Here is a 102,688-nt window from a genome sequence, read left to right on the forward strand (position 1 = left end):
GGTTCAGGGGTATTTGAGTCAATCATAAATTCAAATGACAATTCTGTGCCCTTATAGCCCCAAAGACAATACACTACTATAGGTTTGGTAAAAGTGAAGCTGTGCCAGCAATCTGAATTTGGCTCCATAATTTTGTAACATTGAGTGTTATATTTTTCTGGTTTGGTAGAGTCCACGTAGATGGTTTTAATCTCAGTTGGCCTGTGGTAAGTAGACCCATTGATAACTCAGCAACCAATGTGTATTTTCTTTCCAGGGGCGGCTTCGATTTTAGCCATTTGAAGTGAGTCTTTCCATCTCCATTTATCTCTGGAATATACTTCACTGCCTTGTATAACCAGAGTGGAGAGATTTAAATCCTTTTTGTTTTCTGCTGTTCCAGTGCTTGCAGTGTACTGTGACAATGCATTATCCCAAAGCTCATTAGTTGGGTCAGGTTCAACTATGTCTATCTTGAATTCTAACAGCAGTGCTATTTCATCCTGTTGCCAACAACAAGTTACAAAAGTGGGTTCCACAAGAGTAAAATTATAACAGCAATCCCACTCGTCGGTGACACAGTGCTTTGTTGTCATTGAGCGTGAGTTCTGAGGGTGAAATATCTCTGTTCTCATGGCCTTCTCATGGTTTGAACCGTTGATCATTCTACATCCTACTTAGATTTCCAACCCTGCCTTACCTTTCAGGGTTGGGTACCAACTATTCCAGGTCCACTCATGTAACACCTCATTTTCATGTAGAACTACAATGGCCAAACTCAGTTCTCCCTTTCTTGTTCCTGCCATCGCATTGTGTTTAACAAAAGCTTGAGACCATGGCCACTCTGGATGTCTTTGACTACAAACAACAGGAAATAAAAAGGTAAAACTGAATAGCATCAATTCCATCTGCCAATTCATCATTTTAGAATTTGGTCCTCCAGATAGCCATACATAATAAAAATAACATTATTGCCAGGATCAATGTCAGGATTCCCTGGAGACACTCAGGGTTAGCGTAGGCCAATCCGTCTGTCCACGTACAGTTCATTCAAGATTCCCGTAAGACACAAAGGAAAAGAAAATCTGCTCGGTCTTATTTTACTGATGGGGTTAAAAAGAGGGCGAGATCCACCGGGTGCTGATCCAGTGTGTCTTCCCTGCACAGTCTTTGGCTTCCCATGCATGGGGATTTTTGGGAGTAGCTAGCACCATTGGAACCATTCCAGTTTGAGGCATTTTCACTAGCACAGGTTGCCCAGGGTGAAATCTTCCTAGGTATTTTCCCGGTTCATTGGGAACTTTTGGAGTGATGATATTGGCAGATACACAGAAAGTTTTCATTTTAGGACAGCCATCTCCACTCCATCTGTTATTTAATTGATAGATGGCATCATCCAATCACAAATGCGAACCAGGTTCATGAGTTTTTGCAAAACGCTTAACCAATCCATTGGTGCATTCAACAATGCCATTAGCCTGAGGATAAGAGGGAGTATGAAATACCCATCGAATCCCTTCTTCTTTGGCCCAATCTTGTACCACTGTAGAGGTAAAGTGTGAACCGTTATCACTTTGGATTTCCTCAGAAAGGGGAAGTGTGCTGAACCACCCCTTTAGACCTTTTACTCTGTTGTCCCCAGTAGCTGATTTGAAGCTGATGGCCACAGTGATGCCGGAGATAATCTCCACTCCTACTAGGACGTATCTTTTCTCACCTGATGATCTCAAGGACCCAATATAATCAATCTGCCATGAATGACACAATGTTTTCTTGTCCTGAATGTGTAAGGGAGGCGCCTTACTGGAATGATCTTTACTGAGTCGTAGGCGACATTCTGAACAGGCAGTTACTACTTATTCGCACAGCTTAACTGATACAGGCAACCCTCGGGCTAGATCTTGCTTGTATAGGTCAGCACAGCCTGTGTGGCCACGCTTAACATGTAACCATTCGAGTAAGCGTTCCCATTCCCAACCATCATCTACAATATCAATTTGCTACAGCCACGTGAGGCTATCTACCTGTTGGTTGAATTAGGCCTTGATCGAGGTCGAACAATCAGGGCCCTTTACCCAACCAATGTGCAGTGCTCTCTGTCCTCCTGTTTCTAACAGTTGCTTACAACTATCTGTCTCCCAAACTGCGACCCTATTCACCTGGGTCAGCACAGAGCAGTGTTGCATCTTTGGGCACCAGGTCATAGTCCTAGGCCTGCCTTCACCCAAGGGGTGTTGGGTTCACTGGGACAGGGGACTCCAGTGAGTGGCCTGCTGTAGCTGATACCAATAGGAACTTGTGAACACCTCAGCCCTACATATCTGGGCAACAGATGAAACATGCCAGATGCTAGAGGGTGATAGAATTGCACGGGGAAGCTGTCCCTGCTGCTCATGCCATGGCATACTGACCATGTTCCCTAGATCAGGAGATGGAGGGAAGCAGCAGGTGGAGTAGGCAATGTGGGCCATCCCCAAGGCTATTCACCCATTCCCAGTTCCTGCCATCCTTTGGGAACATGGTCTTCTGAGCCTCCTTGCCCAGCACAGCTCCACCCAAAGCAAGAGGAGCACTCTTCCCCAAGAGCTTGTGGGACTGCAGACCTCCCAGGCCTCCCACAGGCCCACAGTTCCTCTCTGGAGGACAAGAGTTGTCAGGATTCCCTTTCACATGACATGGTCCATGGCCAAGGGGCTATTTCTGAGCAGAGCTGCAGCAAGGCAAGGACTCATGGCCGTTGGCTGTGGAGTAACCAGGGCTGTCTTCTTCAGCTTTAAGAGGCAGTGCCTGAAAGGGGATTCCCTGCAGTGTGTCCCACCCTCCAATGCCTCTAGGAGTGATGAAGGGTTCCCCTGTGCCCTCACCTGATTCCTACCACAAATCAATGGCTTTCACCCTCTGCAGTCAGTGTGCAGATGGAAAGATCACGTAAAGGGCACAGGCGGGGTTGCATCAATTGTTTAATGAGTCTAAAGAGGGAAGGGTCATGGTAAGAACTCGGCAGAAGGCCATGCTATCCCTGAGCTCTGCACCGAGCAGCTCCGATGTGGCCACTCAGACGGAGCTTGCGTGGGAACAGGCTGCCACCCAGGTGTCAGGCTGCAGGGTGTGCCCTGCTGTAGCGCCTGTGTTGAATGGCAGTGGTGAGCAGACCTGTGGGAGGTGTGCCCAGGTAGAGGAACTCCTTCACCTAGTGATGGAGCTCCGTGAGGAGGTAAGTCGTCTGAGAAGTATAAGGGATTGTGAACAGGAGATAGATAACTGGAGTCGATCCTGCCTTCCCTGAAAGAAGCACCTCAGGCAGACAGAGCTCCACATACAGAGCACTCCCCACCCTCTAGCAGCACAGCTGAATGTGAAGATTCAGAGGACAGGGGCCAGTGGCAACAAGTCCCTGTCCGGCGTGGCAGGCGTGCCACCCAGGTGACCCCCACACCATCTGAGGTGCCCTTGCAGAACGGATATGATGTTCTGCAAAGGGAACCGGAGGATGAGGAGGACAACAGCTTACTGAACTTGGAGTTGTCACTGAGGCCGAGACGGATTAAGCCTCGTATAACAACATCTTCGGTTAGGAAAGAAAGACGGGTCCTTTTAGTAGGGGACTCGATTCTGAAGGGAGTAGAAGGTCCCATATGTAGACCAGACCCAATCTGTAGGGAGGTCTGCTGTCTCCCTGGGGCCAAAGTTAAGGATGTCCGGAAGAAACTCCCTACCCTAGTTAAGCCTGCTGACTACTACCCTTTATTGATTTTTCAGTTAGGCAATGATGAAATTTCAGGAAGAAGCCTGAGGGCAATGAAGAAAGACTTCAGGGCCCTGGGACGGATGGTTAGGGGATCAGGAGCACAAATAGTGTTTGCTTCTATCCCAACAGTTGCAAGGATTGATGAGAAGATTAATAGGAAATGCCAGCTGATCAATGCCTGGCTCAGAGACTGGTGTCATCGGCAGGACTTGGGGTTCTTTGATTATGGGCTGCTTTTCAGGACGCCAGGCCTGCTGGCAACAGACGGCAAAAGCCTGTCTCAGAGGGGGAAAAGGGTTTTAGGGCAAGAGTTGGCGGGGCTCCTTGACAGGGCTTTAGACTAGATTTGAAGGGGGATGGGGATAGATCCATGCTTGCTAGCAAAAAGCCTGAAGGTGGCATGCTGGCACTAGACTTGGAAAAGATAGGGGGCGTAACCAGGCTCCTTAGGAATAAGTCTGGGGGTGGCAGAATTTCGGCTCCCGCCAGTAAAAAGGAGAAAGGACCTATAGCCCAGCTGAAGTGCTTATACACTAATGCACGTAGCATGGGCTACAAACAGGAGGAGCTGGAAGCCATTGTGCAGCAGGATAATTATGATGTAGTCGCCATCACAGAAACGTGGTGGGATGACTCACATAGCTGTAGCGCTGCCATGGATGCCTATAGGCTCTTCAGGAAGGATAGGCAAGCAAGGAGAGGCGGGGGTGTGGCCCTGTATGTTAAGGAGTGTTATGAATGCTTTGAACTTAATGATGGTGATAATGAGACTGAGTGTTTATGGGTAAGAATCAGGGGCAGGGCTAACAAGGCAGATATCGTAGTAGGAGTCTGTTATAGGCCGCCCAATCAGGATGAGGAGGCAGATGAAATATTCTGTAAATGGCTGGGAGAAGTCTCAAGATCGCGAGCTCTTGTCCTCGTGGGGGACTTCAATTTGCCGGACATCTGCTGGGAATACAATACAGCAGGGAGGGAGCGGTCTAGAAGGTTCCTGGAATGTGCTGGGGATAACTTCCTGACACAGCTAGTGAGAGAGCCAACTAGGGAAGGTGCCCTGCTGGATCTGTTGTTTGTAAATAGGGAAGGTCTTGTGGGGGATGTGAAGGTTGGAGGCTGTCTTGGGAACAGTGACCATGAAATGATAAGAGTTTTCGATTCTGCGAGAAGCAAGGAGAGGGGTCAGCAGAACTGCTACCTTGGACTTCCGGAGGGCGGACTTTGGGCTTTTCAGGAGCCTGGTTGACAAAGTCCCCTGGGAGGCACTCCTCCAGAGCAAAGGAGCCCGGGAAGCCTGGATGATTTTCAAGAAGGAAGTCTTAAAGGCGCAGGAGCAGGCTGTCCCCATGTGCCAGAAGACAAGCTGTCGGGGAAAAAGGCCGGCCTGGCTAAACAGGGAGCTAGTGTTGCAACGTAGGGAAAAAAAGAGGATCTATGGCCTCTGGAAGGAAGGGCAGGCCACTCAAGATGACTACAAAGAGGTAGTTAAGCTATGTAGGGAAAAAATCAGGAGGGCCAAAGCCCAGCTGGAGCTAAACCTGGCTTCTGTTGTCAAGGACAACAAAAAAAGTTTCTATAAATATATTAGCAATAGGAAGAGGACTAAGGATTATCTCTGTCCTCTAGTAGATAGGGCCGGCAACATAGTGACCAAGGATGAGGAAAAGGCTGAGGTACTTAATGAAGTCTTTGCCTCAGTCTTCAGGAGTAGGACCAGTTGTTCCCTGAGCACCCAGACCCCTGAGCTAGAAGATAGGGATAGGGAGCAGAATGAAGCCCCTCTAATCCAAAGGGAAACGGTGAGGGACCTGCTTCAGCACCTGGGGGTGCACAAATCTATGGGGCCGGATGGGATCCACCCAAGGGTATTGAAAGAGGTGGCGGAGGTGCTCGCCAGGCCACTTGGTATCATTTATGAGCAGTCCTGGACAACCGGGGAGGTCCCAGCTGACTGGAGGTTAGCAAATGTGACACCCATCCACAAGAAGGGCCGGAAGGAGGATCTGGGGAACTACAGGCCAGTCAGTCTGACCTCGGTGCCTGGGAAGGTCATGGAACAGATCCTCCTCAGTGCCATTACACGGCACATGCAGGAGCACAGGGTGATCAGGCCCAGTCAGCATGGGTTTGTGAAGGGCAGGTCATGCCTATCAAACCTAATATCCTTCTATGATAAGGTGACCCACTTAGTGGATGAGGAAAAAGCTGTGGATGTTATCTACTTGGATTTTTGCAAAGCTTTTGACACTGTTTCCCACAGCATTCTCCTGGAGAAACTGGCTGCTCATGGCCTGACAGGTGTACTCTTCGCTGGGTAAAAAACTGGCTGGATGGCCGTGCCCAGAGAGTGGTGGTAAATGGAGTTAAATCCAGTTGGTGTCCGGTCACAAGTGGTGTCCCCCAGGGCTCGGTGCTGGGGCCGGTTCTCTTTAATATCTTTATCAATGATCTGGATGAAGGGATCGAATGCACCCTCAGTAAGTTCGCAGATGACACTAAACTGGGCGGGCGTGTTGATCTGCTTGAGGGTAGGTTGGCTCTGCAGAGGGATCTGGACAGGCTGGACCGATGGGCTGAGGCCAATGGTATGAGGTTCAACAAGGCCAAATGCCGGGTCCTGCACTTGGGACACAACAACCCCATGCAGCGCTACAGGATTGGGGCAGAGTGGCTTGAAAGCAGCTCGACAGAAAAGGACTTGGGAGTGTTGGTTGACAGCTGGCTGAATATGAGACATCAGTGTGCCCAGGTGGCCAAGAAGGCCAACAGCATCCTAGCCTGTATCAGGAATAGTGTGGTGAGCCGGACTAGGGAAGTGATCATCCCCCTGTACTCGGCACTGGTGAGGCCCCACCTCGAGTACTGCGTTCAGTTTTGGGCCCCTCGCTACAAGAGGGACATTGAGGTGTTGGAGCGCGTCCAGAGAAGGGCTACAAAGCTGGTGAGGGGCCTGGAGGACAAACCTTATGAAGAACGACTGAGGGAGCTGGGGTTGTTTAGCCTGGAGAAGAGGAGGCTGAGGGGAGACCTTATTACCCTCTACAACTACCTGAAAGGAGGTTGTAGAGAGATGGGGGCTGACCTCTTCTCCCTGGTGACAAGTGATAGGACGAGGGGAAACGGGTTCAAGTTACGTCAGGGGAGGTTTAGATTAGATATTAGGAGACATTTTTTCACTGAAAGGGTTATTAAACATTGGAATAGGCTGCCCAGGGAGGTGGTGGATTCACCATCCCTGGAGGTGTTTAAAAAACAGGTAGATGGGGCACTTAGGGACATGGTTTAGAAGTGGCTCTTGTCAGGGTAGGCTAAAGGTTGGACTCGATGATCTTAAAGGTCCCTTCCAACCTCAGCAATTCTATGATTCTATGATTCTATGATTCTAAATGAGGTCATTCCAAGTTGAGGCCCCCAGCGTGGGGAGCAGAAGGAGCAGACAAGAATGTGTTCCATTTCCTGTGGCAGAGTTCCCACAGGGCATCTGTTGACCTGCCCAGCAGAGAAAGGCAGGCTAGCAGGTCCCTCCAGGCTGCTTTCTGGGGTCTTCACAACAAAGCTTTAAGGGAAGCACCGGACATCAAAGAAAAGAGAGAAAAAGGGTGAACGGAGGACAGGAAAGGTAAATATTGACTGTGTTTTCAGAGAGCCCAGGTCAGCGTATTCATGTCTGTCCTTGCAGGGAGAGTCAGAGATGTTCAGCTGCTCTTAAAAAAAATGGCATGAAGTCTGATCCTCTGTCCAGCACCATGTTCTGAGTTCCAAGGGTTCCTTACAGGGAGCCATTGACCGCATGTTTAGCAGGGGGGGCATCTGCTGCCACAGTAGCGGCTGGAAATGCAGGAAAGGTCACAGCAGCCAGAGGTGATGGGCACTCCATCACAGCTGAGGATGCTGCCAACGGCAGCGGTGGTGGAGGATCCCACAATGGTGTTCTGTGGGAAGGAGCTGAGGATGGGGCCGGGCAGGGTCACTACCACAGCAGGAGGCTCAATGACGACGGTGGAGTTCTGGCACTGCCTGACACAGGGCTCATTGCAGCTGTTGGCCAGTGGGGTTGGGCCACAGGGCCGGCAGGGTTGGCAGGGCTGACACCGGTCATAGCAGGACATGTCTTGGCTTCGGAGGTGCACCTGGGAGAGAAGGCAGGGAGGAAGCAAAACAAGGGGATGTGTGAGGAGCAGCCCGTCACATCACCATGAGAGAGACAAAGAACATGCAGGGCTAGGAGATGGAGATTGTGCATACAATGTGAGGACTTCTTGGCCTCGTTCTGACAGGGCCCAAAAAGAGCCACCAGCTCCTATGCAGCTACTGCCTGGCCCCTGAGTCCAGAAGCCACCTCAGCACAGTCCCAGCCTCCCTCCATGTCTAACCTTCTCCCTGCTTCCCCCTCCCATGACAAGCAGCCCCATGAGCTGGCAGGGAACAAAGCCAGTCTCAGCTGAGAGGTCAGCTGAAGTGAGACCTCCTTTTAGAGAAAGCAGAGAAGGAGAAGGGGCTTCAAACTAACCTGACTCCCAAGGAGGAGGAGGCAAGAGAAGTGGATGACAGAGTGAGGAGCTGGGCTGGCTTTTATCATGCACCTTAACTGCCCCAGGCTGCCAGAGGCATCCCTTGTAGAGGTGATTCTTTGCTGACAAGCTCCTTGAATACAAAACATCGCGAGCAATGCTATGAGCTATGTTTTGGCTTCCTGGATTGCTGTCTTTCCATTTCCAGCTTTATGCCAGGCACATTCCCCATTGGAGGCATGTTTTGCATGACAGGATGAGAGCACCAAGCATTCTGTTGCAATACATGTTGGCGTGGTCAGAGGACTCATCTCACATGCTGGAAGAGTCCAGGAAAGGTCACTCAAGACGCACTAAACAGCTGGATCGACAACACCCACACATACTCACACACTAATCTAGACCTCTAGGCATCTAGAGTGAAATGAGAAGACTCAAGACACCCAATGAGAGGCTGCCTACACTGTCCAGGGCACAGGACACGCACTTGACAGAGTCATCTTCTGCAAATCCTGTTTGAAAGAGTTCATTGTAGCTGAGGGAAGACTGATGTGCACTCAGGGAGAGCCAGAGATGCAGCTGAGGAGAATAACATACCCAGCTTGATTCCATTCACCCACACAAAAGCCCTTTCCCTGTTATCCATCTGTGCCTGAGTACCAGGGACATGGACATGGGGTTTAGCCGTGGGATAGAGGTGTTTGTAGGCTCTGGTGGAAGAGCCTGTGGGTTCACTTCTGACCGTATGATGAAGCAAGCCATGTGCAGGTGACCAGGTAGGCAGGCCCTGCTGTGAGCTTAGTTCACAGATCAGAGGCTACCATTGGTCATTTGCAGGATCGGTGTCTCCAGAAAGACGACTCATTCCATTTCCTGCAGGTGTCTGCTTAGGATGGGACAAGGCCCGTGAGTGAGCTGATGTCTCTTCACTTCCCACAGTCGGAGTCTGTAGAGTCTGTTGGAGTGGGTCCAAAGAAAGGCTTCAAAAATGATCCAAGGGTTGGAACACCTCTCGTGAGAGAGGTGGGGTTGTTTAGCCTGGAGAGGAGGAGGCTCTGGGGAGACCTTCTCGTGGTTTTGCAATTTTTAAAGGTGGCTTATAAGAAAGAAGGAGAAAGACGTTTTATCAGGGCCTGTAGTGAAAGAGCAAGGGTTGGTGGCTTAAAACTGAAAGAGGGTAGATTTAGATTGGACATAAGGAAGAAATCATTGTATGATGAGGGTGGTGAGACACTGTAAAATGTTACCCGGAGATGTTATGGAAGCCCCAACATTGGAAGTGTTCAAGGTTACGTTAAGTGGGGCTCTGAGCAACCTGATCTAGTGAGAGATGCTGCTGGCCATGACAAGGGGGATTGGACTAGATGGTCTTTCAAGGTGTCTTCCCATGTGTGCAAATGCATACATGAGCACAGCAAGTGGAACATGTATGTGAGCATGAACATGCCCACACACCGCTGAGAACTAGGGCACCCAATGCCAGCTCTCAGCCTCTCGGGATGACTCTAGGCAAGTCCTTCAGGCGCCACAGTCAAGACAACGAATCAGGCACCATCAGCTTTAATGAGCTCAAGACCTTGATGCTGGTTCAGTCAATTCTTTTCTCACTAGAAAAGAGAGAGGAAGCACAGTGGAGTCGAAGCTGCCATGACCTTTCTAGATATTGAGCTTCTCCATGCCCCAGCTCTGCGGGTCAGGCATAACATAAAATCTAGAGAACATCCATACTGCTGCAACTACAAAGAATCTCCACATTACGACGGAAAAAACTCCTCCAGCCCTCAGATCATCCCAGACGTCCTAAGTGATCTCTTTAAGGGCGATGGGGTGTGGGACTTGCCCCAGCACTGTAAAGGGTACAGTGCCTCAGTGGTGAGCCTCGGACAAGCCAGACTCCCCACAGGCTGCAAAAACTGGAGCACCAGAAATGACACAGATTGATCCCACTAAGAAAGTCACTCAGCATCTTCAAAGCATTCCTTAAAATGCTATTTACTAGCGCTAAGACTAGGAAGAGAGGGCAGTATAGACAACCTTAAATCCCATCAGAGGCTGGGAACTCAGAGCTGCTTTACATCACCTGCTCTCACAGATCGAAAGAATCACAGAATGGCTGAGGTTGGAAGGGACTCCTGGAGGTCACCTTGTCCACCCTCCCCACACAAGCAGAACCACCAAGAGCCAGTTGCCCAGGACCACGTCCAGGTAGTTTTTGAATATCTCTAAAGAGGGAGACTCAGTAAACTCCCTGGGACACCTATGCCAGTGCCCAGTCACTCCCACAGCACAGGACAATGTGCTGCCCCCTCTCCAGGGCACAGGTCACTGGACTGATCGCATCCACAGAGGATTACCCAGTTTTGGTCAGTCGAGTATTAGAGCATTGTCTTCAAAGGAAACAGTTCTATTCATCAGTTCTACTGTCAAACACCACAACCCTGCCAGTTGTTTATTGGATGCGAACAAATACGAGCAGCTTTCCCATCCCTGTTTCTTAGGGTGCAAATCAAGAGGTTGAGCAGAGGAGTAAGAATCATGTAAAGAACAGCTGCTGTTCTGTCCAGTGACCATTTGGAGGTCACTTCCCATGATGGTGAAGACACATGGGCCCTAGCAACAGACCACAGCAGTGAAATGGGAAGCATAGGTTGAGGCAGCTCTGGGCCTGTCTTCTGCACAGCAGAGTCACAGGGTGGTTCTTGCTCTGCACCTGTAGGAAGTGAGAATGAAGATGAAGCAGTGGAGGGTCTCATCATCAGTACTGAAGGTAATCACGGCCTTGTTGGCACAAGTGCCAGCACAAGCCATGTCCAGGGCAGCTTGTGAATCAGCTAAGAAGTGGAGGATGTGCTTGGGCCTGCAGGAAGCCAAATGGGAGGCGAGTAATGCATGCAGAGAAGGAACCAGGGAACTGGCCAGCCATGTGCCTGCCGCCAGCCAGATGCACACAGCCTTATGCACGATGGCCTCATAGTGCAGTGGGTTGCAGAGAGTCAAGCAGTGGTTGTAGGACATGAAAGTGTAAAGAAAGCATTGAGCACTTCCCAGGAGCCAGAAGTACAGGTGGGCCATGCAGCTGTGGAAGGAGATGTGTATGTCCCCTGGCCTGAGAAGCCATACAGAACCTTTGGAAGGAAGGCACTGGAGAAGAGAGACTGCAACTTTTGGTCTTCAGTCATTCGGAGCTACAGTTCATCCACCATAATTCCATCCCAGTGGAGAATGTGGGTAGGGTGATTACCGTCCTTGCACTTGTACAGTTTGTGCCAAGGCAACTGGATTTTCATGGTGGGAAATAAGATATGAGACTGTAGTGGCTGCCAAGAGGTAGTTCCACCGATCATAAGGAAACAAGGTTGCTCGGAGCCCCACCTAACCTAACCTTGACGCTTCCAATGATGGGGCTTCCATAACATCTCTGGGCAACATTTTACAGTGTCTCACCACCCTTATCATACAAAAATTTTTCCTTATATCCAATCTAAATCTACCCACTTTCAGTTTTAAGCCATCGCGCCTTGCCCTTTCACTACAGGCCCTGGTAAAAGGAATTTACATGTTAAAAAGTGCTCTCCCTCCAAGAAAGGCAGCCAATTCCTGAGTAAAAATTATTTAGGGGGGCCAATGAAGCAGTCAAGAGCTCTGCACCTGCCTTCAGCATTCATGGGAAGTGCACCCAGTACCCTCATCCTTGCTGATCTTTCCGTTCTCCTGCACAGTTTCTATCACAGCAATTTGATCTCCTTCAGAAATCAACTGGGGACAGTTCTGTGCTGACCACTCTCAGCTCCACATGCTTAGCTCCAGTTTTGAGCCTTGATACATTCAGCGGCATAGACGACTTTACCCTGCTGCTGCCTCCAGGCCATGGCCCCTACATGAGGTGGTGGAGGGGAGACGTCAACCCAAAGGCAGTTCCCTGCATGACTACTCCTGCTATTCTGCCAGCAAATCATCTTCCAGAGCCCCACACCCTTCACCCCACCACCCCAGAGCAGCTCCGTCCATAGTGAGAGGAACACCCTTCCTCAAGAGCTCATGGGGCTGCTGAGCCCTCAGGATCTCCTGCCTTCTGGGCATTTGTGGGCAGAGATACCAGCAGGGCAAGGCTTGTTGGTCACTGGCAGCAGTGCAGCTAGGGATGTCTTCCTCAGCTCCAAGGGATGGTTCCCAAAAGAGGAGCCAATGTAGGGTGTTTGAACCGTTCATTTGTCTGTGACTGGAGCAGGGTTTCCTTGTGCTCTCAATCCCTTCCACCCCTTCTCCTTTGGCATCTTGGGGACCATCCAGATAGGGAAGGACCACATGGAGGCCAAGCTTGAATGCAACAGAACTTTAATGAGTGAAAAGAGGGAAAGAAATCTCTGCCAGTGGAGGCCACCAATGCATGGATGCCCAGGGGCAGCTGTGAGTCTTTGGTCCTTGACTGTGGAGATGTTTCCTCATCGTGTCTGTCTGCCTGCCCCATAGAGGATGAGGAAGACAGATGGTCCCCACCAGGGTAGCCTTGTGGGAACCTTGCTGCTAAGGGGATGTGAAGCAAACAAGGAAAAGGGAGAGAAAACCAAAGTCATTCAGCTATGCTGAAAGCAGCATTGAAAACATCGATCCTTTGCCCAGCACCATGTTCTGAGTTCCTCAGGGTGTCTCCCTGGGGTTTCCCCAGAGTCTTTAGCAGGGGAGGCACCTTCTGCCACTGTAGCATCTGGAAATGCCAGAGAGGTCACAGCACCCAGAGGTGATGGGCACTCCATCACAGCTGAGGATGCTGCCAATGGCAGCGGAGGTGGAGGATCCCACAACGGTGTTCTGTGGGAAGGAGCTGAGGATGGGGCCAGGCAGGGTCACCACCACAGCAGGAGGCTCAATGACGACGGTGGAGTTCTGGCACTGCCTGATGCAGGGCTCATTGCAGCTGTTGGCCAGTGGGGTGGGGCCACAGGGCAGGCACTGGTTGTAGCAGGACATGTCTCAGGGCTGGAGGTGCACCTGGGAGAGAGGATACGGATAGTGAGGAGCACATGGGTGAGTGAAAAGCAGCCTGATTTCCCTGTCACAAAGAATCTAAGGCCACTAGTGAGTGGAGAGCTGAAAGCTCAGCTTGAAGCCAGATGGTCCCATTTTCCTACAAAGAGGAGCCTGGACTATGGAGGACATTTCCTAGCACATAAACTAAAAGATCCCTCTGCCATGTCCCAGCCTCTCGCTAAGCAGACGCTCATCCCTCTTCCCTCTATCATGACAAAAATACCCAAGCCCCCCAGCACAAGCCAGAGCCAATATCAGCTGAGATGTCCACCAGGAGAGATCTCACTTAGGAAAAGAAGGAGGATGAGCTTCAGACTCACCTGGTTCCTAAGGAGAAGGACGCCAGAGACCTTGGATCAAGGAGGACCTGAATGAAAGGAACATGAAGCCTGACATTGCTGTGCTGTGAGTGGAAGGACAGACCCTGTGGCCTTCACAGGAAAGCCAAACAGCTGATGACCACAAACAACTTCATGTGCCACATTGGAATCTCAGTCTGAGCCCAGCAGCTCTCCCTGGGAGGAAAGGGACGTTGGATTCAAGACCACATCCCCCAAAGCCAGCTACTGTCCCACAGGGCTGTCCAGTATAGACCCTCTTTCTGACAAGGGCTGTGCCCAGTGGGGAAATTTTCTAAGGCCATCTCCCCTCCTGAATATCGATCAGCCTGAGCTCACATCCAGCTTGGAGACAGTACAGCCAAGGGCTTTCCCCCTTGCCTTTGAGAGACCTCAGTGAGATCAGAGCCAGGGAGCTCTGCTGGGAGAGCTCAGTCAGGGCAGGTTCCCCTCTCCGTGGAGCTGCTGTTTCTGAGCTGAGGCTCTACTGCAGCCATGATAGCTGACTGTTCCTTTTCTATTGCTACCTGAGAGCATCCAGCAGAACCCCGTGCCCTTCCCTTCCACATCTGGTTTTAAATGTCCAGGTTTCCAATGAGACATATTCGAGAAAATAAGAGTACTGTTAAAATAGCAAGCACTTGACCTCCAAACCTTCCTGCCATGCCCTGCTGCTGTGCCATTTGCCCTCCCCTTGGCTCCTTCCAGGCCACCGGCGTCCCCGTGGCCGAGGTGCCCGTGCCGGGGACAGCCCGTGCCCGCCCTCCCTCACCGCCGGTGTCGCTGCGGGCAGCTCCGCTCCGGCCGGTCTCTGCCGCGGCGCCGCCTTCCTGCTTGGGGCGTAGGGCTGAGCCCCGGGGCGAAACTGGCGGAGGCGGAGAGGAGAGTAGAGGAGGTGGCGGAGAGAAGGGGGCGCGGCAGGAGCAGAAAGCCGAGGCTGGCGGGCGCAGAGAGGCGCGGGCGGCGGAGCGGCGGGATGCGGCGGCGCCGGGGCGAAGGGCTGTCGGGGCTGGTCGTGCTGCTGCTGGGTGCGTGGGACTGTTTACTCGGCGGCGGGGGGCCGGTCTGAGGGCTGTGTGGGGCCAGGGCTGACCCTGGGGAGGCCCTGGCACGTCCCTGACTTCTTCACGTACTTCTCTAATCATCCTCCCATCCATCTCCCCCTCTGTTACATCACACATTCCATGTGAAAACTCAGTGCTCAGTTCTATGTTCAGCTCTCCCTATTTCCTTTCTTTCATCTGTGTCTTTCCATATAACTCATATAACTCATGGAGTCATTCCTTCCCCCTTGCCTACTTTCTTTCCTTTATCCCCTTTTCTTCTTCAGTGACTCCACCCTTTCACCTGTCATTCATGCGTTCATCTCTCCATCAAATATGAATGGACACTTCCATTAATGCACATGTTGACATCCTCTGGAAACACATCTAATTATCTCTAATTGTTCCTCACTGCTTCTAGTAGATTTGTTCTAGGAAACAGTAGCATGGCTGGGCAGAAACTTTGAGTGGTTTTTCTTCTTTATTTCCTCAGCAGTGGCTGCGGGCAGAGCCCAGGTGCAGCAGGAGCCGTCGGCAGAGACCCCCGAAAGCACCGGCATCAACATCACTTGCTCGCACCCCAACATACAGACCACGGAGTTCATCTACTGGTACCGTCAGCTCCCGGGACGAGGCCCCGCACTGCTCCTGAGCACTCTCAAAGACTCCAAAGAGCTGCGGGACCCGCCGGGGCGGCTGTGGGTGTCGGCAGAGCGCCGCTCCAGCGCCCTGTGGCTCGCCCGGCCCCGGCGCGGGGACGCGGCGGTGTATTACTGTGCCGTGGGAGACACGGGGAGAGGAGCCGGGGCTGCGGCCGGGCAGGAACCGGCGCGGGCGGGGCCGGGCGTGTGTGTCGGGGCCGGGGGGACAGCCCCGGACGGGCCCGCCAGGGGGCGCTGCCGCTCCGTCCGCCGGGGCCGCCTCGCCCCAAGCGGCCACAACTGGCCCAGGCTTGCCGAGGCCTCCCAGCTCCCTCGCTCCCGGGAGACGCGCTCCCGACTCCCACGGAGTCAGTGGTTCAAGCTCCCCAGCGGCAGGAGAAGGGCATGTCGAGGTCAGAGGCACCTTCAAGCGCTCCCCAGAGGGGCTCAGTGGTGAGACCAGGAGCTTGTTTGACAGGATTCAGCACCTCTGGAGTTGAGGCCCAGGAGACAGGGCAAAATGCTTGGCCTGGACACACTGAGCGCAGCCTCAAGGCATGCCAGGTTCCTCCTGGAGGAGTGAGTCAGAAAGGGTTTTTGCTGAGTTGCCCTCAGGGGCTGGAGGTCTGAGGGGAGTGAGAGCTGGCAGGAGGCCTCTGGCAAGAGATTCTGGGCTCCAGCCAGTCCCCGGGGAACCCTGTGTGGCTCGAGCAGCTGACAGAGGTGGTCAAACCAAACCATGGGAAGAGGCTTCCGAAGCACAGAGGGAAGGATCAGCCCTGCTCCCTGTTCCAGCTGGACTTGAGAAATGTGTTTCCAGGCAACATTTGGCAGGTGGCAAAGAAGGCAGAGTAACAGGTATGGCCAGGCCAGCACATGCATCAGACACATGTTCACACACTTTTAGTCCCTCTCATCCCTTTCTCCATCTGTCTTCCCACACTTCTTTTAGCCCAAACTGCTTTGATCCTTCCATTTTCCTGTGTTTGCTGCTTATTTTAAGCATCCCATGTCATGTACAATCCAGGAAAAAAACTTTTCCACTTCATCCCATAAGGGGTTTGATCCCCGTGTAGGTAGAAACACCTGGAGCTGAGAGGCAGCGCTTCTACACCGGACTATGCCTGAAAGGATGCTCAAGCACCTTCTGACATGGAGGGCTGTATGGTGTATGAAGGCACGGACTCCGGCTGTGATAAGCACGAAGTCATTTATTGCTTCTCAAGCCTCGGCTTTTATACCCAAGCTCTAAAATTTTCCATGCACCTGCTAGACAAGTAAACACATATTTCAGATCACTAACCCAGTTGCCTTATTCAGTTCCCACTAAGATAAGTATGCAAAGCTGTTTTCTGTTCCATGTTTATATTGGACCGATTCCTCTTCATTTCGTCCATATTGACATCTGCGTTCCTTTTTCTGTGTGCTCTGTTTACTGTCTTTGGCCGTACGCAGGCCTCTGCTTGTAGATCTGCCACAGATCCCCCTTTTTTGTTTAACACCAGACCATTTATTAACAAGGTCACCATGACTCGTGCTTCTACTCGTCGTGACGCTCTTAGCAGGTTATGTATCATACTAAAAACAATTAAAAACAGAATCAAAAAGAACCCTGCTAAGGCAATAAATACCCAGATTTTTAAATTTAGTGCAGAAAGACAATTTTTTTGATTTACCCATGAGAAATCCTTTTGTAATGTTTCAAATGCATTGCAGTTCATTAAATCTTGAATTTTTAGTATTTGAGCTTTTAGTTGATCATGTAAAGGACGAATATTTTGTTGCAAAAACATGTCAAAACCACCTTGGAGATGGTATTTAACCATTTCCAAGCCATGTATTGACGTATTCCAGGGGAGAGATGTAACACAAAGTCTTTGAGAGTTGTACCCCCAATCACAATACAGAGAAAGATGTGTTTTTAATGCATTTTGCCGATCCCCTATCCATATTACTGCTGCTTCTAAAGCTTGTAATCTGGCTAATATTTCTTCATCTATATGTTGTTGCGTATCTAATTCTTCAGTTACATTAAATAAGGTTTCTCCTACAAGCTTAGCAGTCTGGACACATTCAGTAAACACAGCAACAGCTACAGGAGCTGAAGCTAAAATAACAATTGCAGATACTATTGCAAAAATCAGCCATCCAAAAAATCGTTTAGAGCGTCTGCATGTTTGGTTTATTTCTTCTTGCAAAATTCTGCTAAAATGTCCTAACCCTCCAGAACCTTCCCATTCTCTGGTAAGGTTGATGGGCAACCACACTTCCACTTGTCGTCGCAATAGAAGACGACATGAAATATTATTGATTATTGGTTCTTGTGTAGATATATGTGTTTTATACCATACTCACATTAAAATTACACAATAAGATTGATTACATTATTGTACACTTGCATTTTGAGCCAAAGCAAATACATACAGATGAGAAGTACAAATCATTACAGAATCTTCTTGCTCACAGCTACTATTTGTTGTAGTATTATCTGTGGTTAGCTTATGAAGACTTCTGTTTACAAATACAAATCCCATTCGCCAGCCCTCAGTACGTAGTCCAATAAAAAAAGAATCTACATGAGACAGAAAAGAGATAAGCATTAAAAACTGAAAGATTAATAAGAATACACATCCCTAGGTATGCCTGTTTTTACTCATTGATCAGCTCGACTGGTTCCAGCCTTCCTTTTCCTGTACTGGGCTCAGCTGATGAGCCGGCTTAACGAATTTTGCAGGAATCCAGAAGGAATCTGAGGACAAAGACACACAAGCATACCCTCGACCCCATGTTATCAGGAGGACTGGTCCTTCCGAGCGCTTATAATACACCTTCGGTTGTTCAGGCCATTCAACAGTTCTTCTGAAATGTCGCTCTACTGTTGCGGATGACAAAGAAGACATCTCTAGAAAATTTAAAACATAAGTTGCTTTATACAGTCACTCTTGAGGTGTCATACCTACGGGATTTCCCCTTTTTTGTTTAGCAAGTATGGCTTTTAAAGTATGATGCATATGTTCCACAATTGCTTGCCCAGCTGGGGAATGAGGAATACCGGTGACATGTTTAATACCCCATGTCTGTAAAAAGGCCTGTATTTTAGCGGACACATAAGCTGGTCCGTTATCAGTTTTTACAGTTTTTGATACTCCTGTGACTGCAATGCCTTGCAACCAATGTTGAATAACGTCACGAGCCCTCTGTCCTGTATGAGCAGTAGCTACAACAAAGTGAGAAAACAAATCAACTGAAACATGTACGTAGCGCAAACGTCCAAATTCCATAATGTGCGTAACTTCAGATTGCCAAAGTTTATCAGGTGTAAGCCCTCATGGGTTAACCCCCGCAAATGATGGCAGAGGAGCCAGCTGCTGACAATCGGCACAAGTTCGCACAATATCATGTGCTTGTTGTTCTGTTAAAGAAAATTGCTTCCTTAACGCCTTCGCATTTTGATGAAAAAAATCATGTGACATTTTAGCTTGCTGCATAATGTTCGGAGTTGTTACCGACAGAGTGTGATAATCTGCAACTCTGTTTCCCTCAATTAAAGGACCAGGTAAACAGCTATGAGAGCGTATGTGGACAATAAACTAAGGAAACTGTCTTTTTTGTAAAAACAACATTAATTGCAGCAATAGCTTAAATAACAATTGGTTCCCTACTTGTTTTAGAAATGCTCCTTCAAGTCTTTGAACAATGCCAGTTGCAAATGATCAAACTGTGTGCCTGAGCACTTCTCTCTTACCCTAGAGTGATATTTTCTCCTTTTTGTCCCTGGGCACAGAGGTGGCTCCTCAAGCAAAACATCTCCATGAACAGCAGCTGCTGCAGAATGTCTCTGACCTGAGCCCACAGCAGGAGTCCATGAGGTTTTAATGTTCACGTGCAATTGGGTAGGCTAGACCAGGAAAGCAAGAGCAGGAGGTAGGAATGGAGATGACCCCAGCCCAGGTCAGGCAGTGTCCACGCTAGAAGGATGCAGGTGCTCATGGATGACTTTTACCACTTCAATATCTGCTGCAGGAGGAAAATGGCAGCCACAAGGAAACCAGTTGTCTGAGGTGTATAGTAGACAAATTTCTGAAGCAGGCAATCCATGAACAGACTAGGACAGAGGCTCTCTGTGACCTGCTACTCACAAATGAGGAAGAACTGTTGGATGATGTAAAGTTCAAGGTCAGCCTTGCCTGCGGTGACCAGGAGTCTGTGGAGTTTAAGATCCTCAGAGAACTGACCAAGACAAACAGGACAACTACTGCAATGGACTTCAGGAGAGCACATCTTGAAGTGGCCAGGGATTGACCTGCTTGGCAAGATGCCCTGGGAAACTTCCCTGGAGCACAGCAGTCCCAGGAGAGCTGGCTAACCTTCACGGAGAGCCTCCTCAGAGCACAAAGGTGGTCCTCTGCAATGTGGACAAAAGAATGCAGCTGGAGTGGAAAACTGCAAGAGATGTAAAGGGAATCAAGAAAGGTGTTTCTGGGCCTATTGGCAGCAACAGGATGGCTAACTAGATGTGGGCTTATTGCTTGGTGAAGAAGTGGATCTGGTGACATGTGCCATGTACTTGTTGTCTCTCCTGAGCTTTTGCTGGTATGGCTTCTCCTCAGGCCTACCACATGCCTGCATGTCCCCACAGACTCTATGGGAATGAAGCAGCACCCACAGTAGAAGAATAAGGAATTAAGGAGCTCGTACTACCATTTGGACATACACAAGTTCATGGGATCTCTTGGGATGCATCCAAGGGCATTCAAGGAGCTGACTGGACAGTATCTACCCAGTGCCTGGAAGGAAGATGGAGCAAATAATTTAGAGAAGGCTCCTTCTCTAAATGCATGAAAGGCAAGAAGGGGATTAGGAGCAGCTGACATGGTTTTACTGTGGACAAATGATGCCTCACCAACCTCATTGCTTTCCATGAGGAGGTGACAGGCACTGTGGGAAGGGGAGGGGCACTGCCTGGGGTGTGCCGTGACTTTAGCAAGACCTTTAACATAGCCTCATGGGTGCACACACATGCACACCCATAGGCACACAGAGCTATGCATACTAGCAGGCATGCACATGCACAAATATGTGTGCTGTTGGGGAATTTTTATTGTATCATTTAAGGCAAATTAAACACATGCTTATGCTTAGATTAAAAAAAAAAACAACACAACAATCACCAAATGATCAATGTATTGGACAGTCTTCCCACCATATGCAGTTCTACAAGGAGTTTGCAAAGATGAGTCAATTCCTTATATACACTGGCAGAAGCACAGGTGCCAACTGTCATAAGTGATCTCCCTAAGGGTGCCATGGGGGTGTGGGACCAGTCCCAGATCTGTAAAGTCACTGGTGCCTCAGTGATGAGTATTCACAGGGCAGCAGAGTGTGGCACACCTGGGACAAGCCAGACTCCCCACAGGCTGCAAACAATGAGGCTGGGGCGCCCAAAATTATAATAACTGATCCCAGTAAGAAAGGCACTCTGCCTCTTCAAAGCATTCCTTAAAAATGTCATTTGTTAGTGCCAGGACTAGAAAGAAAGAGATGATAATATAGGTAACCTTACATCCCTCGAGACGCTGGGCACACTGAGCAGATCCCATTCACAGAAGAGTTGCTCCATTTTGGTCTGTTGAGTTTTAGAGCATTTTCTTCAAAGGAAACAATTCCATTCATCATTTCAACTGTCAAACGCTACAACTCTGCCAGTTGTTTATTGCATGTGAACAACTACGAGCAGCTTTCCCATCCTTGTTTCTTAGGGTGGAAACCAAGGTGTTGATCAGGGGAGTAAGAAAGATGCAAAGAAGAGCCACTGCTCTGCCTAGTGACCCTTTGGAGGGGGTTCCTGTGTAGGTGGAGACACACGTGCCATAGAAACAGGCCACAGCAATGAAATGGGATGCATGGGTTGAGGCAGCTCAGTGCCTGCCTTCTGCACAGCAGAGCTACAGGACGATTCTTGCTCTGCACCTGTAGAGAAGTGAGGATGAAGTGGAAGCAGCAGAGGGTGACCTCATCAATACCAAACATGATGACATCCTTGTTGGCAGAAGTACCAGCACAAGCCATGTCCAGGAGGGGTGGCAGATGACTGAACTGGTGCATGTGCCTGGGTGCACAGTAAACCAAATGGGACATGATTATTGTAGGCAGAGCACACAGGGAACTGGCCAGTCCTGTCACTGCCACCAGCCAGACGCACACAGCTGATGCGTGATGGCCCGGTAGCACATTGGGCTGTAGAGAGCCAAGCAGTGGCCACAGGACATGGGAGAAGTACAGCTGGGCCATGCAGCACTGCAAGGAGATGGGTTTGTTCCCTGGCCTGAGGAAGCCCTCCAGCACCTTTGGAAGGAAGACACCGGAGAAGAAGCTTTTTGTCTTCAGTTGTGCTGAGCTGGACATTGTCAGCTGTAATTCCCTCTTGGTGGAGGACATGGCTGTGGGGATTTCCATCCTTCCACTTGTACATTTTTGTCAAGACATCTGGATTTGCATGCAGGAAATAAAATATGGGAGTGTAGTGGTTGCCAAGAGACATTTTCACTGATCAGAAGGGAAGAGATTAACATCCTCTCCTCCCTGAATGGCAACCAATCCCTGAGCACAGAGTTTCTGTGGGGACTCTTGGAAAGTGCACCCAGTCCCCTCATCCTTGCTGATCTTCTCATTCCCCTGCATGCTCTTTATGAGAACAATTTGATCTCCCTCAGAAATACACCGTTTCACTGTCCCCATTTCTGTGCTGACTGCTCTCGGTTCCCACAGGTTTAGCCCAGTTTGTAGCCTCAACTCATTCAGCAGCATGGGTGACTTTTCCCTGCTGATGCCCCTAGGCCATGGCCCAAGATTTGGTGATGGAGGAGAGAGGTCACCCCAAAGCCTGTTCCCTGCATTACCACTCCTGCTATTCTGCGGAGCCAATCATCTTCTGTAACTCCACACCCACTACCCAACGACCCCAGCACAGCTCCGGCCATAGCAAGAGGAACACCCTTCCTCAAGAGCTCATAGGTCTGCTGCCCCCTCAGGGCCTCCTGCCTCCCTGGGCACCCATGAGCAGAGACAGAGCAGGGCAAGGCCTGATGCTCATTGGCAGCAGAACAGCCAGGGATGTCTTCCTCAGCTCCAAGGGATGGTTCCCAAAAGAGGAGCCCCTGCAACCTGTCCCAACCTCCCATTCCTCTCTGAATGGAGAAGGATCTCCTTGTGCTCTCAACCCCTTCCATCCCTTCTGCTTTGGGATCTAGGGGACTGTCCACAGAGAAGGACCACATGGAGGCCAGGCTTAAATGCAACAGAACTTTAATGAGTCCAAAGAGGGAAACAAAGTCACTCCACATGGAGGCCATCAATGTGTGGATCCCCAAGGGCAGCTGTGAGTCTGCTGTCCTTGGCTATGGAGAAGTTCCCACATCATGTCTGTCCTCCTGGCCCACAGAAGGAGATGAGACAGACAGTCCCTAGCAGGCTGGCATTAGGGGGACAAAGGGATCCAAAGCAAACAAGGAAAAGGGAGAGAAAGGCAAAGCCATTCCGCTGTGTTGAAAACAACATTCAAAAGATCAATCCGCTGCACAGCACCATGTTCTGAGTTCCTCAGGGAGACTCTTCTTGGGGCTTTCCTATAATCTTTATCAGAGGAGGGACCTTCTGCCACAGTAGCGGCTGGAAATGCCAGAGAGGTCACAGCACCCAGAGGTGATGGGCACTCCATCACAGCTGAGGATGCTGCCAACGGCAGCGGAGGTGGAGGATCCCACAACGGTGTTCTGTGGGAAGGAGCTGAGGATGGGGCCGGGCAGGGTCACCACCACAGGAGAGGGCTCGATGACGACGGTGGAGTTCTGGCACTGCCTGACACAGGGCTCATTGCAGCTGTTGGCCAGAGGTGTTGGGCCACAGGGCCGGCAGGGCAGGCACTGGTTGTAGCAGGACATTCTATAAGGGTTTGGAGGTGCACCTGGGAGAGAGGATACGGATAGTGAAGAGCACAAGCATGAATGAGAAGCAGCCTTGTTTCCCCGTCACAAAGAATCTAAGGCCACTACTGAGTGGGGAGCTCAAAGCTCAGCCCAGAGCCCCATGGTCCTTATTGCCCTACAAAAAGCAGCCTGGATCTTCCCTAGTGCATAAACCAAAAGATCCCTCTGCCATGTCCCAGCCTCTCGCTAAGCAGACGCTCGCCCCTCTGACAAGAACATCCAAGCCCCAGCACAGACCACAGACAATATCAGCTGAGATGTCCATCAAGGAGAGACCTCACTTAGGAAAAGAAGAAGGAGCTGCAGACTCACCTGGTTCCCAAGGAGTAGGAGGTCAGAGAAGTGGATGAGAGAGCAGGGACTTGGGCTGGCTTTTATACCTGTCCTTCATTGCCGCAGCACCAGAGGCACCCTTTGCAGAGGTAACAATTTTTGCACACAGTCATCTTGAATGCAAACCATCGCAGCTAATGATATTGGCTGTGCTTTAGCTGCCTTTTCATTTCCAGAGTTCTTCCATGCCCATTCCCCAGTGAAGAATTCCTGTGATCAGTGGGATGAAAGGCCCCAGGATTTCCAGGGCAGGAATGCAGCAGTGTGGACAGAAGAGTCAGCTCAAGTGCTGTATGGTTCCAGGGCAGGAAAGACGCCTCAACATAGGCCACTCTGTTGGGGCTGTTTGAAGTGTCGTTCTGAGAAAGAAGCTCCAGCCGTCCTCACCTAGACACCCATGGGCTCCTGTGCATGAGGAAGTGCCACATCCTTCTCTTGCCCTCCCTCCTCAGCTCACCCCAACGGTCACTTGATGTTGCCTTCCCGGCTGCGTGCGTTGCGCTGCTAGGTTATGACAACATCCTGCCTCACACTGCCCCCAGGAAACTGGCCAGTTTTGACTGTCTCCTTGCAGTCTGTGAGTACATCAAAGACACCATGGGCATGCCAGGGGCCTTGTACTACCCCAGAATGCCCTAGCCTTGCTGTGGTTGTCCCCAGATGTCCTCAGCAGAGCCCACAGTGCATTTTTATGTGTTTCCATTTGTGTGCTTTTGAGTGCAGCCAGCTTTTTGTGAATGGATACGGGAGCACAAATTTGTTTATGATTCCACACCAGTGTGCATAAGCCTGTGTGAGTGTGTGTGTATGTCCTTGTTGTCCCTCCTCAGGAGGGAATGTGCAGGTCATAGTGAGGACAATCTCCCCTGCTCTCTCCATGAGCACCACAGAGCAGCAGGTTCCCAGGATTAGAAGGAGCCCGAGTGCAGCTGAGCGGTGATGGCACCAGCCTGCTGGAGATGCGTCCAGGGAAGAGGTACTGAAATGCAGCCCCTGCCTTCTGAGATCTCCTTCTTCTGCGTCTCCACAGCTGACACTCTGCTGCTGCCCATTTCACACCACAACAAGGATGGTTCCACTCCACTTCGGATCCTTAGTTCAGTTGAGTGTGACAATATCAGGAGTACCTCAGCATGGCCGGCAGTCCCCGCTCCCTGCCTCTCCAGGCCAGGACACAGCTGCTCTCCCCAGTGCTAGAGAGTTCAAAGGATGGGGATTGCTTTCTGGGCAAGGTGAAGGCTGAGAAATCCTGCCCACCATGTGCTGGCCATCCCTGAGTGGATCTGCTTCCAATACCGTGTCAGGGATATCTGGGTTAGGACACAGGGCCCCTCTCATGCCCAAGCTAAGGCCCAACGGAGTTGTTCAGCTCATTGGCCTGGTGCTGTGTCAGGCAAGGCCTGAGAGTGTGTCCCAAACAGGTACTGAATGAAAAGAACATGAAGCCAAGGGCCAAGTGCATTGCTTTCTCAGGAGGTAACAGGCACTGTGGAGAGGGCAAGGGCAGGGGATATGGGTACCTGGAGTTCAGAAGGAACTTTGATACCCTCTCCCATTCTTCTTTATGACCAAATTGGAGATGAATGGGTTCATTAAGAGGATGATAAAATGGGTGGAAAATTGGCTGGACTACCAGGCTCAAAGAGTTGTGCCTATGGAGAAATGGGCTGACTGGAGCCTCATGAAGGCCAAAAAGTGCAAGGGCAGTGTTTTGTATCTGATGGAGGAACCAGCCCATGCACTCACGTAAGCTGGGAGCTGGCTGCCTAGGAAGCAGATCCACAGAAAAGGATGTGGGGTATAAGGACAGCAAGCTGAATGTAAGACCACAGTGTGCCCTTGCAGCAAAGGTCAAGTGCATCCTGAGCTGGATTAGTCAAAGCTTAGCCCACAGGTCCAGGAAGGTGACCCTGCCCCTCTGGCCCATGTGAGACCACATCTGGAGCACTGCCTCCAGGCTGAGGTGCCTTCGTCCAAGAAGGATATTGACCTACTGAAGCAAGTCCAACAAAGGCCACCAAAGTAGATAGGGGGCGGGCAAACATGACGTGCGAGGAGAGCCTGAGAGAACTGGGCCTGACCATCTCGGAAAAGCGAAGACTCAGGGGAGACCTTCTTGCTTTCTACAATTGCTTGATCAGAGAGAAAAGAGACAAAGGACGAAGACACTGGAAGTGCTAAGTGACTGAGTAGCATCAATGGACATCACCTAGCATGGGGAGAAATCTGTAGGATTTCATATGGGAAGCTGGACCATCTGCTGTGCCAAGGCCCCGCTGCTGTGCCAGGCTGCAGCTGGCGCTGTGCAGGCTTCTTGCTGGAGGACGGGGAGAGTCCATTTCCCAGCTGGGCAAAGTGGTACCCGTGCGGAGTCCCAGAGCGCTCTGAGCTCGGGCGAGCCCCCGAGCAGCGCCGGCGCAGGGCTGAGCCCCGGGGCGGAGCTGGCGGCGGCGCAGGAGAGGAGAGGAGGCGGCGGAGAGGAGGCGGCGCGGCCGGAGCAGAGAGCCGGGGCTGGCGGGGGGCAGCGAGGCGCGGGCGGCGGAGCAGCGGGATGCGGCGGTGCCGGGGCGCAGGGCTGGCGGGGCTGGCTGTGCTGCTGCTGGGTGCGTGGGGCTGGTGACGGTGGATGGGGCCAGGGTTGTGACCGGCAGGTTCTCTGGAGAGCCCAGCACCAACTCTTCCCTCTCCTTCTTCAGCCTCTCCTTCCCCCTCCTGCGTCTGACATCTTTTGTGCCCCTTTAAAAACCCTCCGAGTCTTCCTATTCTTCTTCTCCCTATTTCTGCAACACCTCTATTGGTACAAGCCTCCTTGCATGCACGCCTGATTTTTCATGCACCCTCTCCCTCCCCTGTGCATTCAACAGTACTTATTGCCCTCAATATAGCCCTCTCTCCTTCACTCTAAGAACGCCTCTACCTCTCTACTCTTCCTCTCTTCCCTCACTGATTTTCTGACCCATCTCTCCATGCAACTACCATCCCTAACCCCTCTTCCTGCTCCCTGAGGTCCCTTTCTCTTCTTACCCTCTGCTTCCCTCATATATGTAGGCACAAGGTTGCTTTCTGCATCGTGCCATACATCCACTCATCCCCCTGTGCATTCACCTTTTATACTTCTGAATTCATCCCTCCATCCTTCACTGTAACACACTCACCTTTCCTGTCCTTCTGCCTCTCATCATTCATCCATCCATCCATGCACCTGACTTTCCTTCTGTCTCTCCATGCATCATTTGCAATTTCCCTCCCAGACTGCTCCCCTTGTTCCACACACACCAGGATCACTCTCCATCCCTGTTGATGAGCTCCCTGTCCCCAGTTGTGCCAGTCTGTCTCTGTCACACTGCCACTCTTTGTAGTGATTTCTTGGGGAAAAGAGCCATCAGAGCTGGGCGACCATTCTTGATCTTTGGCCTTTTCTTATACTTTCTCGGCAGTGGCTGTGGGCAGAGCCCAGGTGCTGCAGGAGCCGTCAGCAGAGACCACCGAGGGCACCGAAATCAACCTCACTTGCTCGCACCCCAGTATCCGAACCACGGAGTTCATCTACTGATACCGTCAGCTCCCGGGACGAGGCCCCGCTTTCCTCCTGAGCACTCTCAAAGACTCCAAAGATCTGCGGGACCCGCCGGGGCGGCTGTGGGTGTCGGCAGAGCGCCGCTCCAGCGCCCTGTGGCTCGCCCGGCCCCGGCGCGGGGACGCGGCGGTGTATTACTGCGCCCTGGGAGACACGGGGAGAGGAGCCGGGGCTGCGGCCGGGCAGGAACCGGCGCGGGCGGGGCCGGGCGTGTGTGTCGGGGCCGGGGGGACAGCCCCGCGCGGGCCCGCCAGGGGGCGCTGCCGCTCCGCCTGCCGGGGCCGCCTCGCCCCAACGGGCCACAACTGGCCCCCCGCCCCGGGCCGCTTCCCCCCGCCCCACCGGCCTCGGCCCCGGCCCCGGCAACCCCGCACTCCCAGCGGGACGCACACAGAAATCCCCCGCCACACTGCCGCCGCCGCCGGGGCAGGAATGGCGCCCGGAGCGCTGGCCGTGTCCGGCGGGGCCCGGCAAGGAGCGATGGCAGCCGCCGGCCCCGCTGGCGCCCGGCCAGGAGCAGCGCCTTTCTGCTCCGCACAGGGCGGCGGGCGGCAGAGATCCTCCTGCCCACGGGCAGCCGCCCAGCCCTCGCTCCTGCCGCACGGACCACCCACTGCTGCTGCTCCACGGGCAGGGGCTGGGGATCTCTTCCACCCCACTCATGTCGCCAGGCTCTCTTAGAACAGAAAGACCCAATTGGTACAGTGCCAACACAAGCCCTTACTTTGAAACCACAACCACAAGTGGTAACTTTGTCAATCTGCTCAGCTACACACTTACAACTTGAATCCTCCAGCTCCACACTCTGCTTCTGGGGTGCTCCTGCTGGTGTTGCACAGGCATCCTGTGGAGCCAGCAGTTCTACATCGGCACCAACTTCAGAAGGAGATACTGATTGTCACAGACACCTTCAAGTGTCTCCTGCAGTGCCTGGTGATCAGAACATAGAGCTTGGGGCACAGGATTCCCCTTAACCTCAGACTGAGAGACTTTAGTGTTGAAGGGAAGTCCAGGAGACAGGAGAGAAGCCTGAGCAGGGCACTGGCTGAAAGACACATCTGAGACTCAAGGTCAGACTCAGGATGGAGCCCCAAAAGAGATGTGCTAAGTTGCCCTATGGGGCTGAAGGTCTATGGGGAGACCTGGAAAGGGGCCTCTGGACATGGGGTCCTGGGCCCAGCCGTTCCCCAGTGAGGCCTGTGTGGCTGTAGGAGCTGAGAGAGCTGGGACAGTCCATGTTCAGAGGCTTCAGGGGCAGAAAGGAAAGGGTCAGGCCTCTTCCCTGCCTCAGCTGGGGCCTGTAGTAGCAGCCATAGTTGTATTCCAAGGGAACTCCTGGCAGGTTTGCAGTCATTGGAGAGCAGACGGCAGCCCACTGTCCTTCTGCCATGGCCTCGACTGAACAACAGGACAGTAAAGGCCTTGTGGGAGTGTGGTTGTGAATGGGGGCTGCTGTGTCAAGAACGTGCTTCCTGCAGTCCCTGCCAACTGTGCGAGAAAGGCCCTGGGTGAGAAGAGGCAGAGGAGCCCTGCTCCAGGCAGCAGACACCAGAAGACATGAAAATCAAGTAGGCCTTTTGCTTGCCTGGGTATTGAGGCTCTGGGGCTCAGGGTGGGAGAAGCGTCTGGAGGCTGTGGGTAATGTGGGTACGTGAAGGGACACAGAAGGACTGCCTGCACAACAGAGAGCTGGGTTGCCATGTCCTCCCCCTGCCAGAGTGAGGCAGTGTGTCTGTCCCTGTGCAGCTGGTTTCTGGAGCAGATGCTCTTCACAGAGATGTTTCTCTTCAGGTTCCTCCTCTATGGGCAGAGGAGAAGGGAAAGAGTGTGTGACACCTGGGTCCAGGCACTTCAGTGTGTGCCTGGTCCTCTCTCCATCCAGACAGTCCCAGGGACAGGGTGGACATGGGTGGGTGCAGGGGTGCTTTCTCCCTCTCCTGCAGAGCTGGGTGCAGGCCTGTGCAGCTGGCTAGGTGGTGGGTGTCAGGAGAAGTTCTCAAGGGATCTTTGTTCTTTAGATGGCCACTACTTAAACCATGATTCTTTTATGTCTCTAGAGGGCTGCCTTGTGGTAGAGGTCGGGGGACAGGCCCAAAGAGGCCTGGCTGGAGCAGCAGGCAGAGAGTTTTGCTCCACCCTCTGGGCTGTGGTTTGGAGGCCTCTTTGATCAGGCAGAGGTAGAAGAAGAGGTGAAGGTGCAAGCCTCGGGTCCCTCATGCTCGCAGGTCCCTGGGCACCCCATGAAGGGAGAGCGTGACATGGTCCTGATTTTCCTGTCAGCCCTGGTGGGACTGGCTGACTTTGGTGAGATGTGACTTTCAGGCTGGGGAGATTGAGGCAAGAGTTTGTGCATCTGGTGGTGGAAGGGAGGAGATGTGAATGCTGACTGCCTGGGATGCCTGGAGTGAATCCATAGGGAGATCAGGGGCTGCATATGGGTACAGCAAATAATCTGGGAGATGTCAGGAGTAATGGGCATCAAAGGAGGAACAAGACCTCACCTGAACTTTGCAGCTGCTCAGCATTCCTGAATGTGCTGCTAATACACATTAAGCCTGAAAAGGGGAAAGGTGCTGGGGAATGGACCAACGTGGCATAGAGCAGCTTCTCTGCTGTTTATATTCGATACAATGCTACCAATCTCTGTAGGGATGGCTATAAACGAGAAGCTGCAGAACAAACAGGGACAAACAGCTCATCATTTCTGAGGCTAGAAAAGTGAGATGGACAGTGGGGACAGTGAGCAAGCTGATGAAGTGGTAGATGGACAGGTCCATTGACAAGCAAAGCTGAAAGCCTTTTCTGGCTTTACAGGTCATGCCCAAAAGGACTCTGTGCTCCAGTTCCCAGCAGAAATGACCATCCAGGTGGGACACAAGGCAACGCTGCACTGCAATTTCTCCACCAGCGATTCCAATCCCTACATCTTCTGGTACCAGCAGCACCAGACCCAGTCCCTTCAGATGCTGCTACGAGTAAGCAAGTACAGAGCTCACGAGGCATCAGGGAGGTTCTCCTCCACACTGTCTGCAAAGGACTCCCAGGTGCTTCTGCGTGTACGGGACACCGAGCTCCAGGACAGCGCTGCCTATTTCTGTGCACTGAGCCCACACTGGTGCCCACAGCTGGCAGCAGTGCACAGAAACGTGGGGGTGCTCTGAGGAGCAGTTCCCTCCCTGCCACTGCTTGCATGGAGCTTTGAGCTCAGCCTGCCCAGCAGTGGCACCTGGGGCTGTGGTGAGGGTGGGCCTCTGCCTCCCCAGCCTGTGCTGCTGTGAAGCACATGCCAATGTGACTTTTACAGCTGTGTCTAGATCCAGGGTCTTTGGTGATGAATAGAACCCAAGAAACCTGACTTGGGCAGGCCCATTGGAGGCTAAACCATAAAGAAGCCAAACCAGGCTTGTAAATGCCCTCTGCTTAAAATAGCTGGTACAGTGGCGTGAGTCCTCAGGGCAAGTAACCTATCAGCTTGTGTGCTTCTTCCCTTTCCCTGTGGCTCCACTGATGGCCACAGCTGGAGAATGAAGCTTTTGGTAGGAGGCACAACTGCTTTTCTGGTTTTGCCACATGGCCATAGTAGCCCCAGAAGGGAAGAGCCCTTCCTTGCCCCATATGTAGGCATCATCAAGTGTAAAAGACCCATCAGCCAGATGCTGAACAAGATTCTCTGGTTAAACCCTTCCTGCACTCATCCACTGCCAGAGAGTGGTCCCACTCTTTTTCATGTCTCTTTTCCTTCTCAGGAAAACCACCAGTGCTCAACTGGGAGGAACCCCTATGTCCCCGAGTCCATGCTGGTTTCTCTGTCCAACAACTGGTAACCACATCCCAGTGATCTCATTTGCTCCCATAGGGAACACAATTGTTGCTCATGAAGCATCATCCACTTCACCTGAGAAAGCCTAGGCTAGATTGTAGTTGTCCTAGTGCTGCTGCAGGATGGCCTGCCTCTCCCAAGTGATGTGGGTCTGCTCTGACAGCCCTGTTGCAGGCTTTGAATGCCCCTGTTTATCTCAGAGGGCTTTAGGCAGTGTTGATGGGGAGTTGACAGCAGCCTTTGGGGTTCACACTCCTTTGTGTCTCAGGTCCCTTGGACACTTCAGGTCCTGCTTTTGATTGCTCTCTAGGGCTGCAGAGTGCTTCAACACTCCACAGACACAGTTCTCCCCCAAAAGCAAGGAATGACAAACAGTGATGGCTACTTGAGGACACACCCATGCTCAGGTTCTTTCTCCAGCCTCAGTGGGCTGTCGCAGGGATTTTCCCAAGTGCCCCTGAGAAAGAGAGCACAGCTGACAAGGGCGGGCATCAACCTGTCCTTGGCACTGGTGCCTGGGTCTGGCTGCAAGTCTAGGAGCCAAGTACCCAGGACAGGTGGACACAGCAAAATCACCTCCAGAAGCACCACTGCTTCCACAGGGGAGGCGCAGATGTTCAGTATGGATTCAGTCATCTCAATGGAGAGCTCTACACTCAGGTGAAATCAGTCCCACGCTGATCTTAAAGGTGTGTCTGCCATCTTGATGCCTCCTCCTTCTGAAGTGGTCACATGGACCCCCTTCAGTGTCCTTGTGCAGAAAGAAGAGCTTTGAGAACATGATGCCTCAAATGAAAATTGGAAGGGGGAAAAGCAAGGGCCCTTTGGAAGTGCTGACGTCCTCCCAGTGAGTGTGAGGAGAGAGTTGCTGCCCAGCCAGCCTTTCACAGTTCTGCAGTTTGGGGACTTTGCCAGTCTCATTGAAGTGTTTCCACAACAAAGCCCAAAACGGGTGGCATGATGGACTGTTAAAAACTGATGTGGAGTTTCAGATGTGGAAATGTCCTGCCACATCTAGCATGAAGCATAGTGATTTGCATATTTTTAATTAAATATTTAAAAATACCTTAAGATACAGGATTGAGGGATGGAGAGGGAGTGTAAATTTTGTTGACTGACTTCTGTTAGGAATAATGGCTATAGGTAGAGATACCAGACATTGCCAAATTTTCTGTTGAACCAGAGCATGATTCTCTGAAACAGCCCCAAGAGTGGGACATAAATCCTTCCAGAAAATGTCAAACTCAACAGAGAAATACATGCCCATTTCCTAAAGCAGTGAGCCAGCTGCTGGGAATAATTTAGGGGGCACAGGTGAATCCCTGACAAAATGAAGCCCTTGGCAAGCTGGAATTCAAACCTGTGGGAGGACTACTCTTCCAGTGTTCTGTTGGAGAGCTGCTTCTGGATGGGATTTGTTAGCCTTTCCAAGTGGTGGTCTTTAGAGCACTGGGAAGCATTCTGAGTTTACCCAGGAGGGAACAGAGGGAGGTGGGAGGATTCAAATTCAGGTGCAGCCCAACCTAAGATGGCTGTGAGGTGAGTGAGATGGGCTCAGTGGGGAACTGGTGGCTTCTCACTACCTGTGATGCCCAGGTGCAGTTACACTTTGGTGAGGACCTTCTGCAGGGTGGAAACAATGGGAGGGAGGGGACGAACCTCTTTGCTCCCAATGAGGCCCTTTGAAAAGTGTCTTCACTTGCTCTGGAAGGCCCACCACAGAGCTTGCTTCACATCTTTGTTCCTGAGTGTGTAAATGAAGGGGCTCAACAAAGGAGTTACAGCTGTGTGAAAGGTGTTCATGAGTTTGTTCAAATCCAGGGAGTTCTAGGCTGATGGCTTGACGCACAGGAACATGGTGGAGCCACACCAGATTGTGACAACACTGAGGTGGGTGGAGGAAGTGGAGAACACCTTTTTTTGACCATGGGCTGACATGTTTCTGAGCATGGAAGAGGTGATGTACAAATAGGAGAAGAGGGTGACACACACGGGAGGCCAGCAGGCCAGTTACGCAGACAAGGAAGGTCGCTAGCTCAATGGGCAGAGAGAAACAGGCACTGCCAAGCCTCAGTTCATCCTGTTTCATACACAGCAGGCAATCCATGCCTTCCAAACACCAGTTTTTCTTCTGTTGACAAGGTGGACAAGACAGCTGGTAGACTAGACAACACACACACATACACACACTTATACAGGTCTTTATGCATCCAGAGTTAGTTGAGAAGACTCTCACCCAAAGAGAAGCTGTCTACACTGTCCAGGATCACAACACAGGTGTTGGACTTGCATCTTCTGCAAGTCCTGTGTCCAAGGCATCAGTGTGGTTGAGGGGAGACTGATCTGCACTTGGTGGGAAGGGGAGATGCAGCTGAGTGAGAGTAATGTGCCCAGCTTCGGTCCTTCCACCCACACAGAAGCTTTCTGTCTGCTATCCATCTGTCCTCGAGTACCTTGGACATGGGGTTTCACCATGGGATGGGGGTGCTTGGAAAGCTAAGTATATGTGGGCTTATTGCTCGGTGAGGATGGCAACCTGGTGACAAATGACAGGGAAAAGATTGACATACTGGGTGTCTATTTCTCCTCGGCTTTTACTGGTATGGCTTCTCCTCAGGCCGACCAGATCCCTGCACATCCCCACAGACTCTATGGGAATGAAGCAGCACCCACAGTAGAAGAATAAGGAATTAAGGATCTTTTACTACCATATGGACAAACACAAGTTCATGGGATCACTTGGGATCCAAGAGTGTTCAAGGATCGGACCGGACAGCCTCTACTCAGTCCCTGGAAAGAAGATGGAGACAATACTCTCAGGAACCTTCTCTAAATGCATGAAAGGCAAGAAGGGATTTGGGAGCAGCTGACATGGCCTTACTGAGGGCAAATGATGCCTCACCAACGTCATTGCTTTCCATGAGGAGGTGACAGGCACTGTGGGAAGGGGAGGGGCACTACCTAGGGTGTACCTTGATTTCATCAAGACCTCTGACATAGCCTCACAGGTGCACACACATGCACACCCATACACACAGCAAGGCATGCACACTCACAGGCATGCATACACCTTGATATGTGTACTGTTGGGGAAATTTTATTGTACCATTTGAGGCAAATTAAACACATGCTTATGCTTAGATTTTAAAAAAAAACCAAAAAAAACCCAGAACAACCAACCAACCACCAAATGATCAATCTATTGGCCAGAGTCCTACAACCATAAGCAGTTCTACAAGGAGTCTGCAAATATATGTCAGAAGCCGATTCCTTACATACACTGGCAGCAGCACCAATCCTGTGAATGGTGCAAGGCACACCTCAGCCTGGCGATGGGTCTGTCCCCCTGTTCTGCGAAAGGGGCAAAGCGGTTTTGGCAGAAGATAAACCCCCTTGCATTCCAACACTCCTCACCGAGGTGGGAGGCTATGTGCGGCTAAGTTTAAATTCTGAGTGATGCCTAATGCAGCACTATTAGTCCAATCGCGTTTAATATTTGTTAAACTTGTTATGAATACACTAATAGTGGACTGCACCTTCAGTCTAGTCGTGCTCATGAACTAGCATGGCCACTCTCAAGTCTTTGGTCATGTTCTGTGAGAAACCGAAACAACTATCTATTTAAAAAGTGCAGTTTATTTAAACAACAGATATATATGTTTTTAGGATTGCCAGTGATAAATACACTGTCTGCAAAGCACGTGCAAATGAAAGTGTTGTTACATATACATATCGCGTGACAAAGTTATAAACGATACAGCCTGGCTATAAATGTAGGAAAGACAGTCTCTAGAGAAATTGCTAAATTTCCCAAGAAAGCACTCGGTATAATCTAAGTCTTACCCAAAGGTGTCCCTATGGAGGGGAAGAGAGGCTCAGCCCGTCAACTGATCCCGGAAGTCAGTGATGGAATTCTTCTCGATGGTGTCTTCCCTGGGTATCCCCCCTCTCTTGGACTGTTTTTATACTATTTGTTATCTTCAAGGTGGAGTTTGAGTGACTTTAGTCGTACATACTTTTATTATGATTGGTGTAAAATTCTCTCACCTCACAGTTAAAGGTATAGTTTACGAGAAATTCAGGGCGCAGACTCAAGGAGGAGTGGTCGCACCTTGGAGGTAGGTAGCCTTCAGGATGGAGGTGTGTTTTGGTATTATAATGACATTATAATGAGCAAAGTTCGCACAAAGGACAGGATTTCATTAAAATTTGACAAAATGTTGGCTCCGAGTATTGAGCGGGCAGCTAATTGGCAGCTTATCTGTTTCATGCTATCATCCCATTCCCATATCTGCTATACATCATAAAGTAAAGCCGCGGAATAATTGCATCCCGCCCCATGCCTCATGTAACTTCACAAGCATCCTTATCAGGGGACCACAGATGTTGTATTCTTCATGCCAGCTGCAGCTGTTTTCTACCCCAGAAGCCTCTTAATTTTATACTTTTCCTTAATGTGTGAACAATGCTGTACTTTTGTATTTTTAGGCAATTTAGTAATTATTCTACACCCCCAGCACCAGCTCTGCTGCCCAAAGGTGGCCATTCAGCATTCCCAGTCCAGGGTTGCTACAAGACAATGCTGCAGCTGTTTCTCATCACCAAGGGAAACTGCTCTCCCTTCCAGAGAGTCCTTCTGTCTCTGCATTCCTGCTGCCAGCCACTTTATCCCCTGCTGCATTTGGGCCTTTGTGCCCTCTCTAGCAGATCATTCCTTGGTCACAAATTACCACTGCTGAGCAGTTACAAGTTGAATTTCCCCTTCAGTGCACACACAAACTCACACACATGAGCACAACCACACACGTCAGCTGACACACACCCAAAGAGCAACTCGTTCCTGTGCAGTTATAAGGAGGTGTGTGCACACACATTTCCAAAGGAGCCCATGTCCACAGCAACATGCATGGCCACTCCCCCCACCAACAGGTACACACAGATATTCACACACACACATGCTTATAGGTATGCATGCTCCTGCACGCATGCATTTGCATACAGATTACATTCATGCTTCTCTACACAGATGTACACACACCTAAGCACACATCTGCACACACCTACGCCCACACAATTACGTATATGCAGAGCAGTCACACACATTCATGCTCTCCTGCATGAAGGCACGTGTGTCTGCTATAACCACACTCATGGACACAACTGCCCAAACAAACACAAACACACAGAACATTTGTGCACACTCATATTTGCATGTGTATTACACATGTGTGTGCGAATGCAGACATGAGCACAGCCAGAGGAACATATACTTGAGCACAATCATGCACACACTCCACGGAGAAGCAGGACCCCTGACAACAGCTCTCAGCCCCTCGAGAGGACTCCAGGCAAGTCCTTCAGACCCTACAGGTAAGGAACGAACGAGTCACTGGCCAGCCCCATCACCTTTAGTGAGCTCAAGGGTTTGGCAGGGGTTCAGTCAGCTTCTTTCTCACTGTAAGAGAAGCCACAGCAGAGTCGAAGCTGTCATGTCGTTCCAACGATTGAGCCTCTCCACGTCTCAGGTCTGCATGTGAAGGATAAGATAAAAACTAGAGAACATCCCCATTGCTGCAGCCCAACAAAGAATTCCCACATTACAATCAAAAAAAAAAATAATCCTGCAGTGTTGGAAGCTCCTGCCTGGCCTTGTTGATCTGCTCAAGGGTCTGGGCCCAGCCTCTGCCCTTGCAAAGGGAGCAGTGCCACAGTAACACACTTATGTGGCAGCAGAAGGGTATGTCTCTGGGACAAGGCAGACTCCCCTCAGGCTACAGACACTGAGGCTGGGACATCAGAAGTGATGGAGTAGTGAACCTGTCTCCAGACTCACTTGAAGGGAAATACCCTCTCTTCAAAAGGCAGAGAAAGGCAGAAGCAACATCCATTTGCAGAGCAGATGAGAACATGGTTTGGCTACCCTGGGAATGTTCATGCATTCTTTTGATATTTTCCCCAGTTTTAATAGCTGTGCTGGCCTTTTTTCCTCTTGTGTTTTGCATGCAGGTGCAGGGGGTGTCATTGCCTGTAGCGAGAGGGTGCTGCCTGCAGAACATAAGGGTTCATTCCCACTCATGCCAATCCCTGGCCCCATTCCTGTCCCCATGCTGAAGAGGGGGTGCCCCTTCCCCGGGCTTGTTTGCAGGGAAGGGGGGATGCCACCATGTTCACCCCCACCCCATCCCTGCACCATTTGCTGCCCACACCCCTTTGTGCTGCTGCACCTGCATCTCACACAGGGCCGCTGCTTCAGCTCCAAACATCCCCACGTCCACTTCAAGCATGGTACAATCAGCCAAGCACAGCACCAATTTCCCTTTTCTTTGCGCTACCCCATGTTTCTTGAAACACGTTACCACTTCTGGTGGGCTGGGACATTCAGCAAATTCCTCATCAATTTTCCAATTCACCAGGAAAACCACCTGGGCCAAGTGTCTTGTGATGGCCCCCCATGACTGTGTGTGGGGCCAGCCAGGCATTCGGTCTGTCTCTTCTTCACTATCCTTTCTCTGCAGAGGCATTTCCCACTGGGACCTGCCGACTACACCAAATATTTTGCTGCTCATTTGTTTTGATTTGCAGAATAAAGTCAATCAGACTCTGAAAAGTATCCTTTAAAATGCCAGTTCTTAAACTAAGACTATGAAGAAAGAGAAGGCAGTATAGAGGATCCTATGTCCTTCAGATGCTAGGAGCCCTATGTGCTGCCGAAAAGGCACCTCTAATCAGGGCACAGCATGCCGTGCAGGTCCTGCCCATGAAAGGGTTACCCCATTCCAGTCCATCAAGTTTTAGAGGATTTTCATAAAAGAAAACAGCTCTATTCATCATTTCTGCTTTCAAACAGAAACAATGTTCACACGAGAACCTCATACCGTATACGGCAAGGACATGCAGGTAGTGCAATCACTGGCACCGAGCAGGAGCTGCCTACAGGCTCATCGGTTACAATCGAGTGGCTGAGTTTATCCTCTGGCCAAGGGATTTGTGCAGCACAAGACGGCTGTGAAGGCCAAGCTCTGCCTGTAGCACAGCACAGCAGAGGCCAGGGCTTTCTCAGGTTACATGGGTCACTAACTCCTTGATGTACAGTGATCTTTGGGTTAGGGTGACAGGACCCTGCCAGTTGTTTACTTCATGTGAAGATATACCAACTCTTGAACCTGCTCAGAGCAGCTTTCCCATCCTTCTTCCTTAGGGTGTAAACCAAGAGGTTGAGCAGGAGAGTAAGAACGATGTAAAGGAGAGCCACTGCTCTGCCTAGTGACCCTTTGAAGGGACCTCCCATGTAGGTGGAGACACACGGGCCATAGAAACAGACCACGGCAGTTAAATGGGAAGCACGGGTTGAGAGAGCTCAGTGCCTGCCTTCTGCAAAGCAGAACCCCAGCGTGATTAAAATCACTGTGAAAAAAGAGCAACCTCTGTCAACAGTGCCCTTAGTTTGAAGTGTAAAACCCGCATGGATCCTGTGCCCTTTTCCTACCTTTACAAGATCTCTTCACTTACCCAGCCAAATTAGAGTTCACGACAAGAGCCAGTAGCAGGGCTCTGGCAGTGCTTTGGCCAAAGGGCTTCCTCATCTGTCAGAAGAAACACCATCTCTCCCTCTTTTATAAGGACAAGTGCAGACGGTATCATCATTGTGAAGAATTACTTAGCTCCAGTTAATCCAGCCTCAATGAATTCAGCAGCACGGGTGACATTTCCCAGCTACTCCTGCCAATGCCTACCGTCCATGGCTCCTGGATTGGGCCGTGGAGGGGAGAGGAAGGTGGAGTAGCAGCTATGGGCCATCCCAAGGGCTGTTCCCTGCTTTATCACTCCTGCCATTTGCAGAGCAACTCATCTTCTCGAGGCCCACACTGACTGCCTGACAGGCAGCAAATTTCCAGCCATAGCAAGAGGAACGCCCTTCTCCAAGAGCTCTTGGGGTTGCTGACACCTCAGGGCCTCCTGCCTTCCTGGGGCATTTGCGGGCAGAGACATCAGACTGATGGTCACTGTCAGCAGAGCAGCTCAGGCTATCTTCCTCTGCTTCAAGGTTTGCTGCCCAAAAATAGGAGCCACTGCAGGCTGTCCCAATCTCCCACTCCTCTGCAAATGGTGACAGGTCTCCTTGTGCCCTCACCCCTTTCCACCCCAGAGCAACACCCTTCTCCTTTGGTAGCTTGGAGAATGTCCACAGAGGGAAGGACACCATGGAGGCCAGGCTTGAATGCAGCAGAACTTTAATGAGTCCAAAGAGGGAAACAAAGTCACTCCAGGTGGGGGCCGCGAGTTCATGGAGCCCTGGCAGCCACGGAAACTCTGCGGTCCTTAACCACAGAGAAGTTCTTGCACGATGTCTGTCTGCCTGCCCCATAGAGGAAGAGGAGACAGAAGGTACCCACCAGGCTGGCATTAGTGGGACCATGCTGCAAAGGGGAACCAAAGCAAATAAAGAAAATGGAGAGAAAAGCAAAGCTCTTCAGCTACACCGAAAACACATCCTAAATCTTGATCCCTTGCCCAGCATCATGTTCTGCGTTGCTCGAGGTGTCTTCCTGGGGCTTTCCCAGCACCTTTATCAGAGGAGGCACCTTCTGCCACAGTAGCGGCTGGAAATGCCAGAGAGGTCACAGCACCCAGAGGTGATGGGCACTCCATCACAGCTGAGGATGCTGCCAACAGCAGCGGAGGTGGAGGATCCCACAACGGTGTTCTGTGGGAAGGAGCTGAGGATGGGGCCAGGCAGGGTCACCACCACAGCAGGAGGCTCAATGACGACGGTGGAGTTCTGGCACTGCCTGACACAGGGCTCATTGCAGCTGTTGGCCAGTGGGGTGGGGCCACAGGGCCGGCAGGGCAGGCACTGGTTGTAGCAGGACATGTCTCGAGTGTGGATATGCACCTGGGAGAAGATCAGGGAGGAAGAGAGCATAAGGGTGGGTGAGGAGCAGCCTGTTAGAAAAAGAGCCACGACCACTTCTGGGTGGGGAGCTGGAATCTTGGCCAGGAGACACACAGATTTCATCACCCTATATTGAGCAGCCTGGCCTGGAGTGACTCTCTCCTAGTCTGTAGACCAAAAGCCCCTCTGCCACATCCCAGCCTCTCTCTACCCTTCTCCACACTTCCCTCTAGCATGACAAGAACATGCAAACCACAAGAAAAGAGAGAGCTGAGATCAGCTAAGAGGTCCATTGAGGAGAGATCTCAATTTGGAAGAGAAGGAGAAGGAACTGCAGACTCACCTGGTTTCCAAGGAGAAGGAGGCCAGAGAAGTGGATGAGAGAGCAGGGACTTGGGCTGGCTTTTATACCTGCCCTTCATTGCCGCAGCACCAGAGGCACCCTTTGCAGAGGTAACAATTTTTGCACAAGCTCATCTTGAATGCAAACCATCACAGCTAATGATATGGGCTGTGCTTTGGTTTCAACACTGCTGCCTTTTCATTTCCAGGTTTGTTCCATGCCCATTCCCCAGTGAAGGTTTCCTGTGATCACTGGGATGGAAGGCCCCAGGATTTCCAGGGCAGGAATGCAGCAGCGCGGGTGGAAGAGTCAGCTCAAGTGCTGTGTGGTTCCAGGGCAGGAAAGACACGTCAGCTTGGGTCACCTGTTGGGGCTGTTTGAATTGTTGTTCTCAGGAAGAATCTTCAGCCATCCTCAGCTGGCAGCCCATGGGCTCCTGTGCAGGAGGACCTGCCATGTCCTTCTCTTTCCCTCGCTCCTCAGCTCACCCTGGTGGTCACTTGATGTTGCTTCCCCAGATGTTGCACTGCCAGATTATGATCCCTTCCTGCCTACCACTGCTCCTTTCCCAGGGGTCCTCAGCATGGTTCACGGTGTGCCTATGTGTGTTCTTGTGTTGTGTGTAACTGTAAATAACCAGGTTTTTGTGACTATATACGGGAGCACAAACTTGTGCATGATTCTATGCCAGTGTGCCTGAGCCTCTGTGTATCTCTCCTTGTGTGTCACACATCAAGAGGGCATGTGCTGGTTATGGCAGGGATACTGTCCACTGCCCTGTCCATGAGCAACAGAGAGCTGCAGGTTCGCAGGGTCAGACGGAGCCCGAGTGCAGCGGAGTGGTGATGGCACCAGCCTGCTGGAGATGTGTGGTGGGAAACTGGTACGCGTGCGCTGAGCGCCCTGAGCGCTCTGAGCCCGGGCGAGCCCCCGAGCGACACCGGCGAAGGGCTGAGCCCCGGGGCGGAGCTGGCGGCGGCGCAGGAGAGGAGAGGAGGCGGCGGAGAGGAGGCGGCGCGGCCGGAGCGGAGAGCCGGGGCTGGCGGGGGGCAGCGAGGCGCGAGCGGCGGGATGCGGCGGGATGCGGCGGTGCCGGGGCGCAGGGCTGGCAGGGCTGGCCGCGCTGCTGCTGGGTGCGTGGGGCTGGCGGCGGTGGATGGGGCCAGGGCTGTGCCCGGTGGGTTCCCCGGGGAGCCCAGCGCCAACTCTTCCCTCTCCTTCTTCAGCCTGTCTTTCCCGCTCCTGTCTCTGCCATCTTTTGTGCCCCTTTTTTGCCCCTCTCCTATTTTCATGCACCCTTTCCTTCCCCTGTGCATTCCGCAGTCCTAATTGGCCTCAATATAGCCCTCTCTCCTTCAGTGTAACAAGCCCTCTCCCTGTCTACTCTTCCACTCTTCCCTCACTGATTTTCTGACCCATCTCTCCATGCAACTACCATCCCTAACCCCTCTTCCTGCTCCCTGAGGTCCCTTTCTCTTCTTACCCTCTGCTTCCTTCATACATGAAGGCACAAGGTTGCTTTCTGCATCGTGCCATACATCCACTCATCCCCCTGTGCATTCACCTTTTATACTTCTGAATTCATCCCTCCATCCTTCACTGTAACACACTCACCTTTCCTGTCCTTCTGCCTCTCATCATTCATCCATCCATCCATGCACCTGACTTTCCTTCTGTCTCTCCATGCATCCTTTGCAATTTCCCTCCCAGACTGTTCCCCTTGTTCCACACAGGCCTGGATCACACTCCATCCCTGTTGATAAGCTCCCTGTCCCCAGTTGAGCCAGTCTGTCTCTGTCACACTGCCACTCTTTGTAGTGATTTCTTGGGGAAAAGAGCCATCAGAGCTGGGCGACCATTCTTGATTTTTGGCCTTTCCTTCTCTTTCTCGGCAGTGGCTGTGGGCAGAGCCCAGGTGCTGCAGGAGCCGTCGGCAGAGACCACCGAGGGCACTGAAATCAACATCACTTGCCCGCACCCCAGTATCCGAACCACGGAGTTCATCCACTGGTACCGTCAGCTCCCGGGACGAGGCCCCGCTTTCCTCCTGAGCACTCTCAAAGACTCCAAAGATCTGCGGGACCCGCCGGGGCGGCTGTGGGTGTCGGCAGAGCGCCGCTCCAGCGCCCTGTGGCTCGCCCGGCCCCGGCGCGGGGACGCGGCGGTGTATTACTGCGCCCTGGGAGACACGGGGAGAGGAGCCGGGGCTGCGGCCGGGCAGGAACCGGCGCGGGCGGGGCCGGGCGTGTGTGTCGGGGCCGAGGGGACCGTCCCGGACGGGCCCGCCAGGGGGCGCTGCCGCTCCGCCTGCCGGGGCCGCCTCGCCCCAACGGGCCACAACTGGCCCCCCGCCCCGGACCGCTTCCCTCGCCCCACCGGCCACGGCAGCGGCAACCCCGCACTCCCAGCGGGACGCACACAGAAATCCCCCGCCACACTGCCGCCGCCGCCGGGGCAGGAATGGTGCCGGGAGCGCTGGCCGTGTCCGGCGGGGCCCGGCAAGGAGCGATGGCAGCCGCCGGCCCCGCTGGCGCCCGGCCGGGAGCAGCGCCTTTCTGCTCCGCACAGGGCGGCGGGCGGCAGAGATCCTCCTGCCCACGGGCAGCCGCCCAGCCCTCGCTCCTGCCGCACGGACCGCCCACTGCTGACATGGAACATACAGGGCCTCTTCTCGGCCTCTTGACTTTCCCCACGAGGATGCCGAGGGAACCCTGAGCAGCTGCTTTCCTCTGCTCTGCAACCACGGGGACTCCAGGGTGCAGTTGCCAATGCCAAATGGTCCTCAGAAAAGGACAGCCAGAAAGGGTTTCTCATTTTGTTACTCTGTAAAAGCTCAGATATACAATGGAAAACTGAGTCCTCCATCTACAGAATTTCCCAGAGCTTTCAAAATGTTCCTGCTAGCCTTACAAAGTCGTTGCATGTGTTCAGGAGTTGAAGCTCCCCAGCGGCAGGAGAAGGGCATGTCGAGGTCAGAGGCACCTTCAAGCGCTTCCCACAGGGGCTCAGTGGTGAGACCACGAGCTTGTTTGACAGGATTCAGCACCTTTGGATTTGAGGCCCAGGTGACAGGGCAAAATGCTTGGCCTGGACACACTGAGCACAGCCTCAAGGCATGCCAGGTTCCTCCTTGAGGAGTGAGTCAGAAAGGGTTTTTGCTGAGTTGCCCTCAGGGGCTGGAGGTCTGAGGGGAGTGAGAGCTGGCAGGAGGCCTCTGGCAAGAGACTGTGGGCTCCAGCCAGTCCCCGGGGAACCCTGTGTGGCTCGAATAGCTGACAGAGATGGTCAAACCCATGGGCAGAGGCTTCCAAGGCACAGAGGGAAGGATCAGCCCTGCTCCCTGTTCCAGCTGGACTTGAGAAATGTGTTTCCAGGCAACTCTTGGCAGGTGACAAACAAGGTAGAGCAAGAGGCATGGCCAGGTCAGTACACGCATCATGGTCACATGGGATTGGCCCCTCTCACCTCTTTCTCCATCTGTCTTCCCATGCTTGCTCCTGGCCAAATTGCCTTGATCCTTCCCTTTCACTGTCTCTGCTGCTTCTCTTAAGCATCCCGTGTCATGCACAATCCAGAATTCATCCACAAGGCATTTTATTGCCTTGTAGGCAAAAACACCCCTGAGTTTAGAAGATGATCCTCTTTTCTCACCCTTCTGGAGGGAGTCATCCCCAGGCAAAGAAGTAACCAGAATACCTGAAGGGATGGGGAATGATGTCTGTGATGAAGATGATTGTGCCAGATGTCTTCAGCACACCTGATGTCTCAGGTGGCGTGCCTGACTCTGGGTGGGATATTTGTAGGAGATGCTGTTTCCAGGGGTGTTTATTTCCCTTGAAGGGCCTCATCCATGGCCTGGGAAGAAGGCCAATAATATGCCTATGGGGACAGGGAGACAGGCACCCGTTTCCTGTTGCGTTTTGGCTGCTCCTGGTTCTACCTCCTTTCAGCTAATGCCAAGGGAAAATGAGCGCATTGCGGGCTACAAAAGAGCCTGTCTCCAACCCCATGAGAGGTGGGTGCAGGCCCCTGTCTCCAGCTGGTCACTGGAAGGCAGGAGAAGTTCACCACGGACACTCCTCCCGTGTTTGGGGCAGTTTGTCTGGTTGTGATCTCCAGAAGGAGCAAAAAGCAGGAAAACAGCCTGCAGCCTCCTGTTGCCCGACAGCAGACTGTTTGATAAGACAAGAAGGTAAAGGGGGTAGGACGGGTGAGGTTATGTCCCTCCAGATGCTGTGAATCCTGAGTTATGGAACATGAGGCGGAGATCAAGGTGGGCCTAGGCAAACAGTGCAAATTCTGCCCATGCCGAGATTCATTTTAGGCATTGTCATCTCTGGAGTTTTCATGGCATTCCCTTACAAATAAACCACTCCCACTTTCTGCTGTTCAGCAAAAGAAAGCACAGCATTTCACTTCTAGATCTAGGCGAGGATGTGTTTCACAGAATCACGGAATTTCAGAGTTGGAAGGGACCTCTAGATATCATCTAGTCCAACTCCCCTGCTAAAGCAGGATTGCCTAGAGCACATTACTCAGAACTGCATCCAGGCGGGTCTTGGAAGTCTCCAGAGGAGGGGACTCCACAACCTCCCTGGGCAGCCTGTTCCAGTGCTCTGTCACCCTCACCGTAAAGAAGTTTTTTCTCATATTTGATCAGAACTTCCTATGTTCCAGCTTGTGCCCATTACCCCTCGTCCTGTTATTGGGAACCCCTGAAAAGAGTCTGGCACCATCCTCCTTCAACCCACCCTTTAGACACTTGTAAACATTCATAAGGTCTCCCCGCAGCCTTCTCTTCTCCAGGCTAAAGAGTCCCAGCTCTCTCAGCCTTTCCTCAGAAGGGAGATGCTCCAATCCCTCACTCATCTTTGTTGCCCTATGCTGGACTCTCTCCAGTAGTTCCCTGTCTCTCTTGTACTGGGGAGCCCAGAACTGGACGCATTATCCCAGTTCTGGCCTCACCAGTGCAGAGGAGAGGGGGAGAATGACCTCCCTTGACCTGCTGGCCGCGCTCTTCCCTGTGGAGCCCAGAGGAGCCCAGAACTCTGTTGGCCTTCTTGGCAGCAAGGGCACATTGCTTGCTCATGGATAATTTACTGTCTACCAAGACCCCCAGATCCTTTTCTCCAGAACTGCTTTCCGGCAGGTCCACCCCTAACCTATATTGGTGCCTGACATTCTTCCTCCCCAGGTGCAGGACCCTACACTTGTCCTTGTTGAACCTCATTACGTTCTTCTCTGCCCAGCTCTCCAGCCTGTCTAGGTCACACTGGATGGCAGCACGGCTATCTATCTGGGGTGTCAGTCACCCCAACAAGTTTGGTATCATCAGTGAACTTGCTGAGGATACACTCTGTCCCCTCCTCCAGGTCGTTGATGAATATGTTAAACAATACTGGTCCAAGTATTGACCCCGGGGGATGTCGGAGGACGTCGGAGTGGGAGACGGACCCGGAGTAACGATGGAATCTCAATATGAGTATGATCGTTCTCCCTTTATTCAAGTTTTCACAGAGTAGATATAGACAGGCAATAAGAGCACGCGCTAGCGGCAGCTATACGATTGGCTTACAGTCTCTGTTCACGCACTGTCCATGCAGTTCATTCACAGATCAGATTGGTTACAAGAATTCACATAGTAAATTACTTAGTCATTAGCACAACATGTTTTCTACCTTCTCAGTTCCCGTTTTTCCCATGTACTAATTCCATCTTCTACCACCTGTTTTGCTCTTAATCTAATCTCTCATAGTAGGGAGGCTGGCTCACGTGACCATTTTGTCTCAGACACATTCCTACAATCCCCCCTTTTTCTTCTTGAGCCAGCCAGACCTTATGCATGGCATTTTCTATCATGTCAGTCACTTTGCGGAGAACACACGAGGCTACCATAATCAATAATAATATAACCAACAGTAGCATGAGGCCTTGCTTTAGTAAGTCTGATAACCATCCCGTTATACCCCATGAGTTTGACCAATCATCGAAACCATTTTTGACCGCTTTTAATTTGGACATGTTATCCTTGTTGTGACGCTCTTAGCAGGTTATATACTAAACACAATTAAAAACAGAATCAAAAAGAACCCTGCTAAGGCAATAAATACCCAGATTCCTAAATTTAGCCCAGAAATCCAATTTCTTTGGATTTACCCACGAGAAATCCTTTTGTAATATTTCAAATACATTGCGGTTGCTGACAGCACGAGCGACCCTGGAAAAACAATCGTGGTAACATTTCGATCATCATAGTTACTGGTTTTGAAAAGGTATGTGGCAAAAATACCCACTCTAACGCAGTCAGGCTCTTTGCGAGTGCATCATCCCACTGTCCTGTCAGGGCATAAAGTTGAAATTCTTGTAGGAAGGTGTTCAATGCGTCTTGCAGCAGTAGTAGACTATATCTTATCTTGCAACATGCTGTAATGCCTTCGGAGCTGTTGGGGTTAATGAACATAGAACTTATGGGGGGGGGTGGGGGCAGACACAGTGCTTCAGGGCATCCCCTGTACCTTCAAAGTGTGCTCATGTCTCTCTCCCCCTCTCTGACCCGAGACAGCCCCCTTATATCCTGCACTGGATTGAGTGGAGAAGTACAGGCTAGAGTCGCTGCATGCATGGCCAGTGCACGCAGCGAGTCCCACCAGACTCTCCTGCGCTGGATCGAGTAGAAAAGTACAGGCTAGAGTCGCTGCACACGTGGCCAGCGTACACAGCGAGTCTCACCAAATTCATGATCCAGCTTTGCTGACAGCAGCTGTCTGATACGTGACTACATTGTTGTAATCCCTTCTTGTTATCTTCTTCTGTGAAGGTCAGGTTCTCATGGATACACACATAGTTTTTAGAGCAACATATTCTACAACTCATACAAAGGTATGATGCAAAGCGGCATTTACAGCTGATCATATAATGCTTATTAAACACGGCAAACAGCATACTAAACATAACAGACAAATTCCTTCCACACAGGCGATGAGTACAATTTGCTTCAACCAACCCCACCCCCGAGTCCATCCAGCAAAGAGATTCCACCCCGTGGTCTCCACAAGTTGCTGGTTCGGTCGGTGCAGTTCCTGCAACTGGGCATGGATGGATTTGGAGTGGTCACTTAGATTCACACAATACAGTCCTTTAAAATCTTGACAACCATGTCTGTGAGCTGAAAGCAAAAAATCAGTAGCAGTTCTGTTTTGCAACATCGCATATCGAATACTATCTACATCTAGCAATAACTCAGAAATAGCGGTACTAGTAGCATTGTTAAACTTATCCTTGGCAGCAAGAGAGTCCTTGTTATCACGAATCCTTGGCAGCAAAAGAGTCCTTGTTAGCTAGAGAGCATGCGGACTCCCTGTTCTTGCTGGTACTGTGCTTTGATCTTCTTCCACAACAGGCCAAGATTCTCAAGCAGCTAGATAAGGTGTCTGTGAGTCCATTACAGGCTTATGTCATCCAAATGTTTTTCTTGCAAGCACCCGAGAATGAATAACAATTGGTGTGATATATGTGTTTTCCAGCACCCAGGTGCGAGTCCCTTGAGTGTATTTACAATCCTCCTCGCCGATCTTCCGTTGCTTTCCCATATTCCACCCCCTTGCTCAAGAGACCGCTTCTGCTGGGGTTCATTTTAGTCTCGCAGGGTATAACACAGAGCAATCTACTAAGGCATGCAATAACATAGACACATATAGGAAAAAACCAAAACCATATCTCTATGGTACTGCTTTGAATCAGGTGTCCTATTTCTCTTTTTCTGATGCTTTCTCGTAATGCGTATGGCATACTTTTGTGCTAATGTGGCCCATTTCCCATCTAATTGTTCCTGTTTGGTTTCTTTTTTTTTTTTTTTTCTTTTTTTTTTTTTTCCCCCATCACTTACGACTGACATAAAAGTCTGCCTTTGCAACAAGAGCTCAGTTTCTCATTTTTCCTTAAGTTTCTCATTTTCCTACAGAGTATCCTATAGACTTTGTCTCAACTCCTTTTCCCAGTCAACCATGACCTTATAGACAAACAACAAACAACCAGCGATACGCCCTGCACGGGCGAGCCGTTCCCGAGAGTGTAAACGTGTCGGCTCGTGAAAACTCCTCCGATATTTCAGGACTTCCATCGGTTCTACAGCCCATCCTGGTGTATCTACCTGGGGTGCGCTCGCCTTACGTCTGAACATTGTGTATACACAAGCTTCTTCACTTGACGGAGTGTCAGCCCTAGGTGCATACGAGAACAGTACCACACCGGGCAGAACGCCTGCTCCAGTGGAGTCACCTAACGACACTGCACACAACAAAAAGCAAACAGTAGCACACACGCTGATCAGCAGGTATAAGGGGGCGCCCACACACACTTACACAGCAGACATACAAAAACAGCACTTTTATCTCAGGGGGACGACTGGGGAGGGGAGGGGGCGAGGCGGGCGGGCAATGTCAGGAGCAAACAGCTCCGGCTCTGTCCTTCTCTGCTGACATTCTGCCTCCTCCATCGGCCTCAGATGGAGCAGAGGGGATCAGCAGGGTTCGTCCCAGACCTTCGGACCTGGCCTGTTCAATCCCCCTCCCGTGGGTTCTAATGCTGCAAAAGCCCCGGCTGCTGTGGCTCGCTCCGCGTTCATATCTTGTAAGGTCGATAACACCAACCACCATGTCGTCGCTAACGGTGATGCCTCTTTGTCTCCTTTACTTATCACTTCCCACAGTTTATTCCCAACAGCCTCCCGTATTTCTGGTTTGAAAGCTGTCTGGGGCTCTGGTGCGAATCCGTTCTCTCTGCACCAGGTTAACAACCTTCGGAGCATACGCTCATCGTGTTTCAGCCCTCTCTTAGAGAGGATATGCAGGAGAAGTCTTAATATAGCCCCTTCTTCTTTTGTTACTTGTTGTCCCATCTCCTGCCCTGGCTTAATCAGTTTGAGCAACAGTTTCGCTGGTGTTTCAATCCCTCTCTTAGAGAGGATCCCAGCGAGTAGCGTGGCCGCAGCTTCTGTTTCCATAGCTGCGCCTGGGAGGTGAGGAGCGACCTCACGCCGTTGTCTGCTCCCGCTGATGCGCCCAAGCAGCACGTCTCCCAGCCGAAGTTTCCCACTCCCCTCCTCTAACTGCTTACCGCAGTCTCGGAGAACTCAGTCGCGCTGAACCATCCTCTGCTACCAGATGTCGGAGGACGTCGGAGTGGGAGACGGACCCGGAGTAACGATGGAATCTCAATATGAGTATGATCGTTCTCCCTTTATTCAAGTTTTCACAGAGTAGATATAGACAGGCAATAAGAGCACGCGCTAGCGGCAGCTATACGATTGGCTTACAGTCTCTGTTCACGCACTGTCCATGCAGTTCATTCACAGATCAGATTGGTTACAAGAATTCACATAGTAAATTACTTAGTCATTAGCACAACATGTTTTCTACCTTCTCAGTTCCCGTTTTTCCCATGTACTAATTCCATCTTCTACCACCTGTTTTGCTCTTAATCTAATCTCTCATAGTAGGGAGGCTGGCTCACGTGACCATTTTGTCTCAGACACATTCCTACAGGGGGACACCACTGGTTATGGGCCTCCAACTCAACCCTGCTCCATTAATCGCAACCCTCTGGGTCCTGTTACACAGCCAGCTCTCAGTCCACCTCACTGTCCCCTCATCTAGTCTACACTTCCTCGGTTTCCTAAGGAGGGTGTTACGAGAGACAGTGTCAAAAGCCTTGCTGAAGTCAAGGTAGATGACACCTGCTGCTCTCCCCTCATCCAGCCAACCAGTTATAACATCGTAGATGGCTATGAGATTGGTCAAGCATGATTTACCCTTGGTAAATCCATGTTGGCCACTTCCAATAACTTCCTGCTCCTGAACGTGCTTGGATATGACATCCAGAACGAGTCGCTCCATTACCTTCCCAGGGACGGAGGTGAGACTAATCGGTCTGTAGTTCCCTGAGTCCTCCTTCTTGCCCTTTTTGAAGACTGGAGTGATATTGGCCTTCCTCTGGTCCTCAGGCACCTCTCCTGTTCTCCATGACCTTTCAAAGATGATGGAGAGTGGCCAAGCAATGCCATGTGCCAGCTCTCTCAGCACTCGCGGGTGCATCTCGTCAGGGCCCACCGACATGGATGTCCAGTTTGGCCAAGTGGTCTCTAACCTGATTTTCCCCTACTGGGGAAAACTCCTCCTCTCTCCAGACCTTCCCCCTTGCCTCCAGGGCCTGGGATTCATGAGGGACAGCTTTAGCAGTGAAGACTCAAGCAAAGGCGGCATTCAGTAGCTCTGCCTTCTCTGTGTCTTCCACCCCTAGGGCGCCCACCTCATTCGTTAGTGGGCCTACATTTTCCCTAGTCTTCCTTTTTCTATTGATATACTGAAAGAACCTCTTCCTGTTATCTTTAACTGCGGTGGCCAAGACGAGTTCTGCTTGAGCTTTGGCCCTTCTAATTTTCGCCCTGCGTGGCTTATCTACATCTCGGCATTTTTCTTAAGTAGACAACCCCCTTGTCCAAAGATCATAAACTTTCCTTTTTTTCTTGTGTCGTGGTTTGGCCTCAGACGGCAACAAAGAACCACGTACCTCTCGCTCGAGTCTTCCCAATACAGGAAGAATCAGAAGAAAAAGGCAAGACTCTTGGGTTGAGACAAAGGCAGTTTAACAGAACAGCAAAGGGAACAAGCAAACACCAACAATAACACGGATAGAGGAATATACAAACACAATGACGGAACCCCTGCTCCCAGCCGCTCACCAACCAGACCCTGGACACACCAGCCCGATCCAAGCAGCAAATTCCTGCCCCCTCCCCCAGCAGCTCAGGGTGGGCATGGCTCACATGGCATGGAATACCAGGAAAAATTAACCCTATCCCTGCCGGAACCAGGACATCCTGAGGTCCAGCCAAAGCTCTCTATTTAGCCAGCCTGGTCTACTTCCCTGTCTGGTCATTTTTTGGGGCTTGGGGATGGCCTTCTCCTGTGCTTTTAAGAGTTCCTCTTTGAAGTAAGACCAGCCTTCCCGGGCACTTTTGCCCTTCAGGACTGTCCCCCAAGGCACACTCTCAGCCATGCTCCTAAGCAGGCCTAAGTCCGCCCTTCGGAAATCTAAGGTGGCAGTTCTGCTGGCTCCCCGCCTTGCTTCACCGAGAACTGAAAATTCTATCATTTCATGATCACTCTGCCCAGGATGACCTCCAATCTTTACATCCCCTATGAGACCTTCTCTGTTAACAAGCAGCAGGTCCAGTGGGGCACTTTCCCTAGTCAGCTCCCTCAGCAGCTGCGTTAGGAAGTTGTCTTCCACGCACTCCAGGAACCTCCGGGCCTGTTCCCTCTCTGCTGTGTTATATTTCCAGCAGACATCTGGGAAGTTGAAGTCCCCATGTTTGTGGCAGTGTTGCCAAGTTTGCCAAGTGATATATACAGCTCAGCATAGCACAGGTCGGGGCCTACTCAGGTCAGGTTAACTTAACGACAATGAGCAGTTGGTTCTCTCTGCCGTGAGTGGTGCATGGGATCACTCTGGACTTCACGTGGAAAGGTGGTGGGAGAAGGAGTCCCCACCTGCAGTACCCCCACCCCTTCACGTGCCCTTTCAGCTGTAGGCGCAGGGCTGCCCTATCCACAGCCCTCGCAGTGCAGCACCCCAATGGGTGCCCCATGTTCTCCCTCGGAGTGGGGGTGACCCACCCATCTTCATCCTGCTCCCTGCTGACCCCTCACCCTTTCCCTAGAGTAGAAGTAGGTTGTCCTTGTCATCTCTGGGTTTGTGACATCTAAGAGCAGTTCTGGATCCCACCAGAACAGGACACGGCCAGAATCCCGGGGCTGCTGCACAGGAGGGTTCCTTTCCTAACTGGGGGAATTTGGGGGAGAGGCATTGTTCCCAAGCAGATGAGGAAAGAAAGGGGAGAAGTGAGAGAAACAGAAGAGAATTCTGTTCCCAAAAGAAACAGCAACATCCTACACAACTGAGGAGCACAGAGAGAAAATATGAAACCTCATTGAGGAGTAAAGCCCTAACGTCACAAATGGCCCAGCAGTGCGTGTGCAGAAGAGCAGGGGATTGTAACTGGGGAGGTGGGGACTCTAATTTGAGCTCACTGGGAACAGCCTCTTCCCACCACTGGGACACGCAGAGCCCCCAGGGACACAAAACATGGACAGGCTGAGAATGCCACTGGCTGAGGGAGCCACAGGTGTTGCTGCTGGAGGAGGGAGAAACCCAGAAGCAGCATCTGAGGCACAGGAAGAACAGACCTCTGCTCTTCCCCGCTTCCTCCTTTGCTCCCCCAACAACGTTGTTTCCGGCAGCTCTGTTATCTTGGGGCTGGGAGGGGGTTTTCTGACTCTGTCTCACTCCACAAAGAGGCGGGTTGATGTCGACATGCACCTCGGATCTCTCATCCTCACGGCCTTCCTGGGGCAACTGCTGGGTAAGTCCTGGTTTTCTATAAATGCATCCTTCTTCCCCCAAGGAAACCCTTGCCAGCCTGATCAGGATCATGCAGAGAACTACTCTTGAATTACAGGAAAACACTGTGAAATACCAGCTCACATTTGTGGTTTTGCATCTCTTTTCTCAAGATGCTCTTACTGTTTGAAAGGAGAGAGGAGAGATACCTCAGACCTCTTCTGCTGCTCTTCTCTCACCTTCAATGCCTTTCTCTCTGCCTCTCTCTTCTGATCCACCTGCTCTCACCACAGGAGATCTCGGCGCTCTCTCTCACTCTCACGTGTCTCCCTTTCCAGTGCAAATCAGTAGATCCTGTCAAAGCTCTTACAGGGACTTTAAAGCTCTCATCCCACTGACATTAACTGGGTGTCCCATTCTGCCTCCTGGCTGGCACATGTCTGCCGTGGCTTCCACTTTTCTCCTGGATGTTGACACAGCCAGGGATCCCTCTTTTCAAGCTCACCATTGTATATAATCAGGGAGCTGGGAGCCCTCGGAGATGGGATGGATGGGGAAGCAGGGTGAATCTTTTTGCCGTAGCTGCATGGGCCCCTTTACCTGCTGGAGGGTTGCTGGTCCCAGCACATGAAGGTCAGGCATGACAGGCTGTTCCCTACTCCACTGAGCAGCAGGAACAGGAGCAGGCAGGAGGAGAAGGGACACAGCACAGCTCTCCTCAGGGTCCACGTTGGGCTTAGAGCCTGGAGCTGCTGCCCAAAAGTACTCTCCACCTGGCTTTCCCCCTGCCTTTAGGATTTTCCTGCAGGGCAATGGACAGGGAGCATTCTGTACAAGGGTTTTTTATCCACTCCTGGTTTGCTTCCCAAAGCCATTCCCTGACGAGCTGCTGACCTTCACTTCCTTCCAGGCACTATGGGACAGATCACTGTCACCCAGCAAGAAGGACACGTCACAGTGAAGCAGGGAGACACCTTCCAGACAACCTGCACATACCAGACCTCCTACTTTCAAGGCTTGCTCTGGTACCAGCAGAGGAAAGGCCAAGGTCCCCAGCTGGTCTCCTATCAGGCAACTGCTGGCCGCAAGCCCAGTGGCCGTCTCACCACCGTGCTGAACACCATGGAGAAATACAGCCTCCTGCAGCTGGAGAAAGTCGGGCTCTCTGACAGTGCCTTGTACCTCTGTGCTGTGCAAGACACCGTGGTGCAGGGAGCTTCCTTGGCTGTGCAAGAACCCAGGGGAGGGAGGAGATGTGTCTGTGCAAGGCTGAGGGTGAGGGAAGGGGCCTTCATGTGTCCTCTGGCAGTGCTGCTTCCCCGGTGCACCCACAACTCTGCAGTCCAACATCCAAGGGCCTTTGCATTTACATATTAGCATTTTTTTCATCTTGACCACTATTAATAACCACAGCACATACATCCTCCCTCACAGCAACTGAGTTTGTCTTCTCTCAATATGAGGCACCTTAAAATTGGTTCCATTGTTTTATTTCCCTCTTGAACTTCAGCCATGGCAGTTGATGTAAAGCGATGCTGTACCTTTTCCTTCTCCTGTCTGCATGACTAACGATAGAACAAAACAAATGCAGACAAAGTAAAGCTCAACCCAGGCAAACGCCAGCATGGGGTATCCTTGGGCCCTCATTGCCCTGTGCTCTTTGGGAAGACAGCCCCAGCCTCAGCCTCATATTAGCAGGTGTCTCCTCTACTCCCCTGGTAGAAACAAAGAACACATGACACTCTCCATGGGGTGTTTGTCATCTCCTGCAGGGACACCTTGCTGTCTGGGACCAGCCTCCTCAGCTCCTATGCAAGACGCAAGGCTGCAGCAAAGGACTGTGTGTCTCCTGACAGCCCAGCTTCCCGCAGGCTGCAAATGCTGAGTTCTGCACACAGAAAAGAGGTTCAGTTAATGAAGATTCTCCCAGGTGTAGCTGTAGGGAAATGCATTCTCTCCAAAGGCCAAAAAAACCCACTTTAAATAACATCTGAGAGGAAAAGGAGATTTTGTATCAGCGTATCAGCACTTCAGTTCACATGTCTGTGTGGAACTGGTTGCCTCCTCTCTCAGCAGCTTTTCCTCCCTCCCCTCTTGGGCTTTGCTTGTGAGGAGTTGGAAGATGTGCAGGATCAGAAAGGGGGTTGCGTCTCTGCTGCCAGATCAACCCTTGAGCAACGCCTTGGGCAGAGGCGTTTCAGCAGGCCCAGCACTTTCCTGCAACACTTCAGTAGGTCCCCTTCCACAGTGGGAAAGTGCTCTCCAACCCCTCTGTGGGTAAAAGCAGGAATTTGGAAAGCCTCTGGCCACCCTTGGGACACTTAGGCAGCAGCCCCAGCCTCTCTTCCTGCCATGCCTCTCTCCTGCTTCCCTCTTCCCTCTGCACAGGAATTGTGTGAGACTGCAAGGTCATCTTCTCCCGTTCTGGCTCCCAGCAAAACTCCCGGCAGACTATGGAACACCCAACCCCAAGAGGAGTCTGTGAGCCTCCCACCTGCTTGCTGCAGTGCCCAGGCTGGACGCTGCTGATCAGGCTCCCCAACCACACGACATACTCAAGAGGGCATTTCTAGGGAGAGACAAAGCCAGGCAGGCCACTGGCTCTGGAGGAGCCTTCCTCCCTTCCCAGGAGCAGTGCCTTAAAGGGGGCCACGCACTGTGTCCCACACTCCCCTTCCTCTGAGGACAGTGAAGAATCCCCTTTTCCCTCCACTCTGCTCACCCGAGACTAACACCTTGCTCACTGCGCGCTTGCCAGAGTGTCCACACAGGGAAGGACAACACAGAGAAAGAGGCGGGGATGCAGCAGAACTTTCATACCCCAAAGGATGAAAACAACGTTCCTTCAAGCAGAGGGTCACCCTGGAGAGAACACCAGGAACAGTGGAGCTTTAGTGCCCTTTGCCTGTAGCAGAGTTCCTGCAGGGCATCCCTCAGCTTGCCCTGAGGAGGGAGAGGTGCAGCACGTTCCCCCCTAGGCTGGCCTGGGCAGACTAAAGAGGACCAGAAGCCAACATGAGAGGAGAGAGAAAGGGGAGAGCAGCAGGAAGCAAAGGTAGACATGAGCCATGCTTTCAGCCTTCCTTTGCAAGGAGAATGGGAGATGTTCAATCTCTCCAAAAGGGAATGACCAGGAGCTCCATCCTCCCTTCATTCACATGTCAGCACACATATAAACGCACGTGCATGCACACCCAGTTACACAGGACCCCCTGCACATGCACACACATTCACCCCCCCAGATTGTCATCACATAAGCGTTCCCTTACATACTCGCACTTGCATGTACGTATATATGCAAGCTCCTGTACAAACACACAGATGTATGTGCTTGTCTCCATGAACGTATGCCCATAGACACACACACACACACACTGACAACACACACACGCACTTGCTCACCTGCAAAAACATGCGTGGACACAAGCACACGCAGACACATGGAGAAATGCCCTTCTTCACACGCACGCTGGCAGACACTCACTCTCACGTGTGCATTTGCAAATACCCGCACAAATGCAAACACAGAGGCACAAATATGCCCCCAGGCACAGACAGATGCATATGCACATGAGGAAGCCCAGCCTCCCCCCACACTCTGAGAAGCAGGACTCCACGGGCAGCTCTCTGCCCCTGTGACCCTGACAACTTCAGGCAAGTCCGTGTGTGAGAGACAAAGTCAAAGCTCAAGACCATCCCTATTGCTGCAGCTCCAGACATTCTCCACTTTACAAGTCAAAATGATCCTGAAGTTTTGCAAGCTCTGGCCCATCCCTGGTTGATTGCTGTAGGGCAGTTGTGGAGGTCTGGGACCAGTTCCAGCTGCAGCGCTGGGAGAGGTGCTGCCCTGACATGCTCACATGGCAGCAAATGTTGTGTGTGGGGGTGAGCACCATGGCCTACAGCTGCAAATGCTGGGGCTGGGACACCAGAGAGGAAGCTGGCCTGATGAAGTTGCCTTAAGATAAATACCATCTCTTCAAAAGACAAACTAATATTAATTAGCAGGTGGCATCAGGAGGAGATTTCAAGCTGTCTGAGCCAAGCCCTGACATCTGTCAGTGAACGTGGCTCATTTGAGCTCAGGGAGCTGCTCTGCTGAGGTGACCATCTCCTCTTCTGCTTTTAGCACTGGAGCAGCCGGGAGAGCCAGAGGAGTGGTGGCAGAAGGCTGTGCCCAGCACTGCACAGGCACCGGGAGGACAAGCCTTGTGCCCGGAGAGCCTCCCAGAAAGGCTGGCATTTTCTGAGGGTCCTCACCTGGCCTGGAAGGCTCCCATTCAGTTCCCCCCAACTGGGACCTGCCTCCCATGGAAGGAGTCCCTCTCCCAGCTGTGCTCTGCAAGGGCAGCATCAGGAAGCAAGGTGCCAGCCAGACGAGTTTGTTAGAAATCTTCTCAGAAAGCGGCTGCAGCATTGCTTAGGCTAAATCATCTGCTTCTGTCGTTAGCCACAGGGCAGCCATAATAGATATGTACAATGTGTGTAAAAAGCACACCTATGTCAGGATTTTCCGTTGTTGGATGTTGAGCGTGGCAGTGGCTGCTCTGGTGGACCATTATGCCTTGTCCTGTCACTACAGGCCCTCATAAAAAGCCCTTCTCCATCCTATAACCCCACTTAATATATTGACATGCAGCAATGAGGTCTCACTGGAGCCTTCTCTTTAGTGTCTCTGGCTGAAGAACTCCAACTCTCTCAGCTTTTCTTCCTAAGACAGGTGTTCCAGTCCTCGGGTCATTTTTTACAGCCATCCCGTGGTCCCTGTCTTTCTTTATTGGGAACCCCAGAACAACTGGACACAGTACTCGAGGTGGGCTCTCACCAGAGTGGAGTAGAAGGGGAGAATCACCTCCCTTGACCTGCTGGAAAAGCTTCTTTTGATGCAGCTCAGGATACAACGGGCTTTCTGGGCTATAAGCACACATTGTCAGCTCGTGTCCAGTTTTGCAACCACTGGTATCCCCAAGTCTTTCTCCACAGAGCTGCTCTCAATCAACTTGACTCCCAGTCTGTACTGATAATGGAGGTTGCCCCAGCCCAGCTGCAGAACCTTGCACTTGGTCTTGTGGGACTTCAGGAGGTTCCTATGCACCCATTCCGCCAGACTGTCAAGGTCCCTCTGGATGGCATCCCTTCCCTCAAGAGTACCAACTGCACCACTCAGCTTAGTGTCATCTGCAAAATTGCCAAGGGTGCACTCAATCCCACTGTCTATGTTATTAATGAAGGTATCAAACACTATTGGTCCCAGTATGGACAGGACAAGGGCTAATTGTTTTAAACAGAAAGAGGGTAGAGTTAGGTTGGACATTTTGTATAAGGGAAATTTGCATAAGGGTGGTGAGACACTGGAGCAAGTTGCCCAGAGAAGTGGTGGATGCCCCGTCATTGGAAGTGTTCAAGGTCAGGCTGGATTGGACTTTGAGCAATCTGATCTAGTGACAGATGTCCCTGCCCGTGGCCGGAGTGTTGGCTTAGTCGGTCTTTCAAAGTTCTTTCCAACACAAACCATTCTATGAATCTATGACAACCCCAGCCACGCCCACCAGGGGCACTGCTGCGCTGCTTGACGGAAACACCTTTCCCCGTCCAGCCATACCCAGACACGGGCGCTGGGGCAACTGTTCCCCTGCCGCCAGGCGTTGTCATCAGCATCAGCGCTGGCACCAGCATCAAGCATCAAGCATCAGCATCGCAATCAGCATCAAGTAAGATGTGACATTACTGAAGGAGAGAAAACCACAGCACAGGCATTTGAGATGTGCTAAGAACAAGCATTTTCTCCTCCCCATTTCATTCTTTGTTCCCCTTGCAGAGTCATTTCCGGCAGCTCTGCTCTCTCGGGGCTCTTGGTGGGGATGTGTGATTTTTCTGAGTCTCTCCCACACACGCAGGAGGATCGGTCTCAGCATGCACCTCGGGTATCTTGTCCTTGCTGCCTTCCTGAGGCAACCACTGGGTAAGCATTGGCTTTGACTGGAGGCATGATTCCCCTTCTTCCCAGGAGACCCTCACCCCCTCAACAGGTCTCTGCAGGGAGTTGCTCTTGAATTATGGGCAAATGTTGGGAAACACCAGATCGCAAGTGTGGTTTTGCACCTGCTTTCTCAAGATACTGCTGCTACTGATGGAAAAGAAAAGATGAGACCGAGAAGAAAGAGCTCCTCTCCTGACCATCACAGACCTCTTGCTTTCCTTTTCTCTTGCCACCCATCCACCTCTCTCTGCCTGTCTCTTCTGATCTCTCTGGGCCCGGTGTTTCGCAGACATATCATTGCAGAAACTCTTTTCCATCTTGAAGTACACCTTTTCTGACCTTGTACCCAAAACACAAATGTTTTTTGAAAGCTGATGCAGGGACATGAAAGCTCTCTCATGCCACTCACGTTCTTAGGGTGTCCCAGTCTCTCTCCTGGCTGGCACATGTCATGCAGCTTGCCTGGACTATCCATTCCTCCTGCAAGTCCTCAGTGCCTGGGCTTCCATTGCCCTCTTTTCCTTGACCTCAGAGCCTCCTGAGAGGACAGTTTTGCACCATTTTTCTCAAGATGCTCTTCCTGTTTGAAAGGAGAGAGAAGAGATACCTCAGACCTCTTCTGCTGCTCTTCTCTCACCTTCAATGCCTTTCTCTCTGCCTCTCTCTTCTGATCCACCTGCTCTCACCAAAGAAGATCTCAGCTCTCTCTGCACTCTCATATTTTTCCTTGCCAATGCAAATCAGCAAAACCTGTCAAAGCTGCCCCAAGGACCCTTATGCTCTCATCCCACTGACAGTAACTGGGTCTCCCATCCTGCCTCCTGGCTGGCTCATGTCTGCCATGGCAAACACTAGGCATGAAAGGCTGTTCCCTGTTTCAATGGGTAGTAGGAGCAGGAGCAGGGAGGAGGAGCAGGGACACAGCACAGCTCCTCTCAAGTTCCCCACTGAGCTCAGAGCTCCACGCTGCTGCCCAAAATTCCTCTCTGCTTGCTGTGTCCAGAACTCAGGATTTTCCTCTAAGGCAGATGATAGGGAGCCTTCTATGCTTGCTTTTCATATGTGCTCGTGGTTTGCTTTCCCCTGCTGAGCTGCTGACCTTCACTTTCTTCCAGGCACCATGGGACAGATCACTGTCACCCAGCAAGAAGGACAAGTCACAGTGAAGCAGACACCTTCCAAACAACCTGCACATACCAGACTTCCAACTTTTATGCTTTGCTTTGGTACCAGCAGAGGAAAGGCCAAGGTCTCCAGCTGGTCTCCTATCAGGCAACTGCTGGCCGCAAGCCCAGTGGCCGTCTCACCACCGTGCTGAACACCACCGAGAAATACAGCCTCCTGCAGCTGGAGGAAGTCGAGCTCTCTGACAGTGCCTTGTACCTCTGTGCTGTGCAAGACACAGTGGTGCAGGGAGCTTCCTTGGCTGTGCAAGAACCCAGGGGAAGGAGGGGATGTGTCTGTGCAAGGCTGAGGGTGAGGGAAGGGGCCCTCAGGTGTCCCCTGGCAGCGCAGCTCCCTCTGTACACCCAGGGGTCTGCAGGACAAGATCCTGTGATGGAATGTTTTCTGTCCATTCCAGACGTCAATTTATGCAACCATGGACTTAAATATTTGCATACCACACTAAATGAAGGCACAGTCTTCGTATTGCCAATGCATTGGAAGTTCTGCTGTCTGATTAAACAGCACACACTTGAACCATTGCATTTATATATTACTATTTATTTGTCTTCACCACTATTAATAAGCGCAGGCAGACCCATCCTCCCCAACACCCACTGGGTTTGCCTTGTCTCAAGATGGGGACACCTTAAAGCTGGTTCCATTGTGGTATTTCCCTCTTGAACATTGGCCATGGCAGTTGATGTAAAGAGATACTGTACCATTTCTTCACTTAGGCAGATCTCGGCATGCGGCATCCATGGGCCTTCATTCCTCTGTTCTCGTTGGGGACATTAAACATTCTAGTGAGAGCTGGTTGGTTCCTCCTGCTCATCTGCTGTGATGAACTGGCACTTTTGGTAGCAAGTGTCCTGGATCTGCTCAGTCACAAATGATCAAACTGTGCCTGAGCACTTCTCTCTTACCCTAGAGTGATATTTTCTCCTTTTTGTCCCTGGGCACAGAGGTGGCTCCTCAAGCAAAACATCTCCATGAACAGCAGCTGCTGCAGAATGTCTCTGACCTGAGCCCACAGCAGGAGTCCATGAGGTTTTAATGTTCACGTGCAATTGGGTAGGCTAGACCAGGAAAGCAAGAGCAGGAGGTAGGAATGGAGTTGACCCCAGCCCAGGTCAGGCAGTGTCCACACTAGAAGGACGCAGATGCTCATGGATAACTTTTATCACCTCGGTGTCTCCTGCAGGAGGAAAATGGCTGCCACAAGCAAACCGGGACATGTCTGTGCTGTATGGAAGACAAATCTTTGATGCAGGAAATCCATGAACAGACTAGGACAGAGGCTCTCTGTGACCTGCTAACCACAAGTGAGGAAGAACTGTTGGATGATGTAAAGTTCAAGGCCAGCCTTGCCTGCGGTGACCAGGAGACTGTGGAATTTAAGATCCTCAGAGAACTGACCAAGACAAACAGGACAACTACTGCAATGGACTTCAGGAGAGCACATCTTGAAGTGGCCAGGGATTGACCTGCTTGGCAAGATGCCCTGGGAAACTTCCCTGGAGCACAGCGGTCCCAGGAGAGCGGTTCACGGAGAGCCTCCTCAGAGCACGAGGATGGTCCTCTGCAATGTGGACAAAAGAACGCAGCTGGAGTGGAAAACTGCAAGAGATGTAAAGGGAATCAAGAAAATTGTCTCTGAGCCTATTGGCACCAAAAGGATGAATAAGTAGATGTGGGCTTATTGCTTGGTTAAAAAGTGGATCTGATGACATGTGTCATGGACCTGATGCCTCTTTCTCCTCAGGCCTACCACATGCCTGCATGTCCCCACAAACTCTATGGGAATGATGCAGCTCCCACAGTAGAAGAATAAGGAATTACGGAGCTCGTACTACCATTTGGACATACACAAGTTCATGGGATCACTTGAGATGCATCCAAGGGCATCCAAGGAGCTGACTGGACAGTATCTACCCCGAGCAAATACTCTTAGGAGCCTTCTCGACATGCATGAAAGGCAAGAAGGGGATTGGGAGCAGCTGACATGGTCTTACTGAGGACAAATGATGCCTCACCAACCTCATTGCTTTCCATGAGGAGGTGACAGGCACTGTGGGAAGGGGAGGGGCACTGCCTGGAGTGTGCCTTGACTTCATCAAGGTCTTTGACATAGCCTCATGGGTGCACACCCATACACACAGCAAGGCAAGCACACTCACAGGCATGCACACACCCCGACACGTGTGCTGTTGGGGGATTTTTATTGTATCTTTTGAGGCAAATGAAACACATGTTTATGCTTAGATTCAAAAAAAAAAACACAAAACAAAAACCAACCAACAAACAATGACCAAATGATGAATATATTGGACAGAGTCTTACCACAATATGCAGTTCTACAAGGAGTTTGCAAAGATGAGTCAGGAGCCAATTCCTGATATACACTGGCAGCAGCACAGGTGCCAACTGTCATAAGTGATCTCCCTAAGGGTGACATAGGGGTGTGGGACCAGCCCCAGATCTGTAAAGTCACTGGTGCCTCAGTGATGAGTATTCACAGGGCAGCAGAGTGTGGCACACCTGGGACAAGCCAGACTCCACACAGGCTGCAAACACTGAGGCTGGGGCGCCTGAAATTATAATAACCCAGTAAGAAAGGCACTCCTCCTCTTCAAAGCATTCCTTAAAAATGTCATTTATTAGTGCTAAGACTAGAAAGAAAGAGATGATAATATAGGTAACCTTACATCCCTTGAGACGCTGGGAACACTGAGCAGGTCCCATTCACAGAAGAGTTGCCCCATTTTGGTCTGTTGAGTTTTAGAGCATTTTCTTCAAAGGAAACAATTCCATTCATCATTTTAACTCTCAAACACCACGACTCTGCCAGTTGTTTATTGCATGTGAACAACTACGAGCAGCTTTCCCATCCTTGTTTCTTAGGGTGTAAATCAAGGGGGCTGAGCAGGGGAGTAAGAAGGATGCAAAGAAGAGCCACTGCTCTGCCTAGTGACCCTTTGGAGGGGGTTCATGTGTAGGTGGAGACACACGTGCCATAGAAACAGGCCACAGCAGTGAAATGGGAAGCACGGGTTGAGTCAGCTCAGTGCCTGCCTTCTGCACAGCAGAGCCACAGGACGATTCTTGCTCTGCACCTGTAGAGAAGTGAGGATGAAGTGGAAGCAGCAGAGGGTCACCTCACCAATACCAAACATGATGACGTCCTTGTTGGCAGAAGTACCAGCACAAGCCGTGTCCAGGAGGAGGCGTGGCAGATGACTGAACTGGTGCATGTGCCTGGGTGCACAGTAAACCAAATGGGACATGATTATTGTAGGCAGAGCACACAGGGAACTGGCCAGTCCTGTCACTGCCACCAGCCAGACGCACACAGCTGATGCGTGATGGCCCGGTAGCACATTGGGCTGTAGAGAGCCAAGCAGTGGCCACAGGACATGGGAGAAGTACAGCTGGGCCATGCAGCACTGCAAGGAGATGGGTTTGTTCCCTGGCATGAGGTAGCCCTCCAGCACCTTTGGAAGGAAGACACCGGAGAAGAAGCTTTTTGTCTTCAGTTGTGCTGAGCTGGACATTGTCAGCTGTATTTCCCTCTTGGTGGAGGACATGGCTGTGGGGATTTCCATCCTTCCACTTGTACACTTTTGTCAAGACATCTGGATTTACATGCAGGAAATAAGATATGTAGTGGCTGCCAAGAGACATTTCTACTGATCAGAAGGGAAGAGATTTACATGTAGAAGAAACCTCTCCTCCCCGAATGGCACCCAGTCCCTGAGCACAGATTTTCTGTGGGGGCCAACAAAGCAGTCACGGGCTCTGCACTTACCTACACCTCTCTTGGAAAGTGCACCCAGTCCCCTCATCCTTGCTGATCTTCTCATTCCCCTGCATGCTCTTTATGAGAACAATTTGATCTCCCTCAGAAATACACCGTTTCACTGTCCCCATTTCTGTGCTGACTGCCCTCACTTCCCACAGGTTTAGCTCCAGTTTCCAGCCTCAACTCATTCAGCAGAATGAGTGACTTGGGAGCATGGGTGACTTGACAGCATGGGAGCTCCTCAGCAGGGTTGGCAGTCCCCGCTCCCTGCCTCTCCAGGCCAGGACACAGCTCCTTTCCCCAGTATTAGGGAGTTCAAAAGGATGGGGATTGCTTTCTGGGCAGGGAGAAAGGATGAGGAATCTTGTCCACCATGTGCTGGCCATCCCTGGGTGCAAGTTTCCAATGCGGTGTTGGTGGTGTCTGGGGTGGGACGCAGTCTTCTCTTATGTCCATGTCAATGCCAAATGGACTTGTACAGCCCATTGACCTGATGCCATGTCAGGCAGGGGCTAAGACCTTGAATCAAACAGGTCCTGAATGAAAGGAACATGAAGCCTGAGGTCGCTGGTGAGTGGAAGGACAGACCCTGTGGCTTGCACAGAGAAAGCCAAAGAGCTGACAACTGCTTTGGTCTTTCAGCCTACAAGGACCTTCATGTCCCACACTGGAATCTCGGTCTGAGTGCCCAGCAACTGCCGCAGGAGGGTACAGACATTAGATTTGAGGCCACATCCACCAAAGCCTAGTGCTGTCCCAGAGGGGTGTCGGTCCTCTTTCCGACATTGGGTGTCAAGGGTGTATGGAGTTCCTGAGCCCATCTCCCCTCCTGAATGTTTGTCTTCCTGGGCTCAGGCCCAACCAGGAGACAGTGCAGCCAAGCCTTCCCCCACTTCGAGTGTTGTTACTCACTCCCAGCAGAAGGAAATCAGTGGCTGCTGGTTCCAGCCCCTGGGCTCGGAGAGAGCTCTGGGAAGCTGGTCCATGTGCTGGGCCAAGGCCCTGCTGCCGTGCCAGGCTGCCGCTGGCGCTGTGCAGGCTGCTTCTTGCTGGAGGACGGGAAGAGTCCATTTCCCAGCTGGGCAAAGTAGTGCTCCTCCAGAGTCCTGAGCGCTCTGAGTCTGGGCGAGCACCCAAGCAGCAACGGCAGAGGGCTGAGCCCCGGGGTGGAGCTGACGGCGGACGGCAGGAGCAGAGAGGAGAGGAGGAGGTGGAGAGGAGGCGGCGCGGCTGGAGCAGAGAGCCAAGGCTGGCGGCGGGCAGCGGAGCGGCGGGATGCTGAGGTGCTGAGGCGCAGGTCTGGCAGGGCTGGCAGCGCTGCTGCTGGGTGCGTGGGGCTGGCGGCGGTGCATGGGGCCAGGGCTGTATCCGGTGGGTTCCCCGGGGAGCCTAGCTCCAACTCTTCCCTCTCCTTCTTCAACGTGTCTTTCCCCCTCCTGCCTCTCTGCCATCTTTTGTGTCTCCGAGTCTCCCCTTGCTATTTTCCCAATGTCTTCATCATTTCTGTCGGTAGACCTGCTCTGCATTCATATCTACATTTGCATGCACCCTCTCCTTCCCCTGTTCATTCTACAGTTCTTATTGCCCTCAATATAGTCCTCTGTCCTTTGCTGTAACACCCACTTCCCCTCTTGGTATTCTCTCTCCATCCATCCATCCATCCACTGATCTGACTTTTATTTAAACTCCGCATGCATAAATTTCAGCTTACCTCCGTTCCTCCTCTAATCCCTCTGGACACCCACACCAGGATCACTCTTGATCTGTGTTGGTAGGCCCATGTCCCCATCTGTTCCTGTCCTGTGTCACTGCTACAGTTCCTGACAAATTCTCTGCTTCAAGCACCATCAGAGCTGGACCATCTTTAAGAGTTGTTGTCCTTTCGATCTCCTTTCCCAGCAGCAGCTGCAGGAGGAGCCCAGGTACAGCAGCAGCAGATGGCAGAGACCACCGAGGGCATCGGCATCAACATCACTTGCTCGCACCCCAGTATAAATTCTTAGGACTGCATCCACTGGTACCGTCAGCTCCCGGGACGAGGCCCCGCACTGCTCCTGAGCACTCTCAAAGGCTCCAAAGAGCTGCGGGACCCGCCGGGGCGGCTGTGGGTGTCGGCAGAGCGCCGCTCCAGCGCCCTGTGGCTCGCCCGGCCCCGGCGCGGGGACGCGGCGGTGTATTACTGCGCCCTGGGAGACACGGGGAGAGGAGCCGGGGCTGCGGCCGGGCAGGAACCGGCGCGGGCGGGGCCGGGCGTGTGTGTCGGGGCCGGGGGGACAGCCCCGGACGGGCCCGCCAGGGGGCGCTGCCGCTCCGCCCGCCGGGGCCGCCTCGCCCCAACCAGCCCCTCGCCCCGGGCCGCTTCCCCCGCCCGACCGGCCCCGGCCCCGGCAGCGGCAACCCCGCACTCCCAGCGGGACGCACACAGAAATCCCCCGCCACACTGCCGCCGCCGCCGGGGCAGGAATGGTGCCCGGAGCGCTGGCCGTGTCCGGCGGGGCCCGGCAAGGAGCGATGGCAGCCGCCGGCCCCGCTGGCGCCCGGCCAGGAGCAGCGCCTTTCTGCTCCGCACAGGGCGGCGGGCGGCAGAGATCCTCCTGCCCACGGGCAGCCGCCCAGCCCTCGCTCCTGCCGCACGGACCGCCCACTGCTGCTGCTGCTCCACGGGCAGGGGCCGGGGATCTCTTCCACCCCACTCACTGGCGTCATTGGGGAGCAGAGGGCAGCCCACCATCCTTCTGCCATGGCCTCGACTGAACAACAGGACAGTACAGGCCTTGTGGAAGTGTGGTTGTGAATGGGGGCTGAGGAGCCCTGCTCCAGGCAGCAGACACCAGAAGACATGAAAATCAAGTAGGCCTTTTGCTTGCCTGGGTATTGAGGCTCTGGGGCTCAGGGTGGGAGAAGCGTCTGGAGGCTGTGGGTAATGTGGGTACGTGAAGGGACACAGAAGGACTGCCTGCACAACAGAGAGCTGGGTTGCCATGTCCTCCCCCTGCCAGAGTGAGGCAGTGTGTCTGTCCCTGTGCAGCTGGTTTCTGGAGCAGATGCTCTTCACAGAGATGTTTCTCTTCAGGTTCCTCCTCTATGGGCAGAGGAGAAGGGAAAGAGTGTGTGACACCTGGGTCCAGGCACTTCAGAGTGTGCCTGGTCCTCTCTCCATCCAGACAGTCCCAGGGTGGACATGGGTGGGTGCAGGGGTGCCTTCTCCCTCTCCTGCAGAGCTGGGTGCAGGCCTGTGCAGCTGGCTAGGTGGTGGGTGTCAGGAGAAGTTCTCAAGGTATCTTTGTTCTTTAGATGGCCACTACTTAAACCATGATTCTTTTATGTCTCTAGAGGGCTGCCTTGTGGTAGAGGTCGGGGGACAGGCCCAAAGAGGCCTGGCTGGAGCAGCAGGGCGAGAGTTTTGCTCCACCCTCTGGGCTGTGGTTTGGAGGCCTCTTTGATCAGGCAGAGGTAGAAGAAGAGGTGAAGGTGCAAGCCTCGGGTCCCTCATGCTCGCAGGTCCCTGGGTACCCCCGTGAAGACACAGCGTGACATGGTCCTGATTTTCCTGTCAGCCCTGGTGGGACTGGCTGACTTTGGTGAGATGTGACTTTCAGGCTGGGGAGATTGAGGCAAGAGTTTGTGCATCTGGTGGTGGAAGGGAGGGGATGTGAGTGCTGACTGCCTGGGATACCTGGGAATGTATCCGTAGGGAGATCAGGGGCTGCATATGGGTACAGCAAATAATCTGGGAGATGTCAGGAGTAATGGGCATCAAAGGAGGAACAAGACCTCACCTGAACTTTGCAGCTGCTCAGCATTCCTGAATGTGCTGCTAATACACATTAAGCCTGAAAAGAGGGAAAGGTGCTGGGGAATGGACCAATGTGGCATAGAGCAGCTTCTCTGCTGTTTGTATTGGATACAATGCTACCAATCTCTGTAGGGATGGCTATAAACGAGAAGCTGCAGAACAAACAGGGACAAACAGCTCATCATTTCTGAGGCTAGAAAAGTGAGATGGACAGTGGGGACAGTGAGCAAGCTGATGAAGTGGTAGATGGACAGGTCCATTGGCAAGCAAAGCTGAAAGCCTTTTCTGGCTTTACAGGTCATGCCCAAAAGGACTCTGTGCTCCAGTTCCCAGCAGAAATGACCATCCAGGCGGGACGCAAGGCAACGCTGCACTGCAATTTCTCCACCAGCGATTCCAATCCCTACATCTTCTGGTACCAGCAGCACCAGACCCAGTCCCTTCAGATGCTGCTACGAGTAAGCAAGTACAGAGCTCACGAGGCATCAGGGAGGTTCTCCTCCACACTGTCTGCAAAGGACTCCCAGGTGCTTCTGCATGTACGGGACACCGAGCTCCAGGACAGCGCTGCCTATTTCTGTGCACTGAGCCCACACTGGTGCCCACAGCTGGCAGCAGTGCACAGAAACGTGGGGGTGCTCTGAGGAGCAGTTCCCTCCCTGCCACTGCTTGCATGGAGCTCTGAGCTCAGCCTGCCCAGCAGTGGCACCTGGGGCTGTGGTGAGGGTGGGCCTCTGCCTCCCCAGCCTGTGCTGCTGTGAAGCACATGCCAATGTGACTTTTACAGCTGTGTCTAGATCCAGGGTCTTTGGTGATGAATAGAACCCAAGAAACCTGACTTGGGCAGGCCCATTGGAGGCTAAACCATAAAGAAGCCAAACCAGGCTTGTAAATGCCCTCTGCTTAGAATAGCTGGTACAGTGGCGTGAGTCCTCAGGGCAAGTAACCTATCAGCTTGTGTGCTTCTTCCCTTTCCCTGTGGCTCCACTGATGGCCACAGCTGGAGAATGAAGCTTGTGGTAGGAGGCACAACTGCTCTTATGGTTTTGCCACATGGCCATAGTAGCCCCAGAAGGGAAGAGCCCTTCCTTGCCCCATATGTAGGCATCATCAAGTGTAAAAGACCCACCAGCCAGATGCTGAACAAGATTCTCTGGTTAAACCCTTCCTGCACTCATCCACTGCCAGAGAGTGGTCCCACTCTTTTTCATGTCTCTTTTCCTTCTCAGGAAAACCACCAGTGCTCAACTGGGAGGAACCCCTATGTCCCCGAGTCCATGCTGGTTTCTCTGTCCAACAACTGGTAATCACATCCCAGTGATCTTGTTTTCTGCCATAGGCAACAGGAATCATTCTGGGGATCCATTCTCAGGTGATCCCATCCCAGCAATGCATGTGGAAGCTCAGGTGGAGGGTGCTGACTTTCCAGGTGGACCCCACCCTATGAATTGGAGTCTGTTGCTCATGAAGGATCATACACTGCACCTGAGAAAGCCTAGGCTAGATTGCAGTTGTCCTAGTGCTGCTGCAGGATGGCCTGCCTCTCCCAAGTGGTGTGGGTCTGCTCTGACAGCCCTGTTGCAGGCTTTGAATGCCCCTGTTTATCTCAGAGGGCTTTAGGCAGTGTTGATGGGGAGTAGACAGCAGCCTTCGGGGTTCACACTCCTTTGTGTCTCAGGTCCCTTGGACACGTCAGGTCCTGCTTTTGATTGCTCTCCAGGGCTGCAGAGTGCTTCAACACTCCACAGACACAGTTCTCCCCCAAAAGCAAGGAATGACAAACAGTGATGGCTACTTGAGGACACATCCAGCCTCAGGTTCTTTCTCCAGCCTCAGTGGGCTGTCGCAGGGATTTTCCCAAGTGCCCCTGAGAAAGAGAGCACAGCTGACAAGGGCGGGCATCAGCCTGTCCTTGGCACTGGTGCCTGGGTCTGGCTGCAAGTCTAGGAGCCAAGTGCCCAGGACAGGTGGACACAGGAAGATCACCTCCAGAAGCACCACTGCTTCCACAAGGGAGGCGCAGATGTTCAGTATGGATTCAATCATCTCAATGAAGAGCTCTACACTCAGGTGAAATCAGTCCCACGCTGATCTTAAAGGTGTGTCTGCCATCTTGATGCCTCCTCCTTCTGAAGTGGTCACATGGACTCCCTTCAGTGTCCTTGTGCAGAAAGAATAGCTTTGAGAACATGATGCCTCAAATGAAAATTGGAAGGGGGAAAAGCAAGTGCCCTTTGGAAGTGCTGACGTCCTCCCAATGAGTGTGAGGAGAGAGTTGCTGCCCAGCCAGCCTTTCACAGTTCTGCAGTTTGGGGACTTTGCCAGTCTCATTGAAGTGTTTCCACAACAAAGCCCAAAATGGGTGGCACAATGGACTGTTAAAAGCTGATGTGGAGTTTCAGATGTGGAAATGTCCTGACACATCTAGCATGAAGCATAGTGATTTGCATATTTTTAATTAAATATTTTAAAATACCTTAAGATACAGGATTGAGGGAAGGAGAGGGAGTGTAAATTTTGTTGACTGACTTCTGTTAGGAATAATGGCTATAGGTAGAGATACCAGACATTGCCAAATTTTCTGTTGAACCAGAGCATGATTCTCTGAAACAGCCAAGGGATTGGGACATAAATCCTTCCAGAAAATGTCAAACTAAACAGAGAAATACATGCCCATTTCCTAAAGCAGTGAGCCAGCTGCTGGGAATAATTTAGGGGACACAGGTGAATCCCTGACAAAATGAAGCCCTTGGCAACCTGGAATTCAAACCTATGGGAAGACCACTCCTCCAGTCTTCTGTTGGAGAGCTGTTTCTCAATGGTATTTGTGAGCTGTGAGTGGAGTGAAATGGGCTCAGTGGGAAACTGGTGGCAGGGTAGAAGTCGTGGGAGGGAGGGGATGTACCTGTTTGCTCCCACTGAGGCCCTTTGAAAAGTCACTTCACTTGTTCTGGAAGGCCCACCATGAGAACAACTCATCTTTGTTTCTGAGTGTGTAAATGAAGGGGTGCAACAAAGGAGTTACAAGTGTGTGAAAGATGTTCACGAGTTTGTTCAGATCCAGGGAGTTCTGGGCCGATGGCTTGACATACAGGAACATGGTGGAACCATACCAGATTGTGACAACACTGAGGTGGGCGGAGGAAGTGGAAAACGCCTTTTTTTGACCATGGGTTGACATGATTCTGAGCATGGAAGAGGTGATGTACACGTAGGAGAGCTGGGTAACCACACAGGGGGCCACCAGAACAGTTTAGGAGGTAAGGAACGTTGCTAGCTCCATGGGCCACATGTCACTGCAGGAGAGGGCAAGGCAGGAATCTATATCACAGAGGAAATGATTGATGACATGTGGCCCACAGAACATCAGCCTGGATGTCAGAAAGGCCATCAGCGAGACGGACAGAAAGCCTCCCAGCCAGGAGCTGAGCGCCAGCCGAGCAGAGAGGACACTGCTGATGAGGGAGCTGTATCTCAAGGGGTAGTGTATGTCTAAGTAGCGGTCATAGGCCATGACAGACAGGAGAAAACACTGAGTGGAGCCTAGGGAGAGAAGAAAGAACAACTGGAGGATGCAGACGTTGAAGGAGATGGTCTGGCTACTCCCCAGCATGACTCCTATGGCTTTGGGAAGAACACGAGTGGTGTGCCAGATCTCCAGAAAGGGGAGATTACGGAGGAGAAAGTACATTGGGGTACAGACGTTGCTGTTCGTCCACATGAGAGCCATGATGGATGCATTGCATGTTACTGTCAAGGAGCACGTCAGTGCAAATACCACCACAAGGGAGACCCGGAAATGCCACGTGCCTGGGAAGCCAAGATGGATGAATTCTTCCACAGTTGTCCCATTTGCTATGTGTCCCCCAGGATTGAGGTTCATCTGCAAAGACAGGAAAGTTTCTGGGAGAGTCTGCATGCCTGTGCTGGTCCTTCAGATGCCACTAGGAGTGAAACTAGAACAAATGATGCCTCACCAACCTCATTGCTTTCTATGTGGAGATGAGAGGCACTGTGGGAAGGGGAGGGGCACTGCCTGGGGTGTACCTTGACTTCATCAAGACCTTTGAAATGCCCTCATGGGTGCACACACATGCACACCGAGCTATGCACACTCATAGGCATGCACACGCATAAATATGTCTGCTGTTGCAGAATTTTATTGTACCATTTGAGGGAAATGAAACACATGCTTATGCTTAGATTTATAAAAAAAAAACAACCAACCGACCACCAAATGGTCAACGTATTGGCCAGAGTCCTACCACCATAAGCAGTTCTACAAGGAGTCTGCAAAGATGAATCAGGAGATGATTTGTTACATACACTGGCAGCAGCACCAATCCTGTGAATGGTGCATGGGACACCTCAGCCTGGCATTGGGTCTATCCCTCAGCACCAGCTCTGCTGCCCAAAGGTGGCCACTCAGCATTCCCTTTCCAGGGTTGCTACAAGACAATGCTGCAGCTGTTTCTCATCTCATCACCAAGGGAAACTGCTCTCCCTTCCAGAGAGTCCTTCTGTCTCCGCATTCCTGCTGCCAGCCACTTTAACCCCTGCTGCATTTGGGCCTTCATGCCCTCTGTGGCAGATCAATCCTTGGTCACAAATTACCACTGCTGAGCAGTTACAAGTTGAATTTCCCCTTCGGTGCACACACAAACTCACACACATGAGCACAACCACACACGTCAGCTGACACACACCCAAAGAGCAACTCATTCCTGTGCACTTATAAGGAGGTGTGTGCACACACATTTCCAAAGGAGCCCATCTCCATACCAACACGCACAGCCACCCCACACACAAATGTGTACGCACAGATATTCACACACACGTGCTTACACTCCTGCATGCATGCATTTGCATACAGATTACATGCATGCTCCTCTACACAGATGCACACACACTAAGGCACACATATACACACACCTACGCCCACACAATTACAAATATACAGACCAGTCACACACATTCATGCTCTCCTCCATCAGTGTACGTGTCTGGCAGTGTGCTCTCCCCCTTTCCCCTCCTCGGCTGCTGCTCAAGCCATAACCATCAGTGGGAGTTGTGATGAGTTGCACCTGGACTTTGGGGGATGGCTGGCAACACAGTCAAAACACTGTCTGGAGTGGGGACCTAGATATTTTGTTCACATGTGAATATGTCTATAGGTCAATTCTCTTACTCTATAAATAGTGGATAGCCCAAGAGCCCTTGGACCTCTCCTGCATGGCAGAGGGCTGCATGCCATGATATTCCCTTGAGTGGGTTCTGCTCCTCAAGGTTGAGAGATTCCTTGCCGCAACAGATTCTCGGTAAGTGACTAATAGCATGCTAAACTTTGAAATCTTAGCTAAGTGATATAAAGGATTAATTGTGCATATGTAATCCTTTAGACATATCCCATTGACCAAGTCTGGGACTAGGCTTGGATCCAGCTGCAGCCAGCCTCCTCTCTGAGAAGGACTTTAGAAAGCAAGGGGGTCCTTTCTGAACCTTGTGACTCAACGGGAGGGTCTCCCTGACAGCTTGTCTGACCCTGTCCCTATGCAGTAAATAAACAAGTGTACCCTTCTACCACAGGCACATGAATGTATGTGTGAATATGTTGTCCCAAATCTGGGTTCTTTACCCAGTGTGCAGGCCAATAACACACAGAGCAGAGGTATTTCCAAGTTTATTCCATTACTGCACAGAAATTGAGTGCTCGTTCCAAGGGAGCGCCCCTTAGGTTTTAAAATTTCCCTTTTTATACACTGATTATTACATATTCTAATAATTGATACATATGCATTTCTATTCTCTTTAATGATTGGTCAAGGTTTCTTTGCTTCCTTTGTGTGTTAGTATGCAGACTCTGTCCTCTTCATCCACGGTTCTCTTATAAGTAGGTGGTATCAATGAGTCAGTGGTTGTGATCTCCCCCTGCCGAAATTACCTTTTAACTACTTCTCCTCTAATCTTAGACTAATCATGTCTAGTTACTATTTCTCTATAATTAATGAAACATGGTTGGGGCTGTATAGATGAATTCTAGCAGCAGTGGCAGGTTCCCTTGGTTGCTTCAGATACATGCTATATTTCACTTTTCAAGTTAATATCAATTTTACTACAAGTGCACACATCAGCACAGTGAGAGGAACGTGTACACAACCACGATCATGCACACACACCACTGAGAACCAGGACTCCTGACACCAGCTCTCAGCCCCTCTAGAGGAATCTAGGCCAGTCCTTCAGACCCTACAGGTAAGGAAGGAATCAGCCCTGCATGCTCTGTATCAGAGCAATATGATCTCCCTCAGAAATATACCGTTTCACTGTCCCCATTTCTGTGCTGACTGCCCTCAGCTCCCACAGGCTTAGCTCCAGTTTCCAGCCTCAACGCATTCAGCAGCATGGGTGCATTTCCCAGCTACTCCTGCACACACGTGTTGGCCATGGCCCCTGGATTGGTTGGTGGAGGGGAGAGGAAGGTGGAGTGGCAGCTATGGGGCATCCCAAGGGCTGTTTCCTGCTTAACCACTCCTGCCATTCTGCAGAACAAATCATCTTCTGCAGACCCACATTCACCCCCTGCCACATCAGAGCAGCTCTGGCCATAGCAAGAGGAATGCCCTTCTCCAAGAGCTCATGGGGCTGCTGACACCTCAGGGTCTTCTGCCTTCCTGGGAAGGGGCAAAGATAACAGCAAGGCAAGGCCTGATGGTCACTGGCAGCAGAGCAGTGGATATCTTCCTCAGGATATCTTCCTCAGCTCTAACGAATGGTGCTCAAGAGAGGAGGCCCTGCAAGCTGTCCCAACCTCCCACTACTCTGCAAACGGTGACAGGTCTCCTTGTGCCCTCACCCCTTTCCACCCCAGAGCAACACCCTTCTCCTTCGGTAGCTTAGAGAATGTCCACAGAGAGAAGGACACCATGGAGGCCAGGCTTGAATGCAGCAGAACTTTAATGAGCCCAAAGAGGGAAAAAAAGTCACTCCAGGTGGGGGCCGCAAGTTCATGGAGCCCTGGCAGCCACAGAAACTCTGCGGTCCTTAACCACAGAGAAGTTCTTGCATGATGTCTGTCTGCCTGCCCCATAGAGGAAGAGGAGACAGAAGGTACCCACCAGGCTGGCATTAGTGGGACCATGCTGCAAAGGGGAACCAAAGCAAATAAAGATAATGGAGAGAAAAGCAAAGCCCTTCAGCTACACCGAAAACACATCCTAAATCTCAATCCCTTGCCCAGCATCATGTTCTGCGTTGCTCGAGGTGTCTCCCTGGGGCTTTCCCAGCACCTTTATCAGAGGAGGCACCTTCTGCCATAGTAGCGGCTGGAAATGCCAGAGAGGTCACAGCACCCAGAGGTGATGGGCACTCCATCACAGCTGAGGATGCTGCCAACAGCAGCGGAGGTGGAGGATCCCACAATGGTGTTCTGTGGGAAGGAGCTGAGGATGGGGCCAGGCAGGGTCACCACCACAGCAGGAGGCTCGATGACGACGGTGGAGTTCTGGCACTGCCTGACACAGGGCTCATTGCAGCTGTTGGCCAGAGGTGTTGGGCCACAGGGCCGGCAGGGCAGGCACTGGTTGTAGCAGGACATGTCTCGAGTGTGGATATGCACCTGGGAGAAGATCAGGGAGGAACAGAGCATAAGGGTGGGTGAGGAGCAGCCTGTTAGGAAAAGAGCCACGACCACTTCTGGGTGGGGAGCTGGCAGCTCAGCCAGAAGACACACAGTTTTCATCACCCTATACTGAGCAGCCTGGCCTGGAGTGACTCTCTCCTAGTCTGTAGACCAAAAGCCCCTCTGCCACATCCCAGCCTCTCTCTACCCTTCTCCACACTTCCCTCTAGCATGACAAGAACATGCAAAACACAGGACAGAAGAGAGCTGAGATGTCCATTGAGGAGATGTCACTTTGGAAGAGGAGGAGATGTCACTTTGGAAGAGGAGGAGAAGGAACTGCAGACTCACCTGGTTCCCAAGGAGTAGGAGGCCAGAGAAGTGGATGAGAGAGCAGGGACTTGGGCTGGCTTTTATACCTGCCCTTCATTGCCGCAGCACCAGAGGCACCCTTTGCAGAGGTAACAATTTTCGCACAAGCTCATCTTGAATGCAAACCATCACAGCTAATGATACGGGCGGTGCTTTGGTTTCCAACACTGCTGCCTTTTCATTTCCAGGTTTGTTCCATGCCCATTCCCCAGTGAAGATTTCCTGTGATCACTGGGATGGAAGGCCCCAGGATTTCCAGGGCAGGAATGCAGCAGCGCGGGTGGAAGGGTAAACTCAATTGCTGTATGGTTCCAGGGCAGGAAAGACATGTCAGCTTGGGTCACGTGTTGGGGCTGTTTGAAATGTTGTTCTCAGGACAAATCTTCAGCCATCCTCAGCTGGATGCCCATGGGCTCCTGTGCAGGAGGACCTGCCATGTCCTTCTCTTTCCCTCGCTCCTCAGCTCACCCTTGTCGTCACTTGATGCTGCTTCCCGAGATGCTGCACTGCCAGATTTTGGTCCCAGCCTGCTTAACACTGCCCGGTCCTCAGCAGAGTCCATGGTTCACGGTGTTCCTGTGTGTGTTCTTATCTTTTGTTTACTTGTAAGTAGCCAGGTTTTTGTGGCTATACACGGGAGCACAAATTTGTGCCCAAGCCTCTGTGTGTGTCCCTGTGTATCATCAAGAGGGCATGTGCTGGTTATGGCAGGGATACTGTCCACTGCTCTCTCCATGAGCACCACAGAGCAGCAGGTTCCCAGGGTCAGAAGGATCCCGAGTGCAGTGGAGTGGTGATGGCACCAGCCTGCTGGAGATGTGTCCAGGGAAGAGGCACTGAAATGTAGACCCTGCCTTCTGAGACCTCCTTCTTCTGTCTCTGCACAGTTGATGCTCTGCCATTGCTGATTGCAGGCCACAACAAAGATGGTTCCACTCCAACCTTAATCCTTAGTTGAATTCATTGTGACAATATTGGGAATGCCTCAGCATGGCTGGCGGTCCCCGCTCCCTGCCTCTCCAGGCCAGGACACAGCTGCTCTCCCCAGTGCTAGAGAGTTCAAAGGTTGTGAATAGCTTTCTCGGCAAGGTGAACACCGAGATATCCTGCCCACCATGTGCTGGCCATCCCTGAGTGGATCTGCTTCCAAAGCACTGTGTACTGTGTCTGGGATGGGACACAGCCCACCCTCATGCCCAAGCCAATGCCAAAAGTACTTGTGCTCTTCACAGGCCTGGTGCTGTGCCAGGCAGGGGCTGAGACCTTTTCCCAAACAGGTCCTGAATGAAAGGAACACAGAGTCTGATATCACTACGCTGTGAGCAGAAGAACAGTCCCTGCGGATTTCACAGGAGGAGCCAAAGAACTGATGACAGCTTTGATGTTCATGCCCAGAATGTGCATGTCCTATATTGGAGTCTCAGTCTGAGCACCCAGCAACTGTCCCTGGGAGGGAAGGACATTGGATCCAAGGCGACACTCCCCCAAAGCCCACTGCTGTCCTGCAGGGCTGTCCAGAGATACCCTCATTCAAACAAGGGCTATGCACAGTACAGAAAGTTCCTGAGCCCATATCCCTGCCTGAAGGTTTGTCTGCCTGGACTCACATCCAGCTTGGAGATAAGGCAGCTGAGGGCTCCTCCACTTCCCTGTAGTGACCCCGTAGAGATGAGTGCCAGGGAGCTCTTCCGGGAGAGCTCATCCAGGGCTGGTTTCCCTCTCCATGGAGGTGCTTCCGAGCTGAGAAGCTGATGGCCAAGCTCATTGCTTTCTCAGGAGGTAACAGGCACTGTGGAGAAGGGAAGGCATGAGTGTCCGAAGAGTTTAGCAAGACCTTTGACACCCTCTCTCCTACTTTCTTCAGAGCCAAATTGGGGATAAATGGGTTGGAGCATGATAAGGTGAGAGGAAAACTGGCTGGAGTGTAAGGCAGAAAGAGTTATGAGCAGTGGTGCAAAGCCCAGCTGGCAGACACATACTCGTTTCTGGAGACCAGCTTTATTGCTACAGAGACCAGTTTCAGGGCAGGTAAGACTGCACTGGGGAAGGGATCTGCAGCAAAAGGGGCCCACAAAAAGCTCTTTTTGGTGGTTTTCAAAGCCAGGAAAAGCCATCGGCTTGTGCTGGGGGCAGTCAGTTGGTGGGCAGGCTGCTGAGTGAGCCTGGGTCGAGACAGCACCACCCCCGGTTGATCAAGCCACCAGCTTATAAGAAGCCTCAGGGAGGGCAGGGACTAGTCCCTGCCGACAGAGTACAGAGCAAGCAACCAGTGCTTGTGTGTGCCCTGGATAGCTGCAGCTTGTAGGTCACGGTGCCGAGCCTCTGCCAGTGCAGGAGGTAAATTCAATCCCTCTAGGTGGTCAGAGGACGAGGGCGCTCACCCCAACTGACCCTCGTGTCACAAGGTGTCACTTGCTTGTAGAGATCCAGCCATGGTTGCTACCCAGTCGAAGGCTATTGTTAGAAAAGCTGCGGGCACCCAGACAGAGGTCCCATGCAAACACGTGGGTGTCCAGGCCTCCTCCTGCAGAGAGTGCCAGAGCCTGGCACTTGCAATGGAGGGCAGCAGAGACAACACCTGTGTCAGATGTGAACAGGTAAATGATCTGTTCAGTGAGGTGGCTGAGCTGAAGAAGGAAGTGGAGAGGCTGAGGAATATCAGGGAATGTGAGAGGGAGATTGACTGGTGGACCCACTCCCTGAGAGAAAGGGAACAGGTTGAGGCCCCACACAAATCAGAGGACCCCTTCCCCTCTCATCACCAGGCAGTAGGAGGGGATCTCAGAGACGAGGGGGAATGGAAACAGGTCCCTGCTTGGGGAAGCAGGTGAATCCCCTCCCAGCCCCTCCCAGCTTCCCAGTTACCCTTGCAGAACAGGTATGGAGTCCTGCAGGAGGAACTGGCTGTTGGAGAGGAGGACGATACACCCAGGCCAGAAATGTCAGAAAGACCAAGTTGCCATGGACCCAGCATCACAACTGGCTCCAAAAAGAAAAGCAGATGGGTCATTGTTGTGGGTGACTCTCTCCTGAGGGGGGCAGAGGGGCCGATATGCCCTCCTGACCCACTTCACAGGGAAGTCTGCTGCCTCCCTGGGGCACGGGTCAGGGATGTGTTGGACAAACTTCCGGCCCTAGTAAACTCCTCTGACTACTACCCCCTCTTAGTATTTCAGGTGGGTAGTGATGAAGTGGGTAGAAGGAGCCCAAAATCGATTAGAAGAGATTTTAGAGCCTTGGGACGGCTGCTTAAGGGATCAGGAACACAAGTTGTATTCTCCTCTATCCCTTCAGTGGCAATCATGAATGAGGAAATTAACAGGAAGAGGCAACAGGTCAGCTCGTGGCTCTGGGACTGGTGTTATTGGCAGGGCTCTGGGCTTTTTGATCATAGGCTACTAATACAAGACACCTGGCCTGCTGGTGGCAGGTGGGATGCACCTGTCCCAGGAGGGGAAAAGAATTCTGGGGCAGGAGTTAGCAGGGCTCATTGACAGGGCTTTAAACTAGATATGAGGGGGGAAGGGGAGATAACTGGGCCTGTCAGGAGTAAACCTGAGGGAAGCATGCCAGGGCTTGAAGGATGGTGGACTAGTGAGGACTGTCATGCTGCCATTTCATCTGAGAGAAGGGAGAGATGTTTAGCAATCATGGAAGCACCTGAGAAGGGTCTGGTAGGAAATGGGGCCCACACTCAGAAAAAGGTGTTGGAATCATTAGCTCATCTGAAGTGCATCTATACCAATGCATGCAGTATGAGCAACAAACAGGGGGAGCTTGAAGCCATGATGCACCAGGAAAACTGTGACATAGTGGCTATCACAGAAACGTGGTGGGATGCCTCACACGACTGGAGTGCCACAATCGATGGCTACAAGCTGTTCAGGAGGGACAGGGAGGAAAGGAGAGGCAGTGGAGTGGCCCTGTATGTTAGAGAATGCTATGAGAGCTTGGAAATCAAGTATAGTGATGACGGGGTGGAGAGTGTTTGGATTAGGTTAAGGGCCAAAAAAGCTGATATCGCTGTGGGAGTCTGCTATAGACCTCCCAACCAAAGCAGAGAGGTGGATGAAGCTTTCTGTAAGCAGCTGGGAGAAATCTTGCAGTCACTTGCCGTTGTTCTCGTGGGGGACTTCAGCCTCCTGGGTATCTGCTGGGAATACAACACAGCAGAGAGGGAACAATCCAGGAGGTTCCTGGAATGTGTGGAGGATAACTTCCTCACACAGCTGGTAAGTGAGCTGACCAGGGAAGGTGCCCTCCTGGACCTGCTTCTTGTGAACAGGGAAGAACTTGTGGGGGAAGTAAAGGTTGGTGGCCGTCTAGGGCACAGTGATCGTGAGATGACTGAGTTTTTGATCCTTGGAGAAACAAGGAGAGGGGTTAGTAAAACTGCCACCTTAGACTTCCAGAGGGCAAACTTTGACCTGTTCAGAAGACTGCTTGACAAAATGCCTTGGGAGGCTGCCCTGAAGGATATAGGAGCCCAGGAAGGCTGGACCTACTTCAAGAGAGAAGCCTTAAAGGCACAGGAGCAGGCTGTCCCTGTGTGCCGAAAAGCAAGTAGGCAGGCAAGGAGACCAGCTTGGCTAAATAGGGACCTTTGGCTGGACCTCAAGAACAAAAGGAGAGTCTATGACCTTTGGAAGAGGGGGCAGGTCTCTCATGAAGACTATAAAGATGTAGTGAAGCTATGCAGGGAGAAAATTAGGAGAGCCAAAGCGCAGCTAGAGCTCAACCTACCTACAGCTGTTAAGGATAACAAAAAATGTTTCTATAAATTCATTAACAACAGAAGGAGGATTAGGGAAAATCTCCCTCCCTTATTGGATGCAGAAGGAAACATAGTCACAAAGGATGAGGAAAAGGCTGAGGTGCTCAATGCCTCCTTTGCCTCTGTCTTTAGCAGTGGAACGAGCTGTTCCCTGGGCACCCAGCCTCAAGAGCTGGGAGACAGGGAGGGGAAGCTGCACGAGGTCATCACAATTAAAGAGGAAGTGATCAGTGACCTGCTACACCACTTGGATGCACACAAGTCTTGGGACCGGATGGGTTACATCCAAGAGTGCTGAAAGAGTTGGCAGAGGTGCTCGCCAAGTCGCTTTCCACTATTTGCCTGAAGTCATGGCTAACTGGGGAGGTCCCAATGGACTGGAGGGGAGCAAATGTAGCACCCATCTACAAGAAAGGCAGAAAGGAGGATCTGGGAAACTATAGATCTGTCAGTCTGACCTCGGTACCAGGGAAGGTCATGGAGCAGATCATCTCGAGTGCCTTTACAAGTCATATAATGGACAACCAGGGGATCAGGCACAGTCAGCCTGGGTTTATGAAAGGTAGGTCCTGCCTGACGAACCTGATCTCCTTCTACGATAAGATGACCCAATTATTGGATGAGGGAAAGGCTGTGGATATTGTCTACCTAGACTTTCAAAAAGCATTTGATACTGTTCCGCATAGAATTCTCATGGAAAAACTGGCTGCTCATGGCCTGAAAGAGCATACGATCTGCTGGATCAAGCACTGGCTGGATGGGTGGTCCCGAAGAGTGGTGGTCAATGGAGTTAAATCCAGCTGGCGGCCAGTCACAAATGGTGTTCCTCAGGGCTCAGTGTTGGGACCATTTCTGTTTAACATCTTTATTGATGATCTTGATAAGGACATAGAGTGTATCAGTAAGTTCGCAGATGACACCAGGTTAAGCAGGAGTGTTGATCTACATGAGGATAGGGAGGCTATACAGAGAGACTTGGATAGATTGGATCGATGGGCCAATACTAACAGTATGAGTTTCAACAAGGCCAACTGCCAGGTCCTGTACTTGGGCCGGAACAACCCCATGCATCACTACAGGCTTGGGGCAGTGTGGCTGGAGAGCTGCCTGGCGGAAAAGGGCCTGGGGGTTCTAATTGACAAGCGGCTGAACATGAGCCAGCAGTGTGCCCAGGTGGCCAAGAAAGCCAATGCCATCCTGGCTTGTATTAGAAATAGTGTGACCAGCAGAAGTAGGGAGGCGATTGCCCCCCTGTACTCAACACTGGCGAGGCCACACCCTGAGTAATGTGTCCAGTTTTGGGCGCCTCAATATGAGATCTCAAGCTCCTGGAGCGAGTGCAGAGGAGGGCAACGAAGCTGGTGAAGGGCCTGGAGAATAAATCTGATGAGGAGCGACTGAAGGAGCTGGGACCGTTTAGTTTGAGGAAGAGGAGGCTGAGGGGAGACCTCATCGCTCTCTACAACTACTTGAAAGGACATTGTCGAGAGGTTGGTGCTGGTCTCTTCTCACAGGTAATTAGCGATAGAAGAAGAGGGAACGGCGTCAAGCTGCAACAGGGTAGGTTTAGACTGGACGTTAGGAAAAAAATTCTTCCCAGAAAGAGTGGTCAGACACTGGAATAGGCTGCCCAGGGAGGTGGTGGAATCACCATCCCTGAATGTGTTTAAGAGTCATTTAGTTGTGGTGTTAGGGCATATGGTGTAAGGGAGAACTTTGTAGAGTGGGGATGATGGTTGGACTCAATGATCCCAAGCGTTTCTTCCAACCTAATTGATTTTATGCTTCCAGTGGGGTCTCTCAGGGATCAGCAGTAGGACCAACACTGTTTCTTGATTTCATGAGCAACATGAGAGGTGGGAAGGAGGGCATGCCCACCAAGGCTTTGGCAAACACTGACAAGGGGGGAACAGGCGCTACACTGAGCTGTGTATAGGTAAAGCATTCTGAACAGGTCCAGGAACCACTTGTTCAGAGGAGAAAGAAAAGGTGGGCCTAGACTCTACAAGTGCCCAATGACAAGAGTAGAGGCAATGGACATCAGATGGAACATGGGGAGTTCTCATGAAGCAGTAGGTTAAAAGAAATAGTGAATCAAGGAAGGGGGTTCCCAGGGAGGCTGTGCAATTTCCATCCTGGGAGGTGTTCAAGGCTGGACTGAATGTGACCTTGAGCAACCTGATTTGTTCTGAGCAGAGGCTGATGCAGATGACCTCTGGAGGTCCCCTCTCACCTATATTCTGACACTGGGAATCCCCACCACCCCTGCCCTCCCTGACCCCTGCCCACCCATGGGTATATTTGTTCTCACACTCCCTCTGCCCCAACACAACTCCTAGGCATTGTGCTGGGGCTGCAGAGCAGCAGCTGAAGGGAGGCCCTCAGCCTCCTCACTCCCAGCTGCAGGAAACGAGTGGCTGCTGGTTCCAGCCCCTGGGCTTGGAGAGAGCTCTGGGAAGATGGTCCATGTGCTGGACCAAGGCCCCGCTGCTGTGCCAGGCTGCCGCTGGCGCTGTGCAGGCTTTTTCTTGCTGGAGGACGGGGAGAGTCCATTTCCCAGTTGGGCAAAGTGCTGCCCGCGCCGGAGAGAGCCCCGGAGAGGCGCAGAGGAGGGGCTGAGCCCCGGGGTGGAGCTGGCGGCTGCGCAGGGGAGAGGAGAGGAGGCGGCGGACAGGAGGCGATGCGTTCTTACCAGAGAGTCGGGGCTGGCGGGGGGCAGCGAGGGGCAGACGGCGGAGCGGTGGGATGGGGCGGTGCCGGGGCGCAGGGCTGGCGGGGCTGGCTGTGCTGCTGCTGGGTGCGTGGGGCTGGCGGCGGTGGATGGGGCCGAGGCTATGCCTGGCAGATTCCCCGGGGAGCCCACCACCAACTCTTCCCTCTCCTTCTTCAGCCTCTCTTTCCCCCTCCTGCCTCTCTGACATCTTTTGTTCCACTCCTCTTCCTACTTTCCTGATGTCCTCATCATTTCTGTTGGTAGACCTGCTTGCATTTATGTCTACCTTTGCATGCACCCCTGTTCATTCTGCAGTTCTTATTGTCCTCAATATAGCCCTCTATCCTTTGCTGTAACACCCATTTCCCCTCCTGGTCTTCTCTCTTGCCATCCATTCATCCTCCCATCCATTAACCTGACTTTTACCTAATCTCCGCATGCATAAATTTCAGCTTCCCTCCTTTCCTTCTCTAATCCCTCCAGACACCCACACCAGGATCACTCTCCATCTGTGTTGGTAGGCCCACGTCCCCATCTGTTCCTGTCCTGTGTCACTACTACAGTTCCTGACAATTCCTCTGTTACAAGAGCCATCAGAGCTGGACCATCTCTAACAGATGTTGTCCTTTCCTTCTCCTTTCCAAGCAGCATCTGCAGGAGGAGCCCAGGTACAGCAGCAGCAGATGGCAGAGACCACCGAGGGCATCGGCATCAGCATCAACTGCTCGCACCCCAACATAAAGCCTTACGACTCCATCCACTGGTACCGTCAGCTCCCGGGACGAGGCCCCGCGCTGCTCCTGAGCACTCTCAAAGGCTCCAAAGAGCTGCGGGACCCGCCGGGGCGGCTGTGGGTGTCGGCAGACCGCCGCTCCAGCGCCCTGTGGCTCGCCCGGCCCCGGCGCCACGACGCGGCCGTGTATTACTGCGCCCTGGGAGACACGGGGAGAGGAGCCGGGGCTGCGGCCGGGCAGGAACCGGCGCGGGCGGGGCCGGGCGTGTGTGTCGGGGCCGGGGGGACAGCCCCGCGCGGGCCCGCCAGGGGGCGCTGCCGCTCCGCCCGCCGGGGCCGCCTCGCCCCAACCGGCCTCTCGCCCCGGGCCGCTTCCCCCGCCCGACCGGCCCCGGCCCCGGCAACCCCGCGCTCCCAGCGGGACGCACACAGAAATCCCCCGCCACACTGCCGCCGCCGCCGGGGCAGGAATGGTGCCCGGAGCGCTGGCCGTGTCCGGCGGGGCCCGGCAAGGAGCGATGGCAGCCGCCGGCCCCGCTGGCGCCCGGCCAGGAGCAGCGCCTTTCTGCTCCGCACAGGGCGGCGGGCGGCAGAGATCCTCCTGCCCACGGGCAGCCGCCCAGCCCTCGCTCCTGCCGCACGGACCGCCCACTGCTGGCATGGAACATACAGGGCCTCTTCTCGGCCTCTTGACTTTCCCCACGAGGATGCCGAGGGAACCCTGAGCAGCTGCTTTCCTCTGCTCTGCAACCACGGGGACTCCAGGGCGCAGTTGCCAATGCCAAATGGTCCTCAGAAAAGGACAGCGAGAAATGTGTTTCCAGGCAACTCTTGGCAGGTGACAAAGAAGGCAGAGTAACAGGTATGGCCAGGCCAGCACATGCATCAGACACATGTTCACACACTTTTAGTCCCTCTCATTCTTTTCTCCATCTGTCTTCCCACACTTGTTTTAGCCCAAACTGCTTTGATCCTTCCATTTTCCTGTGTTTGCTGCTTATTTTAAGCATGCCATGTCATGTGCAATCCAGAAAAAAAACTTTTCCACTTCATCCCATAAGGGGTTTGATCCCATAAGAGGATGTAGAAACACCCGGAGCTGAGAGGCAGCGCTTCTACACTAGACTATGCCTGAAATGATGCTCAAGCACCTTCTGACATGGGTCAGAGGTTCCAAGGCACTCCTTCTGAGTGAAGGATCCTTATTTTATTTGGACTCCTTATTTTATTTGGACTTGATGACTGTGTTTCCAGGGAAATCCTGGCAGGTGACAAACAAGGCAGAGCAACAGGCATGGCCAGGTCAACACACACATCAGACACATGTTTGCATGGGATTGGCCCCTCTCATCCCTGTCTCTATCTGTCTTCCCATGCTTGCTCCAGGCCAAACAGCTTTGGTCTTTCCTTTTCCCTGTCTCCCTGTTCCCCATCTCTCCTGCTTCTCCTAAACATCCCATGCGTTGCACAATCCAGAAGAAACCTTTACACTTCATCCCATGAGGAAAACAGCCTCCTGCCTCCTACTGCCTGACAGCAGGCTGCTTGGTTTCCTCCTTCAGGTTCCTACAGGGATTTTCCGGTGCCCCAGGCCCCTTCGGCAGTGTGACCTGGAGCTGAGAGGCAGCAATTATACATCAGGCTATGTCTGCCTGAGAGGAAGCTCAAGCACCTTGTGACATGGGGGGCTGTGAGAAGCCTGGCTGTGGCCTGACTGCCCAAAGAACCACCAAGTGCTGAAAAAACTCCCTTTAGCCCTTGTGAAGCTGGAACAGAGTAAGGGTCACAGTTTGGTGTCTTTCCCTTAGTTTCTCACCCTAATGATCATCTTCACCAAAGAGCTGTGGAGTCCCAAGGAGGCCTGGCTGAGAAGAGTCTCTTCTTCATTCCTTCCCATCAGCTATTTACACACATTGCCAAGATCTCCCAGAAGCCTTCTCTTCCCCAGGCTGAACACTGCCAGCCCTCTCAGCCCATCCTCAGAGGAAACATGCTCCAGTCCATCCACTATTTTGCTGTGCTCACTCCAGTACCTTTCTTGTACTGGGGAGTCCAGAACTGGACCCAGTACTCCACAAAGGGCCTCACTAGCACTGAGTGGAGTTTGAGGGTCAGGTCCCTCATCCTGCTGGTGATGCTCTTGCTACTGCAGCCCAGGATGCTGTTGGCCTTCCTTGCCATGAGGGTGCATTGCCACAGCAGACTCAGGGCCACCTTTGAGCCACTGAAACTGAGCAGGACACAGCAGTGAGTGCTCAGGAGAAGTATCCCAGCTGCTTGTCCAGCTCTTACTTTTCCCACCAATGGCCACCAATGGCCACTGTTGGAGAAGGGGGCTCTTGGTAGGAGACATGACTGCTTCTGTGGCTTTACTTCCCAGGTACAGAAAATGAAGGTGGGAAAATGTCTTCCTGGCCCTGCATCTGGGGATCAGTGAAAGCCTAGACATGCGAGCAAGACCCATCTGCCAAGCACTGGACAAGATTCCCTGTTCATCCCCTTGAGCTGTCCCTCTGCTTTTCACAGCTCTCCTGCAGCTCTGGCTGGACTGTATGGCCTGAGGGAATTCCTGTGTCCCTGAGTCCCTCTGGATTCTGTGCCCACGTTCTCTCTTCAGGAACTCACACACATGAGCAAGGTCAGCAGATGCCACTGCAAAGGCGTGTGGAAGGTGAGAGTGGCTGGTTCAGTATGGCTATCAGATCAAGTCCCTTTTCCTTTCAAAGGGAAGCAGCAGCAAAAGGGAAAGTGTTAAAAAAAAAGCACACAATGACACCAATCTCTCAGCAAGTGACAAGGGAGACAAGGAGGGAGCCCAGAGCCATTCAGCTGCTAATTGATGGGCCATTTGGAAACTGCAGGTGTAGCTCTGAAGTGGGTCAGGCTGAGCTTTGGAAGTGACAAGAAGTGACAAGAGGAGCATGAGGATTATGGGTGTTTGAGGGGGTCCTGTGGGACTAGACAACACTTATTAAAGAATGCTTTGGGGAAGGGTCGAAAGTGGGGAAAAGAGAGAACTGGGATGTAGCAAGAGGAGGCAATAGAGAGGAGGAAGGATAAAGGGAGGTACTTGCAAGTAAGCAGGGGCTGGTGAGTGCACTTGTTGGGATGAGCCCTGTGCCTGATCACTACAGCCCCCCCTGCCTTCTTCATAAATCCTTTCTTAATCATCCTTCTGCATACCTTCCCTTCCTTTCCCATGTGTGTGTGCTGCAAGGTCTGAGGGCCAGTAAGTGGAGCGACTGGTGTGAAAGAGAGCTCTGGGTGCCAGTAACTGGGCAAACAACTAATGGCCATGGAGACTGTAGGCCTGGGTGCCAGTAACTGGATGGACCAGGGTGTGCTGCAAGGTCTCAGTGCCAGCAACTGGAGAAGCGGCCTCTGGTCACAGACCCTGTCGATCTCTGTGCCGGGGCTGGAGGGACTGGGGTGTAAGCAAGGCCTGGGTGCCAGCAACTGGAGAAGGAAGAACATGTCCCAGGGCTCATACCTCTTGCTGTGAGCAACTGGAGGGACCTCATTGCATGTATATGTGTTAGAGGTCAAAGAACCAGTGACTGCAGGGATGATGAAGGTGGAGCATGGTTGTAGATAGATTACAGGTACAATGGGACTCTTCCTCCACAGAGTGCTGACTAAAAATACCGTTAATTGGAGATAACACAGAAGGTAAAGTGGTATGGTACAGGTGATGTTATGCCCTTTTGGATGCTCAGAACCTTGATTTATAGACCATCAGGCAGAGCTCAAGTTGGGGTTTCACAAAAAGTGCAAATCCTGCCCATGCCGAGACTCACTGGCATTGTCATCTCTGGAGTTTTCATGGCATTTCCTTAGAAATAAACCACTAATTTTTTCATGTTAAGCAAAAGGACAATTATATGAAAGCACAGTGCCTCACTCCTAGATCAAGACAAGGACGTGTTTGTTGGAGTGTTGCCACGTTTGGCAAGTGATATATACAGCTCAGCACAGCACAGGTCGGGGCCTACTCAGGTCAGGTTAACTTAACAACAATGAAGAGTTTGTTCTGTCTGCCATGGATTGGGTGCCATGGGATGGGTGCCATGGGATGGGTGTTCTCTCTGTCAACTGGTGCATGGGATCAGTCTGGAGTTCCTGTGGCAAAGGTGTGGGAGTAGGAGTCCTCATCTGCAGTACCCCCAGCCTTTCACATGCCCTTTCAGCTGTGGGTGCAGGACTGCCCTATCCCCAGCCCTCGCAGTGCAGCACTCCAATGGGTGCCCTATGTGTTTTCTGAGAGTGGGGGTGACCCACTCATCCCTCATTCTGTTGCCTGCTGACCTTCCACCCTTTCCCTTAAAGTAGGAATAGGTTGTCCGTGTCATCTCTGGGTTTGGGGCATCTAAGAACAGTTCTGGAGCCATATTCTTCTCTCTCACTGTTGGTTATCCCATCAGAAGAGGACATGGCAAGAAGCCCTGGTCTACCGCACAGGAGGGTTCCTCTGCTAACTGTGGGGAGCTGGGGGAGAGGCATTGTTCCCAGGAAGATGAAAAAGAAAGGGGAGAAGTGAGAGAAACAGAAGAGAATTCTGTTCCCAAAGGAAATAGCAGTGTCCCAAGAGATCTGGGGAGCACAGCAGAAGATATTAAGCCTCATTGGGGAAGAAATCCCTGACCTTATAAGTGGCCAAGCAGTGGGAGTGCAGAAGAGCAGGGAATTCTAGCTGGGAGGTGACTCCACTGTGAGCTCACTGGGAACAGCCCCTTCCCACAATTGGGGCCCCCAGAGCCCACAGGGGCTCTTCATGGGGAAATGCTGAGAATGCCACTGGCTGAGGGAGCCACAGGTGTTGCTGCTGGAGGAGGGAGAAACCCAGAAGCAGCATCTGAGGCACAGGAAGAACAGACCTCTGCTCTTCCCCGCTGCTTCCTTTGCTCCCCCAACAGCGTTGTTTCCGGCAACTCTGTTATCTCGGGGCTGGGAGGGGGTTTTCTGACTCTGTCTCACTCCACAAAGAGGCGGGTTGATGTCGACATGCACCTCGGATCTCTCATCCTCACGGCCTTCCTGGGGCAACTGCTGGGTAAGTCCTGGCTTTCTATAAATGCATCCTTCTTCCCCCAAGGAAACCCTTGCCAGCCTGATCAGGATCATGCAGAGAACTACTCTTGAATTACAGGAAAACACTGTGAAATACCAGCTCACATTTGTGGTTTTGCATCTCTTTTCTCAAGATGCTCTTACTGTTTGAAAGGAGAGAGAAGAGATACCTCAGACCTCTTCTGCTGCTCTTCTCTCACCTTCAATGCCTTTCTCTCTGCCTCTCTCTTCTGATCCACCTGCTCTCACCATAGGAGATCTCGGCGCTCTTTCTCACTCTCACATGTCTCCCTTTCCAGTGCAAATCAGTAGATCCTGTCAAAGCTCTTACAGGGACTTTAAAGCTCTCATCCCACTGACGTTAACTGGGTGTCCCATTCTGCCTCCTGGCTGGCACATGTCTGCCGTGGCTTCCACTTTTCTCCTGGATGTTGACACAGCCAGGGATCCCTCTTTCAAGCTCACCATTGTATATACTCAGGGAGCTGGGAGCCCTCGGAGATGGGATGGATGGGGAAGCAGGGTGAATCTTTTTGCCGTAGCTGCATGGGCCCCTTTACCTGCTGGAGGGTTGCTGGTCCCAGCACATGAAGATCAGGCCTGACAGGCTTTTCTCTGCTCCTCTATGTAGTAGGAACAGGAGCAGGGAGGAGGAGCAGGGACACAGTACAACTCTCACAGGGTCCATGCTGGGCTGAGAACTCCAAGGTGCTGCCCAAATCTCCTCCCTATCATGCTGTCCCCAGGCCTCAGAATATTCCTGCAGGGTAAGGGAAAGGGAGGGAAGCTTCGCAACCAGGGTTTTTTATCCACTCCTGGTTTGCTTCCCAGAGCCTTTCCCTGCCAAGCTGCTGACCTTCACTTTCTTCCAGGCACCATGGGACAGACCACTGTCACCCAGCAAGAAGCACAAGTCACAGTGAAGCAGGGAGACACCTTCCAGACAACCTGCACATACCAGACTTCCAACTTTAATGGCTTGGTCTGGTACCAGCAGAGGAAAGGCCAAGGTCCCCAGCTGGTCTCCTATCAGGCAACTGCTGGCCGCAAGCCCAGTGGCCGTCTCACCACCGTGCTGAACACCACCGAGAAATACAGCCTCCTGCAGCTGGAGGAAGTCGGGCTCTCTGACAGTGCCTTGTACCTCTGTGCAGTGCGTGACACCCCGGTGCAGGGAGCTTCCTTGGCTGTGCAAGAACCCAGGGGAAGGAGGGGATGTGTCTGTGCAAGGCTGAGGGTGGGGGAAGGGGCCCTCAGCTGTGCCCTGGCAGCGCAGCTCCCCCTGTACACCCAGGGGTCTGCAGGACAAGATCCTGTGATGGAATGTTTTCTGTCCATTCCACACATCAATTTATGCAACCATGGCCTCAAGCATTCCCATAGCACACTAAATGAAGGCACTGTCTTCCTGTAGCCAATGCATTGGAAGTCTGGTAAAACACAAGCAGCACGCACATGAGCCATTGCACATACATGTTAGTGATTTATTAATTTTGACCACTATTAATAACTGCAGGCACGTTCATCATCCCCGACACCAATTTGGTTTGTCTTCTCTTGAGATAGAGACACCTTAAAACTGGTTCCATTGTGTTATTTCCCTCTTGCTCCTTCCTGGAATTACATGATTACAAGAATTTTTGAAAATACTCAGAACCACGTTGTGGACCCTCCAATTGTTGCATGGTTATGTGCTGGGATCTGGAGGACCTGCTCTCCCCAGTGCACTCTGCCCATCCTTGGAGCCCTTCTCATGCAATACCTCATAGGCTTCCCGCAGCCCTGCACCATTTCTTCTGCAGTTGGACCAGGTTTACAAAGCTGGAGAGGTGGAAAACCCACCAAGCAGAGGTGAGCAACAGGCCCTACCAGGAGAAGAACTGGCCTTGGGGAAAGATACTTCATGCCTAGAAGAAGGCCAGGCACCCCAGGCCAGGCACCCCAGACCAACCATGGGGGCTTTGGCACTGGTTGCTGCCCTTGGGGTGCCCTGTCTGATGGGAGCTGGGTGTGTGTGAGAGGAATGAATGCCCTGGTGTGTTGCCTGGCCATGCTGATTTCAACATCAACCTGTGAGTCCCCTTAGCCCTGCACATCCGTGTAACTGCTGGACTGTGCAGGGAACAGAGGGAGTAGAGGGTGTATAGGTGTCCTGCCCTTACTACCTTTGCCCTTGGGTGCAGACCATGCTCCCTCATTCAGGGGACAAGTGGGAGAATGAGGATGAGAAGGTCAGGGGTCGTTCTGAAGGCTTTTTCTCACACCATCTTTACTCCTGCATCCTCTGGGGCCATCTTCTGACTGAGCTTCATTTCCCGCCACAGGGCTATCCAGAGCAGGAGGAATCCCCTTCTGCACAGGACTGTGAGCTGCTGGCCTCTCAGAGCCTCCAGCAGCACTGGGGAGCACTCTCCAAGGGAAAGCAGTGATCAGTCTCCCTATTGCTGAATATACTCTGACACCAGGGGATAGTATGTGAGCAGAGATGCTGGAGTACAGGGCCTGATGCCCACTGGCTGTGGAGGAGATGAGTATATCTTCCTCAGCACCAAGGGACAGTGACTGGAAGGAACCCATTGCTCTGTAGGCCACCCTTTGCTTCCTGTTCTGTTTGTGCCCTCACCTTATCCTCTGCTACTCAAGGCAATGCCTTTCTTCCTTGGCAATACAAGACAAGGTCCACCATGAAAAGGATGACATGGAAGCAGAGGTTAGCATGCAGAAAACTTTAATGACCCTGAAGTGGGAAACAAATTCACTTGTAGAGGAGTTGGCCAGAGCAGGGAGAGGATCAGCAGCTGCTGAAAGCCTGTGCCCATGGCCCGCAGTTGAGATCCCACAGGCCTGTCCCACAGAGGGAGAGGGGCCAGCAGATGGCCCACGGTGGCTTTGCAGGTCTTACAACCCCAAAAAACAGAAGACAAGAAGGAGATGGGAGAGAAAATAAGGCAGGGAAGTTAGACTTTGGCCACATTTTCAGAGAAACCCAGCAGTCTTCCTCCCTTGGAAGGGCAGCACTGGATGCTCAGCCTCTCTGAAATCGATGGTCAGGTGCTCTGTCCTCACGGAGGCAACAGCTTCAAGATTCCTGGGGGTCCTTGTCAGGGCTGTCACCAGCGCATTTAGCAGGGGGGACACCTTCTGCCATAGTAGCGGCTGGAAATGCCAGAGACGTCACAGCACCCAGAGATGATGGGCACTCCATCACAGCTGAGGATGCTGCCAACGGCAGCAGAGGTGGAGGATCCCACAACGGTGTTCTGTGGGAAGGAGCTGAGGATGGGGCCAGGCAGGGTCACCACCACAGGGGAGGGCTGGATGACAACGGTGGAGTTCTGGCACTGCCTGACACAGGGCTCATTGCAGCTGTTGGCCAGTGGGGTCGGACCACAGGGCCGGCAGGGCAGGCACTGGTCATAGCAGGACATGACTCTTGTCTGCTGCAGACGCACCTGTGAGAGAGGGCAGAGAGGCAGTAGAGCACATGCACATGTGAGGAACAGTCTGCCAGGATTCTGTCACTCCACCACAAGCGTGTCAAAGGCACCTGCTGAGCCAGGAGCTAGAAACTGTGCAGTGAGGCAAAAGGGTTACCAGACACAGTACTGTGAGGATCACCCAGGCCCAACCAGGCTGCTGCCAATCTTTGCAGTGAAGGGCAACCTCAGCCAAGTGCCAAGTCCTCTTTCAAAATAATGCAAAGTGTCTCCAGGCCCAAGGAGGCTGCTGCCTATCTCTTAAGAGAACAGCTCCCCTCAACCAAGTCCCAGACACTCTCTACTCACACCTTCACCATTCTTCCCCTTCTCATGGAGAGCATCACCACAGCCCACTATAGGAGGGAGGAGTACACATCTGCATGAGCAGAAAACGATGCAAGGAAAGGGCTTCAGACTCACCTGGTTCCCAAGGAGGAGGAGGAGAGAGAAGTGGATGGGAGAACAAGGAGTTGGGCTGGCTTTTATGGTGGCCCTGACCTGCCCTGGGCCCAGAGGTAGCTTCTATGGCAGTGGCAATTGTCTAAGCTGCTCATGGTGAACAGAAAACATCCCAGCTAATGACATGGGCTGGGTAGCTGTTTTTCCAACGCCGCCTTCTCTTTTCCTGGCTTATGCTGTCCACCATCCCTCACGGAGGCTTCTTCTGAGTGCTGGGATTGTGAGACCCCATGATTTCTGGGGCAGGAATGTGTCATTGATAGCAGAAGCCTCAGCTCAAGTGCTGGATGGGTGCAGTGCAGGCAAGTGATGTTGGCCTGGGGCACACTGGTGGGGTGGTCTGTGGCTGCATTGACAGAAAGGGGCCAAACTACTCCCAACCCTTTAATCCTTGGTTGGTCTCCCAAGGACGTGCCTTGTCTTTCTTTCCCTCCCAACTCATTCCAGTGGTCACTTGTAGGGTGCAGGTGGGCTGGGTTTCATGGATTCTTTTAATCTTTTACTCAGGAAACTAAGCAGCCTTCCCCAAGCTATGGGTATTAAAGAGCTGTAAAAGTTATTTCCCCCATTATTTCAATGCTGCTGAAAATCAAAGTTATGTGGGCCCTCTACCACCACCGGGATATTATTCTGCCCTGCTGAGGCTGCATCTGGAGGAGGAACTTCTTTACTTTGAGGGTGGCAGAGCACTGGAACAGGCTGCCCAGAGAGGTGGTGGAGGCTCCATCTCTGGAGGCCTTCAAAACCCATCTGGATGCGTTCCTGTGCAACCTGCTCTAGGTGAATCTGCTCTGATAGGGGCGTTGGACTAGATGATTTCCAGAGGTCCCTTCCAACACCTACCATTCTGTGATTCTGTGATGACCTCCCTCGACCTGCTGACCACACCCTTTTTAATGCACCCAGGAGACCACTGGCCCTCTTGGCCACAAGGACACATTGCTGCCTCACAGTCAACTTGCTGTCCACCAGGACTCCCAGGTCTCTCTCTACACAGCTGCTTTCCAGCAGGTCAGCCCTTAACCTGTACCGGTGTATGGGGTTATTACTCCCTTGGTGTAGGACCCTACACTTGCCCTTGTTGAACTTTATTAGGTTCCTCTCCACCCAAGTCTCCAGCTTGTCCGTGTCTCGCTGTATGGCACCACAGGCTTCTGGTCTGTCAGCTGCTCCTCCCAGTTTTGTATCATCACCAAACTTGCTGAGGGTATACTCTGTCCCCTCATCCAGGTCATTGATGGATGCATTGAACAAGACTGGGCCCAGCACTGACCCCTGAGGAACACCCACTGGTTACAGGCCTCCAACTGGACTCTATGCCAGAGTTCCTGGTCTCAAGGACATAGGATTCCTCAAGACTGATCTTGCTTGCAAAGACTGAGGCAAAGAAGGCATTCTGCACCTTAGCCTTTCCATGTCCTGTGTTGCCAGGCTGCGCAGCATCAGAGAAGGCCCACTCATTTAGCAGGGGGACTACAGTTCCTCTAGCCTTCCTTTTGTCACCTGTGTCCTTAGAGAAGGCCTTCTTGTTGCCTTTGACATCTGTTGCCAGAGTCAGTTCCACTTGGCCTTTGCCTTTCCTAACCTCATCCCTGCATGCTTGGACAGTGTCCCTGGATTCCTCCCCAGTTTCCTCTGCTCACTTCCTTCTTGTGTTTTAGTTTGGCCAGGAGCTCCTTGTTCATCCATGCAGGCCTCCTGGCATGCTCTCCTGACTTTCTGCTCATTGGGATGGCCTGCTCTTGAGCTTGGAGGAAGTGGTCCAGATGTCTTAAGCCTCTGTTGCCTCCAGGGCTATACCCCACAGGAATTTTCCAAGCAGGTCTTTAAAGGCACCAAAGCCTGCTGTCCTAAAGGCCCAGGTTATGAGCTTGCTATTCACCCTCCTCAGTCCCCTTGGGATCATGAACTCCACCATTTCACGGTCACTGCAACCCAGGCTGCCTTTGATCTTCACATCCACAACAAGCTCTTCCTCCTTGATACCTATGAGGTCCAGCAGAACACCTGTCCTCATGGGATCCTCTACCACTTGGGTGATGAAGTTGTCATCCATGCACTTGAGGAAACGTGCTTATGTCCTGCTGTGCTGCTCCTCCAGCAGATATTGGGGTGGATGAATTTCCCCATGAAGGCCAGGGCCAGTGAATATCAGACTGCTCCTGCCTGCCTGTAGAGGGTCTCCTCTGCTGGTTCTTCCTGATCAGGTGTCCTATAGGGGACACCCACTACAGTGTGTCTTTATCTGTCTTCTCTTTAATGCTTACCCACAAGCTCTCGGTTGGCACATCACCCATCGCCAGGCAGAGCTCCATGCACTCCTGCTGCTCTCTCACAGAAAGAGAAAGTCCCTCTCCTTGCCTTTTCAGTCTGTCTTCTGAAAGAGCCTGTATCCCTCCACTGAAACATGCCAGTCATGGGAGCCATCCCACACTGTCTCCATGATCCCAACATGATCGTAGCCCTGCAACTGCCCACTCATCTCGAACTCCTCGCGTTTCTTCTCTTTGAAGGCAATGAACCTATTATGTACTTGTAAACCAGCATTCATCCTGGGATTGTGCCTTGAGAATCTGCTTTTAGGAGTCTGCAAGCAGTATTCAGTTTTTAAGAACCATCTTTTAAAAGCACAGGAACAGGCAATTCCACTGTGTTTCAAGCTAAGCAGACGGGGCAGAAGACCTCATGGAACTGAAGAGGAAGAAGAAATTGTACAAACTCTGGAAGGAAGGTCAGGCTTCACAGGAAGGTTATAGTGCTCCGATTCACATATGCAGGGAGAAGGCAGGAAAGGCCAAGGCTCAATGAGAGTTGAGAGTTGGCCCGTCTTGTGTCAGTCAACAAGAAAGGATTTTTAAGTACTTAGATAGCAAGAGGAGGTCTAAAGGAAACATTGAATAAATACCTGTTGAAGATGGTCACTTGACTAAAGTCCTGTCGAACTAATTAGATATTCTTCTGTGATGAGGTCACCCACCTAGTGGATGAAGGGAAGGTGGTGGATGGAGTTTTTCTGAATTTTACTAAGGCTTTTAATAGTGTCTCTATCCTTCTGGAAAAGTTGGGAAGTAAAGTGAGAAGTTCTGGAGAGTCAACTGTGGGATGAGCAGGAATATGGTGTGCTGGGTGAAAAACTGGCTGAAAGGCAGGGCTCAAAGGGTTGTAGTGAATGGGGCTACATCTGGCTGATGACCAGTCAGCACTGGTGCTCCTCAGGGCTCAATTCTGAGGCAGGTTCTGTTCAATATTTTGATCAGTGATCTGGATGCAAGAGTTGAATGTGCCATGAGCAATTTTGCTGATGATACCAAACTGGGATGTGTTGATGCGTCTCTGGAGGGACAGGAGGCCTTGCAGAGGGATCTAGGTAAATTGGAGCATTGGGCAATCATTAATGGCATGAAATTTAACAAGTCCAAATGACAGATTCTGCATCTGGGATGGAGTAACACCAGACACAGGTATAAATTTGGAGAGGAGTGGCTGGAGCTGCCCTGCAGAAAGGGATCTGGGGGTGCTGGTTGTCAGCAGGCTCAACAGGAGTCAGCAGTGTGCCCTGGAGGCCAGAGGGCAAACCACAGCCTGGGGTGCATTAACACAGTCCAACCAGCCAGTCAAGAGAGGGGATTATCCTGCTGTATTTAGCAGTGGGGCAGCCTCCCCTTGAATGCTGTGTGGCAGAAGATAAACCCCCTTGCATTCCAACACTCCTCACCGAGGTGGGAGGCTATGTGCGGCTAAGTTTAAATTCTGAGTGATGCCTAATGCAGCACTATTAGTCCAATCGCGTTTAATATTTGTTAAACTTGTTATGAATACACTAATAGTGGACTGCACCTTCAGTCTAGTCGTGCTCATGAACTAGCATGGCCACTCTCAAGTCTTTGGTCATGTTCTGTGAGAAACCGAAACAACTAGCTACTTAAACAGTGCAGTTTAAGTAAACAACAGATATATAGGTTCTTAGGATTGCCAGTGATAAATACACTGTCTTCAAAGCATGTGCAAATAAAGGTATTGTTAAATATACAAGATGCGTGACAAGTTATAAACAATACAGCGTGGCTATAAATGTAGGATAGAGATTCTCTAGAGAGACTTCTAAGTTCCCTGAGGAAACACTCGGTATAATCTAAGTCTTACACAAAGGCATCCCTATGGGGGGGAAGAAACTTCCAGCCCATCAACTGATCCCGGAAGCCAGTGATGGAGTTCTCCTCGACTTGTTCGCAATGGTGTCTTCCCTGATATCTCCCCTCTCTTGAGCTATTTTTATACTATTTTTTATCTTCAAAGTGGAGTTTGAGTGACTTTAGTCATAAATACATTTGTTATGACTGGTGCACTCAAGAAGGAGCGGTCGCACCTTGGAGGCAGGTAGCCTCTGGGATGGACGTGTGTTTTAGTACATTACGATGAGCAAAGTTCACACAAAGAACAACATTTCATCAAAATTTGACAAAATGTTAGCTCAGGGTAGCAAGTAGGCAGCTTATCGGTTCCATAGTACCATCTCGTTACCATATCTGCTGTTCGTCACAAGGCAAGGTCATGGAATGATAACATTTCGTTCCATCCATTGTGTAGCTTCGCAAGCAACCTTGTACAGGCAACCACAGAGGTTGCATTCTTCACATGCCAGCTCCGGCTGTTTTCTACCTCAGAAGCCTCTTGATTTTATACTTTTCCTTAATGTGTGAACAATGCTGTACTTTTGTATTCTTGGCCAATTTATTAATTATTCCATATAATCCACCCCGTGACTACAGTCACTCAAGCTCCACAATACTCAATACTGATAGGGAATATCACTTGTCCTCTTGGGGTGGGGGTTATCAAGTGCAAATACATATCGTGGAGTGATCAAGCGAGTTAAGCTTTTCATCATAATCCAAAGTCTAACATACAAAACAACTGTCAAAGCAAAGCACAATACAGTGAGTACTAGTAAAACAACAACAGGATGAAGCATCTTATTAAAAAGTCCTGTAGCTGTTGGTGACCATCCAAAAAGAGTGTCCCACCATTCATGTCCTCCGTCTCTCTTGACTCTTTCCAGCACTTGGTGTATTTCTTCAACAGCATGACAGACAGTCATCAAAGTTCTTTGCCCATTTTCTTGGGCCTCTTTCAGCAGTCACTTCAAGTCATCGTTTTGTAGCAGCTTCTTCACCAGTATGAGATTCATTCTGACAGGGGTAGGCAACAGATCTCGAATCAATGTGTAATTAGATTGTAGCAATTGAAAAGACGTAACAGTAGCTGAATAATTGAAGTCACATCCGATAATGTTAGTAAAGTTACAAACACAAAGATTTGAGTGATTACTTATATCAACTACTATGTCATCTATGAACACAAGACTACAGGGAGATCTCATGCAAACGCACCCTTTCCCAATATATACAAGCACAGTTTCTGGGGTTTCATTGGGATGTATCTTAAACTGAGAAACATTCTGGTTGGTGTCAAGATAAATGTCTTGTGCTTTGAGAGTATTACTCTCACAAATGAATCCTTGCTGGTCTCATGAAACGCATGCGTCAACATCAACAGTTTGCCATTTATTCTCATTTTGTTGTGCCCACAGTCTATGCTCTATTGGATAGAGTATAGCTCCATGGTGATTCAACCCCAGGGCGATGATTGGGTATATGGTGTATACTAAAGCATTGCGTATTGTTAGGACAAAAGCTGTGGCCTTGCTCTCAATGGGATCATAGGTGAAATTAACCAGGTACCATCAGGATTGAAATTTTTTCTCAAACTCAATTGCATTATCCCATATTACTTTTAGAATTTTGGTGGGCTAGGTGCCTTACTCACCTTCCCTAATGATTGTGGCTGTCATAGATTGCATCCACAATTGTTCTTGGATACAACTAACAGCCAAAGAAAGCAACATTATTTTGGGTTGTACCGAGTGAATTTGTGATCAGCTGATGGTCCTTTTCACCTGTTTCTTCCCACTGAGGCAATATATTCGATAAAAGCCATTGGTGATTTCCCAATGCTGATAGAGAGGACTGTAGAGGATGTTTTAATTTGTCCAGATCACTAGTGGTTGTGACTAGTTTGTTGGCAAGTATCTCAGCATCTATACTATTGAAGACTCCAAGTCCTGTTCCTGAGATACCAGTCACATCTCTCTTCAGTTGTTGTGAGGTGGCAAAAGTTCATCTGTGTAACCTTGCTGACCCCCCTGCATAAGATATACTCAGGAATGGTGAGCAGGTAGGCTTGATCGCAGAGATATTAATCTGCATTGACAATTCTATTCATTTGAGGGAATATGTTGGATTAAACAGTATCTGTTGTTGGCCTGTGTGTTTAATAACATAAGGGCCAGTGTTGAAGGTGTAAGGAGTTAGACTAATGGAAGGCTGAGTCGGTACACCTTTGAAAGTTTGTGAGGGTGTAGGTTTTCCATTATTTTCAGCAGGTTCAGGGGTATTTGAGTCAATCATAAATTCAAATGACAATTCTGTGCCCTTATAGCCCCAAAGACAATACACTACTATAGGTTTGGTAAAAGTGAAGCTGTGCCAGCAATCTGAATTTGGCTCCATAATTTTGTAACATTGAGTGTTATATTTTTCTGGTTTGGTAGAGTCCACGTAGATGGTTTTAATCTCAGTTGGCCTGTGGTAAGTAGACCCATTGATAACTCAGCAACCAATGTGTATTTTCTTTCCAGGGGCGGCTTCGATTTTAGCCATTTGAAGTGAGTCTTTCCATCTCCATTTATCTCTGGAATATACTTCACTGCCTTGTATAACCAGAGTGGAGAGATTTAAATCCTTTTTGTTTTCTGCTGTTCCAGTGCTTGCAGTGTACTGTGACAATGCATTATCCCAAAGCTCATTAGTTGGGTCAGGTTCAACTATGTCTATCTTGAATTCTAACAGCAGTGCTATTTCATCCTGTTGCCAACAACAAGTTACAAAAGTGGGTTCCACAAGAGTAAAATTATAACAGCAATCCCACTCGTCGGTGACACAGTGCTTTGTTGTCATTGAGCGTGAGTTCTGAGGGTGAAATATCTCTGTTCTCATGGCCTTCTCATGGTTTGAACCGTTGATCATTCTACATCCTACTTAGATTTCCAGCCCTGCCTTACCTTTCAGGGTTGGGTACCAACTATTCCAGGTCCACTCATGTAACACCTCATTTTCATGTAGAACTACAATGGCCAAACTCAGTTCTCCCTTTCTTGTTCCTGCCATCGCATTGTGTTTAACAAAAGCTTGAGACCATGGCCACTCTGGATGTCTTTGACTACAAACAACAGGAAATAAAAAGGTAAAACTGAATAGCATCAATTCCATCTGCCAATTCATCATTTTAGAATTTGGTCCTCCAGATAGCCATACATAATAAAAATAACATTATTGCCAGGATCAATGTCAGGATTCCCTGGAGACACTCAGGGTTAGCGTAGGCCAATCCGTCTGTCCACGTACAGTTCATTCAAGATTCCCGTAAGACACAAAGGAAAAGAAAATCTGCTCGGTCTTATTTTACTGATGGGGTTAAAAAGAGGGCGAGATCCACCGGGTGCTGATCCAGTGTGTCTTCCCTGCACAGTCTTTGGCTTCCCATGCATGGGGATTTTTGGGAGTAGCTAGCACCATTGGAACCATTCCAGTTTGAGGCATTTTCACTAGCACAGGTTGCCCAGGGTGAAATCTTCCTAGGTATTTTCCCGGTTCATTGGGAACTTTTGGAGTGATGATATTGGCAGATACACAGAAAGTTTTCATTTTAGGACAGCCATCTCCACTCCATCTGTTATTTAATTGATAGATGGCATCATCCAATCACAAATGCGAACCAGGTTCATGAGTTTTTGCAAAACGCTTAACCAATCCATTGGTGCATTCAACAATGCCATTAGCCTGAGGATAAGAGGGAGTATGAAATACCCATCGAATCCCTTCTTCTTTGGCCCAATCTTGTACCACTGTAGAGGTAAAGTGTGAACCGTTATCACTTTGGATTTCCTCAGAAAGGGGAAGTGTGCTGAACCACCCCTTTAGACCTTTTACTCTGTTGTCCCCAGTAGCTGATTTGAAGCTGATGGCCACAGTGATGCCGGAGATAATCTCCACTCCTACTAGGACGTATCTTTTCTCACCTGATGATCTCAAGGACCCAATATAATCAATCTGCCATGAATGACACAATGTTTTCTTGTCCTGAATGTGTAAGGGAGGCGCCTTACTGGAATGATCTTTACTGAGTCGTAGGCGACATTCTGAACAGGCAGTTACTACTTATTCGCACAGCTTAACTGATACAGGCAACCCTCGGGCTAGATCTTGCTTGTATAGGTCAGCACAGCCTGTGTGGCCACGCTTAACATGTAACCATTCGAGTAAGCGTTCCCATTCCCAACCATCATCTACAATATCAATTTGCTACAGCCACGTGAGGCTATCTACCTGTTGGTTGAATTAGGCCTTGATCGAGGTCGAACAATCAGGGCCCTTTACCCAACCAATGTGCAGTGCTCTCTGTCCTCCTGTTTCTAACAGTTGCTTACAACTATCTGTCTCCCAAACTGCGACCCTATTCACCTGGGTCAGCACAGAGCAGTGTTGCATCTTTGGGCACCAGGTCATAGTCCTAGGCCTGCCTTCACCCAAGGGGTGTTGGGTTCACTGGGACAGGGGACTCCAGTGAGTGGCCTGCTGTAGCTGATACCAATAGGAACTTGTGAACACCTCAGCCCTACATATCTGGGCAACAGATGAAATATGCCAGATGCTAGAGGGTGATAGAATTGCATGGGGAAGCTGTCCCTGCTGCTCATGCCATGGCATACTGACCATGGCCCCTAGATCAGGAGATGGAAGGAAGGGGCAGGTGGAGTAGGCAACGTGGGCCATCCCCAAGGCTATTCACCCATTCCCAGTTCCTGCCATCCTTTGGGAACATGGTCTTCTGAGCCTCCTTGCCCAGCACAGCTCCACCCAAAGCAAGAGGAGCACTCTTCCCCAAGAGCTTGTGGGACTGCGGACCTCCCAGGCCTCCCACATGCCCACAGTTCCCCTCTGGAGGACAGCAGTTGTCAGGATTCCCTTTCACATGACATGGTCCATGGCCAAGGGGCTATTTCTGAGCAGAGCTGCAGCAAGGCAAGGACTGATGGCCGTGGGCTGTGGAGTAACCAGGGCTGTCTTCTTCAGCTTTAAGAGGCAGTGCCTGAAAGGGGATTCCCTGCAGTGTGTCCCACCCTCCAATGCCTCTAGGAGTGATGAAGGGTTCCCCTGTGCCCTCATCTGATTCCTACCACAAAGCAATGGCTTTCTCCTTCCACAGTCAGTGTGCAGATGGAAAGATCATGCAAAGGGCACAGGCAGGGTTGCATCAATTGTTTAATGAGTCTAAAGAGGGAAGGGTCATGGTAAGAACTCGGCAGAAGGCCATGCTATCCCTGAGCTCTGCACCGAGCAGCTCCGATGTGGCCACTCAGACGGAGCTTGCGTGGGAACATGCTGCCACCCAGGTGTCAGGCTGCAGGGTGTGCCCTGCTGTAGCGCCTGTGTTGAATGGCAGTGGTGAGCAGACCTGTGGGAGGTGTGCCCAGGTAGAGGAACTCCTTCACCTAGTGATGGAGCTCCGTGAGGAGGTAAGTCGTCTGAGAAGTATAAGGGATTGTGAACAGGAGATAGATAACTGGAGTCGCATCCTGCCTTCCCTGAAAGAAGCACCTCAGGCAGACAGAGCTCCACATACAGAGCACTCCCCACCCTCTAGCAGCACAGCTGAATGTGAAGATTCAGAGGACAGGGGCCAGTGGCAACAAGTCCCTGTCCGGCGTGGCAGGCGTGCCACCCAGGTGACCCCCACACCATCCCAGGTGCCCTTGCAGAACGGATATGATGTTCTGCAAAGGGAACCGGAGGATGAGGAGGACAACAGCTTACTGAACTTGGAGTTGTCACTGAGGCCGAGACGGATTAAGCCTCGTATAACAACATCTTCAGTTAGGAAAGAAAGACGGGTCCTTGTAGTAGGGGACTCGATTCTGAAGGGAGCGGAAGGTCCCAAATGTAGACCAGACCCAATCTGTAGGGAAGTCTGCTGT

General features: G+C 51.5%; 5 protein-coding genes, 1 long non-coding RNA gene, 1 pseudogene and 7 gene segments (V, D, J or C); 9 read left to right on the forward strand and 5 right to left on the reverse strand.

The window, feature by feature from the left end:
- Positions 1 to 12,704: 12,704 nt before the first annotated feature.
- LOC134524326 (uncharacterized) lies at positions 12,705 to 14,402 on the reverse strand. Its single transcript, XR_010073554.1, has 3 exons — positions 14,251 to 14,402; positions 13,587 to 13,633; positions 12,705 to 13,227 (listed from the first exon to the last, which is right to left on the reverse strand). It is a non-coding gene; the product is annotated as an uncharacterized LOC134524326 (long non-coding RNA).
- A 120-nt stretch (positions 14,403 to 14,522) lies between these two features.
- On the forward strand, positions 14,523 to 19,590 carry LOC134524728 (uncharacterized). The gene is made up of 3 exons (XM_063354904.1): positions 14,523 to 14,632; positions 15,141 to 15,421; positions 19,312 to 19,590. The coding sequence occupies exons 1-3, from the start codon at positions 14,581 to 14,583 to the stop codon at positions 19,588 to 19,590; spliced, it is 612 nt and encodes a 203-aa protein (XP_063210974.1). The 5' UTR covers positions 14,523 to 14,580.
- A 3,335-nt stretch (positions 19,591 to 22,925) lies between these two features.
- Positions 22,926 to 23,228, reverse strand: LOC134524729 (feather keratin Cos1-1/Cos1-3/Cos2-1-like). The gene has a single exon (XM_063354905.1). The coding sequence runs from the start codon at positions 23,226 to 23,228 to the stop codon at positions 22,926 to 22,928; it is 303 nt and encodes a 100-aa protein (XP_063210975.1).
- Positions 23,229 to 26,157: 2,929 nt separating this feature from the next.
- On the forward strand, positions 26,158 to 28,131 carry LOC134524730 (T cell receptor alpha variable 4-like; annotated as a pseudogene).
- A 1,310-nt stretch (positions 28,132 to 29,441) lies between these two features.
- LOC134524731 (T cell receptor alpha variable 38-2/delta variable 8-like) lies at positions 29,442 to 30,344 on the forward strand. The segment is given in 2 exon segments: positions 29,442 to 29,487; positions 29,998 to 30,344. Coding segments are annotated over 2 exon segments (393 nt in total).
- A 9,228-nt stretch (positions 30,345 to 39,572) lies between these two features.
- On the reverse strand, positions 39,573 to 39,875 carry LOC134524733 (feather keratin Cos2-3-like). The gene has a single exon (XM_063354906.1). It carries the CDS (start codon positions 39,873 to 39,875, stop codon positions 39,573 to 39,575), a length of 303 nt encoding a protein of 100 aa, XP_063210976.1.
- A 1,445-nt stretch (positions 39,876 to 41,320) lies between these two features.
- LOC134524734 (T cell receptor alpha variable 4-like) lies at positions 41,321 to 50,556 on the forward strand. The segment is given in 3 exon segments: positions 41,321 to 41,372; positions 42,135 to 42,415; positions 50,536 to 50,556. Coding segments are annotated over 3 exon segments (354 nt in total).
- A 2,055-nt stretch (positions 50,557 to 52,611) lies between these two features.
- LOC134524735 (T cell receptor alpha variable 1-1-like) lies at positions 52,612 to 55,895 on the forward strand. The segment is given in 3 exon segments: positions 52,612 to 52,660; positions 53,549 to 53,844; positions 55,881 to 55,895. Coding segments are annotated over 3 exon segments (360 nt in total).
- A 2,656-nt stretch (positions 55,896 to 58,551) lies between these two features.
- LOC134524736 (T cell receptor alpha variable 14/delta variable 4-like) lies at positions 58,552 to 61,268 on the forward strand. The segment is given in 3 exon segments: positions 58,552 to 58,600; positions 59,734 to 60,025; positions 60,987 to 61,268. Coding segments are annotated over 3 exon segments (623 nt in total).
- A 5,827-nt stretch (positions 61,269 to 67,095) lies between these two features.
- Positions 67,096 to 68,024, forward strand: LOC134524737 (T cell receptor alpha variable 38-2/delta variable 8-like). The segment is given in 2 exon segments: positions 67,096 to 67,165; positions 67,678 to 68,024. Coding segments are annotated over 2 exon segments (393 nt in total).
- A 2,297-nt stretch (positions 68,025 to 70,321) lies between these two features.
- Positions 70,322 to 71,299, reverse strand: LOC134524738 (olfactory receptor 6F1-like). The gene is given in 1 exon segment (XM_063354908.1): positions 70,322 to 71,299. A coding segment is annotated over 1 exon segment (978 nt).
- Positions 71,300 to 82,868: 11,569 nt separating this feature from the next.
- On the forward strand, positions 82,869 to 87,229 carry LOC134524739 (T cell receptor alpha variable 26-2-like). The segment is given in 4 exon segments: positions 82,869 to 82,941; positions 83,506 to 83,786; positions 86,208 to 86,261; positions 87,218 to 87,229. Coding segments are annotated over 4 exon segments (399 nt in total).
- A 1,362-nt stretch (positions 87,230 to 88,591) lies between these two features.
- LOC134524741 (T cell receptor alpha variable 1-2-like) lies at positions 88,592 to 91,086 on the forward strand. The segment is given in 5 exon segments: positions 88,592 to 88,640; positions 89,530 to 89,810; positions 90,460 to 90,508; positions 90,860 to 90,888; positions 90,982 to 91,086. Coding segments are annotated over 5 exon segments (513 nt in total).
- Positions 91,087 to 91,779: 693 nt separating this feature from the next.
- LOC134524446 (feather keratin Cos2-3-like) lies at positions 91,780 to 92,085 on the reverse strand. Its single transcript, XM_063354492.1, has one exon. The coding sequence runs from the start codon at positions 92,083 to 92,085 to the stop codon at positions 91,780 to 91,782; it is 306 nt and encodes a 101-aa protein (XP_063210562.1).
- Between the last annotated feature and the right edge of the window lie 10,603 nt (positions 92,086 to 102,688).

The sequence above is a fragment of the Chroicocephalus ridibundus genome, chromosome 17, assembly GCF_963924245.1.
Source record: "Chroicocephalus ridibundus chromosome 17, bChrRid1.1, whole genome shotgun sequence".
Classification (NCBI taxonomy): domain Eukaryota; kingdom Metazoa; phylum Chordata; class Aves; order Charadriiformes; family Laridae; genus Chroicocephalus; species Chroicocephalus ridibundus.

Bases quoted from the DNA above. Each gene is read 5' to 3' on its own strand.
- LOC134524728 (XM_063354904.1), top strand. From the start codon at position 14,581: ATGCGGCGGCGCCGGGGCGAAGGGCTGTCGGGGCTGGTCGTGCTGCTG. The intron at 14,633-15,140 runs GTGCGTGGGACT...TTATTTCCTCAG, and splicing joins GCTGGTCGTGCTGCTGCTGG to CAGTGGCTGCGGGCAGAGCC. The intron at 15,422-19,311 runs TGTGCCGTGGGA...TATCTGCTGCAG, and splicing joins GGGACGCGGCGGTGTATTAC to GAGGAAAATGGCAGCCACAA.
- LOC134524729 (XM_063354905.1), bottom strand. From the start codon at position 23,228: ATGTCCTGCTACAACCAGTGCCTGCCCTGCCGGCCCTGTGGCCCAACA.
- LOC134524733 (XM_063354906.1), bottom strand. From the start codon at position 39,875: ATGTCCTGCTACAACCAGTGCCTGCCCTGCCGGCCCTGTGGCCCCACC.
- LOC134524446 (XM_063354492.1), bottom strand. From the start codon at position 92,085: ATGTCCTGCTATGACCAGTGCCTGCCCTGCCGGCCCTGTGGTCCGACC.